This window comes from Artemia sp. Qi Xiang Cuo, chromosome 4 (assembly GCF_049724085.1).
Source record: "Artemia sp. Qi Xiang Cuo chromosome 4, ASM4972408v1, whole genome shotgun sequence".
NCBI classification, from domain to species: Eukaryota; Metazoa; Arthropoda; class Branchiopoda; order Anostraca; family Artemiidae; genus Artemia; species Artemia sp. Qi Xiang Cuo.
Genome location: NC_142797.1, coordinates 30010522 through 30125637, shown reverse-complemented (window position 1 = coordinate 30125637; position 115116 = coordinate 30010522). Strand labels below are relative to the sequence as shown.

The 115116-nt window shown below is 35.6% G+C and overlaps 3 protein-coding genes and 1 pseudogene across 3 annotated transcripts; 3 read left to right on the top strand and 1 right to left on the bottom strand.

Moving 5' to 3' along the window:
• The first annotated feature begins 36539 nt into the window (after positions 1 to 36539).
• Positions 36540 to 63451, top strand: mbf1 (multiprotein bridging factor 1). The gene is made up of 5 exons (XM_089088217.1): positions 36540 to 36696; positions 46938 to 46989; positions 48478 to 48638; positions 50971 to 51064; positions 62371 to 63451. The coding sequence occupies exons 1-5, from the start codon at positions 36625 to 36627 to the stop codon at positions 62430 to 62432; spliced, it is 441 nt and encodes a 146-aa protein (XP_088944343.1). The 5' UTR covers positions 36540 to 36624; the 3' UTR covers positions 62433 to 63451.
• Positions 63452 to 65136: 1685 nt separating this feature from the next.
• Positions 65137 to 97650, bottom strand: Hmt4-20 (Histone methyltransferase 4-20). The gene is made up of 7 exons (XM_089088216.1): positions 97496 to 97650; positions 88810 to 89063; positions 86939 to 87104; positions 83962 to 84074; positions 74862 to 75048; positions 72297 to 72433; positions 65137 to 69861 (listed from the first exon to the last, which is right to left on the bottom strand). The coding sequence occupies exons 2-7, from the start codon at positions 88929 to 88931 to the stop codon at positions 68922 to 68924; spliced, it is 1665 nt and encodes a 554-aa protein (XP_088944342.1). The 5' UTR covers positions 88932 to 89063; positions 97496 to 97650; the 3' UTR covers positions 65137 to 68921.
• LOC148952979 (zinc finger MYM-type protein 1-like) lies at positions 93209 to 94370 on the top strand (annotated as a pseudogene).
• Positions 97651 to 97889: 239 nt separating the features above from the next.
• eIF1A (eukaryotic translation initiation factor 1A) lies at positions 97890 to 112846 on the top strand. The gene is made up of 4 exons (XM_089088215.1): positions 97890 to 98022; positions 104746 to 104829; positions 109403 to 109506; positions 112349 to 112846. Exons 1-4 carry the CDS (start codon positions 98007 to 98009, stop codon positions 112583 to 112585), a joined length of 441 nt encoding a protein of 146 aa, XP_088944341.1. The 5' UTR covers positions 97890 to 98006; the 3' UTR covers positions 112586 to 112846.
• Positions 112847 to 115116: the final 2270 nt, after the last annotated feature.

Here is a 115116-nt window from a genome sequence, read left to right as displayed (position 1 = left end):
TATATATATATATATATATATATATATATATATATATATATATATATATATATATATATATATATATATATATATATATATATATATATATATATATATATATATATATATATATATATATATATATATATATATATATATATATATATATATATATATATATATATATATATATATATATATATATATATATATATATATATATATATATATATATATATATATATATATATATATATATATATATATATATATATATATATATATATATATATATATATATATATATATATATATATATATAGTCAATAATATATAATATAATATATAATATATATATATTAAAATTATAGACCGATTCAGAATGAATCCGAATTAGGAAGCTTTCGGGCCATATACCTAAATTGATAGCTCAGTAGCAAAAGTCAAATTTCAAAGCTATTTTCTGTTTATGATCCAAACTTTGCGTCGTAACTTTCTTACAAGAAAACGACTTAGCTTATATGACTTACTACTACTACTACTAAAATGATGGAAACTGTTGATTTTTGTTTTTAACATTTATTACTTGTATCATTACTTCTATTCTGTGTATCAAACAGTTCGTGGTAACGAACTGTAAGTAAGGAGCGACCCGGCTCAATGGTAACCGAAACTCTAGAAAACGGGTTTTTGATACCAATAGATACATCAAAAGAATCATATTTTAATGCTTATTTCAAATATATAATTTTCATCAAGTTTAGTCCAACCCATCAAAAGTTCAGTGCCAGAGAATATTTGGCTGATTTTCAAAAAAAGGGAAAAAGACCCCCTAAAAGTTATAGAACCTTGATGAACATCACACCAACTTATTCAACGTATAAGAGAACCCTACTGTAGAGGTTTCAAGCTCCTATCTACAAAAATGTGGAATTTTCCATTTTTTGCCAGAAGAAAGATCACGGATGCGTGTTTATTTGTTTGTTTGTTTGTTTTTTGTTTTTTTTCCCCAGGGGTGATCGCATCGACCCAGGGGTCCTAGATTATCGAGGGAGGGCTCATTGGGGCGAAAATTAAAATTTCTAGTTCCCTTTTTAAGTGAACAATAAAATGGAGGGCAACTAGGCCCCCTCCCACGCCTCATTTTTTCCCAAAGTCATCTGATTAAAATTTTGAGAGAGCCATTTTGTTTAGCATGGTCGAAAATATGATAAAAATGTCTTTTAGGATGACTTGATCCCCCAAAGTCCCCAGGGGAGGGCTGAAAGTTATGAACTTTACTCAATGTTAACATATAGTATTGGTTATTGGGAAGTATACAGACTTTTTCAGAGGAGATTTTTTCTGGTAGGTGGGGGAAGGCGCGGGGCGGGGGCTATATGGAAGGATCTTTCCATGAAGGAAGTTTTCATGGGGGAAGGGAAATTGCCATGAAGGGGGCGCCGGACTTGCCAGCATTATTTATTGGTTATTGGGAAGTATACAACCATTTTCAGGAAGGATTTTTTCTGGAGGGGGGGCTAGAGGAGGGGATTACTCTGGAGAATATTTCCGTGGAGGATGTTTCTTTGGGGTAAGGGACATTTCTATGAAGGGGCGCCGGATTTCCAAGCATTATTTAAGAAACGATCAGAAGTTAAATAAAAAAAACAAATTTTTTCAACTGAAATGTAAGAAGGAATATTAGAATTTAAAACGAACAGAAATTATAGTGTATGTGAGGGGGTTCTCCCCCAAGTCAATACCTCGCTCTTTACGCTACAGTTTTTTTTAAGTGCTTTCAAAAGAGCTATCTATTCTAATTAAACGGCCTTTGTGATTCAGGGGTTTGTGAATCAAAAATTTTTTTTAACTTTTAACATAAAGAGCGTGGTATTGACTAAGGGGAGAACCCCTTCATATAAGTAATAACATATACGTAATAAAAAAAAACAATAAAAAAACAAGCGATACGGCTCAATAGTAATCGAAACTTTTAAAAACGAAATTTTGATGTCAATAAATGTATCAAAAGAATGTGTTTATAATGCTGATCCTAAATATATAAATTTTATTAAGTTTAGTATTACTCATCAAAGGCTACGAGCCTGAGAAAATTTACTCGATTTTTTAAAGAGGGGGAAACATCCCCTACAAGTGAAAGAATTTTAATGAAAATCACACCGTCAGATTCAGCGTATCAGAAAACCCTATTACATAGGTTTCAAGCTCATATCTGCAAAAATCTGCAACTTTGTATTTTTTGCCAGAAGAAAAATATACGAATATAGAAGTTAGTTACGTAAGTTAATTTGTAAAGACATCCATTTAGTAAAAGAAAAGTAAAATTTTTATGCAAATAAAAGCTGCAATAACTAAAAAACGATCAGAAATTAAATAAAAAAAACAAGTTTTTTAAACTGAAAGTAAGGAGCGACATTAAAACTTAAAACGAACAGAAATTATTCCGTATATGAAAGGGGCTGTCCCCTCCTCAACGCCTCGCTCTTTACGCTAAAGTTTGACTCTGTCTCACAACTTTATTTTTTAAAACAATAAAAAACTTTAGCGTAAAGAGCGAGGCGTTGAGGAGGGGACAGCCCCTTTCATATACGGAATAATTTCTGTTCGTTTTAAGTTTTAATGTCGCTCCTTACTTTCAGTTTAAAAAACTTGTTTTTTTTATTTAATTGTCTATAAAGACCATATTGCAAAGTTTCGGCATCAGTAATTTCGACGGTGCAGTCTCCCAAGTCTTTTAGGCTCTAGTCCAAGATACTAAAATAACAAATATTTTTCCCATTATAAAAATAAGTTTAAAATGACCAGAGGTAACGGTTACTAATTCTGAATAACTAGTAAATAAAATTCTTCTATTTCTCTTCTTTTTACTCTTAGGGACGTTTACAAGCTATTATTCCTACTTTTTAATATTACTAACAACCTCGTTTTGGTTTTATTGACGGAATACTGATTATTTTTTTTTTTATTAAAAAGCTTGCGTCTTTTACAACAAGTATGAAGAGCAAGACTTGAGGTTTCTCCCTTTTTTGGAGAACGGTTCTCTTTTTGGAAAACGTTTGGCAAATCCATTTTATCACTTTATATTTTTTATTGGTTTTAGAACTATATATCATTGTAAAAATGCAGTTTCAGTCAGAGACCTTTAAGGCTTGGAAAAATAGATAAAAAGGAGGGCCAGGCGGAGTCAAACCACGGACCTCCCGCATACTTAGCAGGCACTCTAGCGCTGAGCTACGTGCCCTTGATAATTCCATTGCTGAATTATAAGTGGTACATAACCATTCTAAAGGAACCATTTAATCAAAATCAAAGTAGTAGCCTTCATTGCAGATGAACAAAATATTATGAGCCGGCTGTTTGAAGCAGTATAAGAAAAATATGGGTATACAAAGTTAAGGGATTAAGTTAGTGTTTAGGGCTTAAGCCCCCAACCCCCTAATGTGCAAATATATAGCCCAAATTATCAACTTCCCATGTGTTTTTACTAGACAATTGTGGGCTATCAGGCTGGTGGAATGACGGCATTGGACCAGGAGCGGAAACAGGATTGATTGCAAAAGCTGTGGAAAAAGTGCTACTAGATCAAGAGATCCAGGTTTGGAAAGAAGACTAGGTTAAGTCACAATCCCTTGGAATATATAGAAAAATTAAAGAAGCCTGGGGATAAGAAATATATATAAAATTTGGGCTCCAAAATGATACTTTAAAGTGGATCTTATCAGTAAGGGGGAATTTTATGCCGCTTGGGGGGAGAAGAAGGTATTTAGGGAGGGTTAAGGTACGGAGTGGTCCCTTCTCTTGTCTGATTTGCGAGGAGTCTGAAGATTTAGAACATTTTATATGTTATTGTGAAGAACTGAAGGTACTTAGAACGGATATTTTTGGGAGGGAAGTCATGGATAGAAGGTGTTTAGAAAATAAAATAAGAAGTAGTTGCAAAGTGGATATTAGAAATTTGGGAAATTTTGTGAGTGTGGGGATTAGACAAAGGGAGGGTTTTCTATCGTCGTGCTATTTTAAAAGTGTTTGAACTTATTATTATGTTTTATGCGTTTTGTTGTATTTGTATTATCCATGGCCCAGGGGGCTTTTGTGAGAAACATATGTATATCTATCTATCTATTATATTTTCTAATTATAATGAGTTTCAACTAGCCCTGATATTCCTCAAATATATTCTTTATAAATATTCTCTTCTTTTGGTTTAACAAATATATATAAAATCTTCACCAAACTGCTAAGATCACACGCATTCTACCCGCCGGCCCATACTATAGGTAACATCGGCTAACGGACTAAGACACACTTTATTTCAAAACTTTTATTACATTACTTTAAGTGAGATGATTCAATCGTGAAGCAATGAGAAACAATACTCACTGCAGTGTATATAGTAAGACATTGGGAAGGATCGCCCCCCTTTTATGTAGATTAATTATTGATTATTTAATTTCTAATTTTGTTCTTTACTTTCACACATTTTTTTTATATTCGATTTCCATTCATTTTCACTATCATATGCTTTTTGATTCAACCTTAGCTTTTATGTCAAAAAATGACTTTTGCATTTACAATGCTTCAAAATTGAAAAAAGCCCCTGAAAAACTGTCCTCTTAATATTTTGTTTTAAATGCCAACATCATCACTTTCATCCTATTATGTTTCCTCACTGCCTTGACATCATCTGATCAAGCGATCTTCTTTTCTTTGATGAATAAGCATGAATCATGAGGAAATTTAGGATTGACCACTTGTCACTTCCTGTCATTGATCGGTAGCACCCCAGACGAAGCTATAATGCTACCTCAGGACTTTCTGGATTGGAGGTGGACGAGTGGCTTCTCTCTCTACGCTGGGCCATCAGCAGAAACAATAAGTCAAGTTCTTTTGAGATTCCACAAAAAAAGTTTTTCAAAGAAAAGTAAAGAGCTCTATTAAGCCAAGAATGAGCAAAAATTAAGTTAAACAATCTTCCAAACGCAAAACTACAATAAATCACTATCAATAAATAAATGAAACTCAAAACGAACAAAAATACAATAAATAGCCAAGTCAAACTCAAAACGAGCAACAATTAACATGAGTAGGGCTGATAACCCCCATGCCTTCTAATGACCAGAACACAATTTGCGCTTTACTAAAAAAAAAAAATAAAAATAAAAAACAAATGACCGTGGATTGTCAGTTTAACTGACATGTAATGACATTTAGTCCTTAAAAGTTTTGATAATTTTTTATTTATGAAAGTAAGAAAACTTAAAACATCCAAAATGTATTTTGTTTCCAGTAAAGCGATAATTAGGTTCTGGTCTTGAGAAGACATGGGGTTTATCAGCCCTATTCATGTTAATTTTTGCTGGTTTTGAGTTTGACTTGACTATTTGTTGGAATTTCTGTTCGTTTAGAGTTTCGTTTATTTATTGATAGTGGTTTGTTGTAGTTTTACGCTTGGAAGATTATTTGACTTTATTTTTGCTCATTCTTGGCTTAATGGAGCTCTTTACTTTTCTTTGAGAAATTTATTTTGTTGAAAAAGTTTTATAAATCAAATTCTATTCGTGTTTTTATTCACATAGTCTTTTTCATGCAAAAAAAAAATTATATCTTTTCATTTTTTTCTATAAAACTCCATAGTATGGACTACTATTTGTAGGTTGGAGAAACCTTTTCAACAATTGTTAATCCTGACACAAACAATATTTCTTAACTTGATTCTATAGCTTCAGAAGTTGACCTGAAAAAAAAAAACTTAATATCACCCCAAAAAGATTCTATCTATGCTCTTTGACAACCTGGATACACTTAAAATATTTTTTTATTTAAATTGTAAGAGCAGAAGTAGTAATAGCAGTATCCCCAAAAAGTTTCAAATTATTCCCCCAGTCGTTCTCAATATATTGCTGAGGTATCTTATTGGCAACTAGAAACACAATGCCTTTTGATTTATTTGAAAGTAACATTTAGTTTTAAGGCATAATGGGCCAATTACATAGTTTCGGGGGGGGGGGGGGGTTGATATGCCTAATATCTCTAAAGACATAGTTACTGGACCGTCCTACTATGCTGAACAAAATAGCTGTCTAAAAATTTCGATTGGTTGCGTTTGGAAAATGAATGGGCATGGGAGGAGGGCTCCTTACCCTCTAATCTCTCGTTACTCTTAAGAAACGGCACCAGAAATGTTAACCTTTAATTGAATTAGGTTCTTTAAAAGTTTCAATGATATTTATAGCTATTATAGAGTGGTGCTGCCTGTGATATTGCTTATATATCCTTTTGAAAACCTGCATGACAACAGTTTTTTCCTTTAATTGAAACTCCTAAACGTTCCCTAAAAGTTTCATCTCGTTTCCTCTATTCATTTTTGAGAAATAAAAAACGCACTAGCCCTTTAAATTTCCAATCAAATGAGTCTTTTTTGAAGTTTCTATGACAAAAAAGGTCATCTCAAAATTTCTATTAGATGCATTTCGGGAAGATGCGAGAATGGGGGGGGATATCCACCCTTCGATCACTCTTAATCTTAAAAAGGACACTTGAACTTCTGATTACCAATCCAATAAGCACCCTACGAAGTTTGTACGATCCCCCTTTCTATATACACCTTACATTCCCCAAGGGCATAAGTTACAACCTTTGCCCTGAGGGCTGTGGGGAGGTTGTGATCATCAAAGACCGAATTTCTGGACTTTAACTACGTTGAACAAAATGGCTATCTTACAATTTTAATCTGACATCACATAAAGAAAGAAAAACGAGCAAAAATGGGGTTTTATAGGCCAAATCAAAATACTGAAAAAACAAAGCGAATGTTTCGAGAGTACAAACGCCTATTTTATTCAGCGCGAAACTAAATAATGTATCCAAGGAAAGTGCCGAAGAAAAAAAAACAAAAAAACAAAAAAAAAACAAAAAAAAAAAACGCGGAGAGTCAATGTGAAAAGAACCAAAAAACCATAAACTTAAAAGATGAATAAAATTCAATAAAAGCCAAAAATTAAAAGAATTAAAACCAAATACCTAACAACCATAAAAGCGAGTTATTCGCCAATATCCGCGATTTGCACAAAATCCAAAAAAATATGAAATGCCATCGACGGATACTAGCGAACAACTGACAAAGAAAAGGCGCGGATATTGGCGAATAACTCGCTTTTATAGTTGTTAGGAATCTGGTTTTAATTCTTATAGTTTTTAGCTTTTATTCAATTTTATTCATCTTTCAAGTTTCTGGTTTTTTCTTTGTTTTTTTGGTTATTTTAACATTGACTTTCCGGTTTGTTTTTTTTGTTGTTTTTTTTTTCTTAGGCACTTTCCTTGGATACATTATTTCGTTTCGCGCTGAAGAAGAGAGGCGTTTGTCCTCTCGAAATATTCGCTTTGTTTTTTCAGTATTTTCATTTGGCCTATAAAAACCCCATTTTTGCTCGTTTTTCTTTCTTTATGTAGGTACTATTTTAATTGTATGTGTTTGGGGAAATGGTGGGCACGGGAGGGGGGTTAGTTGCCATTCAATCCCTTTTGACTATCAAAAAGGGCACTAGCCCTTTCAATTTCCAATCGAATGAGTCCTTTTCGAAGTTTCTATGACAACAAATGGCCATCTCAAAATATCTATCAGATGCATTTCGGGAAGATACGAGGTGTGACGGGAAGGGTATACCACCCGGTCACTCTGAATCTAAAAAAGGGCACTCGAACTTCTGCTTACCAATCCGCTGATCCTCCTCCAAAGTTTATACGATCACCCTTGCTATATATACCTTATATCCCCCAGGGAATAACTGTCAACCCTTGCCCTGGGGGCTTCGGGGGGGGGGGAATCTTCAAAAGTAGTTTCTGGACCTTTCAATTACGTTGAAGAAAATGGCCATTTAAAAATTTTGATTGTATGTGTTTGGGGAAATGGTGGGTGTTTGAAGAGGAGTTAGTTGCCATCCAATCACTTTCGACTATTAAAAGGACACTGGCCCCTTTAATTTCCACTTGAGTGACCCTCTTTTGGAAGTTTCTACGACAACAAATGGTAATTCCAGCGTTTCTGTTAAATATAATAAGGTAAAATACGAGGTTCGTGTCAGGAGGAAGGCAGTATCCACCCTCCGATCACTCTGAATCTTAAAAAGGGCACTAGAACTTCTGATGGCCAAAGTAATGAGCCCCTCCAAAGTTTATACGATCACCCTTTCTATACATATCTTATATGCCCCCAGGGCATAACTTACAACCCTTGCCCCGAGGGCTCTGGGAGGATTGTCATCCTCAAACACATAATTTCCGGACCTTTCATTTACGTTGAACAAAATGGCTATCTAAAAATTTTGATTGCATGTGTCTTTGAAAATGGTGGGCGTGGGAGGAGGGTTAGTTAACCTCCAATCACATTTGACTATTAAACAGGGCACTAGCCCTTTCAATTTCCAATCGAATGAGTCTTTTTCGAAGTTTATACGAAAACAAATAACCATCTCAATATTTCTATCAGATGAATTTCGGGAAAATACGAGGTGGGGGGGTATACACCCTCCCATCACTTTCTATTTTAGAAAGGGCACTAAAACATCTGATTAACAATCCAATGAGCCCCCTCCAAAGTTTTTACGATCACCCTTTCTATATAAACCTTATATGCCCCACAGGGTATAACTTACAACCCTCGCCCTGAGGGCTGTAGGGAGGGGGGGGGTATCATCCTTAAATGTATAATTTCCAGACCTTACAACAACGTTGAACAAAATGGCTATCTCAAAATTTTGATTGAGTGTGTTTGGGAAAATGATGGGCGTGGGAGGGGGGTTGGTTACACTCCAATCACTTTCGACTATTAAAACTAGCCCTTTGAATTCACACAAGTAATTTGGATAGCTGATCCACTGATGGCATCTGAGATTACAGCCTTCTCTTCAGCCTCAAGCTGTTATGTTTATATTTTTAAAGGAGCATTCACTGGAAAATTATTATTCCTGGCGAATAATATTCCTGGCGTAAATTATTATTCCTGGAACCCACTGGTCCAGGGAATTAAAAAAAATAGTAATTAAGCAGGATCAGAAAAAACAGATTTACATGAAAGCCGCCTAACAGTATAATGTAAAGATAATCTTTTTCTTCACTATAAAAATACTTTATAATAATTGGGGGAGTAAAACTTCATTTCACAGCCTAATCACATGCATAGTATAAACATATTCCTCCAGCTGAAGAGATATTATAAGCTAAATCATCTCTCCATATTGATCGGAAGAACCTTACGAGTTGGTCCTAAGAACTAAAAATTTTTGAGTTTCCGGAGCCCCTTCCCCCCAAAAAAAGAAATCTACTGACTTTCCCAACTTTCTTAGAACTTGCGTTCAATAATGCAATAGTGGGTAACCGTCTCTCCATTTAGTGTGGACTGTGTAACTTAATTTTTAGAGGCAAATGTGGCACCATGTGGTAACGTGACCTCTAATGCTAGGACGATATTTATATAGTTTTTTTTTTAAGAAGTTCCAATTCAATTAGCTATTTCCTAGTTTTCTGCCAAAATTAGGTTAAAATTAGCATGCTAGACTTAAAATCATTGGTGCGTGAGGACAGGGGTTTGAGTCCTGATGTCACAGGTTATTTAATTTGGCACTTGGGTCAGTGGCATGATTCTGTGTGCTTAGCCAGAGTTAAACCAGCTCTAAATGAGTGCCTGGAAAAATCTGGGAAAGGTAAAGAGGAAGGATATGCGAAAGCAAATGGTGGCTGGCCTCTAACCCTCCACTGCACTTTCTGGCTGAAGGAGCATGAAATAGAGATAAGCACTGCCAGTAGCAAATGTATAGTCAAAGGCACTCTTTACCTTCACCTTTAGTTTTCGTTGCAATCCCACTCAAGAAAAAACAACGGTAAAATTGACATGAACATGCTTTTTAGCATTAGTAGTGAGAGGGGTAAAGCTTCTAAAGATACATTGTATAAAGTGACCATAACAGCGTCACCACCCCTATATTCCGGCCATGAATATGTATTTACAGGAAAACGGGACTCTGAACCTAGATTTACACAATAGCCTTATGATTACACAATTATACTTATGTAAGAAACTAAAAATCGATAACGGGAGTCCAAATATGGAGAGGCGTTAGAATTCAAGTGACAGATTGAGTCTTCAGGAATTTATCACACTTTTAGTTCATGGACATTGACATACTTCATAGAGAGGAGTATAATGCAACACCGCCATGAAAAACAGTACCTCCATAGAATGGAAATAATTTGAGTAACAAGTATTTTTGACCAGTCAATAATGGTCTTAATTAAGGATTTGAATATTCAGACAAAACTAGATGAGGATAAGAAGATTTTTTTTTATTTGGCTAGAATGAAATCGGTAAAGGTTTAGAATCGCTTATAAACTTAAGATATGTCTGGGTGAAGGAATCAAGGCTTCATTAAGAGTTATAAATATAAGAAAAAAGCTATCAGAATGTCATCAGACCCAATCTTTTGAGAGTTAGATGGGCGAACGAATTAAACATTCAATTTTGACACTTTTTTACTGAACATTATCAAATATGGCAATTTGTAATGCTGTCATTTTAAAATTTTCCCATGACCTAAATGAATCCTGAGCCCTAATTACACCCTAGCCTGGTGTTTTAAGCCTCCTATCTCACCTATTTGTCTTTATTTCATGGTTTAGGAAACTATAGGCCTATAGAAGACGGGTTAATGTCTGTCTTAACCTTGCAAAAAAATGATTTCTTTCTAAAGAGACGGTTCCTATTATTCGGTTAAGATCTTCTTTAATTACTAACCTTTAAACAGTAGCGAAACACCCAGCAATAAATGTCAATTTTAAAGAGAAAATTATCGCCATATAAAAAAATTATACTCATCCAAAAAACTATTTTTAAATACTTTTATTGATCAACTAATTTAAGCGCGTAGAAAATGTATTCTCAATCGACGAAGCATCGACGTAGGGTGGTAGTTGCCGGAACCAAAGAGAATTGAAAGAATAATGGTTCTTTTCCAAGGCTAAACTTAATGTGTATGCTTTTTTTTGCAGAGTAAGATTAATTGTTCTTAAATAATGGACGAACTATAGACACAGAAATTAAATTTTAGGTGAAGGTACAGAGTTTAAACTTTGTTCATTTTAAGCCTTTTTTTCATATTTTTTGTTATTTTTGCGGATCGAGTTCGTAAGTGTATAACTGATTCAAAAGTGCATTTAACTAATGTTACGGCGATACTATGAGGGAAATGATGCAAATCCTAAACATTTTTACTAAGTAGTTTAAACTAAGTAGATTCACCTAAAATTTATTTCTGTGTCTATATCCCCTGTAAATTCTCAGAGTTTAAAATAAACCAGTTAAGCAATTTTGAATCAGTTATACACTTCTGAACCAGTAAAAATGTTTGGGACATGTATCATTTCCCTCATAGTACCGCCGTAATATTGTTCGAAATTTATTCGACTTTATTAATTTCATTAGAATGTTTTAAGAAGCTTATATCGTTTTCAGAAAATTTATCTTCATTTTTCAAACGCTAACCTAGAGCTAAAATTCAAGCACTTTTTTGAATCAGTTATATACTTCTGAACCAGTAAATATGTATGGGACTTGTATCATTTCCTTCATAGTACTCCCATAAAATTCCTTAAAATTTATTCGACTTTATTAATTTCATTATAATGTTTTAAGAAGCTTATTTCAGTTTTCAGAAAATGTATCTTCATGCTTCAAACGATATCCTTGATTGAAATATCTCCTGTACTTTCTCAGAGTTCAAAATAAGCCAGTTAAGCACTTTTGAATGAGTTGTACACTTCTGAACCAGTAAAAACCAGTGCATCATGTCCCTCATAGTATCGCCGTAAAATTGCTTAAAATGCACGTTTGAATCAGTTATACGCTTCTGAACTCGATCCGCGAAAATAATAAAAAATATGAAAAAAGGCTTAAAATGAAAAAAGTTTAAACTCTGTAGATTCCCCTAAAATTTAATTTCAGTGTCTTTAGTTCGTCCATTATTTAAGCACAATTAACCTTACTCTGCAAAAAACCATACCCATTAAGTTTAGCGTTGGAAAAGAACCATTATTCTTTCAATTTTCTTTGGTTCCGCCAACTAACACCCTACGTTGATGCTTCGTCGATTGAGAATGCATTTTCTACTCGCTTAAATTAATTGACAGTAAAAGTTTTTAAAAATAGTTGTTTGGGTTAGCATAATTTTTTTAAATTGCGATAATTTTCTCTTTAATATTGACATTTATTGATGGACGTTTCACTACTGCTTAAAGGTTACTAATTAAGTAAGATCTTAACCAAATCATAGGAACCGTCTCTTTAGAAAGAAATCATTTTTTTTACAAGGTTAAGACAGACATTAACCCGTCTTCTATAGGCCTACAGTTTCCAAAACCATTAAATATAGACAAAGAGGTGAGATAGGAGGCTTAAAACACCAGACTAGGGTGCAATTAAGGCTTAGGATTCATTTAGATCATGGGAAGCTTTTAAAATGAAAACATTCTAAATGGCCATATTTGATAATGTTAAGTAAAAAAGTAGCAAAATTGAATGTTTAATTCGTTCGCCCTTCTAACTCTCAAAAGATGGGGTCTGATGACGATCTGATAACTTTTTTCTTACATTTATAACTCTTAATGAAGCCTCTTTTCCCTGATCCAGACATACATTTAATTGGTAAGCAATTCTAAACCTTTACCAATTTCATTCCGGCCAAATAAAAAAATCTTATTATCCTCATCTAGTTTGATCTGAATATTCAAATCCTTAACTAAGACCATTATTGACTGGTCCAAACTTGTTACTCAAATTATTTCCATTCTATGGAGGTACTGTTTTTTATGGCGGTGTTGCATTATATTCCTCTCTATAAAGTACGTCATTGTCCATGTACAAAAAGTGTGATAAATTCCTGAAAACCCAATCTGTCACTTAAATTCTAACGCCTTTCCATATTTGGATTCCCGTTATTGATTTTTATTTTCTTACATAAGTAGATTTTTGTCATAAGGCTATTGCGTAAATCCCGTTCACCTGTAAACATATATTCATGGCCGGAATATAGGGTGGTGACGCTATTCTGGTCACTTTATACAGTGTATCTTTAGAAACTTTACTCCTATCACTTCTGGTATTGTAATGAAGGGAAGAGACATCAGGGAATTGCAAAATAAGTATAGGGTAGCCAAAGAAGAGCATTGTAGGTTTCAAAACCAGGAAATCCAGAAATGGAGTAAGATATATATATCATATTCCCTTTAGGTTTCCCTCGAGGTATCTTACGCAAGATATGGTGCAAATAAATTTATTTTGAGTTAACTTTTAGAATATAAATTCAACTAAATGTTGAATTCCCTATTTTGTCAGATTAAATCAATTTTCGGGCCGTTTAAGGTCACTATCGATCATTTGGATTAAAAGAATATTTGGGAGCAATTGATGTGTCGTTCTTATTTTGTCCGAGGTTTGGTCATGGTAACGAAGCTGAAAAGGAATTGTGGACTCCCAGAACTCCTGCTTAGAAGTAATTCTAAAACGAACTGATACTAAATTAGTCTTCGAAACTTTTAAAAAACCAACAAAAAAAATTAAAAATAGAACAAACGCCGATCAATTGACGACGCGCCGCATTCAGTTTTCGGCTGCGCGCCGCTGAATTTTTTTTGTACACCGGCGGTGTGCCGCCGCCAAATATAATTGCGTCCACTGCCTTCACCGAGTTTTGTTTCGGTGCTGATTCGGGGACTACTTTGGTTGAAACAAAGTGAAGCATGGCAAATTGGATTGAAAATCTATAATATTGGCTATATATTTGCACATTAGGGGAGGGGTGGGTTAAGAATTTTTTGGGCATCAGCAATTTCAACGGTGTAGCTCCCAAGGCTTTTAAGCTCTATGCCAAAATGCTAAAAAAATCTTCTTTTAAAAATAAAGTAAAAATGACCACAAGTTGCGATTTCTATTGCTGAACAAGTAGTAACTCAAGTATTTCCTCCCTAGGAAAAATTATTCCTTCTAAACACTTTTTTTATTTTACTAACAAATAACTAACATACTAATAAGCCTTCCAGTCTTCTATATGCAAAATTAGGAAATTTTTCATTCTTCTTCAGAAAAGTAGCAAGGAAACATTTCAATTTTGCGTCCTGTATGGAGGGGGTTTCGTACCGAAGTAACCGCCACAGAGTTGTGGGAGATTTCAATTTGAGAATGGTAACAAGTATACTCCCTCCTATATCCCCTGCCAGGGGATGTATTTTGAAAATACATCCCCTATCTACATTTTCGTGAATTGACGCCACTGATCCCAGATTTCTTTATACATGCTAAAAGAACATCTATTTTGTACGACTGAGTCAGCGTGGAAAAAATAATTGATTCTTAAACAGGTACGCCTTTCTATTTTAAGTAGCTAGTAATTACCATCAAGATGGCGGAATCAACGGAAGTCGGGCTACAGATTTTAAAGAAATTCAATGAAATGTCAATAGAGGTTAAAGACTGGACCCCCTGTGCGAAAAGGTAGAAAAATTATCTAAGGAATTTTCGTCAATTTCGGAATCTCTAAATAAGAAAATTTGCGAAGTGGAAAAAAGATGGTAAATGGAAGTTTCAAAGAACAAAAATATAATGTATAGAATTGAGGCGGATCAAAAAAGATGTAATGTGATACTCTTCAATTTTGACCCAAAGATAAGGGGTTCTAGTCTAAAAGAGGACATTCTTAGATGTTTAAATGAAATAGTATGAGGCGCCAGGTTTATGCAGACAGATGTTAAAGATGTTTTCCGTTTACCTTCAAACCAGAAAGTCAGACCAGTCGTAATTAAATTAGCGTCTATGGAATTAAAAAAATCCATAATTGCTTCGGCTGCACTTTTCAAAAGGTTTCATTTGTCAATAGCCCCAGATTACACTTCTTCAGATTTATTGGCACGCAGTAAGTTGATACCAATTTTGGAAGCCGTGCGTACTGAAGGCCATTTACGTCCAAAGCTGAGGGGTGTGAGACTTTTCGTGGGGGATAAGATTTTTGCATACGATAGTGAATTGGGTAAAGTGAAAGAAATTTATCGAGAACAACGAAAGGTTATAGCAGTAGAGGAAATGAGAACCCATGATCATCAGAGTTCCGACTTAAATCTTAATATGCACACGTCCATTGAAGTAATAGACAATGCAAGTTAACTCAGCAAAGAAGGATTAAAATCAGCCACATAGGACAGTGAATGAAGTTCAAAAAGAAAAACGTACGATTGATGTAGTGGCTAGCCCCCATAATGATTTTAAAGAACTTGGGACATCTTACGCTGGTGCAAATCAGATTAATCAGATTATTTCGCGTGAGAGAAGTGGATCGGTAAATTCTGCTGCTAGTGGTCAGAGTTTTGGAAGCGCTGCTTCTGTATTTAGCGTAGAAGAGGGGGACCCTGCTGCCTTTGTTGGTGGGCAGTATCATACCCCCGTTAGCCAAGAACCTGCGGTGGATTTAGCTCAGCAGAGTGTGAGACAAGGCAAACGAAATAGTAAGAACATTCGCCCTTTGGAACAGGATAAAGGTGCAAAAAAAAAATGTGCGAGAAAGGGAGAAGATTCAGGATTACGAATTATTTGGGCCTCGCCAGATAGTGAAAGCTCCGGTTTTTTATCAGGAGCATCCTAGTTGTCAGGATATAGTTCTGCCTGGGAACCAGTCAAAATAGCCAAAATAGGGAATACAGGGCCATAGTGAATCGTGCTTAAGTTTTGTAATTTGGGATTTACAAGGTTATAGTAGGGACAAGTTAGAAAATCTACATCTATTAGAGTCAAGTACATCCGCCGGTTGTGAAAGTTGGGATGTTATTTGCCTTGTTGAGACACGGAATTCTCTAGATGATTTTTCGTCATGTGAAGATTTTGATGTTTTTGAGTGTCGGAGAAAAGTTTCGGCAAATGGTAGATATTATGCAGGAGTTTCAATGCTTGTAAGGAAGGGTGTATTTAATTTATTTCGTAGGCTAGAAAGTGAGTCTGAAAATTTATTATGGTTATTATTATCAGTTAAAAATGTAGGCCTTGTTGTGCGTGTTGTTTATTTGCCTCCGAATAATAGTTCTTACAGCCGTGAAAATGCATGGGAATTGGTTGAAAATGAAACTCAGTTGTATAAAAGAAAGTGCCCTTGCCGTAATTTTTTTTCTAGGGAACTTCAATGCATATACTAGTGAAGAGGACGAGTTGCAGGTTGGTGAACCTCTTGTACATGAACCAGGTCAGAATGTTTGTTTGGAGAATGAATGTGAGTATGTTTTCTCTATTAGGAAAAGTAGGGAAAGGTCTCGGAAAATAAATAGACGGGGAAGTAATTTAATAAATTTTTGTAAAAAGGAAGGGTTACTAATTATGAACGGAAGGTTGGGAAGAGATTTTTGTGTGGTTGATTTTGCGTGTTATAGTGGGTTTAGCCCGAGTTTAATTGATTATATTTTATGTAGTTTTTCTCTTTGGCCCCGGGCGGTCGAGCTCAGGGTCCTAGAGTTGGTTGGATTTGACCATCTGCCAGTGAGTATTAAGCTGATAGCGTGTATTTGACGGTCTGAAAGGGGAAATGAAAGGTCTACGTGTGAGGAAAGGATCCGTAAACCAGTTTGGATAGCCAAGGAGAAAGAAGAATTGGCTAAAATGGAACTCGAAAGTAAGGAATTTCAGAATGATTGCCATTCAATTTTGAATTTTTCAGAACGAGCTGAATTGCATCAAACTGTTTCGGTAATTACAGAGAGAATTTATGAGAGAATCACGACTTTATCTCAGGATAGGAAACATCCAACCAGAAAAGATGAGGGTTTTTTCGATGAGGAATGTAGGCAGAAAAGGAATGTGGTAGTTAGGATTCTTAGGCTACTTAAGGCAACAGACCCATTGGATCAGGAACTGAATTTGTGCAGGTTAGCTGAATATAGGAAACTAAGGATTATAATAGGGTTAAAAGAGTTAAAAAGAGTGAGAGAGGCAGATGAAAATTAATGAGGAAATTAAGAGAGCTTATAGAGTGAATAACTCAAGAGAGTTTTGGTCGGTAGTTAAATGTTCTATCCAGGGCCCAGGAATAAGAGGAGATGTCCCAGTAGTTGAGACATGGCCAGATTATTTTGAGAATAGGGAGTCAGAATATGTTAGGGCGAATGAGTCGAATCGTTCAAGAGGATAGAGAGTTAGGTCTAGGGACGGCAACAAATCCTTTAAGACAGAATTATTACGATTTATTTAGGCCTGTATTTCAACAAGAAATTTGGGATCAGTTGAAAAAGATGAATGGTAATTCGTGTCTAGGAACAGATGGTATATCTACAAAGGCCCTGAGGTTAGGAAGGACAACTTTAATACCCATGTTGGCCGCACTTTTCTCGATTGTAGTAGAGAAAGCTCGTTGGCCTCACTCATGGGACATTTCTGAAGTAGTGCCTCTTTTTAAGAAAGGATACAGGAAGTTACACGAAAACTTTAGGTCTATCTTTATGGGGAATGTGGTAAGTAAACTGTTTTGTAAGGTTCTGGAATTTAGGCTAAGAGATTGGTTAGATAAGGAGGAAATACTTAGCCCGATACAAGCGGGATTCAGATCGATATTCAGCACTGTTGACCATATTTTTACTTTGGATGTATCGAGAAGGAAATATGCTAGAGGAAAAAGTGGTCGGTTATTCGTAGCATTTTTTAGACCTGAAAAGTGCTTTTGATTCGGTAAATAGGAGGTTTTTAATTGAAAGTCTGTTAGAAATAGGCTTGCCGTCTTGCTTTGTAACAATAATAGCAGATATGCATCGGAGGGTGAAATTTGTTGTGAAGGTTATGGGAAATTTTTCTAGGCAGGTTACGTCTCATGTGGGTGTGAAACAAGTATGTACTTTATCTCCTAAGCTTTTCTCCTTGTTTGTTAATGATTTAGATAGGTTTATGAAAAATAATGGAGCCCCTTATGTATCTTTGGATTGGTTTAGGTTATCATGCATGTTATTCGCGGATGACATAGCTCTAGTGGCGGATAGCAGAGCTAAGCTTCATAAGCAATTAGATATAATAAAAAAAATATTTAGAAAAGAAGGATTTAGATTTGAACGCTAAGAAATCAGTAGTATTAGTATTTAGGAGTAAAGGAGATGTTGATTCAGAGGATCATTTTAATTTTGGAGGAAAGGTCTTTGAGATTAAAGAAGAATTTTTTATTTGTGTGTTAAGTTTAGTGCATTAAGGGGGATGTCTAGGCATGTAGAAGATTGTAATTTAAGGGGTAATAGGCTAACAGATATGCTTTTGAGAAGTAATTTAAATCAGCTAGATGACATGAGGATCCAGAAAAGAGTTTTCCAGACAAAAGTAACTTCTAGTCTACATTGGGGCTCTGAGGTTGGGGGTTTCGCTAAAGCAGCTAAGCTAGAAGTAGTTCAGCTAAGATATTTTAAGAGAATTTTAGGCTTGAAGGATTCATTTAGTTCAGTGGTACTGAAAGGAGATATGGGGCTTTTCTCTTTAAAGAGTAATAGATTGGTTAGAATGGTAAAATTATGGGGGAAGATAATTAGGCTACCTAGAGTTCGGCTTCTTCAGTCAGCTTATTTGGAGAGCTTGAAGGACGGTAGACGTGATTCATGGTCAGATCAGGTCAAGAAAATACTGGACCTTTGTGGACTTTCAGAGATGTGGAATGAAGGAAAAGGCCCCATGGGTGAAACCGTGTCAGTATGGAAGGAAGTCCAGCGAACCCTAAATGACCAAGCAATCAAAAAAAGGTAAGCTCATAAGGACCAATGTATGTCTTTGAGGTTTTACTCCCAAGCCAAAGACGGTTGGGGGGGAGGAGGTTTATTTTAAAAATCGGGTTGAATAAAGAGGATTTGAAGAATTTGTTGTTGGTAAGAGGGGATAGTTTGGATTTAGGTGCGAGAAGGAAATTTTTGGGAAAGTTTAGGCTGGGGGCTGGCCCTTGCTTTTGCCCAATGTGTCGATGTGTGAATAAAAACAAATTTAATTTTGTATCCGAGTGTGAAGAGCTGTCTGAGTTGCGGAATGAATGTTTTGGACGAGTTTTTTAAATTGAATGCTGGTTAATTGATTGGATGGCTGAGAGGAACGCATGTGCTATTAAACAGTTGTGTAATTTTCTTCGTTTAGGGATTAAACATAGGTTATCATGTTTGAGAGGATAACCTGTTACTGTTTTTAGGATTTTAATTTTATTATGATTAGTGTTTGTTGGTTAAAATGTTGAACCTTGATGTGTTTCTTTTTTTTCGTTTTTGTTGTTCTTTTTTATTTTTTGATTTTTATTATCTAAAGTTGTATTTTGTTCCTGAGCTTTGTTTGTAGACTGTATTATGTGTTGCTATGGCCCACAGGCTTTTTTGCAATAAATCTTAAATTATCTATCTTATCTATAAACTTTGCTTTTGAGAAACTGCTAATTCGGCCAAATAATTATGTCTTAAACCAGCCAAGCGCAGGAAGATTCCATTATTCGCTAAAAACAAGCTTATCACAGAATTATGCATCCTCGGAGAGCATTTTGTTGCTATGGGCCTCCTGAGGCGGCATCTCTCAAAACGCTAGACACTAATCTCTGGGCTTTTACTTAGTGTTGCAACCACGAATTTGCAAAACTGGTAAAACAAAAAGTCCCCAAAAACCTATGAAATTTGACCCCTTCTAGAACGCATTCCGACCTTCTTGCTAAAGTTTACTTTTAGTCCAGTATTCATTGACAGATTCCAGGATTTGGGCCAATGTATATCAGCCATTTTATGACAGGTCCATCAACATACTACCGGTCATCGTTGTTCTAGAACACTGTATATAGATATAAGACAGTATGATCATCAGGGTGCAAACTTCTTGGTCAATGAATGTGTCCCTTGAGCATCCAAAAACATTTGTCATATTGAGCCAAATTATGTCCATATTTTGTCTATAATATGTCCATCTTGAAATCTCAGAAACTAGTTTTTTTACGACTTGTAAACCTGTTTCAAAATGGTCACTTAACATCAAATATAATGAAAACGAAAAAAATTCTTTTAGTAGATCCATAAAGGATGAACCAGTGTGAAAGCATAAAACTCATAAAAACCTATTAATAATAAAAAAAAACTACTTCTGGGAGCTTAAGGCTCATCTTCCTACGAGAGTTCCTCTTGACAGGAATGGTCGGCATGAGTGTCAGCATTTTCACTTCTTTTGGTAGCATTTTGCCAATCAGAGTACTTCTTGCGCATGTCTTAAGGTCCAATCCAGGGGTCAAGCAGAGTACTAGATAAGCTGGGTCGCCCTCCAATCACTTTTGACTCTTGAAAAGAAGTACTAGAACTTTCAATTTTCAATAGAGTGAGCTCTTTTCGAAGTTTCTACGACAACTCGTTCTATGCGAAGTGCCTTGGTCAGAAACAGATCAGATCAGACCGAGAATAGATCAGTCAGACCGAAAACAGATCAGATCAGACCGAGAACAGATCTTATCAGACAAAAAACAGATCATTTCTGACCGTGAACAGATCAGATCAGACCGAGAACAGATCAGACCGAAAACAGATCACATCAGACAGAAAACAGATTAGATCAAACCAAGAACAGATCAGTCAGACCGAAAACCGATCTTATCAGACCGAGAATAGATCAGATAAGACCAAGAACAGATCAGATCAGACCGAGAACAGATCAGTCAGACCAGAAACAGATCTTATCATACTGAGATCAGATCATATCCGACCGAGAACAGATCTGATCAGACCAAAAACAGATCAGTAAGATCGAAAACAGATCTTATCAGACCGAAAACAGATCATATCCGACCGAGAACAGATCAGATCAGACCGAAAACAGATCTTATCAGACCGAGAACAGTTCATATCAGACAGAGAAGAGATCAGATAATACCGAGAAGAGATCATATCAGAACGAGAACAGATCATATCCAACCGAGAACAGATCAGATCAGACCGAAAACAGATCTTATCAGACCGAGAACAGTTCATATCAGACAGAGAAGAGATCAGATCAGACCGATAAAATATCAGTCAGACCAGAAACAGATCTTATTAGACTGAGATCAGATCATATCCGACCAAGAACAGATCAGATCAGATCGAGATCATTTTTTGACCAGATCATTTTTGACCGAAGAACAGATCAGATCAGACCGAGAACAGATCAGATCAGACCAAAAACAGATCCGATCAAACCAATAACAGATCAGTCAGATCTGTTTTCAGTCAGATTATCATACCGAGAACAGATCAGACAAGACCAAGAACAGATCAGATCGGACCGAGAACAGATAAGTCAGACCAGAAACAGATCTTATCAGACTGAGATCAGATCATATTCGACCGAGAACAGATCAGATCAGACCAAGAACAGATCAGTAAGATCGAAAACAGATCTTATCAGATCGAAAACAGATCATATCCGACCGAGAACAGATCAGATCAGACCGAAACAGATCATATCCGACCGAGAACAGTTCATATCAGACCGATAACAGATCAGATTAGACCGAAAACACATCAGATCAGACCGAGAACAGTTCATATCAGACAGATAACAGATCAGATAAAACCGAGAAAAGATCAGTCAAACCGGTAAAAGATCTTATCAGACCGAGAACAGATCAAATAAGACCAAGAACAGATTAGATCAGACCGAGAACAGATCAGTCAGACCAGAAACAGATCTTATCAGACTGAGATCAAATCGTATCTTACCGACAACAGATTAGATCAGACCAAGAACAGATCAGTAAGATCGAAAACAGATCAGATCAGACCAAAACAGATTATATCCAACCGAGAACAGTTCAGATCTGACCGAAAACAGATCATATCCGACCGAGAACAGATCAGATTAGACCGAAAACAGATCAGATCAGACCGAGAACAGTTCATATCAGACAGAGAAGAGATCAGATAATACCGAGAAGAGATCAGATCAGAACGAAAACAGATCATATCAAACCGACAACATATCATTCAGACCGAAAACAGATCAGATCAGACCGAGAACATATCAGATCAGACCGAGAAGAGATCAGACCAGACCGAAAGCAGACCAGATCAGACGGAGAACAGATCAGTCAAACCGAAAACAGATCTTAAAAGACCGAGAACAATATCTTATCAGACCAAGATCAGATCATATCTGACAGAGAACACATCGAATAAGACCAAGAACAGATCAGACCGAGAACAGATCAGATCAGACCAAGAACAGATTAGATCAGACCGAGAGCAGATCAGATCAGACCGAAAACAGACCAGTCCGACCAAAACCGATTTATAAGACCGAGAACAGATCAGATCAGACCAAGAACAGATCAGATCAGACCAAGAACAGATAAGATCAGACAAAAAAAAACAGATCAGCTCAGACCGAGGACAGATCAGTCAGACCAAAAACAGATCTTATCAGACCGATAACAGATCAGGTGAACTGATCTTATCTGTTGAAGTGGCTTTGAAGCTCAATCACAACTGGGACAAAGCAGATAGTTAATCATATTAGTCCAAGTATTTTCAGCTAATTGCTATCTTCAGGAAGACTTAATCAATCCGCCATGTCCAAATGCCAAAGCATATGGAATGCGACAAATCATAGCACAAAAGCTGCCAACAAGTTTTTGGAAAATACTGGAAGGCACCCAGTCGTACCCAATACTACGCATTGGAACTATCTCACTGATGCAGTAAAGCGTGTTATAGACATATCTGATGCAGAAAAGTTTTCCAGTGCCTGTGAAGAACTGAAACTTCCAAAGTTGAAGCCAGTGGAGATGGATCTGCTTAAGGAGTATGTGCTTATTACAGATCCATTAGATTTTTAGGCTTAGATTTTTTGCAAGGCGAAAATGTTGCTATCTTGTTGCTGGTTTGTCAGTATCTTTTGATTTAGAGACTAAACTAAAATGACTACAGAATATCCGTATTCTCCAGCATGCATTGCTATTAGTAGAGGCTATTTTAGGTGGTTTGCGTGAACGCTTCTCGCATGTTTTCTCAATGGAATTGGAAGAGAAAGCCTTCATTGAACTAGTTATAGCTACTTGCTCTCACCCGAGTTTCAAATTACTCTTGTTGACTCCAGCCTTGCAAGGGAAAAAAAAACGAATAATAGACATAGTGAACTTAGAAATGAAAAAAGTAGCCATGCTTGTCTCCTGTGACAAGCTGGTTGAAAATGCTGAGAAGTCGGGTACCAATTAAACTATTGATTTATTTTCGTTTATGGAAGATGATGATACTGTCAGTGATCAAGAAGTAAATATAGATACTAGTCTCAATGCTGAATTCTTCACATTTTTTCAAGACAAGAGGAGGACCCTCAATTTTCTGAAAGACTATCCTAAAGTTAGAAAACTGTTTAAGAAATTTAATAACCTCTCCTATCATCTGCATCTGTTGAACGCCTATTTTCTGCTGCAGGAGTTGTATTGACTGCAAAAAGAAACCACTTAGAAGATGCTAAGTTTGAGAAGCTTTTGCTGCTAAAAGTAAACAGAGATGTCGCCACTCCTCTCTAAAATAAAGACTTTTTTTAATAAGTCTTTTTTCGAAGTAGTGGGATATTAAACTATGCTATTGATCATCAGGGGCGTCGTTTGGGGGTGGCAAGGGGGGGGTGGTTGCCCCCCCAATAATGTGAAGAAGAAAATTAGGATACATCCCATGCCCTTTGACTATCCGGATATGGACCCCTCTTGCCCCCCCCCCCAATAACAATGCTGGAGATTCGGCACTGTTGATCATAGTGCTGTGGCAACTGTTTAGGCAAAGTTTTCATGGTTTAAGTTCAGTCTTCATTGACATATTTTGGTTTGGGTATACCTTACTATTGTACACTATGGTTTATGGTATACCTTTTAACTATAGTTTGGGCTAACATCTATTGTAGTATTTGGGTCATGGGTAAAAACGAGTTTAGATAACCGGCAATAGACCTTATTCGTTTTTGAAGCGCCACCCTCGGAGAGAAAAAGAACTACTCGTGGCAGCCATGTTGTTGGTAAAAATCGCTCATCTCTAATAGGAATAAAGAAGAAAATAACAACAAAAGTCTACTTTTTGTGGTCTTTTTCGAGTCTCATATAATGGGAGGACCATACTGTTGTGTTCCCTTGTTCAAAGAATCTTGAAGAAAATCCCAAGACCTAAAACTACCTGACAGTAAGTAAAACAGCTTCTTTTAGCATTTAGCCCTAACATAACATTTTCAGCTCCAAAGCCTCATGACATATTTGGGGAGTTATTTGTTATAAAAAGCCTGATTGACTTTTAAATAAGTCAAATGAACTATAAAAAGTAGCCTAGACTGTAATTTAACCTTGGGTTGGTAATACTAGTGGTTAAAAGGGCTATCTACATGGTATTGCCTGATAAGTTTGTTTAGGCCTATTGCTATGCAGACAATGCACCTCCCTCCTAATTGTTCAGATATGGTCCTGAACTATATAGGCCATTTTTTATTGTTCCTTTGCTAATACAGGTTTGCTGTACCCATTAAAATCACAGTAGGCTGTAAGGGATTTCAAAGAAGTTATTGAATAAGTATTTTTTTAAATGTGTTTAAAATGTGGGTTGGTAATTCTAGTAGTTAAAAGCGCTATCTTTGTGGTATTGCCTGATAAACTTGTTTAGGCCTATGCTGTGCAGGCAATGCACCCTCTCCTAGTGGCTCCAAATATGGTCCTTGGACTATATAGGAACTTCAAAGGAATTGTTGAATAAATATTATTTAAGACATAGATAAATATGAAGAAAACTATGGTAATGTAATCAATATAGTGTATTACACTTTATAAAGGAAGACTGTTATGGTATTATTTTTTTCTTTTTGCAGACCTACCCATTATATATCTGATAGACAATCAGAGGTAAATTTTAAGCAGTTCATATTATGGAATTAAAAATAAACTAAACATACTACTTGATGTCCTTTTTATGCTCTTAACAAATATAATGATAATTTTTGTCAAAATGAATCTTACCCCCATCCCTAGGCTATATATACCAATTCAGGGTATATATTTGAACATTAGAGAAAGGGGGGGGGTAGATTTTAAACTGACCTCTCATTTGTATCAGAAATAAACTTTACCCCCACTGCCCTCGTGTGCAAATATGTACCCTCAATTAGTATATATAGAGGTGGGGGTAAAATTCATTTCTGAAAAAAAATTATTGTTATATTTGGAAAGAGCATAAAAAAGGCATCATGTAGTATGTTTACTTTATATGTAAGTCAATGATATGAACTGTCAAAAATTTACCCAATCAGAATTAGAGGGGTATTGTCTGGGTGACAACTATCATGCTGAGAAAGTATAAATTCAGGAATCTAAAAGTTCCAGTTGTATTGACATGTTTTAGGATTTAGTTGTAATAGCACTTTTTCTTACATTTAGAAACAGTAACAAAGGGGGACGAATTAATAAATTTCTTTTTTTTTAACCTTGTTCCTATTAGGGGCATAGCTCCAGCATTTGATAAAATTCTATTTAAGCTACTTTTGGCTATCTTGGAAAGGGGACAGGTTAGGAAAATGAAACTTTCAGGGATGGGTCTACAGGCTAAAGTATGTCCTGGGAAGGTGTTCTGAAGTTCCTACCTCCACTCTCCTCTCTAGAGGGCCCTGACCTTTGATTTTGAGTGAAACCTTGCAAAATAGTTCTTTCTGCTTAAATGAATTACAACAAAAAAATTTTCAGCTCATGGCTTAAAATTCTACTCAAATAACAAAAATTGTATTTTCAGAACTAAAGCCAGAGAAAAAGAAACTGATAACTAAATATTAAGTTAAAATGTTGACTTGTCTAAAGTTCAACAAGCAGAGACCTGTCATGTAGTCAAATTTCAGGACCTTCTAGAGGGAGAAGGGGTAATGGTAGGTGCTTCAAAAGACCATCCTGGGTCTTACCTCCAGCCTGTAGATCCATCCTTCAAAGTTACATTTTCCAAACCTAGATCCTTTCCAAGATAGCCATAAGTATCTAAAGTAGAATTTTATTCCAGCACTTTATTGGGGGGGGGGGGGGCAAAAAGTCCAAATTAATGGGCTATAATATATTTTATTTTGTCCAATTTATTGGTTTTCAACCCAAAGAAAAATTAATATTAAAATTCTAGTTTAACTGCTTGTTGCTGTCTTGGAAAGGGGTAAGGTAAATGAAACCTTCAGTAATGAATCCAGGACCAAAAACACAATCTAAAGAGGTATTACTAAGCTTCCATTTTAACCCTTTTCTGATTTCCAAGTCTAGAAATTTGCCTACTTGGCAGGTTATACCTATTGAAATTTTGACAAAACAACGTATTACCTTAATTTTCAGTCATCAGTTTCTTTTTCTGTGGTTTTAATTCTGAAAATGCAATTCCTATTATTTGAGTAGAATATTAAGCCATATCAATGATTTTTTTTCTAAATTTAGGAAATATATTTGCAGATCTTTGAAACCTCATGAATATGGATTGAGCTAAGTTGTGAAGGTGAAAATAGTTTTCTTGTACTTAATTAAAGCAGAAGATTTGTTTTGCAAGGTTTCGGTGTTAGAGCACAAAGATTTTGAAAGGTCATCAAAGGTCACTGCTCTCTAAAGGGGGAAGGAGTGGAGGCAGGTACTTCAAAATACCTTCCTATGACATACTTTAGTCTACCTGTTCCTGAGGTAAAATGTTGTTTTGTTGAAACTTCAAATGGTATAGACCATAGACCTGTCAAGCAGACAAATTTCTAAGACTTAGAAATCATAAGATCGTCAATGTGGAAGCTTGGTAATACCTTTCCAAAGTATGGTTTTGGCCCTGGATTTATAACTGAAAGTTTCATTTTCCTAACCTAACCCCTTTTCAAGATAGCAAACAGTGTCAACAATTTACTTACATTTCTGTCAGTTAGCAGTGTAAAACCTCATAAGAAAACTGAAAGATAAATTCTCCCCTTGAATGTTCCTGAAAATGAATGGAAGCTTTAGCCTTAAGGAACAATGGTAGATTAGCCTCCTCCCTATAATGCCAAGCATTAACAAAGCTAATACCAATTTCATGTCGTTTATCATAAAGCAAATAATGTTTACATTTCACAGCAATTATTAACTCCATTTTTTTTTTGGGGGAGGGGGGCCAAGAGGGGTATACATCAAGATAGGCAAGGGGCATGGGATATATAATATTTGTTTCTCCACTTTATTGGGGGGTGACTGCCCCCCCCCCCCAACACCACCCCGGATTATGTATTTACTTTTTGTTTTTCAGAATGGAATGTTTCAGTGCTATTTGTTTTGCTTCACATCTCTATTTAACTTTGATAGTAACTTCACTTTGAAGCTTTATCCTTTTTATCATTTCACTCTGTGCAATTTACTGGTGTTTCAATACATGCTCTTCTACTAAACAACTGTGTATCTTAGCTAGATATATTTGAAATCTACCCTCCTTTCATAGTAAGCAAATTTGTTCTCTATGAAATAGAATTGAAAAGCATCGGGGTTAAGCATTTCAATCCACCTCTGTTCATTTTAAAAAGGAATAGTGCCAGTTGCAGCCATATTTATCATTTTTGGTGCTTGTACCCTATTTTGGATTTGTTGTGGGAGGGGGATTATTTGATTGATGTGAGGGAGTTAAAACTTATTCTAAATTACCAAGTTGATATTGTAATATAACAGATTACCACAATTGAGTGTTTGATTCACTCATCTATCTAATTGAATGCTGATGGGTTCTGATGAAGTTGTGTTACCTTTATCTTACAATATTACTTATAAATCAAAAGAGGAGAATTTGAAAGTATCTTTTTCTTTTTTACATTAGTTACCTAAATTTACACGTCAGAGAAAAGTCAGATCTATCTTCATCTGTGAATTATTCTAAAAAAATTGCTCTAAAAATTGCTCCATTTTTTTCTAAAAAAGCTCCTTCATGTTCTTTTTATAATTTGGGCAAATATGGGACTTGGCTTTGAAAAATAACGTTTTTAGTATCTAAATCAAAAAAGAAAACCGAAGGGAAGTTTTTGTACCCCTCCCAAATTTTCTTGAATTGGCTGTGCTGTAATTTTCTAATTTTATGAAGCTTTTCTCATCTACCCACCCAACCTCCTGTGCTTTATTGAGATTATATTCTTTGGTGTCGATCATACTATTTTGACGACCACTGGATGGTAAAGATTGCTAATGAAATGTCCTGTCAGTGCCACAAAGCTTAAAAGTCTCTTTACTACAAAAAACAAAAAAAATCCTCAGGAGCAATGTGCCAACGAAATTCCTTAGGGGGGCATGTGCCCCTTCTTGCCCCCCCCTAGTTACGCTACTGCATTCACCTATTTACAGTAGTTTGAAATCCCTATAAATTTTAAGGTTTTTATCTTGGATTTATATCCGAAATTAATGGTGTATGTAGTTCTAATATTTTCAACTTATTATATTGGTTAATAGCATAAACATTTTCACGTTTAATTATTAAAATTAGTTTACCAAATATTTTGTTTTCAGAAGAGGGTTTTTTTTATCTAAGATTATGCTGATTCTCCATTACAGGACAGAGATCTGGGGACATGAGAACGCTGCCCAGTTAGAAAGCGTTCAGCTAGGTTATTTTAAGAGATTGTACAGGTTGCATAAAATGACCCATACCCAGTTTCTTAAGGGAGACCTTGGACTATGGTCTCTTAAAAGTTATAGGACAGTCCAAAAGATAAAATTTTGGCTAAGGGTTGTACAGGTACCCAGTGATAGGTTACTGAAGGCTTCAAATCCCTGTCATTAAAATCCCCATTCAACGGACTGAAAAAATTTATATTTCTGAAAAACCAAGAGGTATCCATACTTTTTACCCTTCACCCTTTTGGTTGTCACTGAACTTGCACGGTCGGTGAGCAGAGCAAGAACACTACTACAATCAAGAGTCAATGATCCAGTCAGAGTTTTCACAATCCTTAGGGGCTATCACTTCCTACCCTTCAATGCGGAATATGTTCCAGGTCAAAAATTAGTTTTCCTCCCCCTAAAGAGGATTAAAGCTTGCAGTTCTATTTTTAATTAACTGATTAGGGATACAAAGGCTACTTGAGAGATTTTGGGAAGTGATAAGCCCTGAGGATTGTCGAAAATCTGACCACTCATCAGCCATTGTTACAACTATCATTCTAATAGTGGAATTATATTTCAGGTTTCCTTTCACAAGCTTCCAAGAGATAAGGATCTGAGAAAGGAGTCGCTTGTGAAGATTAGAAGAGATGAAGGTCCTTTGTTCCAAATCTCAGATGCCTACACTAGATTATGTTCTAGACATTTCAACACTGAGGACTTCTAGGCTGGTTGTGCATTTGGAAGAAGAGAACTCACTTCCTTATATGAAAGGGGCTGTGCTCTCCTCAACGCCTCGCTCTTTACGCTAAAGTTTGACTTTCTCTCAACTCTTTTTTAAACAATAAAAACTTTAGCTAAAAGAGCACTGCATTGCGGAGAGCACAGTTCATTTCATATACGGACGCAAGGGTTTGGGGGGGTATCAGCCCCTCAAAAGCCCTTACTCCTACATGCATTGGGTCCGGTTAAATAGGTTGACTAAGCCTCTTTAACTCTGCATAAAACGTAGTTTTTTTCAAGCATCTTATGCACGTTTTTGTACAGTGTATGAATGATTATTGCATGACTAACTGTTAGCTGATCTTTTCAGGAGTTAAAGATGGGGGGCTGCCGCCTCTCAAACCCTCCGTTTTTGAAAATTCTTGTGTTAAGGCTTTTAATTCCTGAATACTCAAATCAAATGCACAGTAAGATTTTCTTTTTTCAACTTTTCTTTGAGCATGTGGGTATACGGCATGTTATCAAAGCAGTGGAGACTTACCTGTAACCTGAAGGCCGACTGTGATAATCTGCTGGAGACGCCTGTTGAGCCGAAGGATTTAATAGATTTGATTTAAAAAAGAAACTGAGTTTCTTTTTTAAACTTTAAATTCAGCATATAAAAAATTTTCTCTCACAGGGAATCCAACCCGGATCTTCCCCCTTACAGTCAGGAACAGCAACCATTGTACCACAGAGACACTAGTTATATTGTTTTAGTCTTAAAGGGGGGTTGTGGTGGGAAAAATTAACATGGGCTCTTATAGGAAAACGAGGTTTTTCGTAAATATAATTCGGGAGATAATTCTTTCAGTCTGAAAATATCAAAAGGCCCTAACAGGTCGAATTCCGCTTCAAATGAGTCCTCATTCACCCGGATCCGGGGCCAACTGTGGCCTGTAGGCGTGGCTGATAAAAAAAAGAGAAATGAACTTTGTGGCTATATTTGTTTTTTGGAAAACGGAAGGAGTGATCAGATTGAGCTGAAATTTCGAGGATAACCTCCCGAGCCCGAGGAATACTCAACCTTAAAATTTTAGCCCAATCGGACAACGTTAAAGGGGGGCTGTGGCTGGAGGGTCAAAACTTCCAGCCCATTTTTACCCATGAAGATAAAGTCCGGAGGGGGTGAAATTTTGCACGTTTCTTAGTTGGAGCTTGGGCTACAAAAAGCGATCACTGCTGTCTCTCTGCGACCACTAGGACCGGAAATCGCTTAACATTGTGGTGGGTCTCCTCTTTAGAGGCACAAGTGTGCCTCCTTGATTTTCAAGGTAGAAATAAATAAAGCAAAATCTGAGAGTTCAAGCCTCAGATATGAGGATAGAGATTTCGTGCATGGTGTACCAACCAAAGAAGAAACCAAAGTACTTGGAACAGGTTTCAACAACAGTTGGAAGAAAACGCAGAAATTAAATTGGAATGAAATTAGAAGCATTGTAAAAAAGGCAATTTCTTATGGAAACAACTGAAGTCTAACTATACACCAGAAGGCTCCGTATGTAATTATTTCTGTATGCCCTATAATATGGTATTCTTAAACAGTTTCTCTAACAAATAAAACAACATTAAAGTAAATAACAATAATAATTTATCAATTTGTATGGAAAATAAAGTACCCAGCCAAATTAAAGAAAACATGTTTGACTAGTGGCCGAATTTTTTATGAAAGACAGGTTTTAGTTATGTTTCTTTTATATATATATATAGGTTAAAAAAAGAATGCTTATATTTGCAGGAACTCATAATCACAAAAATCAAAGGAACTCAAAATACATTACTTCAACATTTCAGAAGTGTTGCTTCTGCAACATGGACTGTTACTGAAACTTGAGCGTCAATCAATCAGCGTCGCATAACTCAACTCAAACTTGTTCGCAAAGAAATTTTTTTCCGTAACTGGTGCCTGTGAGGGGTTCTCTTTCGTGGTTTCTTGATACGTCGAAAAGGTCTATCACATTAATCAAAGGACCTCAAATTACAGAAGCTCAGACAAGTATTCCAGATAGTTTTGGAAATAGAAATCAGTCAGAGTTTTGACTTCATTTTCCCAAAAAACATTATCAAAAGGTATCCTTTGCATTATTATAACATTTTTTGTCCATAATACAAAGTCACACCATGATAGTCCAGTAATGCCAAGTTGCCCTTGGATCTGATAATAATAGTGGTGGTATTTTCTCAAGCATGTGAGGTATGGGCATTCAGCTAAAAACTGTTCCTCAGTTTTGTCTCAAAGACTATATGGGCACTTGACTTCAATAATGCCATGTGGGTCTCTTTCGCATGGGTCAAACACACGTCTATCAGGAGACGTGGCAAGCCAGTACTCAGCTGGTATCACAATCCCACAGTCCATAACCACAACGTCCCTTCCTCTTTTTTTCATAGTTTTTTGTAAATTCGAACAGCAGTTGCTCCATGCGTCCTGCCCCACTTTACAGCTGGGTTTCTATCCAAATTTTTATCTGCAAATACGAAACTGAGTTTTTGCTCCAAGGAGTGACCCTTTTCACCACCAAACCGAATTTGCTGGAGGTAAGTCGAAACTTACGTGCACGGAACCACGTTTCACTTTCAGCCTGTCTGCGAGAATTTTTTTCCATTTCTTTGGCTTCTGATGCTGACACTCTTGAGGAGTCTATCACTTGCTGCTGTTTTGGATCAGGATTTGTCAACATGTAACTACCTGTACGCCCATACACATGAAAATCAGGAAACTCAGCAGCCTTGAACAATGCACTGGTTGCAACACTGAGAGTGGTTAAAATACCACAAGTAGGATCATCTACTTGTAAATGGTTGGTCAATGTTGAAAGCACTGGGCAATCCAATAATCTATTCTGACCAAGTTTGGCCTGGAAATATTCTCCTCTTTCGATGCCATCTTTCAAAAGATTTGGAAGAAAATCATTTTTTAAAGGTCTACTTTACACAAACAAAAAATTTTTTGCATGCTTTGGACTTCAAACTTAATGTGCTTGCATCAATCAGGAAATGAGAGAGCCAGCAGCGTTGCCAGGATTTCGTTTTGGGGGGGGGGTGTCAGTCTACATAATATAGTAGTAAATAAAGCAAAAAATGGCATTAATTGGAGTTACAGATCCAGGATTTACGATGAAAGGAGGGGGGGGGAGAAGGAAAAAGTAAGTACTGTTCTTGAGCAATTTTAATGATAGGCACGTTCATCATAAGTCCATTGGACCTTAGGTCGGGACGACGAAAATGTGCGGACTAAGTCAAATCTGTGCAGAAAATTTTGAGGTTTGAAGTGGTAAATATATCTATTTTGGGTGAGAAGATGGTTTGAAAGCAGTGCTTTCTGCCGCAAAGCAGCGGAAATTTTAGAACCATGTACAACTAAAAAGTGTACTATTCCATATATTTACTTCTTTTACACCTATCTTAGAGGATTAAATTATCTTAAAACTAGTGTTGTGCGAAGAGTTTAAGTTTTAAGAAAATATCTAGTAAGAAAAGTCATTTTCTATTTTTTTCTGCTCATAATGAAGTTGGTGAATAGTCAAGGATAGAAAAGTATTTTCTGGCATGAAGCACTACATTTTTGGATTTACCACTACAGTGTGCATTTTTTTTTTCTATGAACAAGTAATTACTCTTTGGCTCCTTAATGCCTCCCGCCTACAGGACCTAATCTTGTGTACCAACCATACTATTTTGATGACCATTGGATGGTGAAGATTGCTAATGAATTGTCCTGTCAGTACCAAAAAGCTTAATTTTTCTGTTAAAAATGCATTTTCAAGTCTCTATTACAAAACCAATAAAAGAAAAATTCCTCTGGTGCAATGTACCAACCCATCCTTAGTTACGTAACTGATGATAAGGTCCAGGGTATTGGAAAATTCTTTTATAAGAAATTTTAGGAATTACTATTCCGCCGGTGCCCCTTCTTTATTGGAAAATTTAAGATTTTATTTCATTTTTGTAAAAAATTTTCACTTTTACGTGGGTGAGATTTCACCCCTATCCCCCCCCTAATATACGCTTGTGACTTCGTCACCCCTGACCGCCCTTGATCACCGGAGAGAAAATGTTACGACAACCCCTATGTGGGTATTGGGAAGTGCTATCTGTTTTATTATTCCTTGGCATGTGTACTGGTAGTCCTGAAGCAAAACTTCTGAGATGCAAGTCAAAACAGCAACTCACAGCATGCTTCACGCATGGAACAGTTCAGCTACTGCATTCCCCAGTTCAAAGCCCAGAAAGCTGCCCAAAGGAAGAGCAGAGAAAAGCAAAGAAAAAGGTTTTTCTCATCATCAAAATGTTCACATGAGAGCCATCTCAGGATCCTAAGTCCAGGTACAGCTTACATTTGAAGATATAATTTTTGAACATAAATTATTGTTTCTGAGAGTAAAATAAAATTGCTTTAGTGAATCAGATTTACCTTTATAAACAACCATTAACAAAAATAAACAAAGATTATGTAACAGAAACTCTGTCCTACCTGAAAATGCAGATACAGCCGGGCTAAGGGAAGAACTAAGTTGCACAACTCGCAATCTCAGACTGAGACAATCATCTTTACTGACCCGCGGGTCATACAGCTGCACTGTCTTTGGAGTTGACAGTCCTCCTTCCCGAACTTGGCAAATGTCAATGTCCATCACCCTTTGTGGTTCAAGATCCCGCTTTCTCATGTAATTCCACTGTTGAGGCATCTTGGTGCAGCTCAGGGAGGCAGGGATTTCTTTGTTCTTCCGACTTTGCATAAAACTGATAATTTTCAAGAGCGACACCAGGTGATTGCAAAAAACACTTCCAGCAACGCATGAACAAGCACTGTTGATAATCTGACTGTCACATGAAAGATAGACTTTGATTGAATATGGCTTGTCCCTCTTTTTAAAACTGTGATAGCAACTCCCTTTTATAACTAACCCTTTATTTCCAAAAAGTCCTTCCACTTATAAAATATGCACTATTTCCAGGTCAATATATTGCTCCACCAAAAAGCTGTAGCTTCTCTTGAGTGGACGGCTGGCTGAATTTGAAGCTTTGTAATAATCTTCAATAAGATTGTCTGAGATAAGTGGGACAATATCAAGATCTCTGAACCACTGGCCCTAAAAAAATATGAGAAAATTAGAGCTGACAAATTTTGTACTGATTTGTTCTTCAAATAGACATAGGCCTAGGCCTAACCAGTTAAACTGAGGAGATTTGAGCATGGCTTTTGGGTATGAAATGACTTTATAAAGTTCTGAGTGTGTGGGAATAGTAAAACTACTCGGGGCTGCTTTAAATCCGGGGTTGAGGGGGGGCCCCACCTCCAGACTAATAAAAAAAAATAAAAACGTAATGGCACGGTGAGGGCTCCTTGGCGTACATGTCAAGGGGGCTCGGCCCCTGGCCCCCCCTACCACCTTCAAGACTTTAAATTGTTCTTATGAACTCTGAGAAGCCTGTGTGTGCCAGACAGACATCGAACTTTTTTTTGAAGATCTGAGATCAGACAGTGGAGGCCAGATTGCTAAATATACACATTTATACTCTTGTGTTTGGTGTAGCCTGAGGAAAAGTTAGAAAAAATGCAGCTATCCTACTGCTGAAGGAAAAGTAGGAGAAAAACAGATTAGGATCAAGGTCCATTTTCAGGAGAGGAAGAGGACTATTACCATGTGCTGAATTACTGGGATAGCTGACCAAAACCAGGGCCAGAACTAGGGGGGCACAGGGGGCAGCTGCCCTGGGCGCTGAGTTGTGGGGGTGCCAAAGGTGTCCCCTGCAACCCTCCAAAGTTAATTAATGTTTCCAAAAAACATATTTTGATTCTGTTCTAGGGACAGAAACTGAGGGAGAGGGATCCTGAGCTCCTCAAATGGCGACCTTCTCAGCTAGGTCAACTCATAAATTCTCAGTCACAACACAAACATAACTGAATTTTTCATTAATATGTGCTCACTCTGCAAAACTCACTTGTACTTTTCATTTGATCCAATATGTTCATGGAACAAAAATCAAGTCTGGTAATCGATTAATCAAATTTAATTTCACATTGACTTAATTAAAAAAAATAAACTCAATTAATTTAATAAGTAATTTGAATTCAGTTTCAAAATCAATTTTGAATAGCTTCTATCCTATAAGTAAATCATTCTTTTGTATTCATATATTCAAAATCTAGTTATTTGTAAAAGCAAGGCCCAGAGACATTGTCAGGGGCAGGGGTATCACGAAGGAGAGGGGCATAATATTCATTTTAAAATTATTTGCTTTCCTACAAAGAAATCTGAGATGCAAATGAAAAAAAAAATAAACATTTTAGTAGGAAGTTTGAAAATTTTCCAGCACTTTGCACCAGAAAATACCATTTCAGACCATCCAATTATTTTATCTGCTGGCAAATAAGCAAGAAAACAAACTGACAATATCCTTGAACTAAATTTATAAAATTTGATCCTTTGAGGCAAACTATTAGTTAATGATTATTATATTTGGATTCAGCATGAAATTCTAAATGGCGATGTAGGTCTATTTCTTAGCTATCTCAATATTCAATGAATGGTAAAATTTACCAAAATGTTACAACATGATGCCTGTGCAGTTGGAACACAAAATCTTAACCTGGCTGGACAGAGAGGAATTTCTTGAAGGGCACTGACCCCAAAACCATCCAATTATTATCACTTTTGTAGCAGAATCTAGCCTAAGTTTTCTTGGTACTGATTCACAATGTTAATTTCTAAGGGTCAAATTTTCCTTAAAAACTGGAAAGTCAACCCAGGTTCTTAGGTCATAAACATGTTAAAATTATTGTAGAGACTATGGCGGATCTTTCTGTGTCACTTTTGTTAACTTCTTTGCCTTTTTTGGCACCTAAATAAATGTTTGTAATTTTCATGTTGGAGTCCATGATTGTCTGGGCAAAGATATAGACTAGTACAGGCTAAACCTACTACCCAAGCTCAGGAAAAATCAATCCAGAATGCAGGTGGTGTACAACCTTGCTATTAGCAAGATTATTAACAAAATCAACTCACCAGTGCCTTGTGAATTTCAGGAAATTCCATGATAAGTTCCATGTTTGCACACCAAACCTACCAACAATATGGCCGATTTTCGCACAGCGTTGCAATTCAGGCGGAAAAACGAATAAGGTCTATAAGCCTGACTGTTTTGCTTGATATGACATGACGTAATATTCCACGTTAATCTTAACGAAGAAATAGAATATTTATTAGAAATTTCTGGAAAAATTAGTTTTGTCTTGAATATATCAATCTCAGTATGAGTGATTGGGATTCAGTTACAGTCATTCACAAAAGACTACCAAAGGGAACCACTGCTAAGTCTGAGCAGGTAAAAAATTACCTAGTCTATGCATATTGTTTCAAGCAACACCATGTGTTTGTATTTTGTAGGCTAATAGGCATAGCCTAACCCTTTTGACTGAGTCAGTTTGAGTGTTTTCGCTTAATTTAGTAGCTATAAGAAGAATATACCAATTAATGCCGTCTTGCATTCTCTCCACATAGGCTAGGCTATACTAATGAACTCACCATAGCCTATATACTCCAACTAGTCAGACAATTTTCTCTTAGACATAGCATGAACATCTAACTTGGTGGATAATACTTTGTCCTAGCCCTTCTGATATTAATCCAACTAGGTAGCTAAGTAACTTCCTGCCTAGTTAAATAGGCCTATATGTCAGAAGATCTAAGACTCAGCATTATTACCTTAAATCACAGCTTGGAGTGAAATAAGGACTTTCGATCCTGTTGAATCACTCCTTATGATGACTGTTGTTGTTGGTTAAGTTCTGGTGGAAGATTCTGGTGCTTCCCAGTCAAACTTCCATGGTGTATCTTTCCACTCAGCATCCAGATGGCGTTTGAAAGCATCTGTTGATTCAGCAGCCACCGTGTCCTCCTTGAGGTTATTCCAGAGGTTCTCAATCCGATTCGAGAAGAAATTGCATCTTGCTCCAGTTGCAGCGTGATGTTTGCGGATTCGTCTAAGGTGTCCTCGTGTTTTGTGGGAGGTGTCGATCTCCAGGATCTCATTTTCTCGATTGGTTGAGAGGAGTTTGTGCGCCTGGATCATGTCTCCCCGTTTCCGTCTATATACTAAGGAGGGGAGGTTGAGTTCCTTCAGCTGTTCACTGTATGTCTTGTTTTCCATGCCGACAATCATCTTAGTGGCCCTTCGTTGGATTTGCTCAAGAACTGCCTTGTCCTTTTTGAATCGAGGGGTGGCCAGTATCATCCCCACCTCCAGTCTAGGTCTTACTAATCCCTTATAGAGTTTGGTAATTACGTGTTTACTCCTACTGGTGATGCTGTGTTTGATGATGCCTAGAGCTCTACTAGCATTGGCTGAGATTTTCTGTGAGTGGGAGCTGAATTTCATCTGAGAGTCAACGATTATACCAAGGTCACTCTTCTCCTGGACAGGCTCAATTGTGTGGTTACTTCCAGAATTTTGGGTCATGAGGTACTAATGTTTGGGGTTTTTGTGTCCGAAGTGTATGACCTTGCATTTTTCTGCGTTGAATTCCAGCAGCCATCTTTTGACCCAAGAGCACATGTGGTTGAGATCAGTTTGGAGGGATTGGATGGAAGAAGAGATGTTGGCAGGACCTATGAGTTTTGAATCATCCGCATATAGGGTGGTTTTGTTGCTGGTGATGAGGGTTAGCTCATTTATGTAGATGTTAAACAGGGTGGGGCCCAGGACGCTGCCCTGGGGAACCCCACTAGTGACTTTGATTTCGTCAGAAAGGACATGGCTATTTGGTCCAGTTATCACTTTCACTTGCTGTGTTCTGTCCCTCAGAAAGTCCTCTGTCCAACTGACCACTTGTGGACTAACAGATAGAGTAAGTAGCCTGTGAATGAGGTATTGGTGACAAACCTTGTCAAATGCTTTGGCTAAGTCTAACAATATTATATCCACAGGTAATCCTCTCTCTAGTAGGTCAGTTACAAGACTATATGACTCAAGAAGGTTTGTGTCCACCGATCTCTTTGAGCAAAAACCATGCTGACTACTGCTGATAAGTGAGTTGGCCTCAAGATGGTTAATGATACGCTTGTTTATGATTCTCTCCATGACCTTGCATGCCACACATGTAAGGCTGATAGGTCCACATAGGTCCACATGATTATCCACATAGTTAGATATTTTTGCTGTGCCTAAGGGAAACAATTTATCTGGTTAGTTGGATATTAACCCAAAACTGCTTAGAGAATCTTCTTATCTGCCTATTTGGATATATATCCAAAACACTAAGCTATGTTATTATCCAACTGGGTAGATATTCTGTATATTGCATAGACAGTCAAATATTCAGCTAGGTAGCCTAGGTAGAGGTGTAAGAGTCTTAATAATGTTATTATCTAGCCTATCTAGCATGATATTTTATCTTGATACTAAGTGTAGTTAGATATTATTTTTACATTCTATAGAATGTAATTTTTTAAGAATATCCATTGGGCACCTTCTCCTAAGAAATAAACTTACCTCTTTAGTCAGAAATGCATCCTGAATCCAAAATTAACATACATTTGCATCAGTAATGGGTATTTTTTTTTCAGTTTGTATTATTGACCTACAAATAAAGTAAACATACCACTTAATGCCTTTTAATCAACTGAAAAAATTATCTGTTGTCTGTTTTACTCTATAAATAAGCCATGCAAGTCCTTAGGCAATCATGACAATTTCTTTGATGGTTGTCTAAAATAAATTCCTCTTCTATCTTTAGTGCTCATATACTTTTGCACCATTTTCCTTCAGGCAAATAGTGTCACAAACAATCCAACTAGGTTCTTGAGGTCACAACTAACTAAATTTTGAGTCCTGCCAGCTAGGGCTCAATGTTGTGCTTAGGATGAAATCACAATGCAAAGTCAATCCCAGCTGGCTTGCATCTTGAATACATGCAAGGCTTTGACACAAACTTTAATGTCTTGCTATGTGTAACAGGAAATAATAAACCTTATTTGTTTCTAGTTTATTTGTGGAGCAGTAGATGTGTCTAAAAGGAATTTAAAAATGTAGCTATGGCAGTCATATTTTTGTCCTTTTGATCTTTTTTGTTTTAAGCTTTATTTGCATATTAAATATAAGCATTAATTGTTTTAAGATTCATTTATATTAGTACTTGTTGTATGTTTTTTTGCTATGATTGTTTATTTAATTTCTGTTTGTTTTGGGTTTCATTTGTTCTTTAATGGTAATTTCTGATTGTTTTGAGTTTGAATTTTAACAGGTATTTGTATCTGCTGATCTTAAATTTAATATGGCCTTTACTTTTCCTTGAAAAACTTTTTTGGAAAGTTTTTTCTTTTATTAATTTCAAAAGACTGTCAGAAGCTCTCATAGGGCCAAATTTGCTTCATATGTCAAAGCAAATGAAAATCAAACAGAAACAATCAAGACAGCAAGACAATTTTTAAAATTAATCAAATGGGAAATCTATCAAACATAAAAGTGGTTAATAAAAGATTAACCCAAAGCAGTAAAATATAAAATAAAAAAAAAATCATGTCCAGAAACTAGGCATAGGCAAGGAGGTATTTTCACCATTAAATTGGTCAGAAGGATCCCTCCTTGAAGAATTGACAAATTCTAATGCTGGGCCAAAATGCACATTTCTTCTAGACTCTCTTGCCTAGAAAATGCTTGGATGATTCCCCATCTAGGGGTTGGAGGAGTGTGCATCCATTCACCAATGCAATAGGAATAACCTGGTTGATCTTTCTGCATCTAGTCAATACAGCTACATTCTATGGTATTTTTTGCAACATAATTATTTTTGTATCAAATGGAAAATGAACCAAGGTGACTGCAAACCCTTGATGTTGCTAGTTGTCAGTAGGAAGATACATCTCACCAATATCTTCAAATATCTTGATCTTTGAAAATCAGACTACAAGTAAATCATTAGTAAACTGACTAAACAATAATGGACCAAAAACAACCATCCCCACATAACTTTATTCAGAACTTAACCTAATCAGAATTTTGCAGTCCCATCACACACCTACTGTTCTCTTCCTATAAGACAGTCAGAAATCTAAGACACAGCTCAATGACTTGAATATAACTTCAAACCTGATCTACCATCTTTCAAATGTCATTGATTATATCACAAAACTGTATGTTACAAGAGGTTTTTTTCAAAATTCATTTGGTGGAATTTTGTGCCCCTAATGATTGTGGACGTATGCAATTCCCTTTGAGTGAAAAAGAGTGATGTTGCCTAATTTTGGATCTCCTGACCTTAAAACATCTTAAATCTGTTCTTGGGGTGATTTAGGATTTTGTCAGCAATTTTAGCAATTTGTGTCACAGTTATGTTTTTTGTTTAATTGTTAATAAAATCATAGAATGAGGCAGATATTCACTATGTTTCAGACAATTTATTGGAAGTTTTGATAAAAACTTTATATTTACCTTGAACTAAAACATTCCAAAGAAATTAGATTCGAGTATCTGAAGTGGCCTTCTCATATGGGAAGTAAACAAGAATCCTGGCCTGCAGAAATTGTTGAACCTTTCAGAAACTGACCCTTCAGTTCAGATTGGGAAAATTTAGAATTGATACTAAGTTTTCTTTTATTTAAACTTTTTCATAGAAATCATTAGAATTTGAAAATACATAATTCTCGGAAATTGAACACAATAAAAGGTGTATTAAATGGTAAATACAAATGTACTACTTGAATTAAATGGTTAAACAAAGGTAATATTTCATGTGTATATTTTCTTTTTGACTTTCGTAAAGAGGGCTGATTTAAAATCTGAAAGTTAATCCCTTACAGTCACAAATAATGACATTATATTTTTTTTTACCACCTCCATTTTAGTTCACCATTTCTCTCCAGTTTCTCAGTTAGCTCCACCAAGCTATACTGGGTTCTACAACCAAGTTGAATTTAAAGTGGGGTACCCATGTTTGTGATATCTTCTGCCAAGTTAGCATGACCAGTGTTAACCTAATTAACTCTAAATGTCTGAACTCAGAGTGCTTAAATATTTACATGTCTTTTGTTCCCCCATTCATAGGCATGGAGTTTTTTATTTATACAGAGGGAGCACTGACATGGTCCAAAAAATTATACAAGGTTTTTCAAATGTAAGTCAAGAGTGACATTACAACCAAACAAATTTTTCTGTATATGAGGTCTACCCCCCCTCAATCCCTTACTCTTGATGTGAAAATTTGACTAGGGTTTAACTTAAAGCATTTTAAAGTGCAAAAAATAGGAGTTAGTAATTAAAGCTTTGGGGGAAGGGATCAAACTCTAGTGAAGAGATTAGGCAGTTATGCTGACAAACTTCAGTTTTAATGTTTCTCTTTACTATCATTAAAAAATACTTGTCTGTTGAATTTAAATTTGGTTTAATCCAAGATATAAGGGGGACTCCTGCTTCTCTCAACCTCAACTGGTTGCAGTGAAGTTTTAACTGTTTTATAACAACACTTTGATTAAATTTTAAAATGCACTAAAATGAACAATTTCTGTTCTATTGAAACTTCTCTTAAAATTCTAAAGCCACTGATTTGATATAAAAAAACATGGTGAATCAAAAACATGCACCCCTGACATAAAAAGACATAACATTTTCACATTTTTGTAGTTAGGGGTGTGAAAATTATGTTAGGGCTCTTGGGCATTGAAAATGTGAAGGTGTGATTTTTCTTCATAATCTGATCCTTTTTGAGGGAGAGGATGAGCCTTTATCTCCTTTTTGAAACAATAGAAATTTAGTTAACTGATGTTTTGCTGTGTATCTAGTTAGGCTTACACATCTAGACACATGTCTGCCCAATCAATATCCAGGCTTTTCCCATTCACGTTTAAAATTTGGGTCTTACAGCCAAGTATAATAATAATAATAATAATTTATTTATGACCCACATATGAACATTATAAATGACACTGCAGAGTAACAGAAAATATAAAAGAAAAAATAACAACATCATTACGAAATCAAACAACAACAAAAAAAATACAAATTAACCGATATCACGATGAAAAAAAAAACTAAGGGGTCAGTGACAGAAACAACATTACTAGTATTCATAATCATATTAGAAGACACCCTGGCCAGTTGCGCGCAAGCATCAATGACACCATAACGGGATACAATATTTCTATTTTTAAAATGGCCGGGTAAATACATCAGACATTTACAATATCTAAAGTAACCACTTCTAAGTCTCTGTAAATCTTTTTTCCTCAGTTAGTGGTGGAATCCAGATAGAAAATTTACACCTGGAGAGCAAAAACTATTCTAAAGCCGGGCTAGGCCCTTACAATTATAATGCCCTCTATTTGGAGATATCTTACCATATGACACACAAATATTTTTTAATGCATTAGTAACCAACTCAGAGCAAGTTTTGTAAATGGATGGGCAAAACAATATACCAAGCCACTTGACTTTATCCAAACAAGGTAATGAAATCAAACTGAGGTTTAATGGAGATACAGAAATGCTACTATTAAAACACATAAACTCACACTTTCCCATATTAACAGATAGGTCAATATCACTAAGTAGAGAAGACAGCTTGCAGAAGTTCTGAGCCAGCCCTCAATGAGAAAAACTAACTAAAAGGACATTGTCAGCGTATGCAATATAACTTACACCAATATCACAAAAAACACAGTAGGAGATAGATGTTTTAAACAAGTAGTGAGGACACATTTAAATATATAAGGAGATAAAACTCCTCCCTGTCTAATGCCTTTCCTAACAGCTACCAAATCAGGAGTATTTGACAGCCACTTAATACGCACATAAGAATTATCATACCAATATCGCAATGTAGAAATAACTGAATAATTGACTCCAGAACAAGCAAGGGAATGCAAGGCCTGGGTGTGAACAACATTATCAAAAGCCCCGGAAATGTCTACTGTGCAGCAATACAATGAACGCTTCTGGGCAAAAGCTTCCTTTAACAACTTGCTGAGCACATGATGCGCCTGGGGGGCAACCAACCCCTCTTCTAAATCCTAGTTGAAAAGACGAAAAATCACACTTAGAAGTTATTTCGGGCAAAAGGACATACTCAAAAATCTTACTCATAAAGCAAGATACAGTAATCAGTCTATAATTCGAGCATGAATCTGGATCTTTACCGCGTTTAAGTATAGGCGTGACACTACAGCAAGAAAACTATCAGGAACCAGAGATTGAGCTATACAAATCTGGAATAATAACTGCAGGTGGTTCAACAATAATGGGCAATCATAGGCAAAATTCCTAAAGCATAGGCCATCACAATCAGGAGAATCTGATCTTTTTACTTTCTTCAGTGCCAAATGTAAATCGCTCATACTTATCGCAGGGACTCTATATTGACAAACAGACACTGGCAGGACCAAACTAAGTAGATTATAAAAATGTTTCTGAACACATTGATTAAATACGGAAAATATGTCAATATAATGGTGCACAAAATTCATAAGGTTCAATTCTGACTGAGGTGGGGGAGAACACTTACTGCTATTGATAACTCTATTCCAAGTCATTTTACTATTTGGAGCATCCCATGCATTGAGCCTTGCATTACGTAAGCAAGATTTGTATTTTTTTCTTTGTTTTTTGCTTGACTGTAAACACAGCACCAGAGGAAGGTTGATCGCAAGCGCTCCACAATTGCAACCAAAACTTTGTGCAGTTCTTTACTTTTTTCACTTCTGGATGTATATTCCACAGGGGCTTGCGAGACCCAGAACGCACGTGCTCAATTGGAACTGCAACTTTTGTGGCCAACTTCAGACATGCCACTATCTGGTAATAATACAAATTTAGGTCTTCCTTAGAATCAGGGCACTTTATCGAAGTCTGGAGCAAGTGAAACAGAACTTTAATAGTTGAGAGTAGAGTGCATAAAGTAGTAATTTACATCTCAGCGTTTATCCAATTCCAATCGGGATTTTGATACCATTTTGAATGAGGACCCTTAAAGTGGGCTTGAACATCAGGAGGCTCAATTAGGCACAAAATAGGGAGATGGTCATCATTGATTTTATCTTCATCAACAAACACCTCGGATTTAATTAGACCAGACTTAGACACAATAATATGGCCAAGGTTGGATTTAATGGAGCCTTGATTATGAATGTAAGTATAAGCCAGGTTCTTAGCAGCAACATGATAGACACTTGGCAGAGAATCTAGCAGGAGTTCAGATTGATCAGATGAGGTCAATATGTCAGTATTCATATCCCCAGCTAAGATCCAATCAACATTTTTATCTGCAAATTTTATGAAAAGAGATTTCAGTTTATGGCAAGCTTTAGCAAAAGCAGTAAATGACTGAGTGTTTTGATGATTGCATGGGAGATACACATTTACAAAAGCCATGTTATTACACTGGATTGCTAGAATATTAGCATCAGAATAAATTTGCATAGGCTGATATCCTGACCAAATGAAGATAGCAGTGCCGCCAGAAGGGCAACCGCAGGTCTTTTTTGCTTCTCAAATAAATATCATGTGTAGCAGACGGCCTTAAACTGTTTGTATTAACTTTGGAAAGTAGATGCTCCTGTAGGAATACAACATCAAAATTTAGCAGCTCGTCAATTTGCAGATCCTTATCTTTAGTACCATTAATGTTCAGAGAAACAAAACTTCAGGCTGTAGGAGAAGTCATCATGTTGTCTTGCCAAGCGCATTTCTCAGTACCGAGCATTTTAAACTAAAAGAAACATGATTTCCTCTGCAATTGGCACACTTAGGAGCAACTGAGCAAGGGTGTTTTCATGAGCCCCAGCACAGCGGGAACATTTTGGTAAATCAGGAGAACGTGGGCATCTAGCAATAGTGTGATCTACCCCTTGGCACCAGAAACAATTGACCTGGTAATTCTTGGTAGATTTCAACACGAAAAAGCTCATATCCAAGTCGGAGACCATGGTTAATTGCATTTTTCAGTGCTAACTGATCCAGAAATTCCAAACAAAAACATTTTGAATGTCCTATTTTTATAGCACGTACTAATCCCAGTATGCTTTCCTTTAGAGATGATTCTGATACATTTTCAGGGATACCCCGAACAATACCAAGTGCTTTTTTATCAAGGACCTTGGTTTGAACATTAGGTAGGCCCTTAGAGGCTGAGGTGGCAAGGGATACGGCTGACTGCCTATCTTGAGTAACTACGATCCACTTTTTATTCTGATTATCAGGTTTTAGACTTAAATCCCTTCATGACCTTCAAGCGTATTCAATTTATCTTTTCAAAAACCAGGATCACTTAAATTGGTAGGAACATTCTTCACAATTACTGCATATGTAGGTTTATCTTCAACTAAAGGGTGAGCGGCGGAGGGGAAAGGCGGCTGGGTTTGAAGCTTTTCTGACAAAGCGCGTAATTCATTAAAACAGGCGTTTACCTTACTACTAAGCATGGAATATGCCAATGCAGGAATTATCGGGATTTCACTTGCGTTCCTTATCATGAAGTCCGGCACATCCATATCTTCAGAGTCGCATCTTTCAAACGCTGCAATAATATTGGCAATACTATTTTGTTGGGCGTTGTTACCAACTCGCCTGGGTGGAACTTCCCTCGGAAACGCTTTCTGGAGGAAAAGCTTTCTTGCATCTAACACATCAGTAGCTGAAAAAAAATCCAAAGCAGGATCTTTAATCGAATTGTGGGAAATCCCTTGTTTGAGATTTTTCTGTATGAAATTCAACACTGGATTATAAAAAAGTTTATCTTTTGCCCAAATTCCAGGATCAATCATTTTCACTTACAGTAATATAGTCCATAAATTGTAATCCCTTATTCCACTTATGAAACCAAATTGCTTCGATTAATTGTGTTCGTAAATCATAAGCCATATAAACTTATGTAAATGTCCAGAAACTAGTTTAAAAGATTAAGCAAAGGTTTCATATATAGGTCAGGAACTATAATCCTTTGAAATATTGCGAAATCTAACTAACTTCACTGGGATTGTAATTCAATGAAAAAGCTTACTGGTTTGATAATGTTAATAAAATATCCAATTTATGAGAGGTGCGTTCACTTTGAACTCTGAATCAATACTCAATACTGTATCAACTTGTAGAGTCTAGAACTCTGTGTTTAGGGTTTTGAATTTTACCAGTCAAGAAGCCCCTTTTGCACTATGTCTGTCATCTGTGCTTAAAAGCAGCATATACATGTATGTCTGGATCAACTTCCATGCTTAAGGCCAATGCAGTCAGTTTTGGGCATAAGGGGGCGGGGGGGGGGGCATTGCAGTTTTGGTGGTCTTGCATGTGATTATGCAAAATACAAAAACTTGTTATTTTTGTATTTTTGTTCAGTTAAGGTTTTTTTTTGCTTAAAATGAGTAATTTAAAGTGTTGATGCTGGGTCTAGACAGGTTGTTAGCATACTCTGGTTTTCAAGATATAGAAAAGAAGCTTATTAACCATATTGCATACCAAGGAGGTACATTAAGCAAATAAAACTTGCAGCCATGTTAAAATTATGCTAAAACATTGTTCTGTTGTTAAGACCATTGTTATTATATTATCTTCTATCATAGGATTGTTTCAATAATCTGTTATAGGTTGTGAATGCTGCACGAAGGACTGGAGCAGCAATTGACACTCAAGTAAAATGTAAGTGAAAAGATTTTTTTTGCTTTATTTTTTACCTCATCTTCTTTTTTTACAGGTGTGCAGTAGAACAAATAAAATTGTTACAAACAAGCTCTTCTCTGCAGCTAACATAAATAAATGCAAGTAATATGATGAGCTGTTTTCTCAATTGATTGCTATTAGCATAATGGAGGCTAGCTGGAAAGACTACTTGTGTAAACCCACAAATTATTTGTGAAAGTAGATCATTACATTGTTAATACAAGCGCTTGTCAACTTCTATTCTTTTAGGAAATTTAAAAAAAAAAAAAAATATGAAAGTAAAGTGAGGCTGAAACTTACCATAAACATAAATTGTCCTTTACCTGAATTATTCCCTATACAAAAAGCAAGTGGTGCATATGTTTAACCTATGTTGATGGTCTAGCTTTATTGTCTAATGAAAGTAAATAAAATCAAAAAACCCACATGGTAAAAGTAAATATTTACATATTGTCATGATATTTACAAATTGTCACAAACAATTCACAAAAAAAGTCTTTTGTTTACTTGAATTTGGGACTGAAGATATACTATGAACATCAATTCAAAATATTTGCCCGTTTTTATTTCCCATGCTGGCCTAATCCTTTGCACTTCTATTGATATTTTCTTCTCCATCTCTGGTCAATTTGGCCTAAGAAATTATCTAGTAAAGAAATAGTTTCCTTTTGTTTTTCCAGTAGAACAAAAGTGGGTTAAGAGTGCTTCTATAATCAGAGGCAATGAAGATTACTGTCCTTTTTAACAAAAAACCAACAATTAAAAGTTTTCTAAGTTTAAATTCCCTTTGGAAAAAAGCTGGCAGGAGTATGTCCTATATCTTATCACCCACCAAAAGCTAATGATATCTCAAGTCTTTGGGATTCTAGTCCACTACACTTCAATATATTTATTAGGTTGTTTTCCCTTTTTTTTAATGTTGTTATTGTTATTGTTAGTGCTTTTGGGCTATCAGCCCTTTGCACCCATTACGTATATCAAGTCAAAATCTCACAACCCACCAATAACTTAGTGGAGAGCCAAGGAAGAAAACTTGTCTAGGTTTTACAGACACTGTAAAACTTTTAGTGGCACTCTTCTTTCTTCTTATCCAATCATTTTTCCTTTTCTTCACACTTTTAACATATAAATACATCAAAACACCTGGTGGGAGGCACAACACAACAAATAAATGCTCAGCTGTTTAAATCTAAAAATATAACACAAAATAAGACACAGTACAACAAATCCATCCTTGGTTGTTCAAATCTAAATGTAGAATGCTTGAACATAAAATATAAAATGCTAGGCTATTCAAAACTAAATTTCAGAAGAAATCATAAAATCCTATCCAACTTTGTCAGCTTTATGAAACGGCCCAAGCGACTAACAGAAAGCTTTATAACCCAGCTGGGCACGTGCGTAAATGTAAATATTTTTTTAATGTAAAGAAAATGTGAGCGTATTTGATTTATTGCTTTCTTAAAGATGGCGCTGCAACCAATAAGCACCCTGTCACCACTTTGAACACTGCAAAGCTGGATCGTGAAACTGAGGAGTTGAAACATGAAAAATTACCCCAAGATGTTGGCAAATTGATTCAACAAGGACGAAACAAATTGGGAATGACACAAAAGGATCTTGCTACAGTAAGTTGCACTCTTTGATTCATTTTCTTCCTGTTACTCTTCTTTTTTCTTTTGTCACCAAACTACTAAACACTAGTCTTGCGTAAAGCTCAAAGTTGCTCTTTTTTCTACTACTAAAACAAAAGTTATATGGAAAGTAAATAAATAGGCTAGTGGAATTTTGCAGGCATCTATATTTTCTATTTCCTTTGTTTTCTCGCTTAAGACATAGTTAAATATAAAGTTGTCTAAATGCTGTCAAAGTCACTACTGTCTGGGGGAACGCCACTTGTTTTTTTTTTTTACCAAATTTTGAAAACTATTATTGTTCAATTTTCTGACTGCTGCAACAGCACACAACAGAATTCCACTTTGATAGCCTGTTCGAGATCTTAGCTGATTCTATCACCAAGCTCCTTAATTTTAAGGCTAGAGAAGAAGCAAATTTAATGAAAACTGGAAAACGGTAGTACAATAATGACCTTGCTCTCTGTTTGGCTAAAAAACTGTATACTTGCCACCACAGTAGCAAAGTAGTTCCTTTTTTAATACTATTTATATTTGCGTTATTTTAATACTACTTTAGTCTTAAGACAAAAGCAAACTTCAAGACTTTTTATGCAAGTTAGCCAAAAGAGCCGAGCAGTTTGGGTTACATATCAACGCCCCCAAAACCAAAGCGATGTCAACCACTAACTCACCAATGAATATCCAGTTAGGGACTGAAAGCATAGAGCAATTCACTGACTTCTGATATCTTGGTAGCACCGTCTTGTTTAGTGGCGATTCCGAAAAAGAGCTGAGAACACGAATAGCCCTGGCAAGATTGGCATTTCAGCGACTTCGACCAGTCTGGAGATCAGCGAAGTACTCACTCCAGCTAAAACTTCGCCTTTTCAGAAGCAACATCCTTTCGATCTTGATGTAAGTGGTGTTTTTTTCAAATGTAACCGCTGAGATGGAACAACGAATCAATGCATATGAAAACAACTGTCTTCGACGCATCTCGAACACTAACTGGAAGGATAGGATAACAAACTTGGAAATTCGCCACTACACAAACCAGCCTGATGTCGCTGATGTAGTCAAGCAACGAAGATGGCGCTATCTTGGACATGTTATCCGTATGACAGGATCGAGACTACCGAATATGCTTCTCCAGTGGCAACCAGACAACACGCGTCGACGAGGAAGGCCCCGAAACACGCTTCGCAGGACAGAAGAGCCCTTCATGCATCCTTAATCCCAGAGTGGAAGGACATCTACGCCATAGCTCATTTGCGGGATGATGGGGGGCTGTTGATGGACGCCCTGTGTGCCTCTGGAGGTACAGGAGGAGCTAAGGTCTAAGATAAGGATTTATATTTGCGACAGAGAAACTAACATACAAGTTACTGTGTTCTTTTTTCTCACAATCTGAGTTAACCCTTTTTTTAATTCATGAACATGCATTATGGTTTTTTCTTTTCTTTTTTTAGGCTCATTTATTTTTCTATCAAATATGCATAACACACTAAATATACACATATCTGGCAGAGAGACTAGCTCGTTTTGCACAGACAAAGCAAAAACAATAAGGGAATAAACTGACTTTTAATCAAAATGAAAGACCCGACGCAAAAATATATAAGAAAAGTATCATATAAGCTGCAATTGAATTGACAACCCCTGCCTAGCGAGCCTGAGTGTTGTAAGATTCTAGAAAGTACTGGTCTCAGACCATTCTGAGGGCAATCAATAATTCAGTATTTTTCATGAAAAACTATTGGTTTTGGAAAAACTGTTAAATGTGGAACCAAATGAGAAAACTGCTTTGTTATTATAGCATCTGGAAGTTAGAAAAGATAAAAAAAAGACCGAGGAGATAAAGGCTGCGTCCCAGGAAGAGTTCAAGACAAAACGAAAAGTGCACACCAGAAGTGCATCAAAGATTCGAAAAGTGCTGACACAAGTGATACAGTGACACAATATCCCAGGGGAATTACTTCGAAGGGAACAAAAATAAATGTTGAAGAATTAGTAAATATTTTCCTGAAAAGCAAAACTTTGCCTTTTATTTAAAAAAATGAAAAACCTTTTTTATTTTAGTCTTTGATGTTATAGTTTTTTTTCTATATTTTAATTTTACTTTTGTTATATATATATTTTTAGCTCCTTTAAATTCTAAATCTTTCTCTTTGTCTCATTCTGCCAGTGGCGGTTCATAATTGACGATATAGCTAATATAGACCTTTATAGGCAATATAGGCAACTTTTTGTATGTGTAATATTCACAGAATGTAGTTTTTTTTTTCACTGGCCCTGTGTGGCGAAGTCCCATTTCTATTTTTTTATTTATTTTTTTTTCCCACAGAAAATCTGTGAGAAGCCACAGATAGTAAACGAGTATGAAAATGGAAAAGCTATCCCAAATCAGCAAATTTTGGCCAAAATAGAAAGAGCGATTGGTAAGTAATATGCTTCAAATGCTTATGATAGGAGGTTGTTGTATCTGCCAAATTAAACTTGAATTTTCACCAAAAAAACAAAATTGTAAGCTCAAATCAATCGAGAAATATATTTCTCTTCTTAATATAGTTTTGCAGCACTGCTGGTAGATTTGTTTATGTGAGGTTTTTTTCTCTTAGTTTTAATGCATGATCTCTTTTTGCGAGCGGTAATTCGAAGAGCCATCTTTTTATCTTACTTGGGGGGATTCGATACCGTAAAGGATCACACTATTTCGTCCATTTTAAACTTTTAGTGTGTATGGCCAAGCTATTTGTAATTGATGGAGGGGTCTCGCCATAAATTATAGAGCTTGGTAGGAGATCGGAATAAACGACCGAAAACTAAAAGCTTACACCTACTTTCTTGGAAATCTTAGAAAAAATCATTTAACTCCTCCTGTTCTGAGTCGGAGATAGAGATACTTAGTTCTAACGAAACTTACATCATTAGAAAGCATGATTTTTTTTTGATTAAACAGAGCCGATTTTCCTATTTAAAGTTCAGAAAAGAACAGTCTCTAAAAATGTTCTAGCATACCTGATATGAAAACGCTAAAAAATGATTCAAAGGAAATACCATTTTAGCAATTCGGTAGCTTGGGGTGTTGCCCGATTTGATTGAAAACCTTGCCGACACGGGGGTGTAAAATTGGGGTGTTGCCCGATTTGATTGAAAACCTTGCCGACATGGGGGTGTAAAATTTCATTGTCCTTTTAATCCAATTTATAGTCAAACCACAGATTTTTAATATTTCTCAATGGTTGCTAGTCCCTTTGCTAATGGGCCCCTTGTTTTTGAGACGGTCAGCCGACACTGAGGCTTGCAAAATGATGATAAGGTATCGAATCCTCTTTATTCTTATTATTATGTATATTTGATAATTGTCAGTTTCTACTTATGCTCTTAAATCTAACCTGTTTTTTTGTTTAGATCAAAAGGAAATGTAGTTTTATTTTATTGTCACATATTTCCCTTGTTTATTAAATTCTTCTATTTTCACTTCATTGATAACTTATTCTGGGTATCATTTTACAAAATATTATTTGGGAGATTCCTTAGTAAACTCTGCTCTTTTCTTAATGCTGGCTAACAAATCTGGTCTTACCTTTTGCCACCTTTTCATGATGTAACAGGTAATAATAAACTCGGTGTTGTTACATCAAAGTGTCGTATAAGTCATCCTATTCAAACTTAATCTTTGCGTCAATATAAATGAGCAACTTCGGTGCCAAAATTCCAATTAAGTCTTGAAATCACCATTTTTGTGCTCTTTTTTATTGTAAAATATTACCCAATTCATTAACGATCTGAGGAGAATGGTGATGAATTATGTCAAAATAAAACTTTGTTAGCTTGCTCCGAAACATAAAACTGAACACAATGTTGTTATTTCTTTAGTTGTATTATGTACAATTTCAGGACTACATTACTTAACCTCAAAATAAAACCCCCTAGAAATCGTCTAAAACAGTCTGGGAATTTTCCTTGACGAAAACACTCATTAATTAACCCACATAAAACTTCAGCTATAACAGGAAAAATACATTTAAGTGTTTTTAGAGTAATATGATTGCTACCAGATGAATTACAACCCAACCCATAAATATTTTTTTTAATTTCATCAACTGTTAGAAGTCTAAGGTGAAGAGATACATCAATGGGGTCCCTCAGTAATAACTTGGACGTTGGCTCACCCCTATCAGGTACAACTGACATAGCTAAAATCAGACCAATATTCGAAAAATAACTCTGAAATTCATTGCATATGTCCTTTTCAGAATTCAAATTCTTTCCCATTAAACTAACTAACTCATCAGGTACACTATTTATTTTTAATCCAATTACTTCTTTTATTAGTCACCAGGTTTTCTTAGGGCATCCTTCGACCTCCTTAAACTTTTTCTCAAAATATTTCTTTTTTTCATTTCTTAAAATTGTATTCAACCTATTTCGATAAATTTTATATAATTGCTTATTTTCTTGTGTCGGGTTAATTATTTGAGCTCTAAACAATTTATCTCTTACATTTATTTGCTTCAAAATCACAGGACTAATCCAAGGTTTTTTACTTGTGTGCTTTCTATTAAACGGTTTCAATATGACTACTTGACTTATCAAACTCTGCAACTTTTCATAAAATAAAACAAACTTTGAATTAGCGTCCTGATCATCGCCTAGAACATCGTACCAATCCTTCTTTTCTATATCATTTTTAAGTTTTACCATCGCATTTTTACTGATCACTGGAATCCTTGATTGTTTGCCTTTAACCAGCTTCGTGACAGTTCTAAAGCTAGCTGAAACTCTATAGTGGTCAGATACATCGTTGATAAGGACCCTGGGAAGACTCAAGGGTACATTAGAAAGGATGTTATCCAGAAGCTTAGCTGATGTTCCCGTAATTCTTGTAGGGATATTTATACAAGGATGAAACCCATTAGATAAACTTCTATTAATAAATCCAGTGCTAGCAGATGACTGATCTATAAGGTCAATATTAAAATCCCCCAAAATAAAACATGGCATAGAGTTAATTGGAAGTTTCATTAATTGTTCTTCAAATAGGTCCATAAAGTCTTGGGAGCAGGCTATGTGGAGGTCTATATACTACAACAATACAAAAATTCAAATTCTCTCTAGTTATGGAGCAGGCTATAAAGTCCATAAAGTCTTGGAGCAGGCTCTGTGGATGTCTATATACTACAACAATACAAAAATTCAAATTCTCTCTAGTTATATGTAAAACAAAACACTCGCAAACTTTCCCTCTATATATTGTAAGATCTTCTCTTATTGAAACCTTATAATCAGCCTGAATGTGAGCTGCTAGGCCTCCATGTTGGTAATACTCGCGATTCCTTACGTATAAATTATAACCAGGGATATGTAGTAATTGCGAGTTATTATCATTTAACCACGTTTCAGTTAAAGTGATCACCTGAAAGACATTAGTATTTGTTAATTCCGATAAAAAATTATGCGCAGAATTCAATCCCTTACAATTCAAATGAAAAATGTTAAGGCCAAAATGGCCCCTATCACAATACAAGGGTAGTGCCCCTTCTTTAAAAATATACCTTGATGGTTCATTTGTAAAAATCTCAGTAGTATTAATATCTAGATTTCTATTTATCTTTTCACTAAACTTGATAGAAAAATCAACCCTTCGACTTTCAAGATGCAGGACATTGTTGTTCCCAGGAGGAAAAATAATATCTCTAACCATCATCAATAAAAGTTAATGTATGTGACGGTAGAGGGTGGCGGTAGCAAAAAAAAATCATTATCTACTAAACATATATCTAGACCTAGATAAATACAAAAAAAATAACAAAATAATTCCGGCAAAGCGGACATACAATTTAAAAAAGCACATTATTGCAAGCTTCATGGCACAAAGCAAAACCATTCAAAAAGACATCAGCCCGCTACCACCCACTCAAAATAATTTCACATTAACAAACATTTTAAATTGTTTACTCAAAAATAAAAATTATCATTGACCCAAACATTTCAAATTCATCACTATCAACTTTTCCATATCTATTTGATTAAACCAAGCGAAAAAGAAAAGATAATTAACCAATAAGTAAACTAAACACATTCAATAAAACACTCATTTTTAGCACCTCTGGAAGCTGTGGAGGGAGGAGGATTATATGCCAGTTCCTCAATCCAGTCATCACACGTCAACTTCACTTTTATACCACCCGGACGTCCAAACTGAAGATGTGGTGGAACTCTGTTTGACACCCATGAAATGATACCCATCGTTTTAAGACACTTTTTTTTTAATAAAGTTTTTCTCTTGCCTCTCTCACAGAAAAAAGGGCATCATCACTCACATAAATGTTTCCCTTCTTTGCTATATTTCTTCCTTTAAGCTTCTTCCCATTTTTAAGGATTTCAATATTGTTTCCACGGTTTTTTACATTAACCTTAAAATATTTCTTATCCTTTTTTATTGCAACAACTGAAAAATGGGGTATCACTGGTAAATTTAGTCCATCCGTACATATCTCGGTAAACATACGTTTGGCTTGATCTTCATCCTCATAGACTGCATTCCATACAACCACATTGTTTTCGTTAAAATACTCCCTATCCTAATTGGTGCGTTTCAAATTGAATTGACAAAGCCATTTTTTTTCTTTGAATATCTGCTTCCTCAATGTACTGTGTTTCAGTTTAACACAAATCCAAATGTAAACTCTACAGAACTAACCTCCTTTCATGAAAAATAAATTTTTGCTCTTTAATTGCCATAAGGACCTTGTGAGACCTCTTAGGCAAAGAATATTTCGGAAACTCTTATGCATGCAAGGATACCATGAAGCATTTATGTGAAATATAGGACCTATACATGACAAAGGAAATTAAGAAGCAGCTCAATAAAAAAAGAGATCTTGGAAAAAATACAAAGCAACTGAGAGTCGAGACCAGTACAAGAAGTTCAAAACAGCAAGCTATAGAATGCAAGCATAATCCAAAGAAATTTTGGCAATATGTGTCATGTAAAAGTCCTGGTAGGCGATCAATATCTAAACTAACTGCTTCAGGAGTTGAACTAACAGATGTCAAAGAAATTGCAGATGAACTGAACCGCCAGTTTCTGATTGTTTTTAGTAGCACATCAGATACAGACCTACCCAATGTTCACCCTACGCAAATCCACCATCAAATGGAACCCATTGAGATTGATAGTTCCGATTGATGATCCTCAGACGACTTAAATTGGTAGATGTCAACAAATCAGTTGGGTCAGATAGGTTACATCCACGTCTTCTAAAGAAGTTGCTGATGACATTGCCAAGCCACTCCCCAAATATTTCGAAGCCTACCTGAGTGCCAAGGAAGTGCCAACTGATTTTAAAACAATATTTGTCACCCCTTTGTTCAAAAAGGGAAAGAAAACCAGTGCAGAAAACTACCGTCCCATAATCATAACTTCTGCTATTGCTAAAATCCTTGAAAGAGTGGTAAATGACTGTGGTGAAGCATTGCAAACTTAATGGCAGAACTTCAAAAAACGAAAAAACTTCAAAAAACGAATCAACACGAAGGTTAGATTGAAACTTCTATTACCACGGCACTAGTAGTCCGAACAGTCCGAGGTTGCATAGGTCCCTGTGATGAAGCTGGTATGAAGTATGTAATGGGTAAGTCAGAGGGCGTCTTTCAAAAATGTAGAAGTGCACTAAAGGGTTCTGTAATGTTGCCTGTTTGTGTGTCCTGTTTTTATGCTGTTTCTATGCTCAGTCAGGAAGATCACCCATCCAACATGGTTTTCAGCCAACAAGGTCTCTAGAAACAAATCTGCTGGATACAAGTGATGTCATAACAGGCCTGATTGATCATGGCTTACCTGTGGATGTCTTGCTGCCTGACCTTCCAAAAGTATTCGACAAAGTTCCACATATACACTTGAACAAAAACTCATGTCATGTGGAATTAATGGAGACCTTGTGGGCTGGATCTCAGCTTTTCTTACAGATGGATAAGATAAGATGAGATATTTATTTCAAAAAACGTCTATCACAAGCCCCGAAGGACCGAATTCGCATTTCGAAGTCACAAAACCAAAAAATAAGAAATATCATAAAAAAAAGCACAACAACTAAAAAAACTGGCAAGCCAATGCCAAAAACGACAATATCAAAATGGCAAAACCATTCATTAGTCAAAAACCATTAAGCGGCAAAATGTCAGAAACTGAAAAAGGTAAAACTAAAAAAGAGTGAAATAAAATTAGTGTTAAAAAGGTTTAAAAGATAGCATATAAAAAGGGGGAGGAAACAAAAAAAAAATCGAACGAAACATAAAACTTGGGTGTCACCAGTACCACAAAAAAAGGAAAATTAGCAGTTTATTTTATCCGTAATGAAGGATACAAAGGTTTTTTCATACCTGGAGGTCAAGCAACGTATAGGGGACAAGATAGGAACGGGTTCAGAAACAGCACGTGGCAGGCGGTGTCTGGTTGGGGAGTGTCTTTTGGGGAAAATGTTTTCCGTGCGAGGGTTTATTATTGCATTTTTTGCAAAACGGAGGCACAACATTCCTCTCCTCTGCTCAAGCATTTCCAGCTTTGCTTTTTTAGAAGGAGTGAGTACGGTACCTTACCTTTTTTAAAAATTATTCTCAGTGCACAGAGAGTGAGGCTATTTATTAAATAAGGAGAATCAATCCTCTCTGAGAGATATGGAGTCACCAGTGGTGTCCCGCAGGGTAGTATCTTAGGACCTACCCTATTCAATATCTATATAAATGAGATTTGTCAATTAACTACAAAAATGTCCAACTCTATGCTGACGACTCAAAATTGTTTGGTGCAGTCAATCATGAGTCACTACAAGCAGATTTTGACCCGCCGTGCAAGAAGTGGGGTAGGAATGTTACTTAACAGTTTTCAAATTTGTTGGCATATTTTGTTTGAAAATACTATTTTTACCTATTAAAATTATTTTTACTCAAAGAAAAGCTGTCAAAACAGAAGTTGTGCTCCGCCGTGCAAAAAGTGGGGTAGCATAGTAGCAGTGCAACTTGACAGTTTTCATGGCCTAGTAAAATGTGTTGGCTGATTTTGTCTGAAAATACCAGCGCTTCTACCACCCCGACAGATTTCCCCAAAAATCTGTCTTCTCAAAAAAAAGCGTTTCCCCAAAAATCCTCTTTCGTTCAGGGTTGCCACCCCTAGTGATTTATCACTAGTGACAATCCACCTCTAGTAACAATGAACTTGACATAATTTTTTCAATTCTTTTCAAAGTTTTTATCTCAATTACTTACTTCCCATAAAAAACCAGAGATAGATTATTGTACCATTGCCTTTCTTCCTATGTTAGTTCAATCATGTTGTTTACAGGACCATATCATTTAACTGACGATTCTCTAGTCACTCGTGGTAAAGCACTTCATTTGAACACACGTACGTTCAGTGCAATTCTGAGCATCGATGCAAAGAGGGTTATTTTAGCTGGACCGTGAGTTAAAATTTTGTTTTCTTTTGCCATTCTATTTAATTTTCAAAGGTCTGAAAAATATAAGAGAGTTAGATTGAAAAATTATTCTAAAGCGTAAAGGGAAAGCATGGTACCTATGCAGAGAGGGGGAGGGGATTTCGTGATAAATTTGGAGATATTTTCATGTATCGAGCTATAAATCAGACGAACGTACCACTCGAGACCTTTGTTTATACTCTTTCAAAACATAACCCTCGTTTTACTCAGAAATTAAATAGGCCCTTTAAGATGATACCTTTTTCTCTTATTTTCTGCTATTTAGTGTGAGTCTTATCTTCTTTTACTCTAGGTTTTGAGCATAATATATTAATCTTAAATACATCATAATTGAATGCATGATAGATTGAAGGGTACTTATGTACTATACAACCAACACTCAAGTTTACGCTGTGTGAAGCTAGAGGAGAAACCGGTTCTATCTCTCTGTATTAAGAAACAATTAGCTTACGCTCAGTGGAAAACAAGTGGCAGGTGACGGAATACATTGGAATTATATAACTTGGGGTATAGGTCCGCACATTAGGGGGGGGGGGAGGGTATGTTAGTTCATGTCAGGTTACCCCCCGCCCCCCTCTAATGTGTAAATATATAGCTCAAATTTGTTTCTAAAGTATTATATTTTCATCATGTTTTTGTATTTTTTTATTAGGATTAACCTAACTTCACTTCTTGAGTGTTGGTGGTATAATACATAAGCACCGATTAAAGGAATTGATCTTTTTACCAGGAATTTTCCCCATTTAATTATGTAAAAATTAAGCACTTTCCTTTTTTCCTTGAGAATTTTATTTTTCATATAACCTTCTATCTTCAAATGTATTCCCCTCCTCCTCCTCCCCTCACAATTGTGATTCTGATGCCCTCTCCTCTGCAAAATTTTTGGCGGCCATCCATGCTTGATTGAGGGGTTCAACTACGGTCTAGGATCTTTTTACGGTCTAGGAGAGTTGTTAAGTGAATAAATGAAATTTTACAGAATAGATATTATGCTCAAATTAGGAAATTGGAAACTTTTTCTAATATCTAGGCCTACCTACTCAGCTTCTAATGCTTGAACAATTATTAACCCTGCATGAAGGCTAATCCTGAGATAAAAACAACAAAATAAAAAAAAAATGTGGTAGAATTGGATTTGTCACTCAGGACTTTTCCTAAGCATAATCTTCTTACCGTAAAAATTGCAGCCTCTCCCCTCTGTCCCTCTTAATAAGACAAAATTAAGCTGTAGATTACGTTCAAATTTATGGAATAGTTGATTTAAACGAAAGCGACCCCAAAACATGATTCATAAAAAATCGTATATTATGTATGTTTCCTTGTAAACTTTTGTATTAATTTCAGACTTTTTTTTTTACTAACGGTTGGTCTTTATTTCTTACTCTGCTACCTGATGTCTGTGTTTGAAGATTGGCAAAACAGTTCGTGGTAATGAACTGTAAGTAACTCGACCGAACAGGAACCAAAACTCTAAAAAAGAAACTACAAAACAAAAAAGAGATGTTTTCGTTTTTGATATTTTTTCTTTTACCATTTGATGTATTTCTTCTGAAATATCTATTCCCAGGAAATGTATGTATCTCTTCTCACGCTACTGCTTTTTAAAACTTGTTCAAACTAAAAGCTCAGTGAATTTCATTGTTCCAATGTAAAAACTTACTTTTTCGTCGTTGTTATCCCTTGTCCTTGTGGACAAGTTTTTACTTACTCCACTTCTCTCCAACTGAAAGTGAATATTTGTCAAAATCTTGCACAAATAGCCAGATTCTCTCAAAACTGTTTATTCGTCAGTTGAAAGAACCTTAAAAGGGCTGGTAGCTATACCAGCCCTATACCACCCCGTAATAGGAAAGCTGGAACGTGGAAGATTAGTAGCCTAAAACAGCCATACTACAATGTAGTAGCAATTCTCTATTTATTTTGGGGATTAGATTAGGACGAAACTAATATCACAGCTTCATAATGCATGTTACTGCCGGGCTGCCAATTAATATTTGTCTCCCAGAAAATCAGATGATGCTTTTTATAGTTATAGTATAGTGGTCAATGAGTATCAAGCATGCAGTTGTGGGTATGCATTATTTTTATAATACCAGTAGCAGTTGAGTATACAACCCCATCCATAAAGTAACAGCAGTAAGCTATATACAGTATACTTCAGACTTTGAATACTATACTTCACTTGCAGTATTAGAGTAAATATGATACGGTACTTTTGATAAAATGGTACATATAAAATTATGGAGTAAGCTATTTATGGCTAGTATACGGCTTGCCACTGAATTCACAGTGGCAAAAATTCACACTTTTCTGCAAACTTCACGTATAAAAATACTTTTTGCTCAAAGAAAAGCTGTCTAAACACAAGTTGTGCTGCTGAAGTGTTGGCAGCTTTTGGAATTCTGCTACTGGCAGCTTTGGAACTTTTTGCGCACCTGATCTTGACTATGTTCAAAACTGGGCAACAACATGGCACATGAGCTTCAATATTGAGAAATGTAGTGTTATCCATTTTGCCAAGTCCTACCCAGGTTTCAGGTATACTGTGGCCAATCCAGCTGTAAATAACGTTCAAGAGCTGCAATGCAAAGTGTGGATGGAGACAGGGATCTTGGAATCATTGTTGACAACCAGTGTAAATTCCATTCAAACTGCAAAAAGACTGTGTCTCATGCAAACTCTGTCCTAGCAGACTTAAAGAAAACTATATCCAGTTGGTCTCCCCGTGTTTTGGTGAGGTTGCACAAGCCTCCTGCGAGAACAGTGCTTGATTTTTAAATTTGGATATCATCACAAAGACACAGGGGATGAATGTTTAAAAGAGCTTGAATTATCTACACTGGCTTACCGACGATGAAGAGCTGATATGCTTATGACATATAAGCTTACTTCACAAGACCCCCCCCCCCGCTCCCAATTCATTTGCCAATTTTCCAAAATATTGGCACTGATAGTAGAGGACATTCAAAGAAGCTGTTCAAACCGTCTGTCAAAACGACACCGACAACAGTGTTTCTCCTGCCGTGTGGTAAACCCCTGTAATAGTCTGTCATATAAAACAGTCTCAGCACCCAATAATGAAGTGTTCAAGAAGTCATTGGATGTTGAATGGAATGGTGTTCCCTGGAAGTACCAGTGGAATGCATTTGATTTTTAATCATTCACATCATCAAGTATGGAGCATGTAACAGATCAAGATGGATCTTGAATTTATCTGAAGTGCAAATTAAGGTATGATTAAGTGATTAGTTACAAATAACAGGCTGCTTTTTTGTCGGATTTTTTAAGTTCCTAGGTTTCCTTACTTTTACTTAGGCTTATGTTCACTGTACAAGTTTTTGGTATGCAGTTTTTCTTCAGTCCTACGCTTTAAGGTAGTTTAATGCATTAGTTTTTTACTTTTGTAGTCTTATTGTTCTAACATAAGACGGCAGTTTTGCAACCATTCGGTAGCTGATATTCAGCTCTATCCATCTACTATTGGACATTTACTTTTCTTTGCATTCATTTTAATTTTGAGCTGTTTTTCTTCAAAAACTACTTCAAAGTTACTGATCAAATTTTTTTTTTTCTTCAAATGATTGTTCTTTAATTCGAATCGCTTCTTGGCGAAAAGGATTCTCTCCTAATCCTCTCTTTTGTATTTCTTTTTAGGTTGAAAAGGCATGAAAAGCATTTAAAAATAGAAAAGTTTCTATTTCTTAAGTAAGCTTAGATCATTCTGTAATTAAAATTCTAAGCAATATAATAATTCTGTCTCGGTGAATAGATAGATATGAAACTAACGAGCACAGTGATCTAAGTATCTTATTTTTTCGGTACAAGTTACATTTGTTGCCTTGTCAAGAAATAGCAAAATTCAGAGGGAAAATAACCTCGAAGCAAGTTTTGTTTCTAAACCAGGTGAATTTTATAGTAATTCAAAACATTAAACGTTTTGCACGGTTCTCGTAAATAGGCAACCAATATTAAGTGGCCCAAGACTGTAACCTCTAAATGCCTATTGGTTACTTTGGTCTTGGGGTGACTCATTCAAAATAACCTGCAAATGGTTCCACTGTCGTCTTGTGCCAATTCCAGGTCATTTTGTGGGGGATCAGATCTGTTTTTTTCCCCTTATAATGAGTACATTTGATGTTTTCTCGCGTTTGTTCTTCAGTCATTTCAAGTAAACGCTGCGTCTGTCGAACTCTATGGACTACGTTTTCCCTGCGGCAGATCGGTAAAGGATTTTTCTTTTTCAGGGATGAAATTGCGAGGGAAGGATAAAGGCCAACCCTTGGTGCCTCCTCCTAAGAAGAAGTGAGTTTTGAAGGAGGGGGCAGTCTTTGGATAGCCAGCGAAGAGCAGTATTGTTACAAATTGTCCTATTTTATGAGACATTTGGTTTTTGTTAAAAAGTTACAAAAGGTCAAGATCGCTTATTTCTGCTCTTGTCTGGCAGTTTTTTTTTGTTTTTTTTTTAAATTGTGTGTTTTGTAATACTTTATTCAGTACGGATTTACGAACATATGTCTTGAATAAATTCTTTAGTCAAGTATAGAATTTTTGTTTAATTTTCCAATTTGTGTTGTACCAGACACTATTATGGCATAAATCAAATTTGCTGTTACCGTATTTTAAAATTTTCAGAAAGCAAACGATTCCTATTAAATTCGTAAAATTTGCTGTTTCATAAAAAGTTAAGATGTTGTACACTTTGGTTTTTTAGTAGTGAGATGTTAGCTTGCAGTGTTCTGTGCTTCTTCCTATGCTTTTTTTTGCAGGGGAGTTCTGATATCGGTATGACAAGAATCTCGTGCTAATCTCTAGTTTTCCGGGACAGAAGACTTTCCGAGACAGAAACTCGTTACGGTCAGCAGTCATTTGACCGCAACCTCAGTTTTAAAGCACGCATAACTCAGAAGGGGCTCATCTTTTAAAATTACGCAATTGTGGCAAATTTATTAGAGATTTTAAAAAAGTGGCTAAAAAAAGAAATAAGTATATAAGTTGCAATAATTGTAAATAAGTATAAGTTGCAACAGAAGTTTGGGCTTTAGAACCAGGTTTCATCAGTAAATTCGTATCTTTTGCAGGCCTATGTTACGGAACAAGTACCGTTTTTCTTAAAAATGCCGCAAATTATATAAACAAGACAGTGCGTTTCAGCGTGCTGGGGTTACTTATTCGCTAATCGAGACATCTTCCTTTATATAATTGATGTGTCTGTAGCTCTAAAGAAAACTTGTTTATTTGTATTAATTAAGACATCAGAGGTGTAAAACCAAATAACCCGGTTGGCTTGTTCTCATGGTACAGCATCAGACTTTCACTCTCGGGGTATTTGACTATTTTACGCATGGAGATGCATAAAGAGTTTGGTTAAAAGGGAGGGTTAATGTCTTTTCTAATTAATAAATAAATAATTTGTTGGTAACTCTACTTTGTATTGTCTCATAGCTAGGAGATCAGGTTGAAACTTACAGGAGCAGTTTTTTTGGGGTATATAGGGGAGGTGGCAAGGCGATTTTGTGTTGAAGGGGAGGGAGGATATTTTTTCTCATGTCATGACAAAAAAGTATACGCTCAGTTCTTTGTTTTTTATTATGCCTGTCGCCCTAGAGGCTTCACTGCTAGTTGTAGAGCATAAAAATTGTTTCTTCTACTATGTGGCTCGAAAGGAAGCTCAGTCTGGGGGAGTTAAAGCTAGTCAGATACACTGTAAGGCAACTCAGTCTTAAATGGGACACACCAGTGCTAACATCACAGAGGGAAGTGCTTAGAGAAGGAAGTACTGGATTGAATTGCTTTGCGATCAGAAAAATTGGACTGGTGCATGTGCCCCAGCCATTCATAAGAAAATAAATCATTATTGTGTTCACACGAAGACGGAGCCAAGAAGTGCTTTGTGTCCCAAAATCTTTCATTGAAAAAACAGAAACTTGTATTACTGTTTATATTCATAATGTGGTCAAAAGTAACTGATTCTTCTCACAGCAAAAAATTATTCCTGGTTAATACACAGAAAATCCTTCACCTTATGCGTAAAAAGCGCAAGTATATAAAAAGTATACTTGAAAACCCTTCCCAGAAGAAAGATCAACACAATTTGAGGACACAGCCGTTTATTACGCAACTACAACTACCAAGAACTAAAAAACAATTAGATTATGAAAATAATTCTCAAGATACATTGATAGATTAAAGGGAGGAGCTACAAGACTGGATGCCTTCATATCATCCTACTAACAATATTTACATGTACGTTTTTCATCACTCATGCCAACATACTTCTCGAATCAAAAATTCTTACATTAAAAAAAAATATATATATATTAATGTCACTATCCCTACTTAAATAAATAGTCGATCAAAAACTAGTAAATGTGTCTTAAAAAAAGAAAAAGGAATGGATAAGAGACATCGTGACAATGTTATTAAAAAAAAAAAAAAAGAATTGCAGGGACATTCTGAGGATGCTCTGGCTGCTGCAAAAAGAGCAGGATTCTAGTCGTTTGAATTATTATAAAGACTTAGTGTTCTAGAGGAAGTGTAAAGTTTCCTTGGGAGGAGGAGGGGATGCTGCTTAGAAAACAAAATTCGAAACCAATTTTGATAAATGCATCAAAATTTCGCAGATGGGGAAGTTCGATAAAAGAAATATGGAAACCCTTTTGGAACGTGTAGGAAACATGCTTTAATCCCTAAAACCGAGCTTCGTAAACTGAATTTTTTTAGATTTATAAATTAGCATTAAGTATTAATGCAAATTCTTGAAACGGTACCATGCATTTTTACAGCATGTCAGCACATCGAAACTCTTAAACAAATATTTTAACCACTTGTGAGCCCATCAGCGGTCAGGTTCTTTGTTGATAATCTTAAGAGGAATCCCACATGAAAACATTTTTAAAAATAAGAGCGCATATCTAAAATTTAAAGGGGGAGGGGGGGGGGTTAAAACAAGTGGTTCGTGGTTCAGCCCAAATATTTGAGTTTTTGCGCATTTCGACTGTTTTTTTGGGGGGGGGGGGATGGAAACTCCTTGTGGCGTGGGCGCGGAGTATCCTTGTTAGAGAAAGAATGTTCTAAAAATCACATAAAAAAACGCCTACTTTATAACAACATTTCCTAGATTTTAACGAGTTATGCACTGTTCGCCTAGAAAATATGTCTTAATACTCTCCGCCATTAAAGTCTAAAAGTATTCAGCAGTGTGTGGCCTATAGTGAACTTGTAGGACATGTAAAAATAGACAAGAAGAGATTGAAGAGCCACAAAACTTGTAAAATATGCATCAAATAGGGAAGGATTATTTTGTGATGGGCTATACGATGGATTCTCAGCCCTTTTGCCGCCCTACACTGAGAATAATCCTTACTTTCGCCCCTCTTCTGTAAGTTATTTTTTTCTTGCCCTCTCACTCGCTTGTTGTTGTTTTTTTTCATAGTATTCTATGTAATAAATCACACCGAAACAATTACTACAACTACGAAGTTAAGAATAGCCACCAAATGACCTATCTCCGTCTTAATGAAGCAACTGGATCGGCATAACTTTTATTTTAGCAAGAGTTTTAATTGAAGAAACCATTATAAAAATAGCAAACTAGCAGGTTTTGAATGTCAAATTGTCTTTTTCAGACCAAATTTCCATACGTCACCAAGAAAAAATTGTAGCCCCTTCTTTGTTCTTTTTCTTCTATGCCAATAAATGATAAATTTTTGTCACTTTTTGGGATATTTTGAAACACTTTTGGCAAATTACGTCTATCAAATCTGACGGCAAATGATTAGAATATGTTTTAAGCAAAATATGTTTATAACAGCTTACATATTACGTGGTCAACCTGTTGATGTTTGGGTGTCTCAATTTCTTGAAAACCTACTGCAAACTTTAATGGCCTTTCCTTTGCTAATCGGTAATTCCAAACGTTCCTAATTCACGCTATTATGACTAGTATATTATATCAAGTCGCTAACCAATAGGGGAGGGGGAAGTCTGAAGGCTTTTTTACAATTTTCTGTAATGCGCTATCTTTTCATATATTCGGCTGTTTCTTGTTTATTTGGACAAACCTAAAATAAATACTTGCAAACGTGCAGACTTTATAAGTAGCTATTTTTATTATTTTGTACATAATCCAAACAGTTATGAAAGTAAATTCAACTTTGCTTGATCATTTCCCCGTAAATTTGATTTTTCGCCGTTACACACTCAAAAAAAGTTTAACTATTAGTTCTAAAACGATTTACAGAATGAGAATGAATACTCATCAATCTATTTTGTTATAATATAAAGCATGTCTTCACGCATATGGAAACGGGAGGGGTAAATCCTTCCAATAGTCGATCCAAATACCCTTTTCACAAAGTGTGTTCAAAACACAACACTCTAAACCCCCTCCCATTTCATAAAACGCAGTAATATCCTCTTGAAAGGGTTAGGTTGTATTTACCTATTGTTGTGATTATGATGCTTCATGATTAATTGATAAAACGGAGATCAAGTACCTTTGATTTCTAAACTTTTTACACAAACATAAATATTATACAATCTACCAAGGAATACCATAAAAAGACTAAAGAAGGTACAAATGAGTTAAAAAGAGCATGATAAAAATAGCAGCATTACATAAAAAAAATACAAGCACAGAAATGGAAAATTTTATTCGATTCCAGAAAACTGCGATATTTCCTACACATAAAATTAAAAATTGCTAGCTTATATCTGTTTATTCGGTCATACATCTTATTGGACACGCTCAAAATGTTGCATGTAAAAAGAAGAAAAGAGCCCCGAGATAAAGCATATAAATCTCAAAAGCTATTTAGCAAAAAATGTGTTATATACTTTTTTGATAAAGAAAGCTGAGATTGGTTCCTACTTTTTTCTGGTGCCATTAGATTTGCCTAAAGCTTTTTTAAAGTCTTCAGCCTCCTCACACCCTCCCCTAAAAATAAGACAGCAAATCAATTGGCTAAGGTCATATACTGGATCAACTGAATAAATTCGTTTGATTCCACTATAAAATACACAATATGTTAGGAACTCTCTCCTACCACTTACGCGGCTCGTCAAATAAGCCATTTTGATGATGTTGTAAATCTATGAGAAAAATTACTGGCGGGGATACATAAAGGATGAGAGAGATTACTCCTAAACCTTACAGTTTGTGTCTTTACATAAACTGTAGACATTACAAGTAACTTTACTGTTTCTTTGCTTAAGCAGCAGTAAATGTAAAAAAAAAAAAACAATTAATTTTATTTCGGAAAGGAAGTATCATAGCTTGTTCTATCAACTGTTGAAAGCAATTAAATCAAAAAATTAAGCTAAAAATTCTAGTAAGAGTAATCTAAATACCCCCATCCTTAAAATAAGCCAGTTCAGACCAAAACTACACATTTTTGACGTTTAAGCTCCATCCCCATTCCCAAACACCTGTGGGCATGACTGTCAATGTTTCAGTACAAGAATAACCAAATTTTAATAGTCTTCTTATTAAGGGATAGATATATTTTCAAACCTATGTTTTGACACCTATTTCATACTATAGTTTTTAGAGTGTGTCCACTAGAGGCGCTGCTTGCTTCATATGTTGCTAACTACACAATTTTCTGGGTCAAATCCTTCCGAAGATATTATTCTAGACTAAAGCAATTTGGTGTTGCTGTAATGGGTACTGAAGGACACGGTTGATATTAATAAATTCAGTTTGAGAATTACTTAGAAAAGCAATGTTCTCACTAGGGGTTTTTATTAGACTTCAATCAACTGACTAAATTAGCTTCGTTTCACAAATGGACATCTAAGGCAGTGGTGAACATTTAGTATCTTAAGCATAACGTACGTTTTTCCAAGGTGAGACAAAGCTAATACAAAAAACAAAATCACAACAAAAAACACAGTTTCCAACTTCCACTATGGGACAATTATTTACTCATTTAATCACTTTTCTGTTCTCAAGACCTAGAATATGATTCCGGTTGAAATTCACCCAGCTGAGTCCAAAATACAATCAGGATTTTCCCATCGTTCACAGTCTCGCGTAAGTGGGTTTTTATGCAGAATTTGGATGTTTTAGCTTATTGAATTATGAATTTAGGCTATTTTAGAAGGATTTAAATTTAGCTTTTATGCCAATAAAAAAGTGTACTTGGGTTTTTTTCTAGTGCTCGGTTTTCGGACTGCAAAAAAATAATCCCGCATATATGGTAGGTTTTGAATATACCTGTTAATATCTTTAAACGCAGCATAAAGGTTTTATAAACACACCCAACTTTCTTCGGCCAAAAATTATTACTATTAATGTTTAAACTACACAGAGACTGAGAAAAGCTTTTATCTATAGAAAAAGTTTAACTTTAGCTGCGTAATTCAAACAAAAAACTGAAATTATGAGTATCGTTTAACTGAAAGTTTAAAAACGCGTTTTGGAAAAAAATACCTAGTAAGAAAAACTATCTATTCAAAGATGATTCAGGAATGATAATTATTAAAAAGGTTTATCTTAATAGTAAAAGTTTATTGCAAAATTTTCCAGGATTTTGAATAAGCCACAAAAGGACCTAACGTGAGCAACGAATTGACGCAGCACTCTGTAAGGTAATCCCTCAAAACGACTTTCCCAATAACCTAATAAATGTGTCCTGTTCACTTTTGAAAAACTTTGTAATATGTATTACATTATTTTCCTTAAGTCTTGGTTTTAGATGAATACAAAGAAAAAAAATGTCAAAGCTGACAGAGCATCAAGAACTTGACATGTCACTACACATCCAATAGAATCCTAAAGAATAGAAAGTACAAGTCAACTAGGAGGTAGCTCCAGAGTCCTCGTTTCATCTCTAAGAATTAACTTTAGCCTCTTTGCTTTTCCACTGTTATTATTCTCAGGTCCATCGTTTGGAGATTCAGTTTCCAATCCTTCTGTTTTTAATATTTCATAAACTGGTTCCTGATATTTTAAACGTCTTCCTGAAATTATGACGTCATCTAAAACAGGACTCCGTTTCATTCGCAGAGTCAATTTTAAAGGTGGAGACCCTTCAATACGCTTCGGAAAATCCCCATCGTCACTGTCCGAGAATGCATAAACATCCGACTTTGTTGGGGTGCGTGGCCCTCTGCCACTTTCTACTTCATCAACCCCTTTTGCTTCTATTGGAGCATTCCCACTAACTTCTTTCACTTTTGCACATTCTTTCTTTACTTCAAACAACTTCCCCACCTCTAAAGGTTGGGGCTTCGAGATAACACGAGATCGAAGAGTACGAGTTTCTGATGAATTCGTCTCTTTTGCCGGCTCTGGGATCACAACTGGCTCGAAATATGGGGTTGCAACAGCGTCCGCAGATTCTCGACTACTATCACTAGAAGCATCAACAGGCTCGCGAATGCCAGGGCGTCTAGATGGCTTTCGTGGATTTCTATGAATATTGTTTTCAAAATTTTCAAAATTAACATCCTCTACAACTTGACTCGTAGATTTTCCAGACTGGTCTTGGCACTTGATTTTACTACGATCACACGCATCCTCTTTACTTAGCTCAGAATCTAAACGAGTCAAATTTCTACTCCTTAAAGAGTTTATATAAGGAATATCACTATTTCTGTTGGATATTACTTCCCGGATAGAGGCTATTGGCATCAGTTTGGTACGATTTAAGCGGTTATCAGTTTCTCTTAATCTATAACGTTCGGGCTTCTCACAATCTAGCTGAAATTTGGCAAATGCACCCGTGCCTCTCCTAGAATAATAATAAGAAATTATTCTCATTTTTACCTTCGTCATTTGTATCCACAAAGAAACTAAATTTTTCTTATCTTCCAAGAATAAAGTATATAGTTAGAATTACCAATAAGCGAAGCACTAATTGAACTAACATCCCAAAAAAATATAGAGGCTCTAATGGGGAAATCATAGAAATCCAATAAGAGAGAACGAAGTTTTGCTGAATCAAACACGCCTATTACGCTAAAACAGCACAAGCGATTTATACAAAAAATAATAGTAATTATGAAGAAACTCGACCAAAAAATAAGGTTTCATGGAAGGAGGAGGGGGAAAGGTGGCGAGACCCTAGTCCCATCCTCAAGTAGTACAATTCCACACCAGGGAAGACGGTAGGGGGTTATTTAATAAAATCGGGGCCTTTCAGCTTAAAGACGTACCGTCTCCAATCCTTGCAAAACCTTAGGCTCTCTAAAATAATTTAGTCTTTTAAGTCATAAGAGATAGGAGCACGTAGTTGACTTAGACCAATTACTTAACAGAGACATTAAAGAAAAAGTCATAATGATACTCAAATAATATCATATTTTTTGTAAATTTGTCTGTAAATAAAATGGTACTCGTGAAGAAAAAGAAGAAAAAAAGAGGGATTCCAGAGTACTTCGCAGGTACTTGGCAAAACCAACTAGTTATGGGAAGACAACAACTGAAAAAGAAAATCTACTTTAAATAGAAATTACCCACTTTTATAGATATTAAATGTATTCATACTCCAGTTATTTTTAAAGGGTGATGGGTATTTAATTATTCAAATATGAGAATTTTTTTATTTCTGAACAGGATATGACACTAAAAATTGGTTTCAAGTAATTATTTCTACTTGTTTTATTGTTCAAATACCGTTTTTACAATTCGTGTATATTTATGAGATGTCTGCATTCAAACTGGGCTAAATTACACTAACAATTTTCTAAGATTTCACAGTAACATTTTACTCAGAGGTTAGGATCAGTACACTATTTGCAAATTCAACACAATTCCCTCAACGCAAAAACTTTCCTATTTAAACGTGTTAATAACAGAGGTTACTGAGTCAATTACTTGCAACAAACAACAAAGAATATTTAATAATATATATTTTTTTTTACAATATTGGCTTTAATGAAAATCGCACATCTTATGGCTTGAGCATTTGACAACATATTTTCCAAGAAACATGGCTGTCCCAATAGGGGCAACCTAGTAAAGAACCAACACATTCCATAGTAACCGCAAATTTAAAAACGTGTTCTAAAAAACGTGCTAAGTAAAGAAGAATCGCCATTTGAAGCTGATTTAAGAACGGAAACTATTATTTCGGTTAGTCTTAATGGTAAAAGTTTATTGTGAAAATAAACATATAGGAATTTCGAAAAATAACCTAAAACCCCACAAAAATCGAAATGAAAACTGCACAATTCGAATCTCCATAAGCGAAAACACATTTAGGAGTATTAGTCCCCCATCTTGAGTAACAAGGAAGAATAACTTTTTCGCATAAGAAGCAGTGATGTATCTTTTTCTTTTTTTTTTTGTTCTCCTGCTGCTTATTTGTTTTTTTCTTTTAGTCGCTGCTAGTGGGGCGCTGAAACATCATAGAACGGTCATAAGAGCTAATTTCCATCCGAAGAACCTGCTTTGCCTGTATGTCATTTAAATTCAGCGATTTACTTTGATAGGGCTTTAGGCAAGTCGTCTCATTCCAATTAGCGATAACCTTCACAAGGCTGAAAAAGACTAGTTTATAAATGCACGAAACCCATCTATTTCGCGCTTTTTTTGGCAGCAGGTGACGATCCTGTCCTAAATACGAGCCGTTAAGAATACGAATCAGGTGATCAATCTCAACTTTTTAATTTTTTTCAGGGTTTAGGGTTAAAGCACCTTGTCAACTAACATTTTCGTATGTTCAAATCGCAATTCCCTAATGCTGACGATTAGTCGCACAAAACAACACAACCATTTAGGCCATAACAGCTTTCTTGACAGAGCCAGTTCGACCATCTTTTTAATTAAGGGATACTAGAGAGGGGGAATTCGGTGATTTCAATTCTAGCAGTACAATCCGGGTTAAAACAGACCATATAATAGCCATCTTTTGACCGTACTTCAAACGTTATATTTGACTAACAGAGGTGCAACATTTACTACGTCACACTGATATTATAAAGAAAATGAGTAGAGAAAATGGTTACCGATTTTTTCGTCAAAATACTCGACAACAGCAACTGATAATACGTTCTTTATAGAGCGAAATAAGTTAGGAGAAAAAACTCGCCATATATTTTTATGAAATATTTTTTGCACCGAGTTCTTCTACGATTTTGCATTTAATTAGGGGATTTATAATTCTTTACCCAAATTGCTGACTACCAGTAAGAATAATCCAAATGTCATCAAATCTTCAATTACCTTTCACACGTTTCACATTCACAGTAGCCATTTTTGTCACCAAAAAAGTCTTCACCATAAAAACAAGTGATTTCCTCACCATAATCTATGTCGCGAAGTACCTTTACACATGCAGTATCTCGTCCAGTTGCTACAAACTGAAAAAAAAGTTGTTATTTTGTGAAGTTAAATTTATTCAACTTGCATAAATTGTATGTGTTGCTCATACACAATCTATAACATGGAAAGGACCTTTGGAGATTAGAACCCTTGCCTAATTGTCCCTTTTTTTATTCCCAACTAATTCAAAAAGTAAACAAGTCAAAAATGACTCCCATCCTATGACTATCCAACTACATCTATGGACTATACAACCTTCAACTCATTACCGCTGGTTATGGTAGAACTTTCAACTTCTAATTATAGAAAATCATATGAATTTGAATTATAAATCTGACCTTTTTTAATCGGAATATAGGTTACCCTAAAATTGCATGTTTTCACTTATTAACTTGACTCGTAAAGTTAATGGTGTTTAGTATACATTACTTATACCACTCTGAGTTTTTATGAGAACCCCGAAATCCTCATTAGCTTAGGGCAACTGAGCCCAGAAAAGTTCATTATTCTATTAGGCATTTGACCTCGGTAACAATAGTAAAGGAATTTTTATGAAAAGTGGGCGACTGGTCAGATATGGAATCATGATCTCCATATTTCTAGTCTAGTGTCACAGTTATGATCTAGATGGCATATCCAGTAGCTATTTCTCACCAATTAAGACTTTTTTTTGCTATTGAATCAGAAATTAGTCGCTTCGAAATTTAATTCCGGTGATGAAATTATGCAATAGGTCTCCAAACCAATTCAAACAAGAAGTAGAAGAAATTGGTCATAAAATTCAGTTCATTCAATTCAGTTTAAAATACTATCAGCATAAGCAATAATAAGTGATGTTAATATGTAAGGCAGTTTTCAATAATTGCACCAACAGCTCTTAACCCTTATAATTAAAATTTTTTTCACTAAAAAAAAAAAAAAAATTTCTGAGGCTAGCCATTTAAATACACCCAGGTATATGTCATTTTGCCACAATAGCAAACTAAAGCCAAATCAAGTGAAAAATATGTATACTGCCGTGCTTAGCGCAAAAGAAGCATGTGTTAACACTTTAAAAATGTCAAGGAATCAATAGACCTTGCTCCTGAATGAAAACAAAAACAACTAGTTTCATAGCTGCAAACTGGTGAAAAGAAGGAGGGATTTCTCCCTTGAGATAAGTTTTGTAGGACTTCTTCCTTTCTTGGAGATTATTGACATGGATATTTACTTCTTTAGAGTTTTTTCCGTACTTCTTTGAGTTTTACGTACTTTTTCATAAGCAATGAAGCATAGGGATGAAATCCGTAAGATGGAAAAATGCAAATTTGACCAAAACATTTTTTTTAGCTTTAGATTCTTTCTTGCCAACAATCAGTCCTTAGAGGTCACATTTTTGCCAAAAGCGTATCATAATTTAATTTTTTGATATTATTTCTTTATCTTAAAAAAAAAAAAAAAAAAAAAAAAGCCGACTTTCCGTATCTGCAACGTATTGAATGGGGAAATTCCAGAGACACGGCCCCCAATAGGACAAGGATAGGTTAAAGATTATTTGCAGAATCCGGTTTAGGGGGAGCAAAGTTACCTTCTAATCAAAATCACATTTATAAAGAATTAAAAGAGAATATGCCCTCTCCTGGAAAATTATTGCATCATATGCACCTAGTCCTGCGTTAAAATTTACTAGACCCTTTTTTTTCTCCATAATCTACATTTTCTACTTACATGCTATTGATAATAATGATCCATTGCTTCAATTTAGTTCCGTACTAAGCTTTTACAAACGCCTAAGCCTAATCCCAGTTCGAATGAAAATGTTTTCGGGAAAGAACTCATTTGAAAATTTAAGAGCCAATCACTACGAAACAAGAACAAAAAATTAATAGATTAGCTTATGCAAACATCTATTAGGTTCAGTATGTACCGGTTAGGATAATCAGCGGAAAATAAAAATAAATTAATTAAAAGCGTAATAATTAATAATTAATTAATTAATATTGTAAATATATTAATTAATTAAATTAATTAATTAATTAAATAAAAATAACAAATTAAAAGCGGGTACAATTTTTTTTAGTAGGTCATTTTTATCAAAAATAAGTAATTAGAGCAAAGGTTATGAGGAAAGCATTGTCTTTAGTCAATTTCAACAGAGAACTCAGCACAAGGACACCAAACGTACTTCTATACTCTTATTTAAAGAGCGGTATCTACGTTTTGGTTGCAAATCGACTGATTCACTCCCAGTAAAAAGCCGCAACACCATTATTCATACTTTGCCAGGAATGATGAGCTTGAACGAAGAATTGGTCATGGCAAAAGGACTCGACTAGCACCATATTGGTTTTGAAAGACAAATTCCTTTAAATTTTACACAATTTCTTGAGAAGAAGAAATGACTACATTGCGGAAATTACCTTTAGGAGTTCGTAAGTATTTCTCTTTGAGTTACCCACACAGAGAGGCCGAAGTACAGAAATTTACCTTACAATTAGCTCTACAGTCATGATTAATAAATGCCGCGGGTCCAAGCCACAGTTGAGCACAGTTTTTCCTGCAGCTATACATAACGCTGAAGTCATTCTTTCCTGGATGAAGTAGCTGTTCCTCCTCCTCAGGGGTTAGCTCAGCAATACAACCAACCAACATTTCAATCTTCTCATTTTTGTACCTATAATTCGTACATACATTTACTCAACTAAATATTTTATTGAAACAACCAAGATGCGACAAATATCTCAAAATCTGAATATAAATCAAATACCAATGAAAAATTTAATTGAAATACTAACTTAGTATTTACGAAAACTGATAGCTCAACAACGGCAAGCGTAAGCGGTCTTGGTTTAACAAAAATAGGCAAGTAAAAGAAATGGTGCCATCTACCCTGAGAGAATATTTGGAACAGTTATTCTTCTGCTTTCACATCAGGGTTTTTTCATTTGCAATCTGTATGTAGCCTCAAAGACGGGTATATTTCCTCAAAATGTTCAATGCACTATACATATCTTGGTCTCTGAATAGTTCTATTCAATTCAATTCAAACTTTTTATTTCCTCCGAATACGAAGAGTAAAAAAAATAAATAAAGATAATAACCGCTAATCAACAGGCCATAAAATTATTTTAAACTATATAACAACAAGTACGCAAAGGCCTTCAATCAAAATTACCACACAAATTAACTCTTCATTCAATAGATAATAAATTAACACTTAAAATTAACACTTCACAAATTAACACTTCATTCAAAAATTAAATCAAATAAAATACATTAAGCTTCGTGCGCAGCTCTATATAAATTATGAGAAAAAACTTTTAATTTGGATAAAAATTTCTTTTGCTTTTTCTCCAAAGCATCAACGGGGTTTTATATTTTATATTTATTCGTAAAAAAAGTGTTTTGTTCAGATTTAGAAAATCAGCGATGTAACTTAGCAAAATTAAAAAATGTGTTATTTGCATGCACAATATTATTAATTCTAAAAAACGGGAGAAGCTATGAAAAACCTAATATCTGAAGAAAAGTGACTTTATAATATGCCTGAGCCAGTAATTTCTGAGAAAGAAGATCGCGAAGACAAATTACTGCCCTGAAACTAGAAGCCATTCTACTTTTAACAGCTTTAGAAATAGAAGCACGACATAGAGCTAAAGTTCGTCCATAAGGCACACCAATATATAAAAAAGATTCCAACGGTTTTAAAATATTGTCATAAATCCAAAAAGATCTTTACGAGATTACCATATCACTAGCTTTAGCACCAATAACTAAAAACTGACATTTTCCAGTTTCCAGGGTGAAAACGGTGTCAATGCTCACTAAAAACCTTTGCTAAAAAATCTACATTTTGTTGAAGTGACTGAAAAACGATCGACTCAAAAGGAGTAAATCATCTGCGTAAGCAATCCACGACAGAACATAACCTTTACCATAAATAAAAGTCAACTGAATTTGATCAAATAGCCCCGAAACAGTAATATTGAAAATCAAAGGAAAAATAATGCTTCCTTGTCTCAGCCCCCTACATAACTTAACATTATAATCACTAAACTGATTCTTCCACTTAATACGAATACGAGAGGAGCCATACCACTTATTTAAAACCAAAACTACTGGTAGTGGGACATTATTCTTCAGAAGCGCAGTCATAGCCCAAGAATGGATAATTGAATCATACGCCGCCGCAAAATCTCACGCAAGTGTATAAACTTTACCCCATTGCTTACAAAAGGATATTATTTTTGAAAGGAGGGTATGAGCAACATCCATGCTTAGACCCTTGCGGAACCCAATTTGATTCAGGCCTTGGTTACAAGACTCCAAATACTTTAATAAAACTAACTCAAAAACTTTGCTAATCTGGCATGAAACAGTAATCGGCCTGTAATCAGAACATCGATTCGTATTCCCTCCTATTTTTCAAAGGGGTGAAGTGTTAGCACGAGAAAAGCTAGTTGGAAGAACTCCAGAAGAAAGAATAGTAGTAAAAAGAGTAGCGAGGAGAAGGATTGCTTTGGGAGATGCCCATTTTATATGGTTTGAATGTATACCATCATGATCAAAAAAATGCTTACTTTTTAGAGCTTTAATTGCTGCCGTTATATCTTCAACAGAAACAGATATTTTAATATTTGAGCAGGACTTTGCAATTTCTTCCGATAATAAAGAGTCAAGCCGTGATTCAACTACTGCATCACCGGGTGAAAAAACATGATTATAATGAGTTATCCAATCATCTAGTTTCAGAGAACTATTAGAATCTGGTGAACAATTATTATTACGACGTCTAGAATTAACCAAACTCCAAAGCTCATTCTTATCACTAGTAATCCTTGAACCAATTTCATCTTTTATAATCTCATTATGCAAATGCAACTCAGCCCGAAAAACGCGTTTAGTTAATTTCATACCATCATAAAATGGTCCAGATCGTGGTTTTCCCGCGCAATTCCAAAGGTAACAAGCTTGAGATGCATTCTTTTGGCTTTGCTTTAAAATCGGGTTAAGGTTCCAATCTAAAACAGGAGATCCACGACGGAAAGAATCAGTCTTAAATGCTTTATTAGCCCCGACTTTTAAACTATGAACAATTTCAAGGTAAAATAGATCAATATCAATTTGACCAACATCCTTAGAATAATTTACAATTATTTTAGCTCAAAGTGCATCTGATTCTTCATGATATTTGCACATTTTTTCCCAATCCCAGATCATTTTATTTACCATTTGACTAGAACGATTGATAATTTTAAAAGATAGAATTTGCATACTTAAATTAAAAGAAAGGCAAAAATGGTTACTAATAGGCATATCCAATCCAACATGAACAGGCTGTGGTAATAACGCTGCATTTGAAACAAGCACATGGTCTAGATTAGAGCAAGAACCAGAATTATGGACATACGTAAAATCTGCATCTTTTGAAACTATAGTGAAAACCGAAAACAAAGATAAAAGAGGGGAGGAGCGGACTTCAGAGATAGAAATGTTGCAGTTAAAATCCCGGCAAACAAACCACTGGAGATCTGATGGAACTTTTGCCACAAATCGCGAGAATTCTAAACATGCAAAATTGAAATCAAAATCAGAATAAATAGTATGATAATTTGTTGGTAAATAGCACGAAAAAACAATAATCCCTGGGATTCGAACAGCAACAAAATAAGGATTAACGGCAAACACTGAAACTGGAATATTCTCTCGAATAAAAATGCAAATGCTATCTCTGATTAGTCTATTAATTTTATGCCAGAAAAATCAACTTAATAAATAATTCAAATAGGAAACTAGCCAAAGATACAGAGTAATAAAAGAAAGAAATATATTGCCAATTAGCCTGATTCCACATAAGTTAATGTCATTACAAGAACTTTTGCACAACTAAATTTATTATTACAATTCAATTGGCTTCATAAGATTACCCAAAGACAAAATCCCGTCAGACACAAATTAAAAATGATTTTTCAATTTTTCTACGACTTCAAAATTCAGAATTAAGCATAACTGATCTGCCACATTATTTTTTATAAGGTAGGCTTCGCAAAAGGACACTCTTAGGCCCAAATATTAGGTTGTTTCAAAGTTCTGTCTGGTTTATGAGTCTTCTTCAAACTGTAATATCTCACTGATTATCTCCATACGTTTCATAAATTACTGTCCAAAAATTAAACGAATTGAGCGTCGAAGCTTAACATCACCCACCATACTCCCTAGACCTTTCGTCAGTCGACTTCCATCTTTTAAAGCACTTCGATTACTTTTTCGCTGGTAGAACCTTCGCCATTCCGGACGAGGCAAAAAAAAAGCTTTCGTCGATTTTATCGAATCCCGAGCACTCAATTTTTATGCCCACGGAAATAGTTGACTAAAGTTGCGTTAACAAAAGTGCAGTGAATCAAAAGGCGCTTTGACAGGATCTTTAACCCAGTCACAGCGCCTATAATTTGGTCTATCATCTGAATAAGCCAAGTCATGAATCTTCATTGTCAAATAAATGAATATACATAGAGATAAAAAGATTCCGGTTGAAGACTAATAAAGGATAAATATCTGAAAAAAAAAATCCGCTTAGGGATAAAAGTGTAAAAAACGTATAAATACGTATAACGTATAAAATAAAAAACATGGCCAGAATAAACAAACACAAAGATAAGGTATTTGTCGAAATTTTATTTATGCAGTTTAGATGCCGTTTTTTGTATTCGGTTACATTTTATCAGAACCCTTAGCATCTTGCAAAAAAAAAAAAAAAAAAAAAAAAAAAAAAAAAAAAAAAAAAAAACTCACATGCTACATTCCCTATACAGCAAAATTCAGAAGGGATCGCTGAGTTTTTTTTTTTTAAATAACGAGAGAGGAGTAAGTTGATGATTTGCTACTTATTTTAAAACAGCTTCCTTAGGGGAAGAAGCTCCACGTTCAGTCTTAAGAGGAAGAAATTAACAGCAAACTTTACAACTTCTTTGATTCTTAATTTATTACTTGAAACATGTAGGTAGGTTCCAGAAACCGAATAATTATGTACAGGGGTGTACCGAGGCTCATTTTATAGGGGGGGGGGGCGATCTTTGTAAATTTTACCGAATCGCTACCTGATTTATGCCGAATTTTCTGCATAAATCAAGACTTTTGCTAAATTTCGAATGCCAAAAAATTGGGGGGGGGCGCCCCTCCCTGCCACCCCATCGGGACGCCCCTGATTATGTACCGGGAAATTCCTAACCCACACAACTCCGGCGAGGGATTCAGTGAGAAGCGTAATAGCCGATACGGGTCTAGCTCATTTGTAACAATAATCTAGTCCAAAGTTCATTCCACAGAATGGTGAAACATGATGGATAGAAAAACCTTATCACTGCATTGCTATCCAGGGTACAAATTATATTTAACTAGTAACAATGAGTTCTAAAAACCCAAAGTTCGGCAACAATGAATATTTTTTTTACAAAAATAAATAGATATTACCAATAGAATTTTAAAACGACATATCTAGACCTAAAGGAGGATGAGATATTCCTGTTTGAAATTGGTCAGAAGACCCCTGGAAAATAATGGTAAAAAATGCATTTTTCACAGTTTGACCCCCCATCCCACCCCGTAAACTTAAGGAAAATGCTCTGATACCACCAGACCTGTGTATACCAATAAAAAAGGCAGGGGAAATTTAACGATACTAAAATTAAATTGTGTATGTACAAATTGACAAAAAAACGACGCTTAGTCAACCATTTTCTTTCCACTATTTAATTAAATGTATTTTGTTTTTTCCCGAGGCCACTAAGCGACTTCGTCGAAGAACACTCGTGGCCTGGAAATTATCCTCTATGCAATCAAACCAAGATAAATACGCTCAATTGTAGAATAGACAGTTTTTCTTTCCAAAATATTGGATCAGTCACCCGTAAAGCTGTTATGACTATGATGCTTGAGAATAATGCATTCCAGGTTCTCTTCTTTGACGCTGAGTAATGTGGAGGCTTATTAATATTCTAGCTCTGTAAATGGAAGTCCCAGCATGGTTAGATTTCAGCCCCAAAAAAACAACTCTACCATTCTTTATTGTCAATACTTGATATAAAAGCATCAGTAGCTTTGAGACTTGTTTTACGTGAAATTGGTTTCTTGATCGAGTTTGTTAAGAATCAGTCTATCACGCTACGCAACCTTTCAGACTTACATGTTTATCAAATTTAAAAAGACTAATTGTCTAACTGATACTGAAGTTTCGCATGGAGACCAACGGTCCACTTGTATCCCAGGTAATCAATCTCCTCATGCGCTGCCTTCGGCCGAGAATGCTATGCATGGCTCTGGGCAAATCCCTCGAGCCTCCACGTCTTTTCCCCTAGATTTGTCCAGGTACCCATTTGGAGCTGGGATGATTTTGGCTGAGTTTACAGAATCACACCACTAACCCCCGCCCCAAACCAAATAATCAGCTACACCATAAATAGAAGACCTGCCCCAAAGAATATATAACTGCAAGTCCAGTGTGCCTTGGAGGTAATTCTAGCAGTGAGATACTATAAAAGAGCAAACAACCGTTTTAGCACCCATTACTGCCGATTCATTCCCCTTTCTCCAGATGAAGAGAAACCCAATAGATATGCGGTATAGTTTCCACTAGCTATTGTATATGCTATCCACTAGCTATTCCAATTCCTCTTATTAGTGCTTTCAGTCACTTCCTTTCAAAGCCCTTGTCTGTTTTTTTTTTCAGCAAGATAACCGAGCCTCGGCGAATTCCGACGATACAAAACAGGATTTCATAGCCCCTTTGAAAAATACAAACAGAAAGCCTGGTTTTGAAGGAGTTCGTCCTAATTCTCTCATTCATATATTCTCGAAACTATAAGAAGGATTCCGAGTAAATTGGCTAAAGGGAAAAATTCTACCTCTTACGGACACGAGGTAATTCGGAAAGATAAAATCCACTTCTATCCCCCACTGCCTTGTTTCTCTTATCGAGTACATTGAAAAAATCCTCGAAAGCCTAATTCCCGGCTAAATTTAATTTCCACTGACCTTCAAAAAGCATTTGACCTTGTTAACCATAATATATTAGTTGAGAAACTTGTAACTGAATTCATTTCTGATTGTTTCCTGGTGAATTTGGTTGCGTCCTTCTTATCAAATAGACCGCAGGTAGTCAAATACCAGAATTATTATTCCAATCTTCTCCCTGTCCACAATGGAATACGCCGAAATACTCTCCAAAGTCCCCTATTCTTCCAGTTATGATCAAAAGCCCCCACTACGGGATTTTCCCGATAGATGGAAATTTGTCGATGACATAACGGTTGTTGAAACTTGGCTTCAGAAATTTTATAAGCAACCTTCTGAGCATCCTCAATGAAATTGGAGACGATGCCTCGGACTTGGATATATGAGAGTAAGCCCGTCTAAGCCCAAAATATGTTTCGTTAAATCCTCGTCCCGTTTTCTTCATCCAATCCCTATGACATTTCTGTGCCTTCCTTTAAATCACTTGACGTCACGATTTTTCATAATTAAAAGTAGGATATCCATGTTAAAGATACTATCCATAGAGATAATTCGTCAATCTCCCTCCTTAAGCTCCTAAATGAATTTGGCGTCCCCCTTCCCATGCTTTAAGGACTTATACTTCCTTTTTAATCTCTTTTTTAACTTTTTTTCATATGTATTTATTTTATTTGACCAATTTAGTTTAGCTTGACCATTTTCCTTTTTAATTATTGACTGACGAATATAATTTTTCTATCTGATTCATCTCATTTTTCTTTTTCATTGTTGCTTTGACAGTCTTTGCCAGTTTTCCAATTTTCGTGTTTTTTTATATGATATTTTTGACTGCAAAATTCAAATTCAGTCCTGTGCGGCTTGTGATAGCGATTTTTAAAAATAAATATCTTATCGCAAGTGCATTATTTTTGTCAAACAGTTCTTGGTAACGAACTGTAAGTGAGGAGCGACCCGGCTCAATAGTAACCGAAACTCTAAAAAACAGAATTTTGATACCAGTAGATACATCAAAAGAATCGGATTTTCATGCTGATTTGAAATATATAAATTTCATCAAATTTAGTCTAACGTGGGAGGATCTTTCCATGAAGGATGTTTCATTGGGGGAAGGGACATTTCTATGAAGGGGGCACCGGATGTCCCAGCATTATTTAAAAACGATCAGAAATTAAATAAAAAACAAGTTTTTTCAACTGAAAGTAAGGAGCAACATTAAAATTTAAAACGAACAGAAATTATTACTTATATGACGGGGGTTCGCCCCTTAGTCAATACCTCGCTCTTTACGCTAAAGTTTTTTTTAGTACTTTCAAAAGAGCTATCTATTCTAATTAAAAGGCCTTTGTGATTCAGGGATTTGTGATTCGAACAAAACTCAAACTTTAGCGTAAAGAGCAAGATATTAAACAGGGGGCGAACCCCCTTATATACGTAATAATTTCTGTTCGTTTTAAGTTTTAATGTTGCTCCTTACTTTTAGTTGAATAAACTTATTTTTTTTATTTAATTCCACTAATGATTGATGGGTCATATTTAGCTACTGTCTGTAGCCAACGTAGCTACTTTAAGAGTCAATACGTATGACTATCATACGACTATGAAGCTATTAATTACTAGTATAATTATTAGTTACTAGTATAGTAGCTATTAATTATTATTATGACTAAGATATTTTTCCATACAATTTTTCTCAGAGCCCTTCTAGAAACTGCAAATGAAACTCCTAATAAAGGTCTGCAAGACCCTCCTTGTTTGCTACCAACAAAAGGAGTAATTTAGTTTTCTAAGCCCCCCCCTCCTTTATCATAAGAAAAATACTTTGATCCCCCCAGACGTCTGTGCATCGGTAAGAAAATTATATTTATAATATCTTTTGCAATCTAGCTTTTTTCTTTACGTCTATTCTTTAAGTCATAGCATTGACGACAATAGATCAAAATCTCTCTGCATCGTTCATATGTTTAGCTATGCGAAAAAAGGAAATGAAGGATCTTTTTTCATTACCAACAAATACACAGGCAATACTGGCTCACTATCTCCTGGCGTGTTTCATCTGTCTATTCACAAATTGTAGGCCACAGTTTTGCTTTTTTTTTCTTTTTTTTTTAACACACGTGTTTTACAGGCCGAAAAAAAATTGCTACAAACCCTTTTTGGTAAATCAATCAACAATCAAGAAAAGCTCTTTGCAAAAAGAGACGTTTTTTTGAAAAAAATGGTTAGTAAATTTTAAACAACGGACTGAAAAAATTCGCGCTGCGAATATATAACCTCTACATTTCTTACCTTAATCTAAACGATTAAGAAGTTTTAGACCTTTTAGTGCTGCCTCTCACCTTTCCTTTATAATTTACAGTTCCACTTTTTAATTTTGGGGGCAGGTCAAAAGTTTTTGCAAAATCCCAGCAACAAATTTTTGTGGGTTCAGGATTTAAATTTCAACCCCATCTAGGAAAAATCATTGCCAACAATTGTAACCAAAAATAAGGACAGTGGATGATACATATGCTGAAAAACAAAACAAAGATCGTACCCATAAATACCCTAGTAAAATTAAAAACTATTTAGTTATTCCTACCATTTTCTAGTAGAACAAATCCGGGCTCCTTGTTGGCCCTCCATAGAATACCGAAAGCATGGCTTGATTGTAAAACCAGCCACAGGGTGAAAGGTGTTCAGGTAGCGAGCCAACTACAAATAATGACATGCTTAAAAATATTAATAACTATTTTTTTGCTTGACAAGGCAGTATATTCTATAAACAACAAAATATGTGCAATCCATTTTAAATCCAGGTCTGCATCATCAGGCTGTATTCTCCACCAAGAGCATAGCTGTTGCTGAAAATGATTTAATAATTTACGTATTATATCTGATGAGATTCAAGTCCTTAGTATGGCGAATTAAACATCAATAAATCGCGTCAAACACACTCAGAAGTTCAAAAGATCATACCCAGACTCCATATCTGCTCTAAACCTGCTAGGAGCTGGTCTCTCTTGTGTAAAATTACTTACCAAGGTATCTAAACGAATTATCACGACACCTAAAGCCTTATGGGCATTATCTAGAAACATAAAATTGCTATCACATACCAGTAATCATCCCCAGAGCAGGGGTCGGCAAAATATAACACGCTGATCCCTGAGTGACCCATTTATTGATTTCAAATGACATACTTTAGCTTCAAAACAAAAGTATAGTTTATAAAAATTGAATATTGTAAAACTTAAACAAGAAACTAATACTTTGAGAATAAAAAAAAATAATAATAATAGATAATAAGAACGACATTTTAGTTTCTTGACAAAGTCTCCGTAATGATAAGAGGCAGAATATAGTGATATTCTTCGAATGATTTTACCATTATTAGACGCGCAGCGTGTGTCGTTTTGTCAGGTGTACATTATGTTCAGTAGCACAATGCAATGCAGTTACGCAGTCAAATGATTATTACAGACGTACCTAAGTAATTTTTTTTTACCATCAGCAAAAATTAACTAAAAAGAGTTAATTTCAATATGCGTCGACAGAAAATTATGGGTGTATCAAAATGGTGATAAATTTGTATATATTCTATGTTTGTATAAAGTTACCACCAGAACTTACAATACTGACCAACACTTTTCTTCAAAACATAAATATGAGTGGAATGACAAGCGAAGATAAATCTCAAAACATTCTTAAGCGTTATTAATTAAGCAATTAAACTCTTTCAATTATTGAGCATCACTGAATTCTAAAGTAATGCACTTATAATGTAGTTCGTAGTTTCTTCTTTTATCTGTAGCGTTTCATTTGTGTATTTTACTGCGAATATTTTTCTTTTGTGTTGCGTGAGCTCTTATTTACTCTAGATGTGAATTATTGGGTTTCAGGTTCACTCACAAATAACTGTTGGCTATCTATCCTTCTACATTCTAAACATGCATTACATTTTGGAAAAAACATATAAACTGTTCAAGAGTTTGGTTACCAGCTTAGAGTTTACAAACTTCAAAAACAGGCAAGTGTTGGATTTAAAAAGTAAATTATTTTCAATAACAACTAGTCGTGCTCAAGTATTAAAGGAAAAAAAATGTTAGATTTCTAAAAAAAAAACAAAAAAAAAACCATTGATTACAAGACTCTCGTTCTTAAAAGGTATCAAGGCCATATCCAGGGGGGGGGGGGGGCGGGGGTACCCGGTTTGACGTCCAGCTGAAAAAAAAATTCGTCCTACTTGTAAAAACTTAATAAAAATGCATGTAAACAAATTTTTGAAGCGTTTTTAAGTTTGTTCTTTGTACCACCCCCCTTCAGGAGCAAAAATCCTAGATACGCCCTTGACAGACATAATGAATCAATATAAAGATTTCAATATATGACTCCAAAAAAAATAACCCAAAGTTCTAAAAATGTAAGAGGCATGCAAGAATTTTACTTCAAAGTTAATATTATTTGAAATAGACATAAAAACTAAAAAAAAAGTTTTTTCCATTGTCAAAAAGGGAACATGAAAATAGCGAAAAAAAAAATCGAGATACGCCTAAAAGATGGATTTTCGTCCCTAAAAGTGGATATGAAAGTTAATATTAAAGTTACAAGAACCAATGCGAAATTTATACTAAATGTTTATAATAAAACCCGAAGAAAAAGGAATTTTTTTTTCATTTGCAGTATTTTGAAAATAAAATTGTAAATTTTAGAGTATAAATTATTGATTTTATAAGTCCAACGGTATGAACCACTAAGTTCAAGAAATTGTGAGAATATTTGAAAAAAGAAAAATTATTCCTCTCCTCATGATATCAACATCAACCTATAGGGCATTTTTTCCTACAAAGTTTTCATCTTTGCAAAAAATTGGTCTTGCCATCTATCCATATCCTGTTCAACTTATAAATGTGAGCAAATATTTTCACAGTATGATATATATTTTTACTAAGAACAGTAACAGGTTAACTACCGAAATCCCATCAAGTTGTAGTAGCTAGATGTATGCTATGCTAATGATCAACAATTCTTTTTATGCCAATAGCTAATTATATCCAAAGCACAAAAACAAAATCCTGCAAAATTGTGCAACTCTGCAAATTTAAGCAGCTCCACGAAGGGAACTACTTGAAAGGGAGCCACTATCAATTAACTGCATTTATACTATATTTCCAGGACATGGTAATGAATTTATTTATGGAAATAAACTATAATTTCCAACATTTCTACATGTAAGAAAAGGAGATACAGCCCACTTTACAAAAACTCGAGACTTCTAAATCTCTAGCGAACTAAATACGACACGGAATATGATCTGCCAATCCGGCATGCTGCTGAGGGGGTTTATAGGGGAACAGCAGATTAATGAAAGGGGAAAAAATCATATAAAAGAAAAACTAATTAGGTAATAATTATTCTTATCAGTGGGGATGTTACTATGTTTTCTCCCGAATCGTTTCTATTGGGTCTTTTGACACATCTTCAGGGGGGGGGGCGAGAGGGTGTCAATCCTCATTAAAAACCCCTATGTACAGGTGATTGTAACTATTTATTGTTCATGCACGAAATAGATTACTCACGTGTTTTCTTAGCAACTCTAATTGAGTTTTTGACTTGATGCTAAGAAGTTTTTTCATACACTCCCTCTGTAATAAGGACTTAATAGCACGGGCATGGTTTTGGTCCTTCATAAAACCATGGATAATTTCCTTGAGATCATCTCGATTTGTTTTCATTGGCCGATATCTTAAAAAAGAAAAGAAATAAATATACTTATATAGCATGGGCGCCACTACATAAAACAAGTGGAGAAGAAAAGGGGCAACACGTAACTTTTCTATTTCTGTAATCCCTACCTAAAGGACAAGATATTTACAGCATTAGATTTAGTAATTTCATTTACCAATTCAGAATTATATTGTTGCTTAGAAATTTTCTTAGAGAGCAATCCAAATTTGCTCGTAAAACTGAAAATTTTCCGATTTTCTCATGTGTTCTTACATCTTTTCAACATATTCATTCTAAAAAAAAAAAAACAAATTCCAAAAATGTAATTTTGATACATAAATAAAGCTGAATCTCAACTATCAAATGATAGTAAAATTGTAGTCATGTGTTAAAACATTATAACCATTAGACTGCAGAAAAATAATATACCAAAAATATTATGCACGAAATATATACACCTTGAGTGCATCCCTTCTTGCAGGGATTTTTGCAGTCCCTTGTTTTGCCATTTTTAAATTAAAAAGTAAACAGCGACGCTCTAAGCTTAAGGGGCTAATTTACTACTAATAGTAAAAATAATTTTGAGGAAACATCAAATATATAGATGTCAGAAATATTCTATTTCTATTTATATTTTATATTCTATTTCAAAATTCACCCAGACACACCACAAATTGAATGGGTCATCAGAAAAATAATACATTTCTTGAGTTAAAATAATTTATCTAATGGCAACTAATGGCTAAATTAAAATTGGGAAATTATACCATTTGATTTTTTTTTAATGATGAATGTACATTATCTAAAAAAATCTAAAAAAATTATGTAAAAAAATTTTTTTTGCTCCTTTTTTTCTTTTTTGGCTTAAAACTAGTTACCAAAAAACTGTCAATACAAATGGCATTAAACTTTTGCTTTAAGACATATTCAGGATAAAAGGAATAATATTCTATGTTTTAAATTTTCTCAAATTATTAGTTAAAATTTTTGTCTTACGTTTCGAAACATTAGCCATAAAACCCTTGCAATGTAACATTAGCCATGTACAGGAGCAAAGCTATGGTTTTGACTTTGGGGAGATTCAAGAATGTACCGACAAATGCGGACCCATAAGCTAAATTAAGACACAAAGACGCCCGAACTTCCAAGGAACTTTTTTTTTGGGGGGGGGGGGGGAGGGGGTCCCCCTCACCTCCCTCCCCCTTACCTACGTCCCTGACCATGTAAAACTAGCCCTGTAGAACATTAGTCATAATAAATGCTTAATAAATTCCAATTGAAATAATAAAAATTGGGTTTTAATTTAAATAATTAGTTTTAGTTTAATTTAAATAATTAGTTTAAAAAATAAGTTTGGTTAAATCTACAATAATGGGTTGTAATTTTGCAGAGAGGGATATTCATTTAAAATACCAAACAAAATGCCGACACTACTTTAGTAGCTGCCCAAAGAAGTAAAAACCTTGTCTTAAAACACGCATTAAATTTTATTTACAAATGATAAAGCTTTCTTTTATTACAGACTTTTTATTAGAACAATTTTTCTCTTTGTAGGCCTTAATCTACAACAATGGCTTGTAATGTGGCAAGAGACAGGGAGATATATTTAGAACACTAAACGAAACGACAACACTAGTTGAATAGCCACCCCAAGAAGTAAAAACTTGAATTGTCTCCTTGTAGAAAAGACAATAGTTACAAAAAAAGAAAAACAATAGACAACCTTATATTCATCTTATGAGTCATAACACCCAAATATGGATCCAAAATAAGACCAGTGGCTATATCATCATTTTCAGACAGTTCTTTGGGAGTCATTCCTGATGTTTTCAAAGAAGATGACATCCTGGTAGCAGAAAAGCACCTTGACCTTTCAGGCTTAACTCTGAACCATCTAGTAATGAAAGACAAAGATGTCTACAGAACAAATCAATCATCTCCAAGAGGCATGGTTCTTGCCAACAGAGTACATGGTTTCTAAAAGTAAAACAAAGACATCATAGGCAATCTACTTTCAGCAATAGTCCAGTAAATATAGAAAAAAAAAACTAAACCTTTGCATTTGAGCAATGGAAGTGATTTTGGCACCAAATGTTAAAAAAAAATTCACCCATACCCCCATACCCATACAAAAATCACCACCATCCCCTTTTTTCTAGGGAAAAAGAGGATAACTTAAACCTTAATTTCTATAATATTTTCTGAATTTAATGGTTGTTTCCTATTAATTTCAGATTTTAGGAAACTGAAAATTAAATCAGAACTATAAAAACTGTGTCATTTAGCATGCCATTTTTACCCTAAGCAAGGTCATAGGGGATAACAAATTCAAAACCTTATTTTGTGCACTATTTTCTGGTTATTTCCTACTACTTCAAGCTCAGGGAGTCCCAAAAATACAATAGAACTGAAAATTATCTCAATTAGGCTTTATGAAAGGTCAGTAGGGGTTGGCCTGGAAAAGATACAAAAAAGGTTAACCTTGGCATTTGAGGTACAGAAATGTTTTTGGCACGAAATGTTCACAGACAAATTTAATTATTAACATATCCAAAATAACTGGTGCAGAAACACCAATTTTTTTTAGAGAAAAGGGTAAAAAACTTAATTACCTTAACCCATGTTTGCTAGCAATAGGATGAATACTATGTCTGCTACTTTTAGTTATAGTAGTGAGCTGACTCGTCTGTGGTGTCCCAAATAGTGTGCCATGGCTTGTTACACCATGCCCTGTCAACTGACAATTTGAATGACTCTACACTAGCAGAGATCACTGTATTTTTACTGAGAGAGTTCCATGAGCTAACAATTATATATTATATATATTATATTAATTGGAAATGGAATAAGCCATAGGCTTGTCTCATACAGCACAAATTACATACCATGAGCAACACTTATAAACAACGAAAAAAAAATACTTCCTAATACTTCCTTATAAACAACGAAAAAAATAAGCTTCCTAATAATAATAATAATAATAATAATAATAAAAAAAAAAAAAAAAAAAAAAAAATAAAATAAAACAAACAAAGATACCCTACAACAAATACACACTTCACGGTCCTAGTTACTGCCTTTCATAAAAAGAGGTCTCAAGTAATGCTATTTTGAAAGCCGCAACACCATTCACCAGAACTACATGGGTGGGCAACATGTTCCATGATTTTACTGAACAATTTACAAAGGAACTCTGTCCAACTTTCTTTGATATCCTTGGCTGGTACAATTTTAAAGAGTTCTGCCGCCTGCATTCTGCATTATACTGAACTTTTTTCCTCAGTCTTGTTTGAGCATATTTTTAACGTTTAGTGCAACAAGCTTGGTAAAGCTTACTACATTTTGGAATTAATAATTAAAAAATACTTGTCAGAAAGTCAGAAAACCAATATTGCTAAAAATGATTTTGAGTTGGTCCTACTCGAGTACAAAAACACCCCAGTTGATGGTCTGGCCTCCCCATCTCAATTGCTAATGAGCAGAGTCCCATGCACTAAAGAATCACTTGCACCTGAGACTGTTCACCACAAGCAGCTTTGACAGAATCAATTGAAGCAACAATCATGTCAGAGCAAGTACTATGATCAACAATTGAAGCAACTGAAACCCCTTCAAGTTGGACAACCAGTACGGGTCCAAATCCACAGCAAACTCTGGCAGGCAGGTGTCATCAAAAGAGCAGAAAGGTAAGAATATTGCAATGTGACACACATCCCAAACTGATAAATATCTCTGTTTACATAAACTCTTCTCATCTGATAGGTTAATTTAGCTGAGTAGCACTATCAGTAAACATACTGGATACAGTAAGATATATAAATAGAATAGCCAAAGGTACAGGGTGTTTGCTGTAGTTGAAAAGGATTTAGAAGAATATGATTACAAATCTGCAAACCTATATTAGAATATAGGAAGCCACTGTGATTTGTTAAATGTTTACCAGAGGTATCATTTAAGAACAGTTTTAAGTACTTGTTTAAGCCCTACATCAAACAGTAACAAAAGATGCAATTTGATCCCATTTTCTATTGCCTACTTGTTACTGAATTCGTCTCTATGACATCATGCAAAGATGATGCAAAAATGAATCTGAACAGCTAAAGTGAAAGGCATCAGGAAAATGTCAACATCCCTTTAAGCATTCTCTGAAATTTTCAACTTAATACCTTTAGCTGTTCTTAAAATACTACAGACAGGGTCATAACTAGCCAAAATGTTTGGGCGGGGAGCAAGAGATTTTACTAACTGTTTTCAAAAACTGGTAAAAAAAAAAAGTAACTGTTGTCAAAAATTAGCATAATATCCGTTTCAAATACAATGCATAAGATCACTGCACAAGTCGGTAAAACTGCGGCATTTATCAACCAAGATTCAGATTTTGGTACATATCATGTCACTATTTTAATTCTATTTATTCAACAAAATGGAAAATTGTGGCACCATCTGTAAAATCACAACAGGAGTTGGTAAAACTGCTGCATTTACCTACCAAGTTGAAAATTTCTGTAGATGACATGTTAGTATTTTTGTGGTCTTTATTGAACCAAACAAAGAACTTTAGCAGCATTGGAAAAATCATGGTGCAAAGCACCACAATTTTATCAACTTCTTTTTTTACTGAGTGACCAAAACATTGGGGGGGGGGGCGTACCCACTCCTCTCCATACGTGACGGCCCTGACTACAGATATACTATTACAATAGTCTGGATACATACAGCATGTTCTGATTTATACTGGCTATATATGACATTAGATAAAATATTAATAGACACACTCAGAGGCTGATGAAAGTGGGCTACTCAAAAAGGTAAAATATACATTATCCCATTACTGACAAAGGGAAAAGGTGAACACACTACTAAATGTGTGTTCCTAAATTATATATTTCTCTATTGATGCTTTTTTTGGTAAACAGGTTCCTTGACATGTCAAAATCATTAGACCTATAGATTATCTGATTCTAAAAGCATTTATGATTTTTTGAATATTGATATCATTTAAAACGACTTGCTAATGTGGATAACAACAAACGTAAACATGATAATGAGATTAATCAGAACATCCTGCATATTTTAAAGTAAGAATGTTGTTGTTTAAGAAGTGCTTGTTTTCAGTTTTCGACAAATCTACCTCCTAGGGCAATATTTAGGACCATCAGGATGGGGGGGGGGGATGCCATTGCAAGTGAAATGAAAATTATATTTGAAAATAGTGTAAAAATACAAAGGTTAACCCTGGTGGCCAGCATTTACCCCCCCCCCCCCCAGAAAATACCTCCCATGGAAAACAAGGTGTTCCAAATTTGAGAATTTTATTTGAGTTTTGTTTTTTCAATTTCTGTAAAGAGAAGAAATTTTGGTCCTTGTGTATTATGCACCACTCACTGAAGTTTATGCTGTGTGTAAAACTCGAGAATAAACCATTTTTTTCATTAGTTTCTTTGTTACTTTAGAAACAAATTTGAGTTATAGATTTGCACATTAGAGGGGGGGGGAGGGGGTAAAGTATAGTAGTTCTGCATGCAAAATGTTTTAGGCACAATTATTCTGCATATTATGAAGTAAGAATTGTTTTCTGATGTATATTTTCCAGGGGGGGGGGGGCAAATGCCTAGAATCATTCCAAAGGAGAAGCCAAACCAGGGAGATGAAGTGGAGATAGGTACTTCAAAATACCTTCCTGGGACCAGTGGCGCCATTGGTCCCATTTGGCCCCTCCCCCTGATTTTTTGAGGGACCTAATTTTCAACTCTGAAGCTCTTAGTTTATTCTTCCTTTTCCAAATTTTTTTGTTGCTTTTGATTCATTCCTGAAAAACCAAAAACCAGGTCATTAGAAAACAGCAAATTGAAGACACTCAAATTTGCAGCAAAGTCACCTATTTGAAGAATATTTCCTTTGGCATGGTTTTGTTGGATTCAGCCTTTCACATTATACTGTCTCCAATAATTTATGCACTCGGTCAGCCTGTAGAGTCATTTGCAACATCCAGGAAAAGGGGGTATCCAGACTAGGGTCTTGGAGTGTTGTTCCTCATTTTGTATTGAGTTCACTGTATACTGTAGGATCTTCTTTTTGAGAGGCATAAGGGAGATATATCTGTGCCAACCACAAATGGAGGAATGGCTTCCAGCATAATCAGTACAGATATATCCATGAATCCATATGATAACCCCTGTCCACCAGTTCTGCTTGACTACCCTGTTACTACCATCAGGAATCACACAAGAAAATTCAACAGCTCCTAATTCTTGGGATATCCATGGCTTGAATATTCAAAAGAACAGGACTTGGTATTCTGCTTCTGTTGCCAACACTGCAGTGGATCATTGCTAAGATCAGGTGAACAATATGGTGCAAGAGCATTCATTGACATAGGATTGAGAAAGTGGAAAGACATTTCAGAGCTGGTAAGGCAGCACAAAAGCAGTGACCAGCACAAAGCAGGTAGCATTTCCTGAACCAAATTTAAAGCTATTCAGACAGAGATGGCCAAATCTGTTGCTTCATGCCTCTTCAAAGAATGGGAAAAGGAAATATTAGAGAACAGACAGTATGTAAAGGCTCTGCTAAAGACTATGGCCTTACTTGGATGGTAAGGTCTTGTGTTTTATGGCAATGATGAAGGAGAGTCAAGTGCCAATTGAGGGAATTTCGTTGAGATGGTAGGTCTTTTAATGGAATTCAAGCTGGACCTGATGGACAAGTCTTGCAAGGCCTATGGCCATTACTTGTCACATGAGTACCAAAACAAATATACTGAGGTCATAGGAAATAAAATTAAAGGTTCTATTGCAAAACAAGTCAGAGAAGCCAAATATTTTGCTGTTCTTGTTGACAAAACAAAAGACCTCTAAAAAAAGGAACAACTTGGAATCTTAGTGTGGTATGTTCATGAAATGAAAATCAAAGAAAGAGCCATAGGTTGCTACCACATGCACAAGGTTGATGCTGAGAGTTTGGCCAACTTTTTTTACAACAAAATAAAGGGTGTCAGCCTATGATGGGGTACATGTAATGAGCTGATGTTTTTCAGGAGTACAGGCCTGTCTCCGGGAAAAAGCACTGCAAGCGGTGTACACTCACTGTCATTCTCATAAAATTAACCTTGTTATTGGTGATTGTATGTGGAAAATACAAAGAATTTCGTCAGTATTTTCAGTTTTGCAAACAGTTTATGGTTTTGTCTCCAACAGCAATACTCAATACCAGTTGTTTGTCAAGGCCCAGAAAACTGCCAATGTGTCTGTGCTAATGCTTGAAAGGATAGTTGTGACATGTTGATCTTACTGGTATGGATAAGTGGCTAAGACTCTGGCAAGATAGGACTGCATACTCGCAGTTCTGTCAGTTGTTCAAGAATCTTTTGGCAGGGAGGAAGCAGCAGTAGCTACAGGTCTTAAGAATCTTCTAGTGTCGTTTCCCTTCATATTCAGTTTGCATGTCATTCACAAAGTTCTTGCAGTGATCAACCCTCTTTCTGGAGAACTACAGGCCCCAGATCTGATCATTTCAGATGCCTGCACTCTAATCACCACAACAACAAAAAACAACTGAAGACAATGCATGATGTTGAGTATTTTCAAGTCTTATACTGCAAGTCTAAGGAGATGGCTATTAATATCAGAGCTGATCTGTTGGAAACAAGCACTCTTGCTTCAACCATACCAGCAAAATCAAAACAAGTTCAAAAGATATCTGGAAGACTCAGGGACTATTTCTGTCCAGATGCCAGTACTAGAAGCCACACAATCCTTTAACCCCAAATCCAAAGACTTCATGAACACAGATTTACTTCTTGAGATTGCAACATACTTAGATAAGGCATACATGTTATAGAGTTGCAGCTTCCACAGAAACTGGCAAATGCTTTAGATCTTTTCAAAAGCCTAGGAGGATTGAATGAAGCTTGTTCTAAGGTTCTTGAGGTTGTGAGGGTAGTCCTCACACTCCTGCTCACAACATGCTCAAATGAATAATCTTTCTCTGTGTTGACATTTATGAAGGATTACCTTCAGACAACAAGCAACTTTTACATTTGGTCCTTATGTTCTCTGAAAAGCCTGCAGCAAAGAAACTTGATTTTGAAAAGCTTGTGGATGACTTTGCAAAAATGAAGCCAAGGAGATATCCATTGCTTAAGTAACTGCATGTAACTTTCAGTATTTAATTTGTGTGGTAAATGTTCCATCTTGTAATGATCTTTTGGTCCATAACCAGGTTGCAAAAGTCAAAATCTAGATACATTATGTTGCTTTAATGTGTATTCAAAGACTAATTTGAAGAATAGTCTAGCAAACAGAGTAATTACATTTTGAGTCTGGACAGGAGCCCAAAATTGATCTCCCCCCCATGAGGTTTTCTGAAATGGCACCACTGCCTGGGACAAACTTTAGCCTGTAGACACATCCCTGAAAGTTCCATTTTCCTAACCTAACCCCTTTCCAAGATAGCCAAAAGTAGCTAAAGTAGAATTTTACCCCAATACATTTTGCTATACATCACACTATTTTATTTCAGCTTAATACCCATTAATTGAATCAATGTTGACAAAAACAAGAAACAGAAAATACATGAGAAACTTATAATTTGGGCTATGTATTTTCACATGGAAGGAGGGGGGGGGCAGTAAAGTAAAGTGCAATAATATAGTATAATATAGCAAAGAAAATATAGGCCTAGTATTTATTTGTATTGGAAATGAACTTTACACTCCCTTCCCCCAAATGTGTATTTTTATACCCTGGTTTGTAGTCTATATGTGTACAGAATTCAAGACAAGTCACTTTTTTTCTTCAAATTTATCTAACAGTTTGTCAAAATAATGAAAAGTTCAATGCATAGGCTATACACAATTCACAGTATATATTTACATATCAGGAAGGTCAGAAAAAGGTCAATTGAAATGCAAATGAATGTTATATTTTGATTCAGTATAAAATTCTGATTCTAAAGGTATGTTTATTTCGGGTAAATTTCTAGTGGGCAATATAATTTAGCTAAGATGAAAGCAAAAACATCATTTGATGCCTTTTTTTATGCTGTTGTTTCATAATTCAATAATCACTTTTGGGCCTAATTGCATCTCAAGCCCTTTAAGGGGTCCCAGAGATATTTTATATGAATTATGAAAGAGCATAAAAAAGCATCAAATGATGTTTTTACTTTCATCCTAGCTAAATTATATGGTCCACTGCCAATTTACCATGAACTTTCCTATGTGCAAATATATACCCTGACTTGTCAATGGCATTTGAAAAACTTGAAAAAAGTAGAAAAAGAGTTTATATTTGAGTTGCCTAACAAATGAGGCTTGAACTGTCATAAATAATCATTTTTAGAATATATTGCTCTTGAACAACTTATTTATAAACTAGTGATGCATTTTTAGCCACTTTTCAATAATTTTAACTAGTGTTGACAACTTCTTTATGTGGTTACAAAAATGAAACACCATTGGGGCTCCTTTAAGGGCTCAAGATACAACTAGCCCCAGAAGTGATTATTGAAATATGAAAGAGCATAAAAAAAGGCATCAAATGACATTTTCACTTTCATCTTAGCTATCTCATTGGTGAGTAAATTAGTAAATTTACCATTTTTTTGTGAAAATAAGGTTGCTTTCTTATTTACTAGGCTTATTATTTCATTAATCTTCATAAGAGTTGTGGCTCTGCACTGTTATCTAATAATCAATACACCAGTGAATACTTTCTAAATATAGCCTAATCAGCACTGCTGTTGCCATTACATCTACACCCCCCCCTCTCCTGTTAAAGCCAGATAGCCTATATGTTAAATGCAAGTTATAAACAAAATTTGCTGTTTTCAGTAATTGACTTTACTAGGAGTTATAGACCAACTGTTGATGAAAAATAAGGGTAAATATCTACCAAATCATATTATTGAGTTAGGACTAAAGTGAATGCACAATTTGATGCCTTTTTTATGCTTATAAAGAATATAACAGTCATTTATAACGTGATTTATTTTCAGCCCCCCCCCCCCTTTATTTTTCCATTCAAGGTTAGGTTAGGTATAGATAGGGGGGGGGGGCGGAAATTAATTTGCGTTAGAAATGATTATTGTATTCTTTATCAGCATAAAAAAGGCCTCAAATAGTGTATTCAATTTATTCCTAACTAAATAAAATGATTTGGTATATATTTACCGAAATAAGTACACAAAAATATTAGCAAACACGTAAAATCAGCAAACTTTTTTGTATAGGCTAAGCCTAGGCTATCCTTTGTACTTGTAGTGGGCAGGCAACAGCCCTGAGCATAGCCTAATAAGATGGGGAAGAAGAACTGGATACAATTTCAATAGAAGAGATTATTATCTTTGGAAAGAGCATTGAGTGGAAAATATAACAATGGGTCTAGCAGCTAGGCTACAGCCTAACCTACCTTTTCCATGAATCTGATTTCTGTCCTGTGATTAAACTCAACCCTACTGTCAGCTTCTCCCCTGAGTATTGCCTATAGTATAAAATGAAATAAATATGACAACACTCAAATGTTTCCTTTAAAATAAATAAATTAGGCTTTATCCTTCCTAATTTGTTTACTTTTTGCACTTGTGTTAGGTTTTAGAATATTTAAAACGAAACATAAAACTTAAAACTTCAATTTGAAAAATCCAAAAGTTAGAAAAAGGGTAGGAAACAATCATATTAAATTTTTTTTTATAAAAACATAAAATAGGTACGTTTTATTTTCCTTTATTTTTGTATAAAAGTACGGATATTAAGATGGCGATATAGAGTGAAACAGCATCGCTAGATATTTATATAATCGCCGTCGTACAAAATCACTTCTTCTACAAAATATTGCAAAATAACTGTGTTAATAAACCAACTCTGATCAGTACTCAAATTAGGTTGAACAAGTCTTAAGTCCTTGAAGTTTCTTATTGAAAATGCCTAAAAATAAGGGTAAGTTGCCTTGTGTTTAGGTATCTGAAATAAGTTTCTTTAACAGACTGTGCACCTATGTTATGCTAGGCCACTTTAAAAGACTTAGGCTAGCCTATTTTGTTACCAAGGGGCAAAGTTGGAGCCGATTTTCCCAAATCAAGCGAAATCCTTAGATTGCTACCAGCTGTAATAGAGCATGGCATGGTTACTGCTAGGGCAACAGTCTAACTGTTGATGGTCTTAGGTATCCGTGAATAAGTTCTAAGGCAAGAGTGGAAGTTGGGACAAATTTTTGGAGGTGCCCACCTCACCTGCCCAGAGTCTCAGGCAAGTGACCATAAATTTGAAAAAATTGGAAATTGGCTCAGATTTTCTAAACTGAGCTGAGACAATGAATAGATACTATTGGGAAAGTGATTGGAGACGCTGGGCATCCGTGAACAAGTGCTAAACTGAGAGAGAAATGTGGGACAATATTTGGGGGTGCCCATCGGCCCAGAGTCTCCGGCAAGTGACCCAAAAATTTAAAAAATGTGTGAAAAATTCAAATTTTTTTCAGAATGTGGGGCTAAGCTTAGGCAACAAATAGGTACTATTTGAAAGATAAAAATGGCTTTAAACGATTGTTTTGCCTGTTATTTCAAGCAAATTTATGGTCCTATGTCAATTTTAAATTCTTGGTCAACCTTCTTAAGACCATAGGTGGGTGTGCATTGTTTGCCTCTTTTTTAAATTCTTGATCAGCATGCCTAAGACTCTAGGCAGGCATGCCTTTCCAAAAACTAACCTGACAAGTATGTGTCCAATAAGAGAGTCATACTCCTGCCATTTACCTGTGCCCCAGCCATTTAAACATTTGCCTCTCAATTACTTGGACTATCTGTCTTGGCTTTTCTTTGTCTACAATTACCCAGCCCAGTCTTGACGCAACCTATGCAACCTATTGCCCAAAATACTTGATAACTTCAATTCAATAAGAGAGTCAGTCATACTCCTGCCATTTACCCGTGCCCCAGCCATTTAAACATTTGCCTCTCAATTACTTGGACTATCTGTCTTGGCTTTTCTTTGTCTACAATTACCCAGCCCAGTCTTGATGCAACCTATTGGCCAAAATACTTGATAACTTCAACTCAAAATCAACGGAACTTTACCGGCCATATGGCTCATTTTTTTGTCTTTCACTTGTAAAGTTCTACAAAATCATATTATTGAGTTAGGAATAAAGTGAATACACCATTTGATGCCTTTTTTTATGCTGATAACGAATATAATAATCATTTCTATTGGAAATGAATTTCAGCCCCCCACCCTATATAGGCTATACCTAACCCAACCCTGAATTGGCCTATATAGGGGGGGGGGGACTGAAATTCATTTTTGATAGAAATGCTTATTATAGGTTATTTGTAATCAGCATAAAAGAAGGCATTGAGGTAAAGTTCTACAAAATCATATTATTGAGTTAGGACTAAAGTGAATACACCATTCAATGCCTTTTTTTATGCTGATTACAAATATAATAAGCATTTCTATTGGAAATGAATTTCAGCCCCCCCCCCCTATATAGGCTATACATAACCTAACCCTGAATTTGCATATATAGGGGGGGAGCTGAAATTCATTTCTGATAGAAATGCTTATTATATTTGTAATCAGCATAAAAAAGGCATCAAATGGTGTATTCACTTTAGTCCTAACTCAATAATATGATTTTGTAGAACTTTACCATATGGCCTAGTAGGCTACCATAAAGGCAAAGATAGCCTAGCCTATAGGCTATCTGCCATTGGGAGTTGTCCAAATACAGTTTGCCTTAGTTGATCTGGCAGAGATTTTGGCTTCAAGATATATGAGCTGCCTTCACAAGTCAACAGATAAGCTGCTAATCTCTGCAGTTAAGGATGTTGTTGCATTATCTATTATCTTGTTGAGTATTATCTTTGTATTCTTCCACTTGATTTACAGCCCTACTTTAGAGGCTGTGGAGGAGAATTGTCTTGAGTGCAGACTTAAGTTGGTCAAGACTGTCACTAAGGACAGCTACATTGTCTGCAAAGTCAGTATCAGAGTGTCCTTCCAGCATAACTGATGCCAGAAGGGCATTGTGTGTCTTCATCAGAATGTGGTCACTAATGCTGTTAAGAGGCTCAGATGCAGCAGGGCATCCTTGCTGTGCTCCATTGTTGATGGGGAATGAAGAAGAAAGCCTCCTATTAACCAGGATGGTGCTTTCTGTATTGCTATTAAGTTCCTTAAAGAGGCTCGCCATCTTTGTAGGCAGACCCACAGCAATATACCCAAAATTATATATTCTCTGTGCTTTTTTCTATTGCTTGATTTTGCTGATGCTGCTCCTTTGTCATTAAATCTAGTTGAAGAAAAAAGTAGAAGCTTAGAATTAGTGCCATTGAGAAGGGAACACAATAAAAAAAAAACAACTCTCACTTCATAATAGACAGAAAAATTGTGGTAAACATATTCTGAATGCACTTCTGCTGTACTTTACCCCCTCTCCCTAAATGTGCAAATATATAGCCCAAATAATATTTTGCTCATGTGTCACTCTTGTTTCAACCCATGTGCTTATGAATTGAATCAATGTTGACAAAATCAAGAAACAGAAAACACATAGGAATGTATTATTTGGACATTAGGGGATTTTGGGGGCAAAGTATAGTCAAAACACATTCAAAATGTATCAATTGCAATTCTTCTGCATATTATGAAACAAGATTTTTTTTTTTTTTTTTTAATATGTTTTCTTCCCAATAGCCCCAATCTAGGCTTCAAAGAAGAAAAGATGTGATGTGTGCAAAAGTCATGGATGGTATATAGTTTGGACTGTATATTTGCACATTAGGGGACAGGCTAAAAAAGGTGGTGCTTTTAGAAAAGATGTAAGTAAGCATTTTTTTTATTGTTTTCAGAATTTTACAGCATTCCTTCTCAGAAAGAGTAATTATAAACAAGGACCTAAATTAAATATTCTCCATGAATTTTTGATATGTAACTATTCTTCCAATTAATTTGAGAGCAATCTAGCAACATTGATGGAATCAAATAATGGGAAAATTCATTGATTCTGCCATTTTGAATGTCTGCAATTCATAGATGGGTTCTTGCTTTTTATGTCAATTATGCTTAGATAGCTTAAATTATCAAGTTTGATACTAAGAATTTGATGGATATGGAAGAGATGCTTTGTAAAATATTAACATAGTGTCAGGTTTTGAATCAAATTTTAGGTCTCTGTCTTAGTTGCTATAGCAAAAAAAAAAGAAACAAGGTATCACATTAAGGGCTCAAAATAGAATTTGAAAGGGTGGCAGTTGGGATATTTTGAAAGGGCTCTATACTTTGGAATTTGAAGTGATACAGTGACCCCAAGGAAAGAAGAATACAACTGTAAAAAAAGAGAGGACCCAAATAGTAGATTTTGTTGTTTTGTTTTGCCCCTGAGACTTCACAACACCTCATCTTTAGCTGCAATAGTATTGCAAAGTCAGCAAATAAAACAAGAAATATTTTTCCAAGCCTGAAAATAAAGCCTGGCACAAGTGAACTACTTCTGGGAGATTATTTTTTTTTTTACATGGAATGATATAGTTGGCATGGTTGACATGACCCTGAAACCTGCATCAGTTTGGTTAATTGGAATAATAATTGTAAGAGGAATATGAATATTTGAATCAAATAAACCAGTGGGAAAATTTTTGTATGACTTTTTTTTAGACTCCAAGTGCTATTTTTCAAAATGAGAAGGACACTAAAAGGTACATGGTATGTTATCTTTAAGCTAGGAAATTAATTAAGTAAATAAAAAACTTGCTAAAAGATGAACATAGCACTCAATTTGACAAATTTCTAAATAAGGTGCCTTTAATTATCTTATAAAATAGTGTAGTCAGGTGAATCAGACTTCCAGGAATAGATCTAGGCCTGTTTTTTTCTGTGGACAAAGACAAGCTTTGGGCTATGGAAATACAATTTTCAGAATTATATTTACAGCCCAAAAAGACCTAAACACCATACTAAGCCTCTTTCCTTTGCTTAATACAGATGTTTTCAAAACCAAAAAGTAGACTGAAGCCAAAACCAAGAAAAGACTTTTTTTTTTTTTTTTTATACAGACCTTAAACCTGTCTACTGTGCAATTTCAGAAATAGAGGAGGAAGATGAAAGAACCTTCCCTGGTCATAATTTGCATAGTTTGTTGAATTCACTCCTGAAAGTCTTCTTCTAACTCAACTACTTCCCAAGATTAGAAGAAGCACCACATCTAGAGTTTTCCTAAAATACAGTTGCACATCCTCCCATCCACCCCACTTTACTCAAAGCTTAGCTTTTCAGCCAATCCCATCAAGCTAAACCTCTATTTTGGGTTGATATATTTCCTGTTTTGCCCCACACAGATGTCTAAAACCACAATCTTTGGCAATTTCCCATCTCTTAAAAATTGGCCTAGCCATTTTGACTTCTTTTATTATGGTACAAAAGTTGGATCAAACCACATCTTTTTAGCTTATTGTTTGATATAGGGCTAGTTAAACAAGTACTTAAAATTGTTCTTAAACGATTCCTTAGGAAAATATTTAGCAAATTACTGTGGCTTCCAATGTTATAATATTGGTTTGTAGATTTGTATCATTATTCTTTCAACCACAAACAACACTTTGCATCTTGAAGTTAGTCATTTGTGGCACCCCAAACATTGTACCAAGTTTGTTGAGCCACTCCATGTCCATTAGTGACTTGAATGCAACCACACTGGTAGAGGTCACTTTCTTTCACTAATGGAGTGCCACAGGCTGAAAGCTCTATTTGAATAGAACTTGTTCTTTAATCTGGTGTTTGCTTGTTTCCAGAAAAGCTTATGGAGGTGACCACAAGTTCTCTTTTAACTGTCTGGTTGGAAAGGGCAAGAAATGGTATTCTTGGCAATTAGAAGCTTGTATGCTGTTATCACATCACCTTGCTTGCAATGGTATATTAGAGGCAGTATTTTAAGCTTACAGAGACAGGATGGATAAGGGACAAAAGAGGTCTTCAATACATTTTGTTGCCCTCCTTTTGACTGATTCCAGTGCTGCTTGGTCAGTCTTGTTAATTGGGCATATGATACACATACTCTAGTCTCTTCCAAACTAGACTCTTGTGTAGCTTTGTTATAACAGTCTGCTAGTGAACATTCTTTTTATTAAGCCAAGTGTCTGATTAGCCTTTGCCATAGTTGCTTGTACATGAATATGAAAATTTAGCTTGTCATCTATTGGGACACCAAAATCTCTCCACATGGCTGCTGGAAATACTTTTGTGGGACTCATCACTACAGTTCATATGGTACTGAGTGTGCAGGTTTTTCTTCCCAAGGTAGAGATTCTTGCATTTTGATGCATTGAATTCAAGCTTACAAGTATTAGTCCAGTGAGGCAATGCATTGAGGTCCTGTTGGGTTGACTCAATATTTTCTACTGTATCTGCATGACCAATAAGTTTCAAGTCATCAGCATGAAGGCTTACTTTGTTATTCAGGATTTTTGGCATGCCATTTACATATAATGAATGGAGTCAGACCCAAAACTGTGTCCTAGGGCACACCACTTCCAACAGCAGCCAAAAATGTACTTCCATCCTTGCTAAATATTTTAAGCATCTGTTTCCTATCTGTTAGGAATTGCATCACCCACTCAACCACTGCTTGGAGTGGGATTGGAAGTCTTTTATGGCAGACTTCATCAAATGCCTCTGCCAAATCCAATAGTGGTGTTGACTGGGAAACACTGGTCAAGAATATCAATGACAAATGTAAGAATCAATCAGGTTGGTTTCAACTGACCAACCAGACCTAAAGCCATGCTGACATGATGAGAATATTTTATTGGTTGTCAAGTGCTTTTATTAAAAGCAACAATTGCTTTTAGTTCTTCCCAACTGCAGAGGTGATACTGATTGGCTGGTAATTACTTGCATCCTCTTTTCTACCACCCTTGTATATGGGGGTTACATGGGTCATGCACCAATCCTGCAGGATACACTTTTCATCAAGGGATTTCTGAAGATATGTATGTCTACCCTATTGACTGTAATCTGGGGCATAGGGGTTATGATGGTATTGGTGGGGGCGTCTGGAAGAGGGGCATTATCAGGGGGAGTAAATAAAGGTGTAAACTGCCTATTTATAGCATTTGCAATTTCTTTTGTTTCATCTACTGCATTGTGATTCTCTTTAAGAGGCTGAGGCATAATTCCAGAAGCATTTTGGATTTGACTTGCTTGTAGCTGCTATAACCTGAGTTCTTTGAGTTCTGTAATTTTTCAGCCCTTTGGATTAAAATTACTTCTGTGAAAATTTTATTTTGGATACCTGGTGGGTCAGCCATCCCCAATCTGTTTTGCTGTTCAATAATTTTTTGCATTTGCAACTAGTGCCTTCCCTGTTATTCATGATGATATGCAAAATTAGAAATCGAATAAATATTATTTCAAACAGTATCACAAGCTCAGTTCACTTCTTATGTCAAGTAAAAAAAAAAATGAGGAAAAAAAACAACTAACAAAGAATGAAACCTATGAAGAGCTAAGCTAAAAACCACTAAACTAAATCTATGCATTTGCACTAACTAAAGTTGAAAACAGAATTTCATCATTTACATTCAGGATATGTACAGTAGTAAAGCCATAGTTTTTGTTGTTTTTTTATTTGGTAAATTAGGTGCTGAGTTTGATTTTGTCTTGCAGGAAAAGGAGGAAAAAACAGAAGAAGAGGAAAGAATGAAAATGAGACTGAAAAAAGAGAATTGATATTCAAGGAAGATGGGCAGGGTAAGTCTAATACTTTTTTCATAGTGTCTACTCATAATTACCAAGACTTCTCTTAAATGTCTTTTCAATCAGCAAAATTTGATATGGATATCCTAAACTTCATGTGTAAGCAAAAAGTTGTACTAGGGTAATGTCAGGTATAATTTGAACCTTTTTTGAAAATGCATATCTGAGTAGTTCTCATATTTCTCTTGTCAACATCTAACATGTTGAGGATAAAAATCATTTTTTACCAGGTAAAAGAACCATTCACAAGTATTATAATTTTTTTATGCTTCTACACTAATTAGCTTGCTTAAAAATTGTAAAAATGCACAATTGGCCAATTTTCCACAATAATTGGAACCCATCTAGAAGTGGCCAGGGTGTTCAAATTTTTGTCCAGTGATTTTGAACTGGGTTGAAAATAACCATCAACCTTCTAGCTGAGGGTTCAAAACTTTTTGAACCCCCATGTGTTGTACCCCTAATAGTTTGAAAGTAATTTTATTTTCGTTATTTACTTCCATTATTCAGATAAAAATACAAAATAAGTACAGCTGAATCACAGTTCAAAACTTTTGGCAAAAGCTAATATAGGCCAGTTCTATGCCTTTAGTATTTTTGAGGCAGAATAGATCAGATCCGACTAGTTTGACAGCTCTGTAAAACGCCATTTCTTTGGTGACAACAGCAATATTGTTGATCTTAGGCAACATGAGGACTTTTCTTTAAAGTTCAACTACTTCATGAATTTAAGCTCAACTTGTCCTTTGTCAGGGAAGTCTATCACTTTACCAATAAACCAACCCTTTTTTCCATTCTTACCACTGGATCAAACTGGATAGTACTTTTCCAGCTCAAGTTTGACTGGCTCTGGGACTGCCTTTCTCACTGGGATGGTGTCTTAAGTTCAAGTTGCTAAGCAGTGTGTTAAACTGGACTGATGAAGACCCAGCTTCTTTACTCCTAGCTGACATACTGTGATGCTTGGACGGCCGCTTCTGCTTTTTGTTCTTCTGGACTCAAAAGTCTTCGTTTGTAAGAACTTGATGAAATACCTGCCTTTTCTTGACAGTATTCACAGGAGCCTTCTCATGAGTTAACAGCAGTCTAAGACCTTCTGCACGTTGAGGAGTGAGCCATTGGGCTTTGGTGTAGCTTGATGAAGCATTGCAATCACCATCTTCAGCACTGTCACCTTTGAGGATCTTGTCCACAGGGATTTCTGGCTCAAATTGATTGGGGCTATGCCCCACGGGTATAGACTGCAAGCACGGAATCCACTTTTTATAGCCTCTTTGTTCATATTGTTTGGCACAAATTCTGCTATCACCAATGCAAAGCTTATTTCGGTTACTTCAAACCATGATTGGCGGTCTCTGACTCTAACTTTAAAGTCTTTTTCCCTCAAAAATTCTTTCCATCTTTCCTTCAGGCTCCTAAAAACGGCAACATCGAGAAGTTGCAGAATAAACGTAGTATTTGGCGGCAGTATTACCAATTCAATCCGTTCTTCTTTGCATAGTTCACTCAGTTTGATTGTGATATGAGAGGCATGCCTGTCAAGAAACATGAGTACAGGTCTCTGGATGTTGTCTCAATTTGGGTAAGGAACCAGAACATTTTTCATACCTTCACAAAAGTTTGGGCCCTGCATCCAACCAGTCTCTGACGCAGAGGTATACATGGGGTCTGGACAAGCGTCTGCAACATTTTTGAACACTTTTCTCAACTTGTACTTGTAAACAATATAAGGCTTTGCATATTCACCAGCACCGTTGACCATAAACAGAATGCTAAGGTTCATTTTCTCTTTTCTGCCTGTGTGTTGTATAACTTGGTGGCTGCCCTGCTTTGCGAGAACATTTTTTTCCTGAGGAAGGAACAGAAAACTTGTTTTATCTGCATTCCATATTCTTTGGGGGTCAACAGCTGGATCCAGAAACTCTTCAAGTCCTTTTTCTTTTGAGTACTTTTCATGGTTGAGACACTAGTTTTCGACCTTTTTGCAGATTATAGAAGAATACCCTCCATGAAGATTCAAGTTTTGTTTGGAAATAGCAGGATGTCATTTCAGAAAGGAATAATACCAGTGCTTGGTCGATTTTCCAGTCTCTGATGAGGCCAAGCCGTTTGCTTTTTTCCATCATAATTGCCACTGTGTTGAGCAGGTCGGCTTTTGATAATGGGAAACCAATTCTCTGGTTCCACAAAACAAACTGATCCAGTTTTTGTTCCTCGGCCTGACTTAGGTAAGAAATTCCCTGGAGTTTGCCCCTTGTTCATTTCTTCTTGTTCTCTACTTCGAACCCCTCTTCCTTTTTCTTGACTATATGGTTCTGCAACGTCGTTACAGGAATCGAGTACTTCTTCCCTATTAATTTCATCCCAGACAGTCCCATGAAGTAGTCTTCAACAGCTTGCTTCAAGATGGAATTTTCATAAGTTTTGTAGTCTCCTCGTCCAGCTGCTGGTGTCTTTCATTCTCTTCTCCTTCACTTGTGAAGCTCTTCCATCTGTACTATCTGCAAAGCTTACATCTTAACGTTCCATGTCCATGTTGTTTTCTCATTCGACTGCTGCCATGTCGAATTCCGACTCAGAATCTTCTACGGGAGCAACAACGTATTTCCCTGGAACTGGCTTTTTTGGGGCAAGTGCATATTTCCAAGGTGCCAAAGTTTTGTGCTTTGTTTTTCACTTTTTCTCAGGTTTCACTTCCTCTTACCAGTCGCTACCATCTTTTGATCCTTTAGCGTTAGTAGGTATTATAAACTTTGGCTGGAAAGTTTGGTTCCTTTTCATCTTCCGTGGCGGCCCCACTGGCAGCAACTCTCCCAAGTCTAGTTTGTCTGAAATAAAAACAGATCAGAAACAACAAAGTCAAAGTCAAATCCATTTTCAGTAACCTTAAACGCAAGTTTTCTTTTACATACAAAGTGGGTCGAACTTTTTTAATCTTCACTGGGAAACAGCACTTATTTTCTGCTGAGGATAGGAAAATTGTAAAAAATGAGTTTCAGCACAAGGATAAGGAGAGAAAACAATGTAGCAAATTTAAAAAGGAACCCAAGGTTCGAGCCCTTCATGAATTTCGAAACCTTCCAGAATGCCTGTTCTTTCAAGTAAAATCGTTTGGTATTTATTCAAACCTGTCGGCAACGGTTTGAAATGGCAATAAAAAGTTCGAATTCTGTCATTTCGAACCATCCAAAACTTTTTGAACAGGGTGCACTTCTCTAGAAGAGAACTGGTAACCGCTACTGACCTGAAATGTTAAATGCATCACTTTCTTTCATTAAAATTTCGATCTAAGCCTTCCACAGACTGCTAAAATTACGGACCTGAGAGCAAAAAAAATTCAAACCTTTTCTGGAAAATCAAGATTTTCTGCAATTCTAGCACCTGTTATGTGACCATTCACCCTCCCTTACATTGAGCACAAACCATTCAGGCGTATCCAAAAAGAAAAACTTCGAAAAGACTTAAATATGAGACTTCTTTAACACTTACCTTTTTTCTCCAACATCACTCCACTAAAGCATGTTTTCAGACACGTGGTCATAAATCTTTTCTTCTTTGAGGTTAACGATTTCTTGCAGCTGGAAACCACATAATAGGTGGCTGTGTGCATTACCAGGCGGTCCTCGATAGGAAAGGACGCGTTTTCGATTTTTAGTAATGAAAAGTTAGTTTTCGAACCTCCGTCCACTTCTCTAGGGTTCGAATCATACCGAACGTTACTCTAACTTAATTTGTCATATAAGTGGCATTAATGATGGCATTTAGTGTTTTTTGCATTAATGTTTAAGAGCTAAGGACTTCCTTCAGATAAGAAAGGTATTTAATGAAATAAATGATGATATGTTTGTGTCACAAGGATTATATGTGCATATGGATTCAACATTGGGTGAATTATGTGGGTTTTTCCTTAGGTAGAATCAAATTGCTAAAAGAGTATTTCTGGCCAATATCTTCTCAGAAATGGAGTCCTTTGGACCAATTATGGCTATGTACTCATTTGAGCTCTATTGATGAAACAGACAAAAAAAATGTGCCTTTATCCTAGTGTATAGGACTGTATAGAAGAAAATCATGAGATAAATTGATTGCATTTTGTGACTGTTCAAATGAAAAAATGGGTTTTATGATAATCCAACCAGGTCCAGACGAAGGCGACATCAAGCAGGGAGGATAGAAATTAACTCAATTTGGTACATCTGCCTGTAAGTGGGAACTTCATGAGAAGGAGTAAATAATGATGTTTCTTTTTTTTCATTTGGATCTCTCTGTTTCCCTCTTTATTTCTCTCTTTTCTTCTTTATTTCTCTCTCTCTCTCTTTCCCTCTCTGTCTCTGTTTCCCTCTTTATTTCTCTCTTGCTCTCTCACTCTCTCAATATCTCTCTTGTCTGTTCAAAACTGATATCTATGGACTAAACAGCTGATATGTCTTTGTATTGAAAATGTCAAACTTTAATGAGGTCAAATGCCAAAGGTTTATAATCTTTTTCTTCTTTTTTTTCACAAAAAATAGTAAGCACATAATGCTTACAATGTCTAACATGCTAACATCTTCTATTTTTGTTTTAGAATATGCTCAAGTTACGAAAATGCTGGGCAATGGCCGTCTTGAAGCAATGTGTTTTGATGGTCAAAAAAGACTATGTCATATTAGAGGAAAACTTCGTAAAAAGGTGATTTTTCTTCTTTTCTTTAGGTCTTAGGTGCGCAGACATTCAACTCCTGGGTAGGGGCAAGCACAAAAACATAATCTTTTATTTCCTTTATTTTTTTCAGGGGATGGGGGGATCTTCTTACCAATTAGAGGGTAAGCTACTCTCCCCCCTCCCCTAATTGTTTATGGTCTTAGGTGCATACAGATATTCCCTGGATAGGTTGATTTGTACGGGATTGGGAAGGGTGGGGTTGGATCATTTTTTTTGGGGGGGGGGGAGAAGGTGTCATCAGAAAAAAGGCTATTCTTTTTTTTCTCCCTATGTGCTACTTTTTAGAGTTTGCAAATAATGAAGTTTTGCAGATGTAAAAGATGTCTTGACTTTCAGTTAAATTCAACTGTGGCTTAAAATTCAGCTCAAGGACTAGGAACCATCTTGTCAAGGTCCACAGTCCACTAAGCCAGTTTCTTCTCCTTTTTTTCTCCAAAGTAGACATTCACATAATGTCTTCATGATATTCTAGATAATGATGTGGTGGGAATTAATAATAACTATTGTCTAATGATTTCCTTCTCGCCTTGGTAACCTTTGCAACAATATCATCCACTAAAATGACTAAATAATAGTATAATTCACCTATTCTGCAACTGGTATAGGAAACATTAGTAATGAAAGTTATTGTTGATATTAATACCCAGCCACCAAAAAGACAGAAATGAAAAAAAAAACTGGAATCGGTTTACAAAGAAGGGGTGATAATGAAAAGAGAGGGGATTGGCTAAAACAGAGGCATTTACACTTATCAACATTAATGCAATGCTTAACGCATGTGAATACATCACTAATACAATTTGATAGAACTTGAACTAATAATAAATGGAACTTGAACTGAAGGCTAGTTTGAATCTGTTGATAACTAGAAGATGTATGCTACATACAGTAAATTAGTAGAATTATGAAAGTAAGTTGGGGATATTGAAAAATTTATCGAGCTTGATGCTTTAAAAAGAGTTGGTGAGAAGACTCCTACGTCTCAAAAAGAAGTTTATTGATTACAAACTAAGCCAGGAGCATATATGTGGCTGGGCCTAGTATCAATATTGATTTGAAATATATATTCTGTCATCATGTATTCCCATTTTTATTCTTCTTTCTCTGCCTCTTTTTTATTTTTTTTTCTGATGTATCCTACCTTCAGCCTGAGGTTTGCCAAACAACTGAACTCGCTTTTCCTGCTAGTAATCATTATAGTAATGTGTGTAGAGCTTATTAGGTAAAACCAAAAATTTTTCGTGTGTAAAATTTGTGTTTGGCTATGCCCTTCTCATTCTTAAAACTTTGTGCCACTGTGATACCTGCATACAATAAGGGGAAAGACAGGATGGTCTATCCCACCTGCCTCATCTACAGAAGCTTAGGTGCATTGCTTTGCTATTTTTTTTTGCAATAATTTTGTTGAAAGTGTATATTGTTTAAAAAGAAAAACTTGGTTAGGTCTGGTCCTCCTCATCCTGGTTACATTTTATTAATATTTGTGACTTTAGCTGCAAGTATCTATAGCAGAACTTGCATTACCTGTCTTGATCTCGTTTTGACGTTGCGATCTTGTTTGCTTTGTCCCCCCTCTCTATAAATGCTTTGTCACTCTAGTTCATAATATGTCTTTTTAGATCTGTGGTGAGATATGACTAGAGTTTTTGAAGCAAAACGCCTCTGTATTTGAAGTTTGAAAGTCGTTTTTCTTTTATTTTAAAATGGAATTGTTTTTCAGCTTAACAGTAATGGGAATTACAGTAGCTAGAAGGGGATTCAGGGCCTGAAGGCCCTTCTGCAGATGTGCTTGCATTCTACTGCAGGATTCCTCAATGGTTTTACTACACATTCAGGCATGTAAACAGAGATTAATTTCAAAGGGATGTAACTGTTTTTTTTTTCTTTGGGGGAGGGTTGAGTTCAAGACTAGAAAATTATCTAAAAATATTGCTCTAAAGGATCTAAGCAGTATTCCAAATGCGCATATGATGGGCTCTGTATAAACACTTTAAAAACATTTGAGTAGGCATATAGATAAAACGAAAAACTGTTCTATTAGTCAGACTATCAGGTTTGCTTCTACTGTTATCAAGTTTTTAGTAATTTCATTGAATAATTGGTAAAATATGCACTCAGTTGCAGACAAAGACAAATTCCGGACTATAGGAATAACCTGTTTAATAAAGGCCCTATGACGTGGCCTATGGCTAGGTTGAATTAATGGGGAAATACATTATTAGGGTTGTATATGGGGGTTCTAGGTGGTAACCTCCCCCCCCCCTCCCGTCGAAAATAAGGTTTTCCAAATTTGAGAATTTTATCTGGTTTTGTTTTTTTTTATTTTCTGTAGGGGGAAGGAATTTTGGTACTTGTGTATTATACACCACTCACTCAAGTTTACCCTGTGTAGAACTCGAGAACAAACTGGTTTCTTTGTTGGTTTCTTCTTACTTTAGAAACAAATCTTTGGCTAGATATTTGCACATTAGGGGGGGGGGGGAGATAAAGTATATTTGGTCTGCATTCAAAATGTATCTGCATATTATAAAGTAAGATTTGTTTTCTGAATTCAAACTGTCCAAATACTTTGCCCCCCCCCTCCCTCCCCTCACATGCAAATATATAGCCCAAATTATACATTTCCCATCTATTCTGTCACTTGTCTTTGTCTTGTCTCACGCTAAGCTGAAAGAAACTAACAAAGAAACCTGTTCGTTCTCGAGTTTTACACAGCGTAAACTTGAGTGAGTGTCTTGTGGCTATGCTTTATCTAGAGATATTGTTGACATACGCCCTTACTTTTTTAAACTATTTCTTCTTTGTTTAGGTGTGGATTAACACAGGAGATATTATTCTTGTTGGCCTTAGAGATTATCAAGATGCGAAAGCTGATGTTATTCAGAAATACAATCCTGATGAAGCAAGAAACCTGAAAACCTATGGTGAAATTCCTGAGAGTGTCAAGGTCACCGACAATGTATTTGTTGACGATGGATTGGATGACGAGATCGAATTTGGTGACGACTCAGGAAGTGAAAGTGAAGCAGACATTGATGACATATAAATTAGTGTTGCTGTATTTTTCTTTTTTGTGTACCTCTTTTGCATTTAGGTTTATGAAAATTAATTCAGCACGTTATCATGGCAAGATAACGCTCGGGATGATTATGCTCATCTTATATTTAAGACCTTGATGGACTTTTTATTTCAATTCGTTTTTTGGTCGATGGCAGTATTTGCATTATCAAGGAATTGGTTTATTTCAGCAGATTATGAATTAAAATGTTGGAGCATACTTTTATATATTAAATGTTTGTTTCTTCTGTTTAATTTTATTTGTCTCATTTTAGGAAAGTTAAACTTAGGAACATGATGTTATATTATCATAGAAGTATGTAGAAAAACTGTGAGATGGGTCACATGACTTGGGTCATTATACAATGTACATTAGTAATAAAGACCGTAATGAACCATACTTAATAACAAAAAGTTCAGTGACAAAAAAATATAAACAACAAATGCAGTCTTACTTCCAAGCTCGAAAGGTAAATTGTCTCTTTATATGAACTGCCTAAACCAATCAATCCTTCGAAATTGCTTATCTCTCCTCCCAAAAATTCAATTACTTAATCAGGCAGGGTAAGGTCTTTGTGGTTCTATCCCCTGCTGAAATCTTGTGATTTGTGTTATTCTTTTCTGTAATTTCTTAAATTAACTACACAAATGGTTCCTCCATTTTTAGTGCTACTGGTAGAACTAAAGGACGAGAGGAGTGAGGAATAGTATCCAGATAAAGATCAAGATCCTCAAAAAGGCTCAGTTACGAGGGGAAGTGAAATGCATAAGGATTTAAGTGGCGGACATAAACTCTACAGGAGAGTAAAAAGAAACTTCTGATTTTCAACCATTATAGCTTAAGTTACCTGTTTTATTTATTTATATATATATATATATATATATATATATATATATATATATATATATATATATATATATCATATTTACTGACTTCAAGACATGGTTAGAACAATTTTGGTCGAAATCCTCATTTTTCTACTGTTAGATAAACAGCAATTTTTGAAGGAAAAAAAATTCTGTGGTTGTGGTGGATAAAAGCCTGTTTGAAAAGCTGTAGTAAAAAGGAAGATCAGACATATTCCAGCTCAGAACTGCCATGCAAATTAAACCGTATCAGCCCCCACCTTTTTTTTCTTCCTCAGTATTTTTCAAAGCTCCATGTCGTAATGGTTTTTATGGGATTAGCCGACTTGAGTGACATCTATGATTAATGAGATTGATAAAGTTGAAGACAGAAACGTAATGAGTATGAGTTCCATTTTGGAAATTGTTTTGTGTTGGAGTAGCTTAATATTTTCAACTGTTTCATGTCAAGCGAATGCTAGGGTATATCAATTCCACTTTAGCAGGGGTCGTACAAAGGTCCCTATTTCTGTTCCTCTTCTTTTTTTTTTTTTTTTAAATGTATTCCTTCATTGCCAACAACAAACAAGCCTTTAGCCAGTGCCATGGAGTTCGTGTATCTCACCCCACTATCCAGGAGTTATAGTGCGTAGCAGGGGGTTTTGTTGCGCCATCTACTTTCAGTTATTTAGTATTGATGTTGCGTATATAGATAGATAGTTGCATCCAAGGCATCACATCAGTGAGGGCGTTTTGTAGGGTAGGTGGCAAATAGCTTCCGTTGCTGACATTGCCCAGGCTGAATCAGGGTTGCCACCGTCAGTAGAATTTTACTAGATCTAGTAAAAAAAAAATCTAGTAAATTTCCCGAAATCTAATAAAAAGTCATGATTTGTAGTAAACAAAACTTTTGTTATTTTCTATGAAGTCAGGGAAAAAAATCAGGGTCCATTCACTACAAAATCTGATTTAGATATTAAGGCTACTATTGCTCTCATTTTTGCGATTTCGCGTCAACCCTAGCGCTTAAATATCTCTTTTCTTTCGGCTTCTTCATGATACTCGCTTTGAAAGGCAGACTATATAAAATCAGGACTGGTATGCCAGCTTAATTTGTATTCAGAAAATTTCCCCAGACTCTCATAACAGATGCTACGTTTGTTAGTTAGCCTTATCCCTTTTTAAAGACGCTGCTGGAAACGAACTTTTCCATACGTGCCCAAGTTCTTTCTGACTTTCTGCAGCTTGCCCCATTCAAGTGCTGGAGCAGAGAGACAGTTCTTGATTTTGTCGGTCGTCAAAACTAAAAACCGGAATAGGCTAAATGTCTCGAGTGTTTCGTCCCTGATGAAAACGAAGCAACTTGTTCTCAGGCCGTCAAGTGGAATAGATGACTGGGTGATCCCCAGCGATGTGACTCGGGCTATCAAGAAATGGAAACAAATAGATCCCCTTCTGTCAGAATTTGACACTAGTGGATACTTTAAATTTGGATGAGGCTGAGGACGATTAAAGCCTGTTAAGTGCAACTTTTTTTAATTGTGACTACATATTTTTCTTCTTACTTTTCAATTTGTATGATTTGCCTGACCTGAAGAATATTGACAAAATTTTACTTTTTTTAATCTAATTGTTGTATGTTATATAAGTTTTCTTTTTCTTGAGTCCTAGTCC

Bases quoted from the DNA above. Each gene is read 5' to 3' on its own strand.
- mbf1 (XM_089088217.1), top strand. From the start codon at position 36,625: ATGAGTGATTGGGATTCAGTTACAGTCATTCACAAAAGACTACCAAAG. The intron at 36,697-46,937 runs GTAAAAAATTAC...AATCTGTTATAG, and splicing joins CCACTGCTAAGTCTGAGCAG to GTTGTGAATGCTGCACGAAG. The intron at 46,990-48,477 runs GTAAGTGAAAAG...GCTTTCTTAAAG, and splicing joins AATTGACACTCAAGTAAAAT to ATGGCGCTGCAACCAATAAG.
- Hmt4-20 (XM_089088216.1), bottom strand. From the start codon at position 88,931: ATGTCATCTTCTTTGAAAACATCAGGAATGACTCCCAAAGAACTGTCT. The intron at 87,105-88,809 runs GTTGTCTATTGT...TTCTTTTTTAAG, and splicing joins ACTCATAAGATGAATATAAG to ATATCGGCCAATGAAAACAA. The intron at 75,049-83,961 runs GTAGGAATAACT...TACGAATTATAG, and splicing joins ATTTGTTCTACTAGAAAATG to GTACAAAAATGAGAAGATTG.
- eIF1A (XM_089088215.1), top strand. The intron at 104,830-109,402 runs GTAAGTCTAATA...TTTTTGTTTTAG, and splicing joins ATTCAAGGAAGATGGGCAGG to AATATGCTCAAGTTACGAAA. The intron at 109,507-112,348 runs GTGATTTTTCTT...TTCTTTGTTTAG, and splicing joins GAGGAAAACTTCGTAAAAAG to GTGTGGATTAACACAGGAGA.